This window comes from Myodes glareolus, chromosome 18 (assembly GCF_982192425.1).
Source record: "Myodes glareolus chromosome 18, mMyoGla1.1, whole genome shotgun sequence".
Taxonomy (NCBI): domain Eukaryota; kingdom Metazoa; phylum Chordata; class Mammalia; order Rodentia; family Cricetidae; genus Myodes; species Myodes glareolus.
Genome location: NC_142043.1, coordinates 53459153 through 53603331, shown reverse-complemented (window position 1 = coordinate 53603331; position 144179 = coordinate 53459153). Strand labels below are relative to the sequence as shown.

General features: G+C 43.8%; 1 protein-coding gene across 2 annotated transcripts; it reads right to left on the bottom strand.

Moving 5' to 3' along the window:
* Positions 1-26152: 26152 nt before the first annotated feature.
* On the bottom strand, positions 26153-92721 carry Rtkn2 (rhotekin 2). Of its 2 annotated transcripts, none has more exons than XM_048451572.3 (12): positions 92542-92721; positions 86017-86213; positions 76173-76231; positions 72036-72089; positions 70715-70832; positions 67506-67700; positions 54517-54611; positions 49221-49327; positions 48180-48311; positions 37004-37166; positions 33901-34008; positions 26153-32641 (listed from the first exon to the last, which is right to left on the bottom strand). In XM_048451572.3, exons 1-12 carry the CDS (start codon positions 92578-92580, stop codon positions 32109-32111), a joined length of 1800 nt encoding a protein of 599 aa, XP_048307529.3. In that variant the 5' UTR covers positions 92581-92721; the 3' UTR covers positions 26153-32108. The 2 variants fall into 2 exon arrangements, with proteins under 2 accessions (XP_048307529.3, XP_085535847.2); XM_085679721.2 differs by lacking the exon at positions 92542-92721 and adding an exon at positions 89563-90536.
* Positions 92722-144179: the final 51458 nt, after the last annotated feature.

Genomic DNA, 144179 nt, shown 5'->3' with positions numbered 1-144179 from the left:
AACATACCGGTGCCATGGAGACCCGAAACCATGTCAGCATCACCACTATCACACTGTACCACGACATTCTAGCCTCAAGAAGATGAGGTGTCAAAGAATAGTGCTGTGGTCACGGGGCTTTCCAAATCACATTTGTGTCCGAATAACAGACTCTTGACCTAACCTGCACCCGATAGCCCATGCCTTCTTAGAAAAAAACCAACTGGTCTGCATGGTTTTCAAGGCATCTCCCTCCCCCACAAGAAGCCCTTATGAGTCTGGGTTGATTCAGTTCTAAAATAGTGATTTCAACGTGGAATGTTCCCCACAGGCTGGTGTGTTTGAACATTTGGCCCCCAGCAGGTGGTGATGTGTGGGAAGCGGTGACACCATTACAGTGGTTCTCAACCTTTCCTGATGCTGCAAGCCTTAATACGGCTCCTCATGTGGTGGTGACCCCCAACCATAAAACTATTCCATTGCTACGTCAGAACTGTCGTTTGGCTACTGTTATGAATCGTAATGCAGAAATCTGTTTTCCGATAGTATTAGGTGGTCCCTGTGAAAGGGTCATTTGACCCAGTGGGGTGGCCATCCACAGGTTGAGAGCCATTACTGACCTTAAGAGGTGAGGCCTTGCTGGATGACATGGGTCACAAGAAACAGTCTTTGACAGTTTTAGGGGATGTGCGTCACTGGGGGCAGTCCTTGACAGTTTTAGAGCCCACCCCAACTTCCCATGTGGTCTCTGCTTCCTGACGACAGATGCAATGTAACTAGCCAGGTCTCCACTCCTGCCAATCTTCCTCCGCTCCTTTCACATCACAGTGGACTCCATTCCTGGGATTGTAAAGACTCCCTTAAACTGCCTCTTGAAGGGAGTTTGGTCCCAACTACGTACTCCAATTCCAATTCACCTCCACAGCACAAAAAACACCTAAGACTGAACCCTCAAAATCTTATCACTCTCTCAGATCCTTGACATTCCCTCCCCCTCTAAGATGCTTGTAGGGGGTCTGATGTGCTATACTCAGCAAACCTTGGCTCTGCACCGTTAGCTTTGTATCGCTGTCCACAGGACTGGTGTGAAGTGAAAGAATTGGGGCCATTGGAGCCACAGTGCAAAGCTGGGAATAGGAGTGATCATGGTTTTGACTGGATGACCTATATCCAATGGGACTGGAAAAAAAAGTGGTAAAACTTGAGCTGAATAAAGACCTAACACTGATTTTTTTCTGTATTATGGGAACAAAAATGTTTAGGTAGGATCTAGTGAGATGGCTCATTGGGTAAAAGTGCCTGTGGCCTGGAACCCACGCAGTAGCAAGAGAGAATTGACTCCTGCCAGGTATTTTGTGGCTCCTCAACACAAATACAAACAAATAAAAAGTCTAATTTTTAAATTTTTAAACCCTATTTCCAGACTTGGGATAAGAGATAGAAGACAGAAAACAAGGCCAAGAGAACCAGGGAGGAAGAGGTGAGGGTCCCAGAAGGTTCAGTTCACTGTTGACCCATACAAGAGCTTTGGAATTCATGCACAGTGTAATTTACAATCCAGACGATCCGCAGAGGATCACTACTTCTCTCCTGGTCTATCTTTCATGCTCTTCTTTTGCCTGGCATTGGTGGGTCACCACTGCAGCTGGAGGTTCAATGTGGACAAAAAGAAGCCCCACCCGTTACCGGAAGGACGGAGTGAAAAGCATGGATGGCTCCTATGCCACACAGTCACTGGCCCTGTCTTGTTGGGATTCTGGCTTCTACATTTCCAGATTGTAATGTTCCTGGCGGTGTTTGCATCTGGGGGGTGCAGGGGTTGCAGTCGCATCCCCAGGTTGTTGACGGCCCAGGGACACCTTCTGTGTTGGGTTTGTCTAAAGAACCTCAGTGCTGACCCTGGCAGAGAGTCTGGGTCAACACCTAGTGAATGTTGGAATAGATGATCTGCTCGTTAGGGACCTGTGCTCCGACTGTTTCCAAAATGTCTGGACATTGCTGTGTGCAAAAACTACCCGCCTTATTTTAAAAAATAAAATAAATGAAATTCAATGAAGACAATGGAAAAATATGATAAGCCCGGGGTTCAAGTTGTTAGTTAAAAATACTCAGTGAGGGGCTGGACAGATGGCTAAGCAGTTAAGAGCACTTGCTACTCTCGCAGAGGACTCAGGTTCAGCTTCCAGAACCCACGTGGAGGGTCACAACCATTCACAACTCCAGTTCCAGGGGATTTGATGCCTTTTTCTGACCGCTGTGGTACCCAGGTACACATGTGGTGCACATACAAACCGACAGACAAAATACTCATCCGCGTGAAATAAAACAAAACAATTCTACAACAAGACCCTCAATGGATAACCTTCAGTTAAAGTGATACACAAAGTCCCCTACCACTCAGTGAAAAGAGAGTAAAGTCATTTGCTAGATTCCCATAACAAAACCCCAAATAACAAGAAGCCGTGTCTCAGGAAAACCCTAGTTTAATACTGCATCAAAGACTTTGCCTTTAGTGGTCCTCATAAAGAGGTTTTCTGCGAGACAGTAAATAGCAATATCCCTAAAATAAATATAGCTGTGGCTTTCAAGAGGTTATTTCTTGAAATACCCCTTATGGGAACATTATCTAGGCCTGGCTGAGCATAATTCCTTGAAGGTGAATGGGATCAGAGGCAGGAGGTTGAGGGTGCACTCTGTCCAGCTTATGGGTGGTGGTAGTTCTCAATTGGAGAGGGACCAAGGTGAACCCTGGGCAAGATGGGGTTGATAGGTGTTCAGTGGTGGTTGAACATCATGGAATCGGTACACAGCTGCATCTGATACGGCTTTGAAAAATAGCAATTTGGAATGCAGGTGTGGCCTTCTCCTGATATGACACCTTGCTTAAAGCAACTTCGGGTCCTCCTGAGGTTGGAGGTGGGGGTGCTCGTAGAGGAGGAAGGAAGCATCTCCTGGCAGGCAATCTTACCAAGTGTGTGCAGGCTGTAGGGACGTTCTCCAAGGCCTGTTTGCAGCTCCATTTGAGGTGCCCCATTTCCTGTCTCTACAATGGCACTGTTAAAATCCCACCCCAACATATGGTTCACATACAAGGTGACAGGCAAGACAATCATTTTCTCTGGCTTCCTGTGTGTGGCCCAGCTTACAGCTCCTCCTGAGTTAGCGTAGAAGAATGACCAGGTTGCTGTCCAATCGTTGTTGGACTCCAAATGGCCCCCTCATGAAGAATAAGGCTGGGAAAAGAAAACCATGGTGAATTCAATTAAAAAAAACCTCACATCTCTTTTTCATCATCATTATTTTATTGAACAATCTTGAGTGTTATTTCAGTGCCCCGGATTTTCTACCTAGAACTATGTGTGCGGACGTAGCCAGTCCTACCTGCTAACGATGTCCAGCACATCAGGTGAAAGATTTGTCTCTCGATAAGCACACGGCCTTGAGAGGTGGTGATCTCATTCACAGAAAGGAAAATGGAGCCCCATTGAGGAGTAGCTGACTTTCCTTTACAGCCACGGGGAGTTGCTTCTGAAGCCTGGTTTCTTAATTTCTCCTCGGCAGCATCAACACAGTTGTATGAGAGTGCTCACAGGGAAGAGAAGGACAAAGAAATGTCAAGCCGGGTGGAGCTAGGGGCATCCAGGGCAGGAACAGACCTGGGCATGGAAGAATTGCACAAACCCCGGACTGTATATTCTGATGGAGGATGGGCTGCACCAGAGAAATCCGTAAATCCTACACAATCGGGCCAAGTAAAGAAATTGTTTGTGGGACAAAGGGATGTGACGGGACTGAGTTGTTAGGTGACAGGATCAGATCTGAGCTGGCCCAGCCTGACAGGAGAAACAGAACATAGCCTGCTGGGTCCTTCCGGATGGCTACTCTCCTCCCACCAGGCATAGTTTTATGCAACTTCCGGGTTTCAGAGCACTCTCTGATGTGCTGCTATGCATGCATTTGTTTCAGGAGTGGGGAAGAAGGTGTGTGAGGGTAGAGGCAGTAAGACAAGAAGCGTGGTGCCGACCCTGAAGACTGTTCTTTAGACAAATGCCAGGTGAAGGCCTACCTGCAGACAGCAGTAGGAGTGGTGCCTGGCGCTACAATGGAGTCTAGAAAAAATATTTACAGCAGTGTTTTCTACCTACCTACATACCTATCTGTTTATCTATCTGTCTGTTTATCTGTCTATCTATCTATCTATCTATCTATCTATCTATCTATCTATCTATCTATCTATCATCATCATCTCTATCTATCTGTCTGTCTATCATCTATTATCTATCATTTAGCTATCTGCTTATCTATCTATCTATCTATCTATCTATCTATCTATCTATCTATCTACCTATCTATCTAATTTATCTACCTACCTACTTACCTACCTATCTACTGACTGTGTGTATCTGTATGTTTGTCTATATATCTGTAAACTATCTATGTATCTATGTCTATAAAATAGAAACTATCTGTCTCTCCGTGACTCTCACTCTCAGTCTTTGTCTGTCTGTCCTCTCTCTCTCCTCTCTCTCTCTCTCTCTCTCTCTCTCTCTCTCTCTCTCTCTGTGTGTGTGTGTGTGTGTGTGTGTAGAGATCAGAGGACAACTTCATGGAATTAGTTCTCTCTCTCTCCACCTTTATTTGAGTTCCGGTGATTGAACTCAAGGGGTCAGGCTTCCGCTACAAGTGCTTTTACAGACTGAGCCAACTTCCTGGTCCTAAAGCTGTTCTTAACAACAGGAAAAAAAAATGCAAATATCTACGGGGACTCGAGGCAAACAGGATGATGGAAATAAATGTAAATTGATATGTGTCCTAAATGTAGAAAAAGAAACCAAGGCACCCTCCAAGGATCCCGCTCCAGATTGGAACAAAAGCTTGCCTTGCAGTAATCAGTCTTCTCAGAATGGGAAGGGGCTCTTCCCCGACTTCTGCATTCAGGCAACTCGGATCCCCGGGTTGTTTCAGACTGCAAGTTTTCCAACTACGACTACCTCCAATCTACGAGATCATTCCTCTGTGCTTATACCAAACAGCCATACCGATTTGCGACGCTAATGAAGAAAATGCCCAAGAATCGGCGTTCATCAGCTATTACCTCCATATTGATTGTAGCCTTAATTGACAATTACTTGAATGGGTTGGGCTACACTGAGCTTTTATTAATTTTCCGTTGTGATGCTCATTACTAAACTTCATTACAATTGTGTAACAATGCAAACTCCCCACTGTGGCTAATTGAAGTGGAAAATTCCACTGGCCGCGGTCCCCAAATCTATTTATTCTGGAAAGTAAAGAATTTGGTATTATTAAATTTGATATCAGGACTCTCGGCCTCCATTCTGTGGGAAGAGAATCATGACTTCGGCTGTGAAAAATAAATAGAATTTGCTAAATTGTTTTTCCTGTGCTGTTATTTCGGAAGACGTGTGGTACTCAGAGGCTTGATTTTCTACTTCGCTGCCTAAAGAAACACTGTTCTCCGTGCTACTGCCAAATTGAGTTCATCTCCCCCTGCCTCACTTTTAAAAAACTTATTTAGTTATTTAGTTAGCTGGGTTAATTTTAATTAGGGAGAGAAACGGACAGAGAGACTGCTCGGGTCTAGAATTTCCGCCATCAGCTCAACCTTGCGGACAGATCACGTGTCTGTCCTTGCTCTCCCCAGCAAAATCAGCGTTCATATTAAATAGTCGAACATCCTTAAATCATCGAACAGTCAAACACCAAGACTCTGCTGGAACTGGACGTTGGAACTTCGTCACAGAAGACTTTTGAGAAGAGAAAAAAAAAGAATTGCTGCTCATAGAACTCCCAGAGTCACACAGGGACGCCACCCCTCTCTTGGGGCTGGCCAAGATCATGGTCTGACCTCCCCTTATCGTCTGGAATGCCCCTGATGGTCTGTGCTTATACTGAAAATGGGAATGAGCAAGGATGGCTAAATCACAGCCATGCTTGGAAAATGGGGAAATATAGCAATGGGGACCACTCTGTCTGACCTGTGGTTGGCACAGGCTACGCTTGGGGATACAATGATGCATCCTGACTCTGGACTCACCAGTGAGATCCACAAGCCCCCTCCATCTTACACATGTATGCGCTTTTAATGAAATTCAAACTTCATTTTGTTATTCATAAAAATGTTAGAAGTATATTTGAGATGTCTTAATCAATATTTTTTTTCCAGAAGGAAAATTTTCTAAGTACCTACAGCTTTATTGGACACAGGAAATGAAATTCTGCTTTTATTTATATTAAAACAGGAAGTTCCACTAGGGCCATTCTACAAAAGGCAAAATCATGTGTATTTATTTCAAAATAAAATTTAGTCGGGTATGAGAAAGTAAGTTATGAGATCACAAAGAATAATTAAAATGATAGGGTGTTGAATACAAATTTGTTTCTATCTATATTTGAATGGTTGATTGTAACACAAAATTGATCTGGGTTTAACTTTTGTTAATGCAATGCAAAGTTTTGGGATTTTTGGAGTATTTAATTTTATTTTTATCTTCCGTAAGATATATTTTATCTTATGTATTCATTTGCCCGAATATACATGGCACACCACAGGCCAGAAGAAAGCTTCAGATCTCCTGGGAATGGAACCTGGGTTCTCTGGAAGAACCGCCAGGACTCTTAACCACTGAGCCATCTCTATTTTTAAATGTCAGTGTTCCCTGTGCAGTGTGTGCTGTGGGCTGCCTCATGACCATGGATAGTGTGCCATCCTCCAAAGGGAGGTCTTAGAAGTGTTGACTCCGCCAGATCTCTAAGCACAAGGCTGAAATAGAGAAATGAGCAGTTTTTTTCCAATTCCTTCTGTAGCTCCTTCAAGACTAGTCCACGGATGAATGACGGGGTGAGAGAGGTTGATTCAGATGATTTAAGAGCTCCTTATACATCCTTTCCCCACCTGCTCATAGCCCAGGCTAAGCTCCTTCCCCACCGACTCCATAAATAAAACCAGCGCTGGCCCTCATTATAACACCCATGACCACGCTCTCCAGTGACTCCCTGCTTCCCTCGGGTACATGTTCTCTGCCCCTAGTTGGAAGTTTCATAAAGACAACAATGCGTCCTATGGACTCTGGTATAAAGGTAAGCTAGAGGATCAACACCACAGAGGCCCTGGCTGGCCCTGTGTGTCCCATTTCTGTTTCAAGTTAATTCGCTGGCAGACACTAGCCACAGTGCGGGTCAAACCTACTGTCACCAGAATGGCCACCACCACCTGGTGGCTCACTTAATGCGCTTGACCCAACTTATCCGTGTCCAGACAGGAGGAAACCGATATTAGGTGTTTGTGCTTTTCGGGTTTTCCGCCGCTGCCATAAACACCATGACTGAAACAGCTTGGTGGCGGGGGGTGGGGGGGTTTAGTTCATCTCACAGGTTGCTGTGTGTGATGAAAAGCAGTCGGGCAGGAAGTCAAGCAGAGGCTGCGGAGGAACATGGCTTCCTGGTTTGCTCCTCATGGCTTCTTCATTTTGCTTTCTTCTGCATCCCGTGACCCTGTCCAGGAACGGCACTGCCTGCCATGGGCTGAGCCCTCTCCCATCAATCATCAGTCAAGAAGGTCCCCCCAGGTCTGTCTACAGACCATCTGGCAGGGACGTTTTCTGAGATCCCCCTGCTCAGATGACTCTAGCGTGTGTCAAATTGACAAAAAAAAAAAAAAACCTAACAAGCACAGTTCAGCAAAGGACCGCTTTCTTGATTTTTGCTTGTCTGTTTCTTGAGGCAGGGGCTTACCCTTCCATCCAGACTGACCTTAGAACTCACAACGTAGTCCAGGCTAGCCTCAGATTCAGCAGATGCCTCAACGGTGACAAGGTAGAGATCCAAAATTGTCATGTGTTCTACTGAAAACTCCCGAAATGATTTTCCGTCTGTATGTTCACTCATTCATTCATTCATTCATTCATTCGTTCATTCAGATGATTTTGTGGTTTGGTTTTTTTTAAATGAGCTGGGAACTATTTTCAGTTTAGAGCTAGCTGGAGAATCAATCTTGACTCAGTTGCTAGGATACTATGTCTTTGGAGCAGAAGTAAAGAATCAATTTCCCTCTGCTTTAAAGAACATGTATTTAAGTAAATTACTTCCCTAGAAATATTGATTCATTTCAAAAAGCATTAAATAATACAGAAACAAGAGGACTTTTCTGTGAAGCCTGCATCTCTACACTGAAGCTGATGTGCACTTAAATAAAATATATTTACAAGGGTAATCTCGACAGTGTTCAAGAGAGAAAATAAACTTAATGCAGCGAGAGGCCTATTCATGGAGTGAGCTCTCACGGGCTGCTGCATAAATAATGATTGCCAAATTGTGGGAGTGTTTTTATGTGAGAACCAGCTTTGTGAATTTTCCAAAGAATTCGGTCCTGGAATCGCATCCAAGGCTGAAATTGTTCTAGCAAACGAAGTATTCTTAAGACATGAAGACATATTCTAATGGAGACATCACAACTAGACGCATGTTGTCTTCCAAGATGTGTTTTAAGACTGCATAAGCTTCTTCCTGGGCTCTGTGTGCCGGGGAAGGTCCCAAAGGCCAGCAACTGGGCTCGCAGGCATCCTTGGACATCAGCAAGCCCTGCTCCAGGGAGGAAAGCCAGCCAGCCTGCAAAATGTTTCTGCGGGAACTTTTGGCTGCCTTCAACGCCTAGAGCAAATGTTTGTTTGCTTCGGTACGCGGAATCAAATGCTCTTGTGTGAAAACACTTGCTCGAGAAACAAATGTTTGTTTTCGTAATCGACATTTGGACTGTTGGAACATTACCACTTCGGATATTGGTTGGGGGAAATATACATTTAATATGGGAAACCATATTAGGATCAAGCACCAATCAGAACACAAATCAAGGCGGCAAGAGAATGAGGTTGAAACTGGACCCTGTTAGAACTAACCAGGGAAGCGCCGCCTTGTTTCCCATGTTTCTGCTTGTTTCCCAGCAACAGCATAAACGAAGAGTGATTTACTTCCTCCCAGAAGCGTAGGACTTATAAATTATCAAGGATAGCAGCAAGAGTGTATTTATCTAGTATTAATATTTAAATGCCATTTTCCTACGGAATGTACCACATGCTCTGTATTAATCGGTTAGATCAGACTTAGTACCAATTCTTGTTTCCTCAGCGGAGATTTTCCCCTCTCCGTTTGCTGTTGATTATCCGTGCTCAGCGGTGGGAGGACAGACACCCCCCAAACAGCAGGAGATGCAGAAATAAACCCTGGCTTCTGAGTGCATTAATTTTTTTTTTAGCAGCAGAAAGAAACTAATTACATTTTAAGGGAGAGAGAGATTTGCAAGCGTGGCAAGAAAGTCATTTATATATTAAATATATTATATTTGGCCATAGTTAATCCATAAATAGAAAGCACAATTACAATGAGTCTGAGAATGAAGACGAGAACAAAACATCTTATAAATTAAGACTTTTTTTCCTGTACAGTTTGAATAATATTTTTAGTTTGATGAAAACCAGGCGGACATGCAAATGTACTGGCTTTTATGACACCACGGTGGAGTTTTCGTTTATATGAACAGAAATTGTACCATCCAGGCTCATCAGAACATTTGTGAGCTGAAATCTGGAATCAGATTACTATTTACTTTAAAATACAATAAAATTATAGCTCAAATGTCTTTGCTGCAAGACTTAGCCCTATTTGATCTTCAGCTGATGTGTATATTATATTATACGACCCACTGAAATAGAAAAGTAAGCCAGTATCAGTTTGGAAATGCCAAATGGAAGAATTATTCATCAGACCTTCAAGAAACAGACTCTGTGTCCAAAAATCCACCCATTGCTAACTGTTTCCATTTGTAAATTTCATGAGCAAGATAAGTGATATAATGCATGTATATTTAAAGGACTTTGAGCTCCCAGAACTCAATAATTCAAAGTATTACAGGAAATTCCCATTTCTTCTGAATCCTAACTACCAGAGAGCAGAAATAATGAGATTTTTTTTGGTACAATTTATAAAATGGTAATGTCCCTAGAGCATTACAAGATTCTAAATTCTTCTGAACAGTCACAGAAAGATTAAATTTTGTTCTGCGTCATTTGGGGGCAGGAGTGTTTGGGAGTGTTCTAATTCTGTGGAGATAGTAATTAATTTGTGGGCAGCACGCTACCATTCTTCTGTTTCAGCTTCAATCTAGATACTATAACCCGCATTTCCAGGAAACACAGGTTTTGTGTTTTTAATTTAATCCGACCCTAAAGGGTATCGCAAAGCACAAACCATATCAGGTTTGCTAGTGGGCCACATGTGTGCCACTTTATTAGCTCGCGATGATTCTAAGTGGTTGCAGGTGATGGAAACCCACTCAGGGAACCGAAAGGATGGGTGTTGTTGATGGTTTTGCTGGGCCCTCTCTGAGAACTTACGTCTGTGGTGAGCACACGTGGGAGTCAAGGATCTGAGCTCTTTGGGAATCCTGGGGGAGTATGCTTCCTCTCTGCCTCTCAGGGCTCCCTCCCCCTTCACATACCTGCTTTCTTCTCTTGTCAAGAGCAAACCAACCTTTTTACTCCTTGCTCTTTCTGATAGGTGCCATGTTGGACCCTTTCTGATAACATATATGGGGTGCCGGTGCTCATGCACGGGCCCTACCTGAATGGAAAGAGGAAACCAGGTAGGTCTCAAGGGAGTCAAAATCCACTTCCCAAACTCCATCAACCCTCAGCTGCCCCTCAACACACACATCTAAGAAGAGGTAAAGGACAAGGCCTAGGAAAATAACAGCCACCTTGGACAGAAAGGCTGATTGTAATCAGGGAAGAAGCCTCGGTGTATATGGCAGATGGGAGCCAACAGCTCCCTAACACAGTGTTCTCAAGATCTCTTTGAGGACTTCAAGTAGCTTTTCTGTGTTTGGTGTATGGCTGTCATCATTTACTATATTATAAACTGAAACAAAGAGAGCTAGAATCATTATTTTAGTTCTATTAACGATAACAATTCCCCTTGGGGCTGGAGAGATGGCTCACAGTTAGGAGCTCATGCTGTCCTTGCAAAGAATTGGAATTTAGTTCCCAGCACTCACACTAAGCAGCTCACAACCTCCTGTAACTCCAGAAGAAATCTGATGCCCTCCTCTGGCCTCCATGAGTACTGCACCCAGCTGCACATAACCCATACACAAGTATGTACTGAAAAATAAAATTAATTTAATTTTAAAATAATTTTTTAAAAAGCAATACTATGTTAATGCTGATAATATTTTTAAAATTAAAATGAAATTCCAAAATGCCAAATTAGAAATATGTGAGAAGAGTAACATCATTTTATGTCTGTCTACATTTTACAAATCTCTTTAACATCTGGCTTGATTAAAAATAAACAACTACCGGATTCTCAGCGTCTGCCTTTGTGTTTAATCTGCCGTGGTAAACTGGTCTGGATGAAGTGTGTGTCGAGCGCAGGACTCATCTAGAGCCGTGTTTAGGAAAGAGTTTTTCAGTAGCCTTCTCCTGTGACATGGCTGTCGCTCTTGGTCACATTCCAAAAGCTGACAAGGGACAGTCGTTGCTGGGCAGTCATGGCCACAGACAGTTTGTGTTGTTCCAATCGCATCCAAGACTCCCTCTTGAGCTTTCACAGCACGTAGGATTTTTGTACCTTTTTGCACCAGAAATCTGGAACATATGATTAGCTGACACGGGTTTCGCAAGGACCGGTACGTTTCATCATGCCACACAAAGAATCACGTTTTGCAACATCACTGCCGCTCATTGGAAGGGCCGCGGATACCAGGAAGCCTCTCGCAGAAGGTGACAGAGGGGGCTTCTCAAAGCTCCCCCTTTCCCTGGCAGGCTTACGTTCTCACACTAGCAACAGATACTCGCAGCTGTAGGTCTTACAGGGGCGGGCTGACCCAGTTCGTTTTTGAGAAGTATGCACATTAAACATACGAGTTGTTTATTCACGTAAAAACAAAAGCGAGAGGCCGGTGGAACTCACAGCTCAAACAACCATAGCACCACCTTTTCCTTACCACAGGCACCGCGCTTTGCTTTCTGCAGGGCTCTGCACGCCTCCTCTTTTATCGCACAGAACGTTATGGAACATTGCAGTAATCAAGGGCCAATGCTTAATAAAATTGGTAATTGCTACCTGCTCCCTCAGGACATTAAATGAGGCAAAATCTCTCTCCTCTCCCTCCTCTTCTCCCTTCTTTTCCCTCTCCTCCCTTCCCTTCCTTTCCCTTCCATCTCCTCCCTTCCCTTCCCTTCCTTTCCCTTCCTTTTCTTCCCTTCCCTTCCCTTCCTTTTCCTCTCTCTCTCTCCCTTCTCTTGCCCCTCCCCTAACATGTTCCCTCTTCTTCAGACACTGTGTATCAAGGCATAGAGTCACAGTAGGGTACCCTGGAGTGACAAGCCACCAATAGTTGTGGTTGCACACCTTTTTCCAGGAGGACGTATACTGACACTGTGACCAACAGGGTATCTTTCTAGTGTTGCTGTTATAACCATTTTGCCTACATATATTGTCAACACTACCAGCACCACCAAAAGCCGAGGGGAACCTTGATAGGCACTGGTATGCCAGCCTAGTAAACATACATTCACACAAGCCGAAATCATCCAAAAGCCAAAGCTGACTGTTTAGCCTGACAGCTTCTTGACAAAAAGAAAACAAAGCATTATATGAAATAAAAATAGCAGATTTTAAAAATTATGAATAAATTACATCTTGCTAATAATAGTTTGGGAGTAGAAATGTAAAATCCAGCGAATCTGAAAGATGGTAGCATTAAATATAACATCCAGGGGGAGAAAAAAATACTTAGAACAATAAATGTCGGGCTTCCTGATTGGTCAATGGGTTTGCAGGAATCAAGAGCCACTCTGTGAATCCGCGAGGTACAGCAACTCTCCAAGGCAAGGAGGATTTAAAAATATGCAAGGAAATCCTCAATGCTGAAGCTACTGCAAACATGTTTCCAAGTGAAAACAGAAACAATGGTGTGGGAGAATTGTCTATATTCTGTCAATCATGTATTTTAATAAAACGCTGATTGGCCAGGCAGGAAGTATAGGTGGGTCAACCAGACAGGAAGTAGAGGCAGGGTGATGAGAACAGGAATATTATGGGAAGCAGGAAGCTCCCTCCACCATTCCTGCCCAGACCACCAAAGAGGCAACATGTGAGCTGTCACACTGAGAAAGGTACTGAGCCATGTGGCTAACATAGATAATGATAATGGATTAATATAAGTTACAAGGACTAATAAGAAGCCTGACCGAATGGGCCAATCAGTTTATAATCTTATGGAGTCCTGTGTGTGATTTTCCTTGGGGTATGCCGGCTGTGGGGTACTGGGCGGGACAGAAACCCCAACAAGCCGGCCCTACATGTTACAAAACAATCAACACAACCCCGAGAACTTAAATTCTCAGACAAGGTAATGACAATATGTAATATTGACTTCAGAGCACCAGTGTGAACCTCAGACTCCCAGGCTTTAGAGGGAGGTCCATCCAAGCTTTGTCCTGGGTTAGCCTGTGCTCTGATGAGCAGACGTTACTGTATCTCTTTAACCTCAGTTTTCACACTGTGCAGTAGGACTGGTCCTCTAAACTTCACATGGCATTGTATCACTAGACACACAACTGCATCACATGAGTTAATGCAGTGAAAGTATCCAGAGGAACCAGGGACACTGGACACAAAGAGTACCCTTTCTCTGGCCAGTTTAGGAGACTGTAATATAGCAGACAAACTGTACTGTTTTATCTAATGACTTTTATTATATACCTACGTGAACGATTAAAAGGCAAAGTTACAGCTTAAAAATTAGAAAGGTGATTAATTGAATCATTTTTAAAAACTTCGCTAATTCAAAAGAGAGTGGAGTAGAGGGAAGGCGGGACCAAAAGGGAACTGGAAGAGATGCAGTGAATTTAAACCTAATCACACTGATTACCACGTGACCATAAATGATCTGAGCAGCCAGGCCTGGCAGCTCACACCAGCGATCTTAACACTTGGGAGAGAGGACCGCCACAGATTGGAGGTTAACCTGGTCTATAATAGCGAGTTCCAGCCTAGCCAGAGCTACGCAGCAAATTCCCAAACTAAAAATTAAACAAAAGATTGAAACAGCCCAACTTAAAAACAAAACAAAACAAAACAAAACCGATTCTGGGGCTGGAGACATGGCTCGGGTGTTGAGAATCTTTGCTGCTCTTGCAGAGGACCTGAGTTTGGTTCCCAGCACTCACTGGGATGGCCCACAACCGCTTATTATTCCAGCTCCAGGGGAGCGGACACCCTCTCCTGGCCTCTGTGGGCACCCACATATGTGCACATGCACATATAGATATTCACACCTACAGGTGAATAGAAGTAAGATGGGTGTGTGAAAAGCAGACTTCAGACTGTACGAAAAAGCACATGCCTGCTACAAAATGCACAAGAACCTTGCTTTAAATGTAAAGAAGAGATGGAGTTAATAGAAAAGAAAGAAACAAGACATACCATACTATCACTAACCGAAAGAAAGTGGGTGAACTGTAAGAACAGCAGATGAAGTGAAACTCAAGGCAAAGAATAGGACCAAGCAAGCAGGCGGTGGTGGCACACACCTTTAATCCCAGTACTTGGGAGATAGAGGCAGACAGATCTCTGTGAGTTCGAGGCCAGCCTGGTCTATAGAGCTAGTCCAGGACAGAGAAACCCTGTCTCAAACCACTCCCTACACACACACACACACACACACACACACACACACACACAAAGGACCAAGGAAAAGGAAAGTCATTTCAAAACAAGAAAAAGATCAAAAATATTTATGACCTTCAAAATATATGACATGAAAACTGATAAAATTGCAAGAAGATGAACAAATTCACTGAGCTTGTCCAGTATTTTAACACTCACCCCACCCCAGTAACTGACTGATAATCTGCATAAAATTCGGCAGGCTTATAAGAGATTGCTAACTGATGTGGGAGAATTGTCTGTATTCTGTCAATCATATTTTAATAAAACGCTGATTGGCCAGGCAGGCAGTATAGGCGGGAAAACCAGACAGGAAGTAGAGGTGATGCAATGAGAACAGGAGAATTCTGGGAAGCAGGAAAGTTCCTCTGCCATTCTTGTGCAGACCACCGAAGAGGCAACATGTAATTTGCCCAGCTGAGAAAGGTATGGAGCCATGTGCTAAAGTAGATAAGGATAATGGATTAATGTAAGTTACAAGGACTAATAAGAAGTCTGACCTAATGGGCCAATCAGCTTTATAACTTATAGAGTTCTCTGTGTGATTGATTTTCCTTGGGACTTGCCGGCTGTTGGGTACTGGGTGGGACAGAAACCCCAACAAGCCGGCCCTCATGTTACAGCTAACTGGATCTTACTGATAATTAGAGGCCATTTTTTTCCTCCCCCTGAGAACAACAGAACAGACTCTTTTTCCAGTGAACTTGGAATGGGTGTAGCAAGAGAGATTACACTCTAAGCCACAAACCAAGTCTCAATCTGTGCGAAGGATTCAGGTCACAGGAAGCACGCTCACTGATATAATATGAAACAGAAACCAGGAAGGGAAACATCTTCAAACCCCTAAAAAACGAATCACATTCTCAAAAGAGTCACAACTGGAGACGGCCACAAAGGAGATAGGCAAATACGTCCAACTGGAAGAAAATGGAGTGCAGCATTTCAAGGTTTGATGGGAGCACAGGGTCCCAACATAGCCCTGGACTCTTGTAGTAGGTGAGAACGTCCTAAATCTGGGTGGGGGAGATGGTTCAGAGGGGAAAAGCCTTCAATGCGGCAAGAGTGATGACCTGAATCCAAACTGAACCTATGTCAAAGCCGGACATATGGCGCGAGTCTCTAATTCTAAAACACCTATGGAGAGAAGGGAGGGTGAAGACTGGGGAAGCCCCAGAAGATCCTGGGCCAGATAACCATCTCTCACGGAAGGCATTTTTATATTATGGGATAGACAATAACTTTGGTTGTAAATGGTCAACCTTCTTCCTCTTCTCAGGGGTGCTGTGTGCCCAAAACCCTTCGTTGCTTGCTGGTTGAGTTAAGTGGGCAGCCTGCCCTAGGGCAGGGGGTCATGAAGGACACATGAAATAAATATTCTAGCATCTGGGACAGGAAGAGTCATTCTCACTCCTGGAGTCTACTTTCAACAAGCTCAAACAGCATGTACAATTTACCAGTCAGGTCCATGCCAAGGGTGAAAAGAATGGATGAACCAGGAGCTATGGAGAAGGGCCATGAGAGGCCATCTTCTGAGTGGGACACAGCCATTGTACTCAGCAACCCACAACAGCCAGGGTTGCCTGCCATGGGCCTGTATGAGATTGGTCCCTCAAGAGTTAGTCATGCCTTGGGAAAGTGTCTATGGGACCCATTCTTCTGATGAACTACTGGCTACAGATAGAAGCTTTTGAGAGAAGGGGCGTTGATGTCTTAAGCTGTGGGTCTGCTGTTGAGTCTACCAGGTCCAAAGGAGACTTCCAAAGCCACAGTCACATGGATGACCCTGGCTTAATTTGGTGGATCATAAAATCAATAAAAAAGTCATAAATGTAGCAATAGGATTTGTAGGGTGGAGTCAATAAGGATGGGAAAGGGAGGAGAAAGTTGAAGGGAGAGTAACAAGGAAACATTATACACACGTATGAAAGAAAGTCATGACGTATGAAAGTGTCAGAGAACTAATGTAATTGACTAAAAAATCAAAACAAACAAACCCATGGTAATTATTGTACTCAATTTATCTCAGGACAAATATGAAACCCCAACTATAAAATTTTTAGAAGAAAACAGTTAAATTGTGGGTTCGATGTAACCTTCTTTAATACGACACTCACAACCATGTTCTCGGGAAATTGAAAAATAAAAAATAAAAAAGAGGAATTCAATTTCATCAAAACTGGGGATAACATTTAGAGAAAAGACAGTCACCATTTGGGACAAAAGTCGTTGCCAACACCAATCTGATGGAATATTTGAAAATCCAGAGAATGAAAAGACTGCACATGTACCGAGTGAACACCACCTGAGAGGCACAAACGTACCGAGGTCAGCAGGTCACGTGATAAGGTCATTGTGATGACCTCAGTTTGCATTCTGAACTGATTTTAGCATGCTGTAGCATAAGCACAGATAGTACCCAGTGTGGACTGTGTTCACAGGAGCCCTCTGGGTACCACCCTGGGTACAGAAGACAGTAGGCAAAAGGAGAAGCAGGGAGACCCACTGGGAAAAGCAATGGAGATGTAACATGTGGCTGGGCCCTGCATATATTTGCCCATCAGTGTCTGCTGATTAGCTGTGCATAGAAATCCAGGAGAGGAGGAGCCAAAGATGTGTTCTTTTGATACAAGCAATTGAAAGGGTGGAGCTGGTGTTTATTAGGGCAAGAAAACTGTGAACATGACCTACCGATATACAAGGGTAGTGACGAAGTAGGTGCTTGCATGTACAACTTCATGCTTGATTGGAACACACTTTTAAACACACAGAAATGAAGGTTGGAAGCAGACACTAAAATCTTAACAGGGCTTGAAATCTCTAAAGAGTGGTCCTGGGAACTGGAGCAAGCAATGTATATGTGCCATGTATGTGTGCATGTGTGTGCATGCATGTAGCACCCCAAGGTCATTCCTCATGTGTCATTCGCCTTGTGTGTGTGTTTATTTTCTTGAATAGGACCTTTGACTGGCCTGGAACTTTCCTGGTAGGCCAGAGAGGTCCTGGGCATCCATCAGCATGTCTCCGCCTCCCCAGGGCTGAGAGCACACTCGTGTATTGCCACATTTAACTTTTCTTTTGTGGGTTCGGGTGATCAGGTCTCTGTGTTTTCAGGACAGGCTTACTACTGGGAGTCATCTCTCCTGCCTGCAAGGTATACACTTCAATTCTGAATTTCACTGTCTTCAGTCCCATTTATATACATTATGTTTGTATGTATGCATATGCAACCTTTAGAATTTTTGTGATGAAATGGGTCAAAGGAACACGAATGAGCCTCATGAAATCTATGATGGACAGATCCACTGCATCCTCTTAAGCAGTGACACCAATTTCATTCCTCCTGTTCTGAAGACAGACTCTCATTCTGTACCAGAACTGATCTGGACCTTGAACATGCAGCAATCCTCCTGCCTCAGTCTCCTGAGTGCTGGGGTTAAAGGCGTGCGCCACCTTCACGCTGCAGCTCTACTTTATGAAAGGTGTACACTGCTCTTCTTCCCTCCACTTCCCTGGAGGCTTCGGGGAAATGTGGAGTGTGTGAACGGTCTCTCCCTCTCGTGACTCAGGTTAAAACAACACTGCGAGTGAGTTCTCAGTGCCTAGCCTGGCACACAGGAAGTTTGGGGTGGGGCTCGAGATAAACTGATCAAATAACCTCAGTCACCACAAAAATGTGTGTTCCTGAGAGTGGAACACTACAAGGGTGTGCTGCAGTAGGAAAAGGTGCAGCAACAGAGACCTGTTTCTGCCTTCTCACCGGGAGGCATTTCCGGTGAGTCTCTCTTCGCTAAGAATGCAGTGGAATGAGGATTTCTCCCCAAACAGCCTTACGTTTAGCATTCCTGCCCATGCCTCTTGTCAAACAAGATTTCTGAAGTCTTTCATTTGTATCAAGATTTATTTGACTTCAATCTTCAAAGTGTTCAATTCAAAGTTCACTCTATTAGTGGGTGGATTAGTTGAGTAACTGAAATATCAGTGTTGAATGCCATAATGGTTCCTATAATCTCTCTCTCAAGGGCATTGGCTAATGAGCAACGAAGAGACTGTCCAAATAACACGTAACTTCAAGAGAGAGTCTCTGGCAAACGCAGCATGGAAAATACAAGACAACGGCTCTGCCATGCATTCATCTGACGCCATTCCACATATAGAAAGCTTCACGTGGCATCTGAGGTACTATGTAAGGAGGACTTCGGAGGTGGCTGGACATACCAGTTTCTGGATATTATATAATTTACTGTTGTACTGGCTAGTTTTTATACTAACTTGATGAGAGCTAGAGTCTCAGAGAGGGGACGACCTCCACCGTGAAAATGCCTCCCTAAGACTGGACTGTGGGCAAGTCTGTAGCGCATTGTCTTAGTGATTCACGGATGAGAGCCCTGCCCAATGTGGGTGGGGTCACCTGTGGGCTGGTGTGTGGCACAACGCCTGCTCTATGCGCTATGCACTATGGTAGGGTTCGTGAGTTGGGCAAGGGGCTGGAGATTGAAACAGATACAGAGAGACACGGGTGATGCCAAGAATGCCCTTTTATTGTGTTCCAGGGCAGCTTACATAGGGCCTCCTTGACTAATGGCCACGCCCTAACTCTAAGCTGCAAGCCCACCAGAAACCATTCCCCTGCCATCAGGAACACCTGAGGGTCTCTAGCTCAGAGCAGCTGCAAGCGTAAGAAAACAAGGTGTTTACTCCGGAAGGCGGGGTGAGGGGGTCACAGGAAATTCAGGGTTTGGGGGTTCACAGTCCTGGGTTCTATAAGAAAGCAGGCTGAGCAAGCCATGGGGAGCAAACCAATTAGCAGCACCCCCTCCATGCTCTCTGAATCAGCTCCTGCCTTCAGGTTCCTGCCTCCAGGTGCCTGCCCTGCCTGAGTTTCTATCCTCACTGCTTTTGATGATGAACAGCTATATGAAACTGTGAGTAAAATGAACCTTCCCTTCCCTTCCCTTCCCGCCTTAGGTCATGATGCTTCATCATAGCAATAGTAACCGTAAGACAAGTACTCTTTTGAGAAAGTCACCTGAGGAAAAACTCAGAAATTGGCCAGTCAAGAGGTATACAGGCTGTTTGTATAAAGTGTTGCTGGTTTCAAGAAGATGGATTCTGGATAAGTAAGGGAACTTCTTAGAACTAAAATTTATCAGAAACATGGCTAAATTTTCTTTAAAAAAAATACCTGAAAATAAAATGAAGATGGCTGTAAACTGCCTGTTACTGTCACTGAAGCATAAAGGCCAGAGTTTGAATGCCCAGGACCCGTATAAAAACTGCATGACTGTCTGCACCTGTAATCCTAGCCTAGCGCAGATGGGTAAGCGACGGGAGGGTCCTGAAGCCCACTGGCTAGTCACGCTACCCACATTGGTGAGCTCCAGGTTCAGTGAGAGACCTTGTTCCAAAACCTAAGCTGGAGAGCAACTGAGGATGACAACTGACTCTCTGGCCACACTCTTGCACACACACACAAGCATGTACACATATACAACACACAAAAACAGAATAATGTACATATCAGTCAGAGGCTAGCTAATCCCAGGCTGGGACATGGCTTCTCCCTGTGAGAGAAACTGGATTGCCTTCGAGGTATATTCTTTGCTCAAGGAGCTCCTAAGTACTACGATTAAGGAATTACATTTACTCCGGAGAAAGACGGCTCAATAAGCAAGTGTACCAAGATGCTAATATTCTGTTCACATTTTATAATTAGTTTGCAATGATCTCAAACAAGAGATGAGTTAGGAGAGCAAACAGGCATTTGGATGACTGAACAGAAAATGGAAGTCTTGTTTTCTGGAGATTTCTTTTGGCTAATGCTCATTTAAGAAGCTTACCACTCCAGGGCTGGGGAGATGGCTTGCTCAACAATTAGATGCATTTGCTGCTCTTGTAGAGGACCCAAATTCTGTTCCCAGCATCCACAAGGGATGACTACAGTTACTTGGGCATCTGAAGCCCTCTTCTGATCCCTGTGAGCACTGCACACACACGCACACACACACAAATATACACACATATACAAATAAAAATCAATAGAAAATAAACCTCACCACTCACTGGCAAACCATGTGTCTGACTTCACAGTAAACCAACCATTAGCTGCTAGGTGGTCACCACACACAGAAGTTCTTGCTAAGATCTTCCTCACTGCCTTCGACTCCCCCATCTGACACTCATGTTCCTCATGTCAGTTCTGGGTACCAATAACTTTCATCTTATCTTTCAATAGTAAATACATCTGTTTCCCCAAATGTTTCAAAGCCATTGACAAAGATATTGAGACTCACTTCCTAGTTAAGAGAGTGACATCATACAGGGATGCTTTTGGTTTTGATCTATTTAGGGAGAGACCTGGATAAGCAGACATCTGAACTGATGGTACTGCTAAACTTACCAACCCCTAACTCCCCACCAGCCTTAAAGTTGAAAGTTTCCTACACAGCCTATCTGCTGTCTTGTGCATATAACAATGACTAGGGTTGGGGTAATAATCATAGTCAAAGTAACAGTCATTTATTGAGCAATTGAATGTTTACTGATGTGGGATTGCCCTCTGTATGCTGTGAATACCATTGGTGAATAAAGAAACTGCCTTGGCCTGTTGATAGGGCAGAACTTAGGTGTGTGTGGGGGGGACTAAACTGAATGCTGGGAGAAAGGAGGCAGAGTAAGGAGAAGCCATGTAGCTCTGCCTGAGACAGGTGCCAGAACTTTACCCGGTAAACCACAGCAACGTGTCAATACACAGACTACTAAAAATGGATTAAGATATAAGAGTTAGCCAATAAGAAACTAGAGCTAATGGGCCAAGCAGCGGTTTAAAATAATATAGTTTCTGTGTCGTTATTTCGGGTCTGAGCTGCTGGGCGGCCAGGAAATGAACAAGCGGCCTCCTTACAACAACTTACTATCTCCTTGGGACTTCAAATAGTTGATAACATGCTGGGTTAAGGCCTTTTTGGTACCACATTATAAGGTCTAGGCCTTAACATGCTTAAATTGGCCAGCTGAAGGCCAGCTTGTGGGGGCCGCTAGACTCTTGCTATAAGACTGTAAGATGTGCTGAACATGAGAAAAGTCAGTCGTTTCTAAAAACATGATTGTCAGTTATCTGTGCTTGGCTTCCTTCTGGGACCCTCCTTCCAAAACACACACACTCTGTCTCTCTGTCCCTCTCTCTGCTGTTCTTAACACATGTGCTTACTGTTCTGCATTTGGGAATCTTCTACAATTCAGTTCAAGTTTTCACGGAATGTGGCTGGCTGGACAATGAGGGATTGAAAGAAAGGTTCCTTTCTCCATCCTCCAGTTAAGGGTCGTTATAGCAACTGTGCATCTGCAGTTCGCACTTGTTCTCTCCTGCTATGGGTAAACGAAATATCGCTTTAAGTGAGGCAGACAAAGGGAACCCTTGATGTGAGGAAGGAGCGACTCTGCCTTCCACAGAGATGCAGGGGGACTAAACCATTAGGATGCTCCGCCTTCCCCTGGAATCCCTAATTAAAAGTCACACAAGCCACATCTGTGAGATGAAATGAAATAGCTTTAAGATTTTGTGTTAAATTATTTTGTGTGTATATGTGTGTGGTATATGTATTTGAGTACAGGTGTGTGCGCACACACGTGGAAGACAGGGTAGAATGGCCAGCCTGGTGGCCAGCAAGCTGTGGCAATCCCGCCACCACTGCCAGCCAGTGCTGAGGTTACAGATGTGTTTGGATGCATTCAATTTTGACAGGGGCTGGGGGAACCTGACACCGGTCCTCATGCTTGTATAGCAAGAACTCATACATCAAAGCTGTCTCCCCAGTCCCAAGATTGCTTGTCCTTATTGAAAAATCTATGCTTGCCAGGGTGGTGGTATCTGTTTTTACAGTACTGGGGAGGCAAAAGGATGGTAGATTCCAGGCTAGCCTGGGCTACATGAGATTCTGTTTCAAAAGAAAAAAAAAACCCCATTTTTTTTAAAAAAATGAAAAATGTTTTTTTCCCTGTGTATGTAGTGTTTTATTGAAACAAGCATTAAGGGTTTTCAACTGAATAGTTTAGCACTAAGTAGTCAAAATGTGGGGCTCTAGAAGGTTCTTTGCAACCAGGAAGAGGGGAGTTAGTCACACTACAGCTATCAGCTTCTCTACTGAGCAGCTAATGTAATTACTTCATTAGGACTGAGTAAGAAGCTGGGCAGTGGTGGTGCACACCGTTAGTCCCAGTACTCGGGAAGCAGACACAGATTTATGAGTTCAAGGCCAGCCTGCTCTATACAGTGAGTTCCAGGTCAGCCAGGGCTACAGAGAGAAACCCTGCCTTGGGGAGGTAGGAAGACTGGTCAAATATCATTAAACCAGTGTTCTTCAATCTATTCTGGGAGATGTAAAAGTCCCCCAAAGAAACTGCTGAGAGTCTGGGGAGGGGGTGGGAGAAGCACCATAGATCATGGCTGACAAATGCTTCTCACTTCCTCCTCTGATGCGATCTTATTTAGTGAAGGTCTAAACAATATTATTTGGGAACAAAGCTGGGGAGGGGCAAAAGCACACAGTAAAATAATTTTACTGCAGGTGACTGATTGTAAAAACAGCTTTGTTTCCTCCTGATACTAGAACTGAACTCCGAGAATCAGTCTAACTAATTTGAAATCCCTCGAGGTTAGAGACTGGCCTCCATCCTCCATCTTCAAACACCCTGGCAGTGAGCAGAGACCCACAGACAACAGGGATGAAGGCGGTGCAGTCATTAGACACCCTACCCACACTGGTTCTTACAGTGTGTGTTCAATGAGTTTCAGAAAATCCATGGCAGCGAACTTAAAGTCTTTCCATTGATGTTGGTCAAAACAATTGTGATACAATTGGCCCAACACCTTCTGATGCCTATTACTATTTTAGTGACTGTTTTGGGCTGAAATCAGTCAAAAGGGGAATTCTATCATCAAGGTTTCGTGGAACGTTAATTCTTGGGCTGCTTTCTGTGTAGATGAAGGATATCCCACAATTAAATTTACTCTCCCCAAAAAGCTTGTACTGTTTTTTTTTTCTTCTTGTAATAGACTAAAGAAAGACTTTGGTATGGCAGATAGGGAGAGAGGGGGAGAGAGATTGGTTTCCCTCAGAGAGAAACAAAGTCCATTTTACGCTGTTGGACATGCATGCATCTGAGTTTTGCCCTAGGTTCCTGCCCTTTGCTCTCTTTGATCTTCTCATTCCTAAGCACCACCTTCTACAAGCTTCCAGGCCTCTCCTTCACCTTCCCTACAAAGAAGAGAAGTGGTCAACTCGGTCCTACTGAGGTATCCGTTAGGGATACAACTTAATGTCTCACTCTTTAGCTTAAAAAGAAAAAAAGCTGGCATTGGCACAGGGCTGGTGAGAGCTCTCAGAGGGTAAGACACTTGCCACCAAGTCTGATGAGCTCAGTTCGAGCCCCAGGATCCACATGGTAGAAGGAAAGTAGGATAAGCTGGACTACATAGCAAACCATGAATGTCAGTTCTAGAAAATAAGGCAAGCTATAGGAAAAGCTGACACACCAGCACGGCCGCGTGGGTGGAAAGAGTCATCCGTTTACAAACAAAGGAAAGTGGATTCTAGTTTATCATTAAGCCACAGCACTTTGGACAAGCTATTTATTCACCTTTTAAACTTCCTAATCAGTAAGAGACCAGGAACAGCTGCCAATTTCTCTGGTCTGGAAAACCTATAGCACCCAGCTTGATGTTCTTGGGACAGGGCCCGGCAAATGAGCCTCTGCTAGTCTCTGACGCAGGTAAACAGCCCAGGCACATATGTCCTCCGTGGGGTGGTGGTACAGCCATCACCACCTTTCCCGAGGAACCCCTGGAGGCATGGACAGCCGCAACCAGCACAGGATATGAGCATCATCCATCAGTACCTAGGACAAATGTTTACACTCTCTCCCAGATACCGACACCCACGGTATACACGACAGCGACATGTACATCCCGACTCTTCCAAACTCCTTCTCACAGTAGTGTGCCATCTACATAGAGCGGAACTAAAAATCCATCTTGGCAGGAAGCTCCGCCCAGTGCTGTCACAGATGTGATGACAACTGGTGTGGGCAGAGGGAGGATCTGGGTAGACCCAAAACTGACTTAAACACAAGGCTGCCGAAAGCATCGCTAGATAGGTGAACAAAAGGGAATCCACTCTATCTCGTATTTGTCTGGAGGATGGATGGGAAGAAGTAGCGTTTAGACTGGCCCGTGGAGTGTAATTTGGTCTTCATCATGGTGTTTCCAGTGGCCTTCATTTCTTTTTTGCTTTGTTTAAATATTTACTTATTATGTATACAGTGTTCTGCGTGTATGCCTGCAGGCCAGAAGAGGGCACCAGACCTCATTATAGATGGTTGTGAGCCACCATGTGGTTGCCGGGAATTGAACTCAGGACCTTTGGAAGAGCAGGCAATGCTCTTAACTGCTGAGCCATCTCTCCAGCCCCCTGGCCTTCATTTCTTCAGGTATAAACCTGAAGAAATTAATTTCTTCAGGTAGAAACCCATGTATAGAACTGAAGTCAAAGGGGAAACCTAAGTGGGATACTTTATTGAAAATCTATTGGATTCTCCCAGAGAATCAAAGAATGCCTTCACTAAGCTCAAGACCAGGCAACTCTCATTGAAAGTATAAAATCTGTTCCCAGGCTTCAAGAACATATTGTTGAAGTTGAACCGGGAATGTGAACACACTGCTGCTGCAGAGGACCCGAGTTCAGCTTCTAGCAACCACACAGTAGCTCATAACCACCTGTAATTCCAGCCCTAGGAGATCCCATACCTTCTTCTGGACTTCTTGGGTATTTATTCATGTATGTGCATGAACCCATGTAGACACACACACACACACACACACACACACAGTTTAAAGAAAACTGACTTAAGGACAGAAAATCCATCGCAGGTCTTAGCGTGCAGGCCTGTATTTCATATACAATCTACTAGTTTTAATACATGAGGTTAGGCTGGTCATTCTCAATACTTCTTTCAGTGAAAAATGGTAAAGATCCTAGGCTAAGTTAAAACAGTATTCAGATAAGCCCTACAAAAATGTACCCATTCACAAACCCCAAAAGGAAATTCAGTGTGTGTGTGTGTGTGTGTGTGTGTGTGTGTGTTACATTTGCTCATTAGGAGGCCAGAGGAGGACGTCAAGAATCTTCCTCTACTGCTTCCTGCCTGCCTTACCGCCTTGAGTTAGGGTCTCTACTGGACCAGAAACTTATGGTTTATGCCAGTGAGCTCTCAGGATCTTCTTGTCTCTGATCCCAAATGTTGGGGTTACAGGCACACATGGCTCAGCCAAGCTGTTTATGACTGAATTCAGGTCCTCATGCCCACTGAGCCATCTCCCCAGCCCTACTGGTTTTCTTTCCTGTAGATATTTTGATATAAGAAACAACTCTTCCACTTTTACCAGGATTTATTTTAGTGTCTTGACACACGTTTGTGGTTTGAGACAGGGTATAATTACACAGACACACTCCTTTTCAGCCGACCTCCCCTTCAGTACTCAAGGTAAGAGAGCACCATATTTCCCCAAAGCAAATTGCTATCCATTGAAAACATAATTTTCTGCACGGTACTGGTTAATTGTTAAACACGCCAGAATCAGGCCCTTTCCTATACTCACAGGAGGAAAAACACTTTCAGACATTTCCGTAACAGTTTATTATTTTTTTCTTTTTTCTTTTTGATTTGTTCAACCTTAAGGACCTCTGCTTCTATCTACGCTCACTGATTAGTTAGCCTCTGAGAGAAATGGAAATTTGTTTTTGTTTTGTTTTAGAAAGAAATGTAGAGGACTTCTGATCCTACAACACACTCAGAAATAAAATAGTGAGATTGGAAACTTGAAGCAGGAGAGGCCTCTTCTCTCCACCTGAAGTGCTCCCAGAGAATACATTATGTGGGAAGGAGGCGAATTAAAACAAGGTATTTCTTAGTGGCTTGATAAATTAAAAGCAGGTACAAAAGACTTTTTGGAGTACACACTTTGCTAGCAATTTCATGCAAATACTTAACTATTAAGGACCTCAAAAGGCCTGATGATGGGTTTCCTAATACCCGAAGCTGGCTTTCCCTCAGCAGCTAACTGTCCATCCATCTCTATTAGTTCAGCCCGGAGGGAGAACCTCAGAAGACATCTTCATGAATCACGTTCTTTAATTATCACTCAAGTTTTAATCATGCGACTTAGGCTTCCTTTTTGACCTTAAGAAAACATTTGATACAATTAATATTACTTGAATCCAGACATTTGACCCATATATAATTAAATAAACACTGCTAATATTATAAACACATAATGTAATCCACTTTCAAATGAAATCTTGCCTTTTAAAAAACTCAAAGGTGGGGCTGGCTAGAGGGCTCGACGGATAAAGGTGCTTGCCGCCAAACTCAAGGATCTGAGCTCAGTTGAAAGGACCCACTTGGTGGAAGGAGAGAGAGAGAGGTGACTGCCACATTGTCAAGTGCTTCCATATGTAGGTGGTGGCACACGCACCTTTACAAATAAACAAATGAATATCATGTTAAAAAAAAACAAACAAATCCTTCAAGAAACTCAAAAGTGGCATTTTCCCCAGGGTTAGCTAGGAAAACTCAGAATTCTGAACAACGGTGTCATAGAACTATTATTAGCAACGAAGCAGTTAACACATCTTTCAGGCTGGATCGATGGCTCAGGGGCTAAGAACATTTGCTGCTCCTGCAGAGGACCCAGGTTCAGTTCTTTGTCACTTGCATTGGGAGGCTCATCTGTGATCCAGGGGAGTCTGATGACCCCCTCTGGCCTCCATTGGCACAATGGTATGTGTGCAAGTCTCTCTCTCTCTCTCTCTCTCTCTCTCTCTCTCTCTCTCTCACACACACACACACACACACACACACACACTTAAAAATAGAAATGCTTTTGAAACTTAACTGCCAGGATGCAAATAGTCATTAATTACAGCCTCACTGCTATCCATCAGCCCACTCTTGAACACAGCAATGAGTTCTGGAAGTTCTGACCAGGCAATGCATCTCACCGCAGAGCCTCCGTCTTTCTCTCCCCCTCCCCCCTTGCTCCGAGCATCTGCTGCCTCTCTAACATGGCTGTCCCTGCTGTGGCTGCACAGATGACTGCCTTTGGATGGCATTTAACATAAACTACACCAAACGCCCCTATAATTTCATTTTGGGCTGAACTCATTAACTTCACAGTAGGTGACTGAGGTCCCTAAAAGATTGGATATCGCCACCTACCTACCTACCTACCTTACACAGGTTGTCTCCAAGCCAAGACAGCTCCGATTCATGCTTAACAAACAGTACCAAGTGAGAGATATTTTATCCTAAAGGGCAGGGGCGGGTATTGATAAGGAATGGGCGGAGTTTTCCACATGCAGCCATATCTGTCTGAAAAGAGCGGTGTATGGAGGAGTACAGTTAAGATGTCGTGAAGTCAGCAAGCGCTGCCGTGCTTGGTATTTTGAGAGGTTTCAGTCTGAAAAGAGTGTATTTACATTATATATAAAAAAGTTCTCTCTCTCTCTCTCTGAAAGATGTTAAAATGAGAAAATTACTGTATTTTTGCAGCAATTAAAAATGATACCACTGCAAATGCTGTTGTAATTTATACCCTAGACCTTGAGATGCGGATGCAATTGCCCAAGGCGTTAGCGCCCCATCATCAGAAGTACCGTAATTTAAAATAGCTATTTTCTATGAAGTGTCCCCAATTACAGTTCTATCACGATGTGAAGTGAACTGGAAGGACATGTAAGGACCAGTTCTCATAAAGCGGTGGCACCTTTCACGTCACGTGGCATGCCCCTCCATCGCTGGTCGGTGTAGCTCAGTAAACGAGAAAGTCCTTCGGAAAAAATTCCTCGGCAGTTCTTAAGTCAGCATCTTCAGATATGTTTGGGTTGTGAGGGAAAGAGAGAAGCGGGAGAGGGAAGGTGGGAAGAGTTAGGAGAGGAGGAAGAAAGAAAAAGCAACTCTGTCCTAACTTCTGTTATGCGGGGCAGGGCGCAGGTGAACTAGCACCTAAGGAGCAGAGTGACACAGAGCTGATCCTCCGGAAACGGGTGGGGCTGGGGAGGGCGTCACTCACACTCACGGGGCTCTGGGCAGGAGCCTGATTTCAGACCTGGTTCAAAGCTCCCCTCCCTCCGAGGACACGGCTCCTCTAGGATCTCCAGGAATGTGTCTCTGTCCTGCGCAACCCAAACTCTTCTGGTTGCAGCTTGAACAAGAAATTGGAAGGCGAGGCGTATACTGAAGTCCTGGCTTGTAATAAAGGAACACAGCCGGTGAAGGGCACTGGGGGGTGGGGGCGGGGACACTTGGGTGCCAGTGACCAGAAGTAATTTTGCCAGCAGCATCTCTGAACAAAAACAAAAGCAAACAAACCGACAGAGAAGCGGTACTAACAGTTCATAGACATTGCTGGAGAGAGCAGCGAGGGCTTGGAAAAGGCATTCTGAACAATAACATAACTTAAGAGTCTGGTTTATTGAAATGGCGATCACCACCAAGACTTTTGAGAACCTTTCAGTTAAACAAAAACAAGAACAAAACAAAACCCACATCAATTTACAGACTTCCATGGGTGTAGGAGTCTTTACCCATTGTTCTACCTTCACCAAGGGGGCTGTCTGCTCTGGTGTCACCGACCCCAGAGAGAGACTTAATGAGTCACTGTTCCTGGGTGTGTTGGCCAAGTAATAGTGCATTTATTGCCTGGCAGTCACAGCACAGTGTAGAGAAAAACAAAACAACGACAGCAAAAAAAAAAAAAAAAAAAAAAAAACAGACCAAGAAAATATCCCCCTCCGCTACTTAAAAATGATGAAAGTTTCCATTAATGCTTTTGTTGGTCCAGCGTTCATTGCACGCTGATGGAGTTCTGATGCTGCTCTAGCTGAGGTTTACTTCCTACAGCCTGATGGCGCACAGGGACAGTTAAGGCGTGGGAGGTCCCTAGAGCCTCAGGACCGAGGGTGACACCTTCTGACAAGGTTTGCTTGGAAATGCTGACGGCATTTTAAAATTATTTGCTGTTCTCGTTTATAAAAAAGGGTTACTGGACATCCAATCTGAGGTTTTGAAGAGACAGCATCCTGTCTGAGGATCCATCGGGACAGGATCGCCCCTTTGTTCTGTGGATTCAGCAGAGGTGATGCGTGGAGGTAGAAAATGAAAATTCTCAAGGAACTCAGACCATTGAGGACTTGTTCCTGGAACCAACTTGAGGAATCCAGTTTGTTTGGTCAACTGACACTAGAGAAATGAAAAATAGTACGGCACCCATGAAACACTCCTCTGGTCACGACAGAAGGGAGAGCCACAGTTCACGCCCCCGGAACTCCTCCCCAGAAGACAGATACGCAGAACAAGCAAGGTCCCCCCCCCACGAATAGAGATTACACTGATTACAGCCTGTCTCTGAGCGTTCAAGAAGAGGGTGTTCTCATGATGATAGCGGGAGTCAAAGGTAGGGATTAAGAAAAATCAGGGAAAGAGACGCAGATCGAAATAGTTCCGGAAATTCTCATCTCCTGGAAAAAGGAGCCCAGAGAAAGCATTAACCCAGTTCTACTCAAGACCTTCACAAAGAAGGAGGATAAGAGGGATTCGCTGCTCACCTGAAGAGGGGGAGCGTCTATTCCTCCCGCAAAACTCAGGGTGTTGCTGGAGCAGATCACAGATGAAGACAGCCTAGCCTATCAGAGGATGAGCTGGGAGGCCCTGAAGGGATCAATCAATGGCCTCATTAACAAAGTCTACATCTCCAATGTAAGTGTGATTAGCCAAGACCAAGAGCTCCTTCAAGAAAACCGGCAGAGGCTGCTGGCCAGGTTCTTCACTTCACTCGTGTTTATGCGGCTTTGTGGGCTGTGGTCAACTCAAAATCCCCAGATTGTGGAGAACTAATCCTCAAGAGCCTAATTCTTAAGTTCTGGGAAGGATAGCGAAAGAATGGTAAGCAACTTTGCCTGACTGCTTCAAATTTTGTGGCACATCTTATTAACCAAAATGTGGCACGTGAGGTTCTGTGCCTGGGGATGCTCACTTTGCTGCCGGAAAAACTAGGACATGACAGTTGGGGTGAGCAGCGGGCTCTGCTCATCCTCCTTCTTGGGAGGGTCCTCCCGAGTAGAACTCTGGGTTACTACTTGTTTTGGGCTCCTTTTTCCAGATGAGGATTTTTTTTTCCAAATAAAAATAAAAAAGTTACTTTAAGAAACAAACAACCAAAAAAAACCCCAAAAAGTGATTATTAAAAGTGGATTTTTCTTTTTGTCCATTTAGGATATTCATCCTCTTGTTATTTATCCCCCATTCAACTCATAATCCTGTCTAGGTCACTATGATTAGTTGCTTTGTTAATTCCCTCCTATGGAAGTGATGCCAACGTGATTACTGAATATGACTTTTCATGAATAATATCAATAACAGACATCAACTCTTACTCAAAAAGGGAAATCTAATTTAAAAATTGAAAAAGGATTAATTCTGAAAATGAGTATGGTCAACTTTTCTGATAAATTTTGAATCTGTCATCTGCTTTTTAAAATAAGTACCCCATGAGCTACTTGCCTCCCCGAATTCTAGAGGGTACAGTGGGGATTATCACGGTACAGCCAGCGGAGCAGAGTGGACCATTTCACATCCACATCCCTCACTGACAAGTGCGCACCTCGCTGAGGAGCGGCGGAGTCAACAGGATTTCAGGGCTCATCACGGAAATGACGCTGAGGAGCAGATTACACATTCCCTTTAAAGACAACGAATTTAATATTCTAAAATGTATCCCAGGAATTTAAAAGGTCAAGCCTATAAACCACCAAGGGAAACAAGAGAGGGGAGGCAGCGGCCCGTGAGATGAAGATCCCAGAGAGCTGAGGGGGAAATTTTCTTGGGTGGATTCTGTAATTTGCGGTTTGAATAAAACCTTTGAAACATTCCATCAAGTATTAAAATTCTCACAATGAGAACACAGCTTGTCTTTAACACATTCTACATTACTAGACAATCTTTCTCCAAAAGAAACATCAGTGCTTTCCTCTGTCTACTGCTTATTCACCGCCTGCTACTAACTTAGGAATAAATTAGCCCTCCCAACAATTAGGATACTGTCTAGAAACTGTGTCTTTGCTGGGGGTGGTGGGGGGGATCATTTATATTCTGGAAATGAGAAGTAAAAAAGAAATCCAATTCTCTATTAAAAGGTACCTTTTTGTATCTAATAGCTTATTAACGGTTTATGGAAATTACTATGGTCTTTTCCTATACAATTTTATAACATTACACGCATAATGCCTCTGACCTGAGCTTTACAGCTCGATTCAGACAGTACAGACGGCCTACACTTGTGTTTGCAGCCATGATCGAGGGTCCAGAATGTCTCTGATGGATTTCTGCCTTGGAGCCGGCACTGGCTTGTCTTCTAAACTGGTTTTTGTGTCTGTGTGCTCACCATCAGCTGAACTGTTCTTCCTGGCAGGGAGAAGTTTGCGAGGGGCAGCCACCGGTTTCTGGAAGGGGTGCATTTGTGACGACAGCCTGGGATCTGAAGGCGAGGCTCCGGAGATGCTGGCCTGGGTCCTGCTGTCCTTGGGTTGATCTGTACCACCTTGTGTCTTTACGCTGAAGGGAGGCTGGTCAGGAGGAGGAAGTGGTGCTTGCCTCTTTTTCCTTTTCCCTTCAGGGGCCGGTTGGCCTGCGGGGGACACTACTTTCTTCTGGATGACCATTTCATGGTTGCCATCAAAGACTGCGGCCCACGGGGGTGGTGCGGATTCTTCATCCTGACCAATGAGGAACTGTCCGTTCGTCTCTCCAATTTTTCTTTGTATTATGTCAGTTAAACTTTCAAGTTTCACAGGTGAATCGATGCCTACAAGAATTTTAAGAAGAAACTTCATAGGAAAAAAATATCCAACAGTCACATGTACTTTAGCCATATAAGTTATTATTATCGTCCAGAGCAGCATGCTGCTTACAGTGACTATCAAACACTTGGGAGCATAGGTAATAAAAACATGAAGAACTGACCTTGTTTAGAGAGCCCCAAAACAAGGCTATAATGTACTGTACTATACACTAAATATATATACAACACCCACAGTATATGAGAAATACGTAAGCTCCCACATACAGGACACAGATGGACACATATAAGAGCTTCTTGAATTCTTTTAGCTTAAATATTTATTATACAGTAACTTTTCTGTATAATAACCTTTATTTTGCCCACTAGGAAGTTTGTTATATAAAGAGGGATGGAGGTCATGAGTCAGTAGTTTTATCTGTCGACCTCTGAAGTCTCTGCTCACGGTGAAAGACAAAGCAAAATGTGACAATCCTCACCCCCAAAACCAAAGCCCCAGGGCAAGAGCTGGAAACCCTCACATTATTTTGGTGATAAAGATGCTGGGTAAAATTTTCCTTGGGAAAAATAAAGAAACTGCGATAAATGTCTGCTGATTAAATCTGTGATGTGATACTTTAAAGTCATCACTTGGAACCTAAGATCGTTACACACACACACACACACACACGCACGCACACGCACACGCCTTTGCAAGGGCATTAGCCGTGGGATAAACTGACACTACCGTCCAGATAAGCGTGCTAGCAATCATCCCACAGGCCTCCCTACAGGATCAAACACCAATTCAAAGTGTTGGGAGTGAAATGGAAAAATTTAAGACAGACAAATTTCTTAAGAACTAGATGTAAATAGTTGTTTTTGATCAGGAATGAACACTTCCATTCATTAGTATGTCTTTATCAGTAATACAAACAACGAACAAAGAACAAACCCAGAAAACGACTGAACGTGACCACATCTTAGGATCTGTTTGTTCACATTTTCTGAACTTCATATAAAGCTAAGTACTTTATTCTTTTAAGCCTGAAGTTTTCTGCTTGATCGTGAGCATTTGAACTATGAAAAATATGCGTTCATTAATTTTGTATTAATTCATCTATTAAACATGAGGTCCTCCGTCTATAATAATGGTCTTTTTTTATTATTCAATTTGATTGTGCCCTGAAAATTTTAGCATTTTAATGTCAATAGAATGAGCGGCTGGTGTGTGGACAATGCTGGTTCTGTTGCCCTGCGGCTCAGAAGAGGCAAGCCCTACTTACTCATATCGTGGTACACGGAGGTCGCCTCCTTTGTCAGGAACAAAGGTGGTTTCCGTGGCGACATAATCTCAATTTTCATAAGTTCTTCACAACAATGCTTCCATTGGCCTAAGAGAAAGAAGTACGCTAGTTTGAAATATAAACGTAAAGCCATGGATTTCATTTTCTGCCAATATCGTCAGCACAGTGTGTGTGTGTCTGTATGTTTGTGTGTGTGTGCACATGTTGGAAATGTATCAATGAAGTATAGCTTTCAAGAAGCTTGTATAAAAACCTGGTATAATTCACAAAGTTGATTCTTCATGAGTGATTCCTTAAGAGAGACACAGTTCTGGGTAGAGAGGAAGAGCCCCAGGCCGTCAGTTAGTGCCGCAAGCACATTAAACGTCGTATTCACTGTCAAAGTGCACACAACTTCCACCCTGCGTGTTAGACGAAAACATCCAGGATTTAAGACATTTGAAAGACAAACCCCATTGCAATCCAGGAGTCAGACGGAAGGAGGAATACAGAATTCAAGTCCTCATAGACTTCTAATTTGGATATTTTAATTAAGAAATAAGAATTATTTAATAGCTCAACTGTTAAGTTAAAATACCAAAGTGTGGGCATTATCAATGTTTACTTTCATTGCTTCGCTATTTAAAACCTTAAGGTTTTCAGACTTTCTTCTCTGTGAATAGAAAAAAAAAAAAGGATTGGTATTTTCTGACTTGCATTCCTGCCTACCACGTGAGCATCCAGTGATGTCACAGAAGTCACGGGGCTCACAACCCCGTATCTCGCATCACTAGAAAGGTAGGGAAGACACACTGTATGCCTTCTACGAGTGACTTATTCTTTTTCTAATAGTCTCAACGTGGATATTCAATCCGTCCAACATGACAGTTTTCCATGGCTGAAAATGTTAATGACATTTCAGGTCTACTTACTTACATATTCATTCTGTTGTCATGGCACATTGTGATAAACGCCTACGTTTTGAATCCATTACCATAACTAGTTAAGACACATCGAAAGCCTTCCGGGGGGGTGGGGGTGGTTACTATGATGCCAATTACCACACAGCACACCAACAGGAAACAGACACCCACAACCCAGGACAGGGCTGCAAAGGTTCCTCCCCAGGGTCGGAATCCAGAAGCTGGAGCTGAACTCTTACACACTTCCTTCCTTTCTAGATAAATATATAAGACTCATTTCTTTTCTTCTTTGTGGCAGTGGGAGAAACATCGTATTTAATAAAAAAATATTGATTCATTTGAAATGGGCCAGCATTTCTCTTTCCACGTTCTTAGATGCACTATGATTTCTGCACCGGGAGCTGTACTAGAGACAGCACTAACCACACTGAAGATGGGCACACAACCCTGAACCACCCCATGTGCTCCTGATGTCAGAGGTGGTTTCACACCGGAAGCGTTCTGCCATGACTAAGTCTGTACGTAGAAATCCATGATAGCTGCTGTGTTAACATGGGGTAAATATCAGGCAGGATACACTGTGTTCAGACAACCTGCTCTAGAGAGAAGGGGGTTTCCCACAATGCTATGTGACCTTATTACACATATTCAGTGTGTGTGTAAGCATGCACACACGTGTATGTAAGCGTGTGCATTCCGTGGCATCTGTGGGGGTCAGGGAGACAACCTGGAAGAGTTGGTTCTCTCCTACCACAGGGATCCTAGGAATGGAACTGCGGTTGTCAGGCTACATGGTGAGTGTCACTACCTGCTGTCTGTCTGTCTGTCTCCACCAAACTGTTCATTGTTCATGGTCTCTAGTACAATGATCTATTGTGCTGAGCTGTTCCTGGAACTCAGTATTTATAGCAAATGTTTGGGGAAAAAAACCCTGTCTGTTTAAACATTCGCTCTTTGGTCCACCATTCCTAGCTACTGACTGTAGAACAAGGGTCATGCCTCTTTTTTAAACTCTCAAATACTAAGGCAGCAATTATATCCCCCTTGCCCCTCACCTCTATACCGTGGCTAGTCTGGCTAAGCACATCGATATCCATCACCGCTTCTTCATGAGTCCTGATTAGCTCGGTCTCTTAGTCTTCCACTTTTAAGAGAACTCTAAGAACTTCTTCTTAGTCTTCCACTCTTAAGAGAACTCTAAGAACTTCTTTCAGTTCTTAGGCTAAGGAACTGAAATTTTACTCAGAATGTACGCTGTTACCAAAGTCATCCATGCACACACGGTCTGCAGTAACTTCAGCAAAAAGAAACTCAGGACAGCCGCAAACCCAGAGGAGAACTTAGGCCTTTACGGACGTGCCTCAGGATGGTGCTTAAGGAAGATGCCATGAAGGGCTCCCCTAGTTCAATGCTGCAAACGCAGGCTTCTCTGGGTCTCACTTTTCTCATCTTGAGAATAAAGCCAAGCAGCTTACCACATGAGGACCTTGCGAGAAGCATGCGGGGCCATGGAGCCCCAAGCTATATTCACACTCATGACCTATTTGTCTCCTCCCCAACCTTCCCCCACCCCTGGCACCTGCCCAGCAGAGCAGGCCTGGGAACTGCTAGCCGACAGCAGGTGCCCCTCTTTACAGTCGTCTAGAAATCACTCTATGGCACAGATCTGTAGCATTCTGTAGACGTGAAAGACTGGCTGACTCCAACAGGAGGCTTACATGGATCAGAAACAGCCACGGTCAACAGACTCCATTTTCAAAATAAAATCACAGATAACATGTAGGCTGCTTGGTTTATCACTAAGGCCAAGAATCTACCTGTGAGCAAGACTCCCATGAATGGGGAGTGAACCCCGAGACTCTCATGTACTTTAGGCACCGCACTAGACTGTGCTACTGAGATAGAAAAGGACCTGCGTGGGGCTAAAACTCGTCTCTGGATGAAGTATGAGATGCCATCACGAAAGATCTGCAGTTAGTTGGTGACTAAAAAGGAGACTCTTTCCAACATTATGATCTCAGGATGGATGCTCGTTATCTGGAAAAGGTTTGTGGTACATGACCAAGGTTTTCGGGGGAAAACCATCCCTGGCACAAAAATTCATTTTAATATCTGGACTGCGGTGTCCAGCTCCCCAAGCCTTGTGAACACACTACTAGAAAATACAAATATCTGCTTACTGAGATCAAAGAAATGCTGCCGGAAGGCACCCATCCACTCCTGAAGGTCCGCTAGGCTGTCCGCAGCAAAGACGTGAGTCACGGCTCGCCCGGCCACAGTGTTGACGACAGAGAAGTGATGGATTCTCCTTGGGTCCTTTTCTACGGCCTGAATTGTGGTTTCCTAAAAATTAAGATGAAGGTGGTGGTTTATCAGAGAGTAGTTCTGAGATGGGCAAATATTTTATTGCTTAGGCAGTCCATTTATGCAAATTGTACAATACTGCAGCTGCTGGTTTGAAATTCAAAATGTGTCGTTTCAAGAATTTTCAGGGTTCAAACTCAAATCTAGAATGTCTTCCAGACATTTTTATTAAAAGAGCTTTGGATTTGCTGTACACACACACACACACACACACACATATGGTATGTTCTAAATTACATGTTCTTAGAACATAACTTCCACTAGGATCTCAGTTTCCTGCCTTTTATACATATACTAAAATAACTGTAAAGCAAGTGTAATGTGCCATGGCTTTAATGTGGATTATATATCAACTGCATTTCCAGCAGTCATAAAATCCAGCCAGTCAAGTCTGTTTCTTCCTTATTCTGATAGTCATACATATTATAGTGCTATTGGTCAAAGTAGTAAATACGTAACAGTTTACAAAACAACAGGGTTTCTTCCTGAGCATGCACTTCATGGCGCTCGCTGTTAATGGTGACAGCTGAAGGCCCATGAGGGTTTTTGGACATCCCAATGCTCAAGTCATTCCTTCACTGTTGAACACAACATTCTCCCGTAAGGGCAATGGTCTCATTCCTGCTGGGAAACTCAACTTTTTCTGAGTGGTATCAGGTAGGACATTGCCAAGACATTCACGGTGCTAGACAATGGTTCAGAGGCCAGGCCCCAGGTTCTAATCAGGCAAGTAGTAACAGCAACCCTGTACAGTTTAGACGGAAGAATATTGGGGGAATGAAGTCTGGGAAAAAAGATCCATTCTCCATCATCTGAGGACAGCACTGTCCAGGAGAGACGTGATGGGAGCCACGGAAGCAATTCAGAAAAAGTAGGTAAAGTTAATTTTAGTGGCAAATTTGATAAAAAAAATATAGTTTTTTTTCTATTTTCATTCTTTAAAGTCCAGTTTGTAGTTTATATTTAAGACCACAACTCAACTCCAGCTGTCTCACTTAAGCACCCACAGCTCCTGAAGGCTCCTGTGAATACAGTCCCGTCTAGAGGAGGCGGTAAAGCTTTCTACAATGTGTGCAGGGTGTACTGGTCTGCGGCTACACACACCACCTAGGAGGGGAGAAAATAACAGCCCGCATGGAGATGCACCTGCAATGACCATAACGTGACTATCGGGGAATTAATGGGGTTAGAAGGAAAACTCTATTCCCTGAAGGATGATGGGTGAGCCCTGGCAGCTGAACGCCATCTGTACCAGACAGGGAATGCATTTCCAGAGGACTTCATTCTAGATTCCTGGGAACATGCCTGCTGCATGTGTCTTTCAAACTTTGAAATTATGACAAAATACAAGAACCAGCAGCTATCTTGGGATGGGTCTGACTGGTGGTCACGGGAAATCAGGGAGTGCAGATGGTCACCAGATTGCAACGGGACAGACGGACAACACAATGATTTTAAAGTGACAATGTCTTTGTACATTCCCATCTTTAGGTAATAAGTTGTGCGAAGATGTGTCTTCTCTGTCCTTCCTCACCTGACTGGTTTAATAAAGAGCTGCACAGCCAATAACTAGGCAGGAGAGAACAGGTAGAACTTCAGGGCAGAGATAGGAACTGTGGGAAGAATCTGAGGGGAGGGATTCGCCAGGCAGATGCAGAGGAAGTAGGACGGACAGTAATGAGGAGAGGTAACGAGCCACATGGAAGAATGTAAATGAATACAGATGGTTAAGTTTTAAGAGCTAGTTGGGAACAAGCCTAGGCTAAGGCCAAGCTTTCATAAGAAAGTTCCATTACAATCTCAGTTAAGTAATCATTTATCCAACATAAAAAAATTAAACTACTGCTCACTAAATGGAATCCTTTAATGCCAAAGCCACCAACCTACAATAGCCAATCATCCAATCCACCCAACCACCCCTCCACCCAACCAACCACGACCCAAACAACATCACCCAAACAACCACCACCCAATTAACCGTCAACAACCGATCAACAACAACCAACCATACAATCAACTACCCAACCAACCAAACAACAACCAACTGATCTCTTTAAAAATAAAGTTTGTTATCAGCAGCAGAGAGTGACTTAAGCTCTAGAAGAATCTTCAGGATGCTGCTATCAGCCTAACTGAAGCTTGAATTCAAGTTGGAGAGAAGGGTAAAGAAAAATTCTTGTTGCTGAGACTGACTGCCCCCAATCAATTGTACTTCAACATGTTTCTGATTACTCTTGTAGAGGGATTAAGTAGATTTCAACTTCTAAATAAAGAAAAAGGAATTCCTGGTATATAAGTGTTATACCTTCAACAAAGTATGGCTTCTAATGAAGCCACTAAGCAGAGAACGATGAAGCAGACCATTTATATCCTAAGAAAATACAAGTCAACAATATACAGATAAATACTATGCCCTTCATTAACTCCAATAGCTATTAAATATTGCTATTGTTTTTAGATATTCCAAGGAAAAACTTTTATTTGTTCTGAGACAGGATCTCACTACATAGACTGTGTAAAAGGAAGGAACGGTGGGCTGAGTTCCCACCCGGATCCCGGCTACCTTATTCCCAAAATAATTACACGGAAACTGTATTCTTTTAAACACTGCCTGGGCCATTATCTGTAGCCTTTTTTGGCTAACTCTTACATATTGATTCAACCCATTTCTAATAATCTGTATCTCACCATGAGGTCGTGGCTTACCAGGAAAGATTCAGCATGTCTGACATGGCAGCTTCATGGTGGTCAGCTCTCTGATTCTGCTTCTTTCTCCCAGCATTCTGTTCTGTCTACTCCGCCTATCTAAGCTGCTGTCCTATCAAAGGCCAAGGCAGTTTCTTTATTAACCAATGAAAATAACACATAGACAGATGACCCTCCTCCATCAAGACTGGGCCAGAACTCACGATGTAGACCAGGCTGGCTATGAACTTAGAGATCTACCTGCCTCTGCCTCAAGAATATTGGGGTATGTCAAAGATTTTGTTTGTTTGTTTTTTAACAAGTGAAAATAAAATGCAGAGTTGAGATCAAATTACATTTTATCACCCAGATTATCTGATAAATTGGAAATATTTAAAGATTGTGTGTCAAAGAAAGAATGACTCGAACAAGTGAGGCTTGTCAAGTGTTAAAGTCCACTCAAGCTGCTTGTTGTACTGGTGACATCGAAGCAGGCTGGGCCCTGTCCTCCTCCAAAGAAGAAATCATAAGAAAACAGCAGGATAGATTTCAGAACTTATATCCAAAACACTGCAAGGACAGGCAGTCAGTCACTCCTAGCAGGATGATCACACCTTGGCTCTATGCGGTTTAGCAGCTCTGAATGCTTGGGACAGGGTTGAAGAATCAGAAAAGAGGACCAAGTCATTTACTAAAATTATACAAGGCCCAAAAGAAGCCTTCACTGATTTTGGTGGGGGGGGGGAGGGGGAAGATTGACTTCAGCTGTAACTTAAATGACAATCAGATCCAAAAGTTAGAAAAATGCTAATTGAGTCTTTGGCTTTTGAAAATGCTAATTCAGAATGCCAAAGAGTGATTAGATTAGGCCTTTGAAGGCAAAATCAGCACCAATAGATGAATGGATACAAAATAGTCAATATAGTCAATATTGGATCTCATGATACTTGGATAGGAGGAGTAATTTCTAAAAATTTTAATAAAAATCAAAATGTTAGATGTTTGAACTGTCATCTGAAAAGGGACTCTAGCCAAAGCATTTCTAGGAACAAGGTTTTTTCTAGAGCTAATCCAAAAAGGCCCCAGCTTTCTGTGTATGCAGGTGTGGCAAAGGCTGGCACTGGAGAGACTAATGAATGCAGATCAACATAAGACAGGCAAGGTAAACCTCTGCCATGACAAAACGCCTTAAGGGGCCTCTTGCAGGCTCCTTGTCAAATTTGGTTCAATCATTCCCTGCCACCACTGGAGAAACTCCTCCATAGAGTAATTAAAAGACTTAATGCCTGTTGTGAAAAACCATACAGTTCTGGATGACAGAACAGCTTCAGTAGATAAAAAAAAAAAAAAATTAAGGAGAAACCATAAAACAAGTATTTTGGCAACTTCTATAAGCGATCAAAGATCAAAGCTAAAAATACAAATAAATAGCATTGTGATTGAAGGTTTACTAGACACAGGCATGAATTTGACAATAATTTTACCAAAATGTTGGCATCCAGATTGGCCTCTTCAAGAGGTATATGTTCAGTTTTTAGGGGTTGGAACTTTCTCTCAGGTAAAACAAAGTGCAAGATGGGTCAAGTGTATCGGGCCAAGAGAACAGATAGGAAAATTAAAACCATATGTGGCTGGCAGAGCAATGAGTTTATGGGGATGTGATTTGTTGCAGCAATGGAAGACACAGATTAACATCTCCCTAATCTCAGAAACAAATGAGAAACTAACACATGCTTCTGAGAAAGACACTAAAAGATACGATCAGGAACAGTCACCTGATCTTTCAGAGGCACCAACAGCCCTACCTTTAAAAGGGTTAACTGACAAACCTGCATGGGTGGAACAATGGCCTCTGACCTCAGGAAATTTACAGGCAGTAGAACAGCTGGTACAGGAGCAGCTAAATGATCAGTTGAAGAATTGACCAGTCCCTTGGAATTCTCCTGTATTTATCATTAAAAAGAAATCTGGAAAATGGAGAATGTTAACAGATTTAAGAGCCATAAATAAGGTGATTCGGCCAATGGGTTTCTTACAGCCTGGAATTCTCCTGCTTTCTCTATTACCTAAAGAATGGTCTATTATAGTGATTGATTTAAAAAGACTGCTTTTTTCCTTAAAAAAACTAAACTTTTACAAGAATAGGATAGAGAAAAACTTGCCTTCACAGTGCCTAGTTACAATATTTCCCAGCCTGTTTTTATCAGTAGAAAATTTTCCACAAGGGAAGTTAAACAGCCCTACCTTGTGTTAATATTTTGTACAACCACCATTGGAAATAATTTGTAAACAGCTTCCTTAATCTATAATTTTCCATTATATGGATGACATCTTACTAGGTGATTCAGACTCAGATACCTTAGAACACATGTTTGAAGAGGTAAAGAAAATTTTGCCTTGCTGGGGACAATGAATTGCTCCTGAAAAAATACAAAAAGGAGATTCTATTAATTACCTAGGATATAAAGGAGATTACAAAAAAAAATCAACCATAGAAAGTACAAATCAGAAGAGATCAGTTATGAACTCTTAGTGATTTTCAAAAATTGCTGGGAGGTATTTGGCTACAGACCACAGCTGGACTGACAACTCAAAAACTAAGTGATTCATTTCAAACCTTATAAGGTCATAAGAACTTAAATAGGCCAAGAAAATTATCAGCTGAGGCTGAGGGACAGAAGAGGAAGTACAGGAGCACACGTGGATTGCTTGGATCCCGAGCTTCACTGCATCCTGGCCATACTACCTTCTATGCATCTCCTACAGGAATTTTTATGCAGGGACAAAATAATATCTTGAATGGATATTTTTACAACCAAACAGATTAAAACATTAAAGATCTATGTAGAAAAGGTTTCTGAATTGACTCTGAAAGGAAAATTGAGACTTTGTGAATTATCAGGAACAGAAGTTGTGGTACCTTTCACTAACGCTGAAATTCCATCATTATGGGTAGGAAAATGAATATTGGGAAAGAGCTTGTTGTAATTTCTTGGGAGAGATTAACAAATATCCTAAAAGCAAGAGATTTCAGTTTATTAAAAAAAATTGGATTTTTCTTCACACTGTACGAGAAATACCAATTTCAGGAGCCCCTGAAATTTTATATTAATGCAAATAAATCAGGAAAGGCAGGTTATATATAAGTCAGGAAAAATACGTAAAGTGGCTCAAAATCCTCATGATTCTGTTCATATATCAGAACTATATGCTATTCTCATGGTACTAGAGTTTCCAGAACCTCCTAATATAGTTACGGACTTTCCAGGTGCAGAAAGGTGTTTTACATACTGAAACCACTGAACATATTCCAGATGATTCAGAATTAACTTTGCTATTTATTCAATTACAAGAAATAATCAGAAATAGAGATCATCCCTTGTATATAGCAGACATAAGATCCCATATGTGTCTACCAGGCCCTCTAGCACCAGGTAATGATGAAACTGATCACAGCTATTGGTAGGAAATGTACTGGAAACCTCAGAATTTCCTAAGAAATACCATGTTAATAGCAAAGGCTGGAAGGAAGATTTTTTTTTTATTACTTGGGAACAAGCCAAGGAAATTATGAGGCCATGTCCTACTTGTTCTTTGAACAGCAAGCCCCACTACCTGCAGGCAGTCACCCAAAGGGCGCCCAAAGAAATGAAATTTGAGAAATAGATGCGCTTCACTTTGCAGAATTTGGAAAATATGTCACACCATCTGTGGTAACTGGGCTTTCTAAAATTCCTGATAAATACAACAGTTACAAGCATTTTCAAAATAGTTCAGTATAATCTATCATACCACACCAACCAGAGTTATTGATTGGTTCAGCAGATACATTATTGAGGCGACTGATGTATATACCATTTAAATCAACGCAGACTGCTGATCTCCAAGCCTCTTGTTTCTTTCCCACCCCACCAGCCACAGATAAAGCCTCAGCTAATAAAGCACTTTCTGCAGTATACAGGGGACTGTTAAGTACCCGTCATTGAGTGTCTTGCTCAATAACATTCAGAGTGAGGTTTCTGAAGTTGAAGCAACCACTTTGAAGTAAATCACCCTTTCCGATTGGGATTGAAAGGCAGTGGGGAATAGCTTTCAGGCTTTTCTCCCTTTACTGTGACTGTTTCCACAGATGGCTCCCTATGAAAATTAATGAACGGACTTGGCCTTACAGGAAGTGCTATTTAGAAGGACAAGAAATACAGTCAGAGAGCAGACCCTGCCATCTGAGCAGAGAACAGGAGTGGCTGTGCTGCAGTGGCTACCGAACTTAGCGGCTCACGTCGCCTTGACGGTGGCGGTGAACGAAACTGTCTTCTGAACATCACGAGAAAAGGGAACGGAAAGAAGAAATCTACCATGTCTTCTAAAGCTAAGTAATTAGACAGACACAAAAATGGATGAGTTGGGGCTGGAGAGATGGTTAAGAGTATTGACTGCTCTTCCAGAGGTCCTGAGTTCAGTTCCCAGCAACCATATGGTGGCTCACAACCACCAGTAATAAGATCTGGTGCCAACTTCTGTCTGCAGGAACACATGCAGGCAGACCACTGTATGCATAATAAATAAGTCTTTTAAAAAAATGTATGAGTTTACCAAACAAAGAGAATGAGGCAGGGGCTGGAGAAAACTGTTCATATGAAGGACAACACAGTCCCCGGGCCAGCATGGCACCAGTGCGACACTCAGTCCTTGCCTGGGGAAAAATGCCACATTGAGATACATCCTGCCTTGAAAACGCAGGCTGAGCAGTCGTTTTAGGCAACACCAGGGACATGTAATGGTGGACTACATCTTGGGCCACACTGCCACGTCTCAGCTGTCCCGACAGCAGCACAATGACACAGGCATGAAAGCGTAGTCTTAGTCTTAGGAGCTGTGCGTCCCATGACGGACCTGAAGGCCTAGCTCGATGGTACTGACTGGGCGTGGGAAGTTCTGAGGCGAATGGGAGGGCTCAGCAGAGGGAGATGGCTACCGGGGAAAGCGCCTCCGGAGAACACTGCTGAGACTAAGCTCCCGGGTGAACGTGCTGAAATGGCTCATGTACTGAAATCAAAAACGGGCTGCTGACCTCAAAACCTCAAACTTCTTTCCCACCCCAGGAGTGACGAATAAAGGTTTGGTTAATCAAGTGTTTTCAAGCACGTAGAGGTCAAATGTCATTGGTGTTTCCTCCAGGTCTAAGGCCAAACCTACACAAATTCTCAGATAAAAAATTTCCCGGAGAACATACTGTGGTGCGATGTGCAAAACCATGGGCCCTGCCAGGCATGAAGATTCCCGGCACCGCTCTTAACCTGGTGATGGACTAGGGCGTCATCGGCCGCCTGGGCTGTCTGACCCATCAGCTGGGAAGAGGGAAGCTCGGTCAGGATACAAACAGTGCTGCCCCTCTTCTGGAAGGACATTTTCACCATTGGACAGGAAGTGTAGGAGCACTGAGGGTGGTAACCCGAGCTTCTGCACAAAGCTCCCTACAGACTGGGCACAGGCATACGGTCACCTGCTGCTTCCAGTTCAGACCCTGTCTGCTTAGAGCTCATTCTAACTTTGAAATCCCTCTCAGAACCAGTACGGGGACAAGAAACATCTAGTTCTGCTTTCCAGGCCTGTTGGGCAGGGTTATCTCTCAAGAGATTAAATAAATCCAGCTCACCGGTTTCATCTTTTCCTACCTTCTCAGAAAAGGGTAAGTCACCTAGTATTCCTTACTAGTTTGGCAAGTTCAACCCAATGGTGACGTTCACATCTTTGTTCATCAAACAGAAGTAATACACCTGCAAAAGGAGACAGTGGGCCCGACCACAGAGCCGAGATAAGGTGAGCTGACCAATACAAACACTCTTTCTGGAATCAAGCAAATGAGTTTGAAAACATCATTTGTGGGGTGAGGGGATGGGTTAGCATTAGGAGGGTGCTAACCAGATAGTCACGAGGACAAGAACCCAGCGGCCAGGGCACAGCTGAGTGTCCCGGAAGTGCCTGGAACTCTAGCCCCCAAGGACTGGTTGCCTTCGAGACATCACGACTGCACACAAGCACAAACATGGGTACACAAGCTCAAAAGTGAGCACGCACGTGTGCACTCCCCCACACACGCGCACACTAAATAAAATCTAAAAGCTACCATTTGTTTAGACTATATTTTATCTTGGTTTATGACTCCACATTCTATGGGACAAAAGGAAATCTTGGCAGAATTCCATTTTTTTTTTTTACCACACAGCTATTGAATGCAAACCAACTTAAACACATAATCATCTGCAGTGTATCTCTAGTCAAAATGACTTAATCTGAATGTAACAAACCAATTAGTCACATACACCTCCCTCCCAAACGTGGCCTGAACTAAGAAAAAAAAAAAACATGCCAGTGTCACAAAAGAAAAACAAAGACAAGATAGAACATGATTAGATAAAGGACTCGCTGCCTAAGGGGCTTGGACCAAAGAAGTAAATCAATAAAAATTAGATGAGTCAGGGACACTGGGGGAACCCGCTGAGTATACAGCAATACAGTGTCAGAAACAAACTTCCTACAAGTGATGCTGTTATGGTTATACACAAAAGTACCCTTGATGTTAGGAGAAAGATGCTGTTTGCAACTGATCTTCAAATGATGCAGAAAATAAAACAATAATCAGGAGAAAGCACATAAACAGCAGAACACCCAAGGTACAGATGGAAGGGAGTTCCGCCTGGCCAAGGATATAGGTGGCTAGCATGCTGCCTCAACCTTTGTGGGAATTTTCCCAAGTACTAAGAGGTTAAAGAGAACATTATATGAGCAAAACAAAATACAAAGTTGGCCAATAATGAAAAACTGTATGAAGTCTTCATTAATAAAATTATATATTCCATAAACCCAATTTTCTAAACCAAGATAAATTTATTATGTTTTAATATTGAGGCATTACTTATTTATATTCTTAAAGAATAGCCCTAAACTTTACTTTTTTAATTAAAACTTTATTATGAAGAGCTTGCGAATAAAAACATTAAATTAAGTGGACTTAACTACGCAATAAAATATCTTGCTACAGAATTTCCTTTGGGTATAAACCAAAAATTTCTCAAGATGGGATAGACAAAAATACTGCTGGAAAAGATGACAGACCGAAATTCAAGTCCGTACAGATCAGAAGAAAAACATAAATGCCACGCCTTCAAGAACTGGGATGTTGTGTGAAATCACAGGTGACATCATGCTCCTCTCCAGAGCAGGGCATGGACAGCTGGACAGATGTGACGGCTCCCATCCGGTCACATAGTCCAGCTACCCCTCTCTACGGGGAAGCATGGAAATAGATAGAAACAACTGGAACTTGGCTACAGAAACGTCACTGGACGGATTCTAGGGAAGGGTGCTGTCAGGAGAGGGTGGGGCACAATAAACACTACCCTTGGCAAGAGATGAAGTTCAGACTGCCTGAAGAATGGTCTATCCTGTGCTCACTCAGGTCCCTACAGAATTTATGCCAAGGATGTGTAACTGGGTTGCAACACTGTTTTGTTGCCCGGACCTGGATAAAGCCCCCTGGCAGAGCTTCGGGTGGAAAGGTGAAGTACAGCAAGCACCCTCACCCGTTCAAAGGGCACTGCCAGTCTTTCCTGGCTGGCAGAGGTTTGGACAACTGTCCATTCATCCCACGGGAAACAAGAAATGCAAAGGCCTTTCTATGAACTCGTTTGAATATTAACTAGAAAGAATAACGCCATAACACAGGCGGACAAACATTTACATCATCATCCCTTGAATTCATAAAAACATACCTAAAAAAAAAAGACTTTCAAAGTCTATTTTTATTCACTGGTCTCTGTGTGTATGTCACATGTATGCTTGTGCCTTTAAGAGGTCAGAAGAGGGTACTGGATCCCCTGGAGTTGGAGTGACAAGTGTTTGGTGAGCTGCGTGATGTGCCTGCTGGGAATTAAGCTCAGACCCTCTACAGGGGCAGAAAGCCGTCCCAACTAATCATTCAAGTCTCCAGCTCCCACAAATACCAATGAGGAGTCTGGGCTGTAAAAGTTGCCTGCTAGCATACACTTCCATTATGATGTGTTCTTAGGGAATAGATGGTGTTCCGTCCCATCAATAAGCCCTAGCATGCAAAGAACGTTCAGTTAATAACCCATCTGTCTCCACAGTTCTTTCCTTTCTTCCCTATGACTCCAAGGATGTCAAGAACATACGTCAACAGAAACGTCATGAACCGCCGTGCCCTTGGGAATGCAGCATCTAAAATGTCCAGGGCTATGGCTCAGCGGTGCGGGGCTTATCACAGAAGAGCAGGCCGCTCATGCTCACCTTGTCAATGGAAACCACCAGAGTGGGCTCCACCTTGGCTTCAACTTCTTCTGGTCCGTAAAAACAGTGGAGTTTGCCCCCTCTCAGAGCACAGTACAGCCTTCTCCAGCCAACCAGACCTTTTACTGTTTGCTGAAAAAAAAAAAGTCAAGAAAACATCAATCTGAACCACTACCACCTCAACTCTAAACTCAGTTCGGTTTTTACATAATCAGTAAAGGCTTCAGAACTTTTAAAATGTGACGGAATTAGCCATTCACTGGCTTGGCAGTAAGGCTGAGCACCCCAAATCCAAGAGCGGGGAAGTCTAGAATTCTCAGAAGCATTAGGCAAAATGAAGGTAATTATTACCACACAATTTTTACACACACAAAATCATAAATCAACACAGATTTGGGAAAGCTAGCCTATTAAAATCTAGTGCTTAGAGTTACACAGCAATTCATCAAAGGGCTCAGGGAAATTATAAAAATAACTCTCTCTGTACTGAAAATAATTCCCCTTCACTTCTCTCAGCACACTAGAAAACGGTGACTACCTGCTAAGAATGCAAATTTTCTTTCCTCCTAATGGAATCTTTTAGAAAAAAAAAAAGCTATTGATTCATCGAAGCCCACGATTAATTATTTACTGAATATAAATAACTCTGAGTATAAATAAATCAGGAATAAGTGGCACAGAGGCAGCTCTGGAAGCCCAGAGGCCCAAACTGCGCCAAACGCTGTCTGCCAGAGGGGCCTTTATGGGAAAGGTGCTGGGCAGCCGGAGTCGGTTTCCATACGACAACCGTTGCCAGGGTCTTGTGCCTGTGGGGTGGGCGACCTGAGGGAACTGGAGAGGTAGCTCCGCAGGCAGCCAGACTCCAGGAGGCCCTCTTCAGTAGCCGCTCTTAGCCGCTCTTCCCACCCCACACCTTCCGCAGCTCATGTCCGGCAACGGTAAAAAGGCTAACACGTGCAGAAAGGCCGCTGGAGCAAGTGCCTGTGTAGTAGGTGTCTGATTGGCACTCCACAGCTGAAGGACAGATGTGAAGTCCTCTACCTGCTCATTAAGGAATCCCGCAAATGCATCTTCGGCCATACACGCTGGCTGGGCCACGAACCGGCAGCACACGTTGCCGTACAAGGGGAGCCAAAAGGAACAGTCCTCTGGTTAAAGAAGCGAGGGAGGGACAAAAACAAGTTATAAATATACATTTAAGGTTGTTACACATTCCAGAGTTTTCCTTTTTATGTTTCTTTCCCTTTACACAATAACATTTTAAAATTTTTACATAGTGGCTCATCTACCTGAATTCTGATGCAATACTAAAGGATATATGAGCATGTGGAGAAGCCAGGGCAGGCCCAGACCAACAGTGTGGTAAAGTGGAGGAATGGAGGCAGAATAGTGACCTTTCATCTCCTGACTTCAGAAGTAATTGTTCAAGGGAATTCTTCAGAGTTTAATAAAAATAGTCTAATAAAAGAGACTTGGTGGTCACCAAATTTCATTTCTTGCTCTAATTTTCATTATAATTAGCAAGGTTTGCCCCCTAACTGGAACATTATTTCACCCAAGTTAAAGACATTTAAACACTTCAGCCCAACTTCTTAGCCTTCACCTAATGAACAAGTAATCACGAGCCACGAGAAGCAGCCTCCAGTGTGAGCCTGAGTGCGCAGGTAGGGAAGGAACTGTGAGGTCTGCACCTAGTGATGGCATCCTGCAGGATGAAGAGGGGGCAGGATGCACGGGAAGGGGGGAGGGGAAAGAGGAGGGAGAGGAGGCCCGCCAGCATCAGACATCAGAGCTTCAGCGAGCCGGCTCAGAGGTGCTCACACCAAGGCAGAGCTCAGACAGGTCTGCCTAGCCTAGAAAGAGCAGAAAGAAAGAAAGGGGTGCACATCCCTGAAGTGAAGCCATGAAGGGTGGCCAGGTGTCAGGAGACACAACCAAGTCATAAAGAGTGACCATGTTCCACGGGACCAGTAAGAAGACACCGTGAAGCAATGGCTGACCAGCGTGGGAGCACTAAGCTGCAGGGAGGAGAAACCAAGGTTCCTCCCATCAGGGATGGAGTGGGCTGGAAAGCACACAGTGTGCTGGAATATTCCAGGGTATTCCAGGGGGCAAGAAAGTGCTCCAAGAAAGGCCTTAAAACGACAAGAAGCCTCTTGAACAGCTACATCTGCAACAAATGCAACATCCAAGTGAACAAGGACGTTGGCACAATGCAATGCTCTGACTGACAGGAAAGGAACCAGCCCCCAACAGGCAGAGAGCAGAGCCAGAAAGACACACTCAAGTCACATAATGAGCCAACACCAGGCAAACACAGAGGAGGGCAATCCTACTTGACCAGCCATTCTCTCTGAAAATACCAAGTTGGTGAGAGTCAAGAGGGAGACTTAGGAACAGAGCAGAGGCACTGCAGCCTTTAGACAGAGCATCACAGAGCAGGCAAGAGGCATGGAGTTTGCACATTAGAAAGGGCCTCACTTAATACATGTTACGATTCTCGTGGTTTGTGTGTAGGGGGAAGATCTTGACAATGAACCTGCAAGTTTCTTGTTAGTTGGAGACGGTTTTTAAAAGTTCTTTCAGAAAGGGACAGAAACCTACAAGATGGCATTCCTTCGGTGCGGGACGCAGTACAGCAGTAGGCATATCCTTCTACCCACACGGAGGGAAAACACTGGGTAGTTTACTCTGTGCACTGGGGTGTAGACAAATATCCGGTACCTGCTGTCACATCGACAAGGATTGGAGAATGTTCACTACACCCTGATAACCAGCTGTGGCTGCAATCATTATTTACTTAGAGCCTTAGGAACACTGAAAAAAATACTTGTTTGGATAAAAATACAGTTACTTAGTGTTCTGGCTGGCCTTCTGTCGCTGTGATAAACACCATGACCAAATGCAATTCAGAGCAGAAAGACTCACGGCAGCTTACACTTCCCGTTGCTGGTCCATCGCTGAGGGACCTCAAAACAGAAACCCGGAGGAATGCCGCTTACCAGCGTGCTCTGGCTTCTGCTCAGCTCGGTTTCTTACACAGCCCAGACCCACCCACCTGCCTAGGGATGGTACTACCCACAGTGGGCCAAACCTTCCTCTATCAATTGGCAATCAAGAAGATGCTCGACCAACATGCCCACAGGCTAATCTGAGGGAGGCAACTCTCCAGTGCGGTTCTCTCTCTCTTTCTAGATCTGTCAGGACAATAATAGAACCTAACCCGGACACTGAGCATATACTAAGATACATGACAGCCAAAGTTTAGTAATCAGTCAGGGGGGGAAAACCAACCTAAAGAACGAACAGAAACGAAAACTAAAATGGATTCAAAACTTGCCTATGCACCAGCCTACTTTAGATTACTACCTTTTGGGACTAATCCAATCTTTTTAATAAGACCTTAGTAAAGGCGACCTGGGAGGATACACACATCTACACAAAACACAGTGATTCCAAAGTGCACAAAGAAGCAAGCAGGAGTCACCTTTTCTAAAATGAGCAGTAAACAAAATAAAAACTCAACACAGCCAAGTGTCTCACTAACACAGAAATTGTGTATACAGGAATTTCAAATTTATGAACGGCTGGCGTTGTAAATATCTGTAAGTTGCTTACTTTTAAGTTAGAATGTAATTCCTCAAGACACAGAATCATAAATGATTAGGCTCTCAGACAAGTCCATAAAGTTTGTGCAATCAATAATGTATTTGAATGTGACACACCACATCTAATCGTGCATCTCATAAGATGAGTTCAGATTTCACACAAGGGAGGGAAAATCCTTCCTTCCTGCAGTATCCTTGAGAAGGGATGCCAGACACAGAATCCCTTCCTGTAGCATCCTTGAGAGGGGATGCTAGACACAGAATCCCTTCCTGTAACATCTCTGAGAAGAGATGCTGGGTGCAGAATCCCTTCCTGCAACATCCTTGAGAGGAGATGCTGGATATAGGATCCCTTCCTGTCATATCCTGGAAAGGAGATGTGGATATAGAATCCCTTCCTGCAGCAGCCTTGAGAGGGGCTGCTGGATGCAGAACCCCATCCTGTAGCATCCGAGGATGCAGATGTTTGGTCCCCAGCTCCACATACTCAACCATCACCTGCGATTTCTTACCAAGGCGTCGATAACTCCAGACTGAGGAACAGAGGAGTCACAGCTCCTCTGTGCCCCTCACAAAAAAGAGGACCCCCAGGACACTCACTCAACATCTGAGCATTAATTCTACACTGAAAAACACTACCTCTCTCATAAGAGTCATCATGTGTGAAATACGTGTGTGGCATCGACCATGAGCCTGGCACACGCCAACTGCCTCCGATTATGTCCCAGGGCAGCCTCACTCCCACAGTCCACTCTGTCCACGTGTCATGGCTACTCTCAATCGTAGTGCCCAAAGCATTTGTCAAAATACTTAATCATTCCTTTCTAACCAAAGGGCACGTGAGGATAGGATGGACAGGAAATAAAAGTGCCAACTACGGCTCAGAAAAATGGCTTTCAAGAGTGAAGTTGAGACTGCCAGCCCCCAAAAATCTTGCTAAAAGCAACTCTAAGGACTGTGTTTTAAGAAAGGAAGTAATCCCAAATTCAAGGCATGAAAGTCGAGTAGTCCCTACGGACACACAGGACACGGGGTAAGACCGGGTCAAAAGATGAAGCCCAAAGTATCCTGTGAAATTTAAAAACAAACAGAATTATGTTCTACAACAAGAACACACCGATTGCAGGAATGGAGTCCAAAGCTTTTACGCTGTCTGGAAAAAAGAGAAAACAAGCTCTCGGTGTTTACTTTGGTGATTACAAATTTAAGGGTAATTTCTAAGATATTACAACATAATGTATAATTTTACCAACAGAGGACAATTTGAATGATAAAAGTAATTACCCCTTGTTTGAAGAGGCAGGCCTATAACATGAAAAAACGCATATTTTGAAGTAAAAATAAAAACACGGTTTAAAAATTATGTACAATAACAAAGGCTCAAATTAGGCCAAGCAAAATCGAATAGACAAGAAGACTGGAATGCAGAACTTGATTCGTCCATACCTCCTGCCACACAGACTCTGCACACTCACCATTATGTCTAACAGATAATTAGCGTGCTAGTAAATAAGGCAGACGGGCCTGTTTCGAGAATGAGCATTAAAATAGAGAAGACGAAAAGACGTCAATACGAGAAACAGACTGGGGGCAGACGGTACTGCAGGGGCTGTGTGATATAAAGTGTTGAAGGAGATTCCGTGTTCATAAAACTCATATCCAGGCCGAGTCCACAAGGACTTGTGAGAATACTTTCTGGAAATGACCCAAGACACAGGAAAGCAGAGCCCGCAGCTACCTGAAGACAACTCCATTGTAGGGGCGTGGCAGCGCACAATGCAGGTGGGGGGGAAGCGAAAGCGAACACCCTCCACTAAGAGGGCTTAACACCTCTGTCCACGCATGGTCCAAATCCTAGCATCTGGGGAAGGACATACAGATGGCAGAGCCATGAAAGACCAGCAGGGAAACAAACGCAAGCCATGTTGGGACTTCCACACCCAGAGTTCCCGAGGACGTGGTACTGGTGAGAATAGTTGTGTAGAGATTCCCCTTAAAAAGGGTAAATTACACGTTTCACAGCCCGTCACCTTCCCTCTATGTTTAGTAAATTTTATCATAACTTTGCAAAGTCACCATAAAATCACCCATCCCAGGAGCATCGAGGCCTCTGGCCTTTACAGCAGAAAACATGAAGTAGCCATACACTCACTTCCATACCCTTTCCCCTACAAAACGGATGAGTGTGAACTCAGCTCCTAGCCCAACACTGCTCTGCATTTCCCACCCCGGGTACAGCTAGAAAAATGCTCACAGACCTTCCCTACCGCCTAAGCTTCTTAGACACATTCCCATAGATTCCTTTCAGGAAAAAAAAAAATGAAATTAGCATTATTATTCAGGAGTTAAAATGAACACAAGCCTGCTTCCTTTGTGCCCTCTCTGTCTATCAACAGAAGGCGTGGCTTGTCCTGATCATTAACTTTAAACCCAGACACATCCGACTGTTAGCCAGCAGAACAGAGAATTATCAACTTTGAGTCACAGAGAAGGACATGGAATGCTTCAGTTCTTACTACTCGGAGTCAGGGTCAGTCACCACAGCAACAAGAACCCTTTATCTTTCTCCTCTGGGGAAGAGATACACATGGTGGAGAAAACCCAGACTCGTCCATGTGTATATTTGTAAAGCCAATATCCCCTCCAGGGGAGCATGCTAAAATTAGAAGTCACTGTCACCACAGACACACACCTAACACACGTGATTAAATCCTGCACAGAGTACTCACCATTGCCGTGAACAGACAGATTATGGGTCTTGAAGCAGTCCCCCACACTTTCCAAGGTCAGGGTGGTGTGAGCTAGCAGATGGTACCTCGCACCCCTGAGAACGAGACAGAAGGCACCCTTAAATATTCTTACATGCTGTCTCTACGAGGTCAGCCATTCAAGTATCCAGCAAAATGAAAACCACAAACAACCTGATCTTAGAGAATAGGACAAATGACTCAGACGACATTTCTCTAAACACACACAAGAGGCCCCAAGCAATAACGAAGTCATGTTGACCATTTCCAGGGTAAAGCAACCACAGAAAGGTACCATCTAATGTCGACTGCTAGGCAAGATGACCACCATGAGAACAAATCTGGGGTTGTGGGAACGAAACAGAAGAACACTGCCTGGGGTGAGGAGGCTATAGAAGCTTGCACAACTGCCAAGCGGAGCAGGGGGCAGCAGCTGCTGAGAAGAACAGTGCAGCGGTTCCTCCAAAAACTAGGAAAAAGATACCGTCCCGGGGAGACCCAGCAGTTCAGCTTCTGGACAACACCTACAAAGACGGAAAATTAGGACAGGAATAAACATGTGAGCACTGTGTTCACAGAGGTACTACCTTATAAGACCTGGAAGGCTGAATAACTCAAGTGTCCATCTGAAGTGCTGGCTTAGTGGCCGCACATGAATCGACTGATATTTTATCAGTTATCATCTGCCACCCCATGGTTCACTCAGGCCGCGGACCTGGTGGGGTCCCACGCCTCGGCTCTGCCGCGGTCACAATGTATAGGTTTATGAAGTCTCTCTTGTTCTAGTTATCAATAAGTCTTGGGGTTGAAAGGCTGGGGTGAAAACCTACTAGCTCAGAGGCTGAGTAGCAGCTAGTTGGCCTTGCTCTTTGGCCACAACACACCATGAGACACATCTCTTGCCTTGTCCTAGAACCAAGAGAGCTCAAACTCTAGTCCCCGCCCTTTCCTTCCTGTGCATTTCCTCTATCCAAAGTGCTGGCTTCTCTATGGTCAGTTTCCACCAAGGAATGGATAAGTGGCATCTACCTACCTACTTACCTACCTATCAATCTACCAACCATCTACCCAAAGAATTATCCAACTTTCAAAAGGAAGCCAATTCTGACACATTCTACATACATACAACATGGATGACCTGTGAAAACATGATGCTAAATGAACTATTTCTGTCACAGAAGGACACACGTCATATGATTTCACTCATCCCAAGCGTCAAAAGCAGTCAGATCCGTGGGAAGCAGAACAATGGCTGTGAGAGGTCAAGTAGGGAAAAGCAGGGGGCAGGGGTGTTAGTGCTGAAGGGGTACAGCATTTCAGCTCAGGAAGATGAGGAAGTAGTAGAGACAGCTGGTGGGGACAGTCACCCAGAACAGCAAAGTAAACCTACTTTATACCCCTCAACTGTGTTCTCAATAACTGCTGAGACAGCCAATTTAAGTCACATACAATCTGATGTAATAAAAGAAAAAAGCTCAGCTATAGAAAACGGCGCACCCCATGTTCTCAGCACGCTGGAGGCAGTGCCAAGACTGTGATCCTGAACTCCACAGTAAGGGCTCCCCATCCTCACAACTGTGTATCATGGATGACAGATTTACAGCCAGTACATGTTATTAACCAATTTAGCACCCTTATCACTTTATATTTTGGCAATTAGAAAAACCTGTAAGCTTTTTATAACACAAATGTCTCAATGAATTTGCTCTAAGCACATGTACGCAATCCTATAATGTGCTAAGTCTTGTGCTAGGTGATGGGCATTCAGTTGTCAGTAAGATCCAGTGCTATATTCTGGTGCAGACAGCAACAAACACAAATATATAACATACCAGCAACTTCTAGCGGTGCTAAAACCTTTGCTATGACAGGAACAAAGGTGAGAAGTGCCATGCTAAGAAGGTCAGGTAGAGACAGCGTCTCCGCGTCTCCAAGGAATCAGCTCTTATGCAGTTACAGAGAGGTCTCAGGGTTGGAGAGATGGCTCAGTAGGTAAAGGACTTGGCGTGCCAGCATCAGGACCCATCAAGTAGCACATGTCTGTGCAGTGGGATCACCCTTCTTTACGCTGTGAATAGATGTTGCTCTCATTGGCTGATAATAAAGGCTGCTTGGGCCTATACCAAGGCAGAATATGGCTAGGCGGGAAAGCTAAACTGAATACAGGGAGAAAGAAGGACCAAGTGGGGCAGGGGAGGGGGGAGGATACGAGCCAGGTGCCCAAGAAACAAGATGCCAGTAGACTGGCGACGCCATAGCCACGTGACAATACATAGATTAGTAGAAATGGGTTAATTTAAATGTAAGAGCTAGTTAGTAATAAGCCTAAACTATAGGCCAAATATTTCGTAATTAATATTAAGCCTCTGAGTGATTATTTTGAAGCAGCAGTGGGACCAGGCGAGATAGAGAAACCTCCATTTACACCTCTGCACTCTTTGCACTGGGTGGGAAAGATGGGTGGATCCCTAGAGGTCACTGGCCAGTCGGGGAGCAACCGGGAAGGGTGAGCTCCAGGTTGAGTGACAGACCCCAAAATGAGGTGAAGAGTGATCCAGAAACACCCGGTATTCACCTTTGACTGTGAGAAATGCACGGAGCGCATGCATACATATTCCAGACCTGGATGAGCAAATGATTCCAGAAACCGAGGGGACATGGCCTGCGTAGGGAGACCTGGGAAAGCAACTTCAACGCCAAAAGACAAGCAGAAGTGTGGCTGGTACCCGTGGGGGCAGGCCGAGGCTGGAAATGCAGGCAGAGGTCAGAAGGCACTGGGCTTCGTGAGGCTGGAAGGAGGGTGGGTTCAAGTCTATGAGGAAGGGGAAGTCACAAGTTGAGAGGTAGATAATGAAACCTAGAACTAATTGGACTTTCCAGGGCAAGATCTGATGAAGACCCCGTTTGACCAAACCCTGGCCAGGCTTCTCCGAGCCTTCTGTTGAACTGGGCCGCAGCCTGGGCCTACATAAAACTCAACACCAATATTTTAAGAGCTCAAGGTCTGAGGTCGAGAAAACTCAAGGCTCCGTGAAGAACTTCACATTGGACCCAGCCCACCTCTAAAGACAGGTGGATCCCTGTCTCCTGGTCTGTTTGGACAGCCTAACTTGCTAATGTCCCAGCTGGTAGAACCAGGTAAGCTGCACCCGGACCCACTCAGGACTCCCCTTGTGTCTGTGTGACATTTCCACTTCCATGACTCTGAGCCCTAGCTCGTCATCCCCCCCACTCCTTCCTGCCCCCTTTCAAACACCTCGATATAAATTAGAGTGGAGAACCATTCTTGCGGGCTTCTGTTCCCTGAGGGAGAGTAAACTGTTGGCATCTGCCTTGACCACTTTGTTTCCTGCCAGCTTTGTCCGACAAATGCAATCTCCTTCTGGTTGTGAACTTGAAAGGTCTGGCGTTTCTACCCGCAGGGTGGGGAGCGGAGGCTGTCATGTCTTACTACTTATTACTACCATACTTGCCGGAATTCTTAGACAATATGGCGATGAAGTTTGTATCTTGTTAGTAAATGGTTATAGAAACTGAATTTGGGACTGGGGTCGTGTGGCTCAGTGGTAAAGTTGTTTGCCGAGTGTATTCAGTGCCCAGAACAGGGCCAAAAGAAAAAATCCATTCATAAATAACAACTGTATTTTCTATGCCAGTAGCCTCAATTTTATGAGTTTTCATGGTTTTACTATTTTTCTCTCCAAGCACTGAGGAGTATGTTAAGGGTACATGTGTGCACACAGACACTGGCTAACTCTGGGGGAAAGACGGGTCTGATGAGACTATTTCACTGCGCCAGGTGACGCTTCACAAACTTAGCTCCCACTAAGTCTTTGATGGGCTCTCTATAATAATATGCACACATTTAGCAAGCACATAGCATTCTTTACTGGAATCTCTGCAATAAAAAATGTGCACACAGCAGCGTACAGGGACGCATGCACGTCCTCTAAAACAGAAGGATGTTCCAAAGAAGGTTTGCCAACAAAATCTTTTTTAAAAAATTGTGTTTTAAGTTTTGTGTGCGTGCGTGCTTTGCCTGCATGTATGTCTGTGCACCATGTGCATGCCTGGTGCCCACAGAGGCCAGAAGAGGGCATCAGATCTCCTGGAGCAAGGGCTGCAGATGGTTGTGAGCTGCCTCGTGGCTGTTAGGCACTGAACCAGGTTTTCATCTTGTAGAATCCTTACTGACCGACTAGACTGATTTTTAGCACACAGTGTTTCAGGTTAAAGTTTATGTAGGAAAACTTGCTATTTTTATCTCTGTATTTCAACCTGACACCGTCAGCAGCATGAGACATGAGTACAGTTCCAGCTGGTCTGAACAGGGCATAGGTTTACACACTTTTGCACACGGTCACTGAGAATCATATCGCCACTAACTACTGAAGCCACTAACCTCATGCTCTGCGTGAGTCACTCTGCTAGCACTGCCTGCTCCGTGTGGGCTAGCCTCTGCCAGCACTGCCTCGCACCACGCACGTTTCCATGGAGCCTTTCATAATTAGCTTTCATTTTCCCCAAGCATCTACCTGAGTTCCCCCTGCCCTTGCAAAATTAAGGAAGCACTGGAGAACATTGGAGAATAAATCCAATGGTTACTTATAACCAAAGACCACAAGCACAAAAAGAGCAAGCACTAATAGCACACAAAGCTGCCTGCTTAATATGACGCTGTGTGGTAACAAGGTATAATATATGACGTACTCTCCCAAGATGCTCATTTGCTTTATGGAAGTACATTGTTGAATACTGTAAGTGCTTTAAATTGATAAAGCAATATCATTTTCCTTGCGAGAAAGAAAAAGACATAGACTGCCTATCGGTGATTGAATGCAGAACGTGCTGTCTTTGGGAGAAAGATCGCTCGCTGACAATGAGGTTGAGCTGTCTGCGTTTGTCACCGTGGCTGCAACAGTCAGCAATGAAGGGCGGAGGCGACCGCTCTTACAAGCAAAGGAAAACCGAAAAATATGTAATTATATTAGGTCGGTGAGGCTAAGCGAGGCACAGAAGGAGGAGTAAGGTAAGAAGAGGTTAACGTGGGTGAGCAGGGGAGAGGAAGCCCCTCGTGCAGTCGGGCTCGTGCAGAGAGTTGGGTGCAAGCAATGAGCCATAGGCAGAGATGGCAAGGCCATGGGAGCGCAGGCCAGGCATGGTTCAAACACCCAGGACTGTGGCTGCGCTGCTGTGAGGGAGCAGAGCAATGGCACCAGATGTCCAGCGGGCCGGCAAGGGGCAGAAGCTCCACACAGCACTAGCTGGAGTGCAGGATAAAGACCCCAGATTGTTCTGAGTGACATGGAGAGGCGGCGGCTAAGGTCTGAGCTCTACCAGAATGAAGCATGCCCTGCGGCTGTTGTGTGGAGGACAGACCTCAGGGACAGACGTGAAAGCAGAAACATCAACTAGGGTGGATGCAACTCACTGGGACAGTGAGGAAGGAGGTGACCTTCCTCACGCCCTTTCGAAGCTGACCCAGTGTGAATACAGCTCAGGAAAGAACACCTAACACAACGTCAAGGCTTTGTGTTCAAGCCACTAGAAAAAGAGACTCACTAGTTGAGCTGGGGCGGACTGAAGGGGGTTAGGTATGGAACTGAGTTTGGAGCAGTTCAATTTAATGGCCCGTTATTGGGCAGGCGGGTGGGCAGGTGTTGCGTCTAGAGGCAGAAGACACTGAACACCGAAATTTGGGAGTTTTGGGTACAGAGATGAAATTTAATGGAAGTTAGAAAACCAAGTAAAGGCCGATGATCAAATACAATCCTTTGGATTGGGCTGAAAAGCAGTGATCAAAGGAGACAGACAAGGGGCACTCTCTAAGGTAGAAGACAAGCCACGACGGAGGGACCCGGGAAGAGAGTCAAAGGCTTACTTCATGGGCAGTGACCAGCCAGGCTTACACCAACGAGCCAACAGCAGCTGTGGCAGAGTGTGGCTGCCTGGATGACCTCAACAGGACTTCCTGTGGGCTGGGATGGAGGAGATAGGATGAAAGTCAGCTAAAAAGATCCAGGAGAAAGGGAGGAGAGGAAGGCAAGAAGGGACTATGAAGACTGTTTCCTCGGCCAAGAGCTGTGGAGGCTGCAGAAGGCCGATACATTTGGGAGATAAAAGGAAAGAAAAGCTGGTGGTTCTGGGAAGAAGGGAGAAGGGACCCAGCTCAGTAGCTGAGCAGACAGGTGGGATCCGGTGCTCAAGCAGATGAGCTCTGGACAGAGAGAGGCAAGTGAAGCAGGCTGGTGGGTTCGATGGGGCGAGGACGCGTGAATCCACCGACAGTCAAGAATACCAACAGCATTCGAAACACGAGATCAGCTCTGAGCGAGAAATGGAGACATTTTTCGGGGTAGGGAAGAAAGCAATTATGCAAAATCCTTTAGGAGGTAAAGGGAGAGACCACAGCAACTAAAGATCTGCCCAGTTGTACTGAGTGCGCCCATGCATCCGTGTTCAATTGGAGCACCGAGAGACGGTAGAATAGGCAAAAATTATACCAACACTGAATTACGGGCTTAATTTTTTTTCTTGGGCTTTGTATTAGGCTGTTCTCTGATGCTGTGACAGACATCGCAAGAAAAAGGAACTTGGGAAAGGGTTTATTCCATCTTATAGCATATATAGTCAGTCAGGAAAGGAAGTGACGGTAGGAGCCCGGAGGCAGGAACAGAAGGAGAGGCTTTGGAAAGGGGGCAACTTATTGGCTTAATTCACATGGCTTGTTCAGCCTGTTTTCTTATAGAAGCCAGGACCGCATGCCCAGGGGTGGTGCCACCCACACTGGGCTGGGTCCTCTTACATTAATCATTAGTCAAGTAAACGCCCCCAAAGACTTGCTTACAAAGCCAATCTGATGAAGGTATTTCCTCAACTGCAGCTCACTCTTCTTTGATGACCCTGGCGTGTTCAAGATGACAAGAAAAACCAAAAAACCAAACCAAAACAAAAAACTAACCAGCACAGGCTTTAAACCATGATTGTGCCCCAGAACCCCTTTCTTCAAGTACTAAAAGGTAAATGCATAAATCATTAACCTCCAGGTCCCAGGAAGGGCACATCTAAAAATAACAACATGAAAAGGAAAAGTACTAATCAATAATCCCTTCTAAAATGGGTGTGCTAGAATCCAGCCAATAGCCAATATGGCCAGGGACAATCATTGGCTAAACACGGTGTGACTTCAGAGCAAAGCAGGGTGTGTGTGCGCAGCCTAAGTAGGAAACAGGAACACAGCACAGGGAGGAGCTTAAGAGCGTGGGAGGAAGATACCGCTCAGAAGCACACGGCATCCTCTCTGGAGCAGCCGGAACACTAAACTTTATTATTTTTGTTGTTTGCTTGGCTTTTCTAGATCCTAGTCCTTAAACACGTGCCACTTTCCTAACGAGTGGTTGGTGTGGTTAAGCGGCAGTAGCTGAAAACCACGGCTGCGTATCAATTGCCGGCAGAGGTCTTGGTATGGTGTCTGCTTGAGAACTGCAGAACTGTGACCACTTTCTTTCCTTAAAGACCCGCAAGACAGCATCTCTGGGGTCGGGGTGAGCACGGTGGATACTCGTGGCGCACCTGTGCAGATAAGCGCATGACGTTCGGAGAATGTAGCTGACTTGCTGGTGGCTAAGATGGGGCCCCGCTATGCCATGCTGTCTTTAAGTCTCTCTTGCAAGTAGCTTACAATTAAAGGGCTCGTCTCAAAGGAAACAAGATGCAAGAATCCTGAGTGACGAGCAAGCTCTGAAGCCCAAGGTCCTTTAGGATTGACTGCTGCGTGGTCTTTTCCAAGGCCAGTTCCTCAGTGAAATTCAGAACCTATCTTAGCTTTCACACCCTCAAACCTTTTAACAGTACTGTTCCAAACCACAGATGCCCCATTTGTGCTGGAGATGTGTTAGGAGTATTGTTTTATACCCGCATTCTGATTTAATTTAAAATGCAGCATGGTGACTTCTTGGGGTATTTCTTTTCAGTTTACATGTGCGTGTTTTGCCTGCAGGTACATCTGCATGATGTGTGTGCAGTACTCCCAGAGGCCAGAAGAGGGTGTCAGGTGCCCTGGAACTGGGGTCAAAGACAACTGTCTGGACTAAAGTACTCCTAATTAGCTCTCCACTCGAGTAACTTGCTTTTTTTTTTTTTTAAAAAAAAGTTTGTCCTTTAGTCAATTAAATTATCACAAATGATACTACACACTTTGACAGGAATTTTTTAAAAGCATGTTTAAATGACAAAGAACATTGTCCCAGCCACCAAGAAGCAAAACAGTTAATTCAGCTGTTAGAGGAACTGGCAAGATCTAAAGAGATTTCAGTAAGCCTAAATCCCACAGATAAAAAGAAAAAATGAGTCACATCGGGGACATACTAAAAAAAAAAAAAAAAAAAAAAAAAAACCAAAAATGTTCACTGTCATTAGCCCAACAATACCATTTTATAATGGTATTTGAAGTCGCTTCATTTTTAGCCCATGACTAATTACATGGGCATCTTCCAAACCAACAATGACTTCACTTTTCAAGCATGCTGGTCAGGATAACATTTTGTTTCTAAAACACTGCACTCATTCCCTTGCGCCAACCCTAACACCGAGTTCCCAACAGTTTAACCAGCTACATGCCTTCTATCAAGGAGGCCAACTGCTACAATACTGGGGCGGGGTGGGGGAGGTCAAGCAATATGAAAAATAAAGACTACTTAGATGGCTGTGGGGGGGAAGGCATTCTTGTCAAGAAAAAATAGCTATATTTGGTCACATACCATCTCCTAGACACACACTATTTTATATGCACTCATTTTGGTTAGAGACTAAATAAGACCCGCAGTGGGGGCCTCAACACTGAACTCGATCTGTATTAGAAAAGCAAAACTGTATCTTCCTGTGTTCTCTGAATCCCGATGCTCTGAATACCAATTCGCCACTCCTCCCAAGTGCCGGGGTGAATGTTTGAGGAGCTGTGTGGGTTGTGTGTGAGCCAGCTACACTTCACTCAAGCCTGAAGGCCAAGAAAACGCTGGTACTCAGAGAAGCTGTGTAAAATGCCGTCGAGGGTGTTAGCACATCTTCTGACGATCTGAGTAGTTTAAAATAATCAAGGTTTCCTGGGACATGTCTATAGGAAAGCTGAGCATTTGAATTCAGGGGCAAAGCGTGGAGGCCAGACGTGAATGGAAGAATCAAGATGAAGATGCTTTGTCCCTCTGCGTGATAACGTAACAAACAACATGAGACAGCCAAGAAAACTAGCAGGCTTCTCAGAGGAATGCAGGCCTAACAAAGGGTCTAGCCTCATCTACATCATCTTCTGTGAAATTACAAAGGGGGCTGACCATGAAAGCACATGGACGTTGTATGGTGTCATGTCAAGGTTCTAACTGGAGTGCTCCTGCAAGAATTCGGGAAAAAAACAAACCCTGGGGAAAAAAAAAAAAAACAGTAACAATAACGGAAAAGTTGAGTCCAAGAATTAACTATTGAACTTCATAATGATGATTCTATAAAATTAGATATTATTGCCTTATTATTCTCTTTGTGTGGGGCAGGGAAAAGAGTATATTAGTCAGGCTTGGGTCACACAAGCAGTAAGTGAGAGAAAATTTTAAAAAATTAAATTCTCATTGTCAAGCAACAAAGTTTGCAAATGTTTAGAACACTCTGTTTATTGTCATTTGATTTCAGGATGTTTGAAAGCCCCCAAATGTCCCTGAGAACAAGGGTTGGGTCTAAGCACCTCTGCCTTCCAGTAGAGGAGACAGAGGGCCAGGGGTAACGCTGCAGGCAGGTGCGGCTGGGAGAGACCCGAGTGGCTCTTCCGGTTCTTGGACAATGTTGCTCTCAAGACATGCAGCCACTGTGCTGGGCAGCTACCCCCATGGTCTCTTTCCATTCTATGGTGTCCTAATCTGAATGTGGAATCATGTAATCTCTGTAAAGAAGAAAGGCTTCTACTACTATGGTGGTCTGAATGAGATGTCCATGTCTACGGCCACTACCACCCTGAATGTGCCTGATCTTGTCTGATCTCGGAAGCTAAGCGGGGTGGGGCCTGGTTAGCACTGGGATGGGAGATGTCCCCCAGTCTCTAGCATTTGAATGACTTGTCCCCAGCTGGTGTGGCTGTGTTGAAGTGTGTCATGTCACTGGGGGTGGGCTTTGAGGTTTTAAAGCCTTGCGCAGTTCTGGGTGCACTCTCTCTGCTTTGTGCTGGCACTCTGAGATGTGAGCTCTCAGCTTCCTGACCCCGCCTGCGTGCCTCTGCTTGGCCATCCTGACCTCTGACTCCACAGAACTGCAAGCCCAAACAGACTCTTCCTTCTACCCTTCTACAAACCTCCTCAGTCACGGTGTGTCCTCACAGCGATAGAGAAGTAATGAACACAAACATCTTGTGAGAGTTGAGACCCAGTCCAGCAAACACCTGACAGGATCCCAGACAGGATCCCTGACAGGACCTCTCAAGAAAGAAAAACAAAGGCCCCCTGCCTCGGTTTTAACAACAGTCTTGAAAAAAAAATTTTTTGGGGGGGGGGGGAACTGTTTCTCAGACCTCAAATTGAGATCTTCTCATGGATCATAAAAGCAATTTAATGCCTCATAGACGGATGGCGTTTTCATAAATCCAAATGAACTATAATAAAAAAAATATATACCTAATACTATATTGCCAACACCTAGTGTTAACAGCGCTACCCTTTAGGCACACAGTACAGTTCTTGTTCCAGTCTCTATCAAAACCATCAAACAAACAAACAAAAAAGCTGAGTGGTGGCGGCGCTCACCTGTAATCCCAGCATTCAGGAGGCAGAGGCAGGTGGATCTCCGAGTGTGCAGAGCACGTTCCGAGACAGCCAGGGATACACAGACAAACCTGTCTTGAAGAAACAAAAACCAAACAACCAACCGACAAAAAACATCCAGACACCATAGTGGAAGGCCACTGGACACCTGGCATGGGAAGCATTCTTAGTTATAACTTGATGACTGAGGTTACCGGGACCAACACTTAGAATATCTCGTGTCTGTAATTACAGAACCTTCTTGACACGCTGAAGAGCCAGCTTGATTAGCCATGCAAAGAAATTCCAGGAACCCGCGGCCACGTCAGTGCTTTCCCAATGAAACACAGACACGAGACTGTGCAGAAAAACACAATCTTTCAAGAAAGCGCACGAAGGAAGTCGGGGCTCTGGGCAGAAAGGCCGATGCCAGGCCCAGCAGGAAACAACACAGTGAAGAAGGGAACAGCCAACCGCAGCCCGCGGCAGCAAGGATACCTCCAAAGGTCAGCATGCGGGAAGGACGCATGCGTCATTCTGAAGGCTTTCTCCAATAGAGGAGGGAGAACGAGAGCCATCATGAGAAAACACAAACGTGTACAAACTCAACTAAAACATGGTCCACTTCCATGCCTGTGACCAACCCGCAAGTTAAGTCTAAAACCCGATAACGTGTAAAAGTCATATAGAAGTCGTTGAGTTTCTCTTTCCTCTTCACTAACTGTCTTGCGGTGGCAGCCGGAGAATTTGTGAAGGCAATGCCTTCTCTGCAAGAGTGCTGTCTTGGGGAGAAACACAGAACAACTGAATAGGACATCTATACCGTACCCCCCTCCCAAGGCTCAGAAATCATTGTAGAAGCCGGGGTGAGAAGTGACCAGGAGCTGAGGCAGTAGACGAACACAAGGGAGACAGTCAGGACACAGCAGGGCTGCTGCTGCTCACAGGGACTCAGGGTGGTTGTGACAGCAATCACAGACCTGGGCAAGCCCAAGTCACACCAACTCCCAGCACGGAGAGGGAAGCAGGACACACAGCTCACCGCTAGCCATGGAGCGACTGGAGATTGTTAGCTGCCGGTGAAGAGAAAGACGGTGTTCTCTAGGACTGATCAGTCAACCAGGATCCACACGTCCAGGAACACTGGGGCAGCACAAATTGTTCTTGAATGATTTGGAGGGTTAGGGGGGACATAGATTGGATGGGTAAGAAGTGGGGGATTGGTCGGGGGAGAGCTGGAGAAGAGGGTAGAGGACCAATATCATCAAAATGTTATATGAGATGCTCAAAGAAGTAACTAAGAGGAAGAAATGCAGAACTAATCTAGGGAGCCATTGCATCATAGTCTTGACCGAAACAATGAATTGTGGGTAACGGCTGCCAAAAGCCTCAGCTAGAAGACAGGCAATCGGCTTTATGATGATAGACACATCAGGCTGGAAACTCCTGAACTCAGAAGTGGAGCGGGGTCTCCTAAAGGGAAAATGCAGTGAAAATACTTCTAACGAGACAGAGGATCAGAGCCCTAAGGAGAATGAGCCAACCAGTCCCTCAGATCCACTACAAGGGGACAGGAAAGATAGGCGCACAGAGATACAATCAGCTAGATTACAAATACAGGCACCTTACAAAACCTGGTTTCCTCACTAAGTCAGGCCAAGAAAAACCAGCGGATGGAACTGGATTGAGCCTAAAAAAACATAAAATTTAGACTCCCTCAAATGTGTCATTACCGACTTTGTTTGATCCTGATTTGTACAATCACACCTCAAAGGGACTTTTTCAGGATTGTACAATTTGATTATAGACTACCAAGTTACATAAGGACTTATTTTTAAATTGTTAGATGTGATATAATATCATATCGGTTTCTTAAAGGGATAGAACATTTTGAATAAAAAAGCATACATAGCACATATAAGAAATCCAATTAGCAGAATGTCAGGAAGTTGGCATGCATAAGCCCCTTGTGAGAAAAACATTTCGCCTTTCTGGTGGATGTGGAATTCCAAACACCTACAAAGCAGGTCACCTGATTTCCAGCCTTCACAAGAAGGGGCTAAGGCCATCTCAGCTAGGTAAAAACCACACGGCCGAGGCTTCCTTCTGTTTCCGGATGCTGTCCCACTGAAAATGCAAACATGCGTCGGAAGACCATACTCTGCAGCAGCACACACACACTATCAGAAAGCTTACGCGACGGAGCTGGCGAGCAGGCATGCCTCTTGGTTCTCGTCCTGGAGCATGGAACTTATCTTCCTTCCTGCAGCTTTGCTGATGGACGTCTTCAACTTTTTAGCCAGCTTTCTGGGGGTGCTGGTTATGGAGGGGTCCTCTGCACCGCAGCTGTACACGTCCATCTTTATCCGGAAGTCCGGGCCCGCTTCGTGGCTAAGCACAAGAGTGGTTAGAACGCTGGTTGTCAAAATCAGTAGACGCTAAAACTAACACACCTTGGATGCTTTTACGATAGTCAAAAAAAAAAAAATCAACATTTAAATCATATATAAGGAGATGCGATTTCCAGTTATTTAGTTTCTGAAGAGCTTTAGAGGTTCACTGTAACTTTTAGAGCTGTTAGCTTCTAAACTAGAGTCTTGGAGATTTGGGGAGTGACTTTTTTTTTTTTTTTTTTTTTTTTTTTGGTGAAACGCTTGCTAAGCACGCACACATACCTGGTCAGGCATGACCTAATCAGTGAGCTGTAGGCCAGCAGAAGACCGTCTTTAAAAATACAGCAGAGAGGGCCCACTGTTATCTGCTGGTCTCCGGATGCTTAGGCACATCAATGCATGAACACCCCACAGCACACACAAGAACATATATGCACATACACAACACACGCACGCGAGCACTTTACTTCACTTGAGCCAACACACACAGGCATAGTACTTAAGAAGCAAGAAGAATAAAACACACCGACTACGCCATTTTTCCCTCACAGTCCTTCACCACCAAAATGTGGAAGTATCTATTTATATGATATCTGGAATTTCCTGAAACAACTGTCTCTCCTGAACAGAGTCCACGGAAACTCCAGTTCCCATTTGTCCTCATACCCAGTCAGTCCACCGCCTCACTGCGGCCCACAGCCACCAGCATTCCACTGTTTGGTTAGAGAGAGAAAGGACCACAAAACCAAGATAAAGGGATAGACTTCACAGCCTGGGGCTCCCAGAGGGCAGGCACAGCCTTGATGAAGGCTGTGTGTCTTCACAAACCATGCCTGAAAGGAGAAGGGGCCGGATAGGCTTTTATTAAAACCTACTCAGGGCTGGGCAGTGCTGGCGCACACCTTTAATCCCGGATCTCTGTGAGTTCAAGGCCAACCTGATCTACAAGAGCTAGTTCCAGGAGAGGCTCGAAAGCTACAGAGGAACCCTGTCTTGAAAAACCAAAAACCAACCAAACAAAAAACCCTATTCAGAAATTCTCCAGTTTGGAGATGCTTCGGTTGGTAGATGCTTGCTTACCAAGCATAAGGGCCTTAGTTTGGGTTCCCCCACCCACAAATCAGATGTGGTAGCCTGTGTCTGTAAGCCCAGCAGTTCTTCAGCAAGACTGGAGGCACCCCAGGAGCCTGTGGGCCAGCTTGTTTGGCAAATGCAACAGTGACCAGAAAAAAACAGGCCCTGGCTCACATAGGTGAAAGGCTCAGGTCTACCCTGGAGGTTGCCCTCTGACCTCCACACCTGCTGTTGCACAACTGTGCTCGTGCTCTCCCACACAAACACGTGCACAGAGAAAACAAACTGTTTAGCAAGCACAATATGTCGGGCGTTACTCTTTCTAGGCACAGTCAGCTACCATTAGCGCAGAAACCCATTGTGTTGTTACTAAGAGCAAGACACACTTAGGACCGCATCCATCTGCAGAAGAGACCGGAAGACGGAAGGGAGTCAGTCATGGGGCCTTAAAATTCAAATGGCCAATCTAGGGTTTGAATAAATCCAAGGACCCACTTCCAGATATTTTTATAGTTTCTTACTTGGCAACTTCCAAACATACAGTATTCCTGGTAATGAGTAACAAATGTCAATATTTAGAAGAAAACCAGAGATTCATAAATATTGAAGACTTATTAAAAACAAGCATCATAACAAAAAGCACATTTTTTAACATTTAGAACATTTGTCAGCAGTTATTTTTAGACCAATTTGAAATATTTACACAAAAACTACCAATAAATCATATGCTGTCTTCCAAGTCATTTGTATTGTTCTTCCTGCGGGGGGCGGGGGTGTCCATCTAACTTTTGTCTTTGTGGCAAAAAGCAAACAATGGCCAAGTGATGTGAAGAAAAGAGCCAATTAGCTAGTGAGTGGGATAATCTTGGCAAGAAACAAAATGTCATTAGCAACGTCTGAAAATAGAAATAAAGATAGAGAGATAATGAAGGAAATACACCTTAGCCTAAATTCTACAAGAACTTAGGACGCTTCCTGAGGGGGGGCATCACTGAATTCCTTTGGCTTAAACACAGCTTGTAAAATGGCTCGTGTTGCTGCTAATAGCCCAGGGTGACATGTTGTTTTGTCCTACACAATCACGCCGGGACACCAGCACAGAGGCCACAGATGCTGTCTGCGGCGGTCCTGTCGGTGGGACGGGACTGGCAAAGGCGGGCCTCTGAAGTCTCAAGTGTCAGTGGACACGGCAAGGGACGTCTGCTGGCTCCACGTGAACCGCTCAGCAGCTATTCCCACTCGATAGCGGAATGGCATCGTGAAAGCGCCTAAGAAACAAATCCCAGGAGGCGACGACAGAGTCTTTGAAGGAGAGGCCAGGAAAACCTCATGGTGGTTAAAAATGATCTCTGTGGCTACCCAGGAGCCGTTTCTGCCTCTCCGTATGAAGGCCATAATAAAATGAGCCTGCGCAGAGCAGGGCCATAAAACAGTGCTTTAAGATGGCCAGGCTGTTCACTGAGTCTATGAGGAGTCCACTGTAAGAAAAAGAATGGCCGAGCACCATGACAGGCACTTAGAGAATGGCTTGGAAGCAAAGCCGCTTTGCTACTTTAGTACTCTTGTCAATAAACTTCCTGTGAAGTTTTTAAAAAAAAAATCAGCTTTATGGCTAAATTCACTTTACAGCAAACATAAAGCAAAATTCGATTATATTTATAGCTTGGTTAATGATAGAAATATAAATATTTATAAAGAGTTTATCAGAGCCAACAAGCCAACTATTTGCTGCTTATATTAATTAAAAGATTTCTATTTTATTCTGAATCCAAAAAAATGTATCTTTTAAACATTTAAAGCTGTTAATGCTTTGAAAAGGAGCCAAGGACCATCAGGATGCAGGCCATCAGAAACCAAAGATGGCAGTCAGCCCTCCTTTACTGATAAGAAAAAGAGGCAGACTTCCGAGTTCATTCTTTAAAAATGAAAGATACTTACAATATGGTGACGTTGTCAAAACATATATCTGTGACCGTCTGATCCACAATCACCATGTCGGTGTCAAACACTTCGGCTCCCATCCTGAATAAACAGAAGATGGCGTAGCGCTGTGTGCCTAAAGGAGAGACGATGGTAGAGGAGGCCATCACAAGCCAGACAAATCAGGCCCGAGATGCTCGCCTCGCACGCATGCTGAGCACTGAGTTGCCATAGCACTGGCTGCGGCTTCCTGTGTATGCAATAGTCCCTCACCCAACTCAAACCCAACCACAAACCAAGAATCAAAATTGAACATCAACCCGCAGCTCCCCAAAGAGATCCCCAGAAACCAATCTGATCACTAACCAACTCGTACCCTATCAGGAAACTAAGCACCGCATATAACGATTCCAACACGTAAGGACTCCCTTTGTTACTTGAGGTCCACGTCTTAGGAGAAAGCGACTTTTAAAGGCGGGAACACCAGCAGCAGCCAAATGTCTTCCACCAAGGGAAGAAACCACCCGAAAAGCCCCGACAACCAAATGCTCTAACAAATGCCAGGGCATTAAAGAGCTAGTTTATTAAAAGCTAGCAATGATTTCTTCATTATTGAGAAAATTTAGCTCTTTAGGAAAAGTTTATTCTCTGCAGTGAGCAGGAAGATTGACTTAATTCCCACATGCCTTCCTTGGTGAAGTAAATTATATGTCCTAATTGAAAAACAAACACTAGTTGATTTAAATTCTTCATATTAAATTAATGATGCCCGATACCATTCATCTTTTTAGAATATGAAGAATAAAGTCACACTAGACAAGGCAGATAAAGGACTATCGGATCACTCAGCTTTGCCTCACCCAGCTAGGAAACATTTGAGATTAATGACTGTCATCCAAGCAATACACAGACTTGTGAAGACTGCATACAGCCAATAAAATAGAAGGGGGAAGAAAAGATCACATCTAGTTAACAAGCTCTCATTACATCCTGTTAAATAACCTAACAAAGCCAAGCCGAGATCTCACTCCAGACAGCTGTTTAGTATGTGTGTGTGTTGAGGGGGAGGTCGACCTTTCTCCCCATCTCTCCACCTTGAGCCCATCACTCAGGTTCCCATCAATGAGGGGAAAGTGTATGTGGAATGTGCCATCTACTCTGAATCAGGGAACTGGCACGCAGACCCCAAATTGGAAAACAACTATTCACCAGCACTGCGCTTACTGCCAAACGGCAGTGCCATCGCTCAGTGCCGAAGGGGTCTGTTCTCGGAAATCACAACCTGGGGTCTTGCGCGCTAAAGGAAACACTTCCGACTACAAGAGGAAACCATACGTACATTCTTTATTGCTGAAGTGATCAGAGTCTTTCCACATGAGTGGGATTCGGATATCTGCAAAGGTGGCAGGAAAAAAGACAATTATTTTGATAATTTTTATTTCAACATGATGTGAACCTCTGAATTCCATAATAAATAGTGCTCATCAAAGACGAAATATACACATTTTCTAGTTGTTCACCGCTGACTTATAAAATATTTTGTTCCTGTATGTATACAGGTGTGTTGTCTGCATCACTTGCGTGTCATGTCTGATGCCCACGAAGGCCAGAAGAGGGCACGAGATCTGAGGTTGCAGGTGGTAGTGAGCCATCATGTGGGTGCTGGGCCCCACCCCAGGTCCTCTGCAAGAGTAATACACACTCTTAGCTACTGAGCCACTTCTCTAGCTCCGTAGGTGATAATTTTAGAAGTTATTAAATATATGTAAAATTCGGGGGTATTTGAAATGAAAATTCACTCTTTTAATTTATGATTTTAGCTCCACGTCTATGTCTTTTCCTTCCCACCTCCCCAGCTTTATGATGCCTCCCTCAGCAGCTGTGCCATTCAGAGTCCACATCTGTTCCTGGTCCAAACACTTCAAGGATGGAACCAAATCACTAATCAGCAATTATATATCCCAGTGCCAAACATGCTAGAATTGCTGTCCTTTGGAGGCATCCGATTGTCACTGGTTCTTTACCATTTGATCAAAATCCCTCTCAATTAACTTAGGAGCTCAAAACATTTTTACACCCCCTCTTCTCTCTCTCTCTGTCTCTCTCTCTCTCTCTCTCTCTCTCTCTCTCTCTCTGTGTGTGTGTGTGTGTGTGTGTGTGTAGGTCAGAGACAACTTATGGAAGTTGGTTCTCTCCTACCATGTGGGCCCCAGGAATTGAACTCAGATCACCAGGGTTTATCTGTTGAGTCCTCTCACTGGCCCAGGGAACTAATAACGTCTTCGATATTTTACCTTCACATAGTTTATTTACTTTTAACATTTTCTCTAACTTTGGCTTTTGGTTTGAGGGCTGGAGCTCAGGTCCAGAGGCCCAGAAGAACCTCCCACAGAGCTAGCCGTGCCTGCAGCTCCCACCCTTACATTTTAATTAAGGTCATTCTTGTATATTTAATGCTTGAGGGTAGTTGCTGCCTTGCTGTAAATTACACTTTTTTTTTCATTATATTTTGTAGCAAGTTATTGCTGGTTTTAAGAAAAACTACCACTTTTATTTATTTATCCTAAATCCAGTCACATTTTATTGAATGCTTTAATTCAAGTGTCTCAGTAACTCCCCTTAGGTCACATCCATCTGCCATCCATTAGCCTCAAAAAGTATCCAATCTGCCTATTCATTTTCAATAGCTTCATTTTTCAGTCATTATTTTAGTTATAATTCCAGGCCAGTGGTAAATTATGTTGACATAATAGACATTGTTATTTTGTTCTTGATTTTAATAGGAATGTCTTTGTCTTATAACTCTAACTCGGCTGATGGCCTGTCAGGGCTGCTTCTTGCTTGACCACAATGGCTGCCTCCTTTCCTTCCATGATGGTCAACGGTTTCTCACTGCAGTTGCACTGGCTGTGGTGGGGCGACCTTAACTATTCCCACTGCCATGGAGGGACCCTGACCATGCTTCCTCAGGTGCTTCCCCACAACCGGGGTCAGTCCTGCTCCTTCCCACGCCTCGTCCCAGCTCCATACAAACCCAGGAAGAGCGAGAATTTCCCATCGATTTCCCAGTTGGCCATGGATCCCTCAGATAGCAGAGGTTCCAGCTTTGACTGACAGAAACAACCAACCACCTGGGTTCTAGCTTATTGTAGTCCACCTTTGCTTTTCCTGTATCTTCATTGACAGTTTATGGCAAACTAAGACTGCCCACACAGCTAGCGAACCTGAAGCATCAGGTCCCAGCCTGTAGTTTTGGTTAAGAGAGAACTAGAGACTGGGGCGAAGGCTCAGGGGTTGAGCACTTGGTGCACAACCACAGTTTGGATCCCCAGAACCCACTTACATGCGGGATGGCTGTGGCAGCCACCTGTAATTCCAGCCTGGGGCGGTGGTGGGGGGAGGGTCCCCAAAGAAAGTTGGCTCTAGAGATTGTCATTGCCAGGGACCTGTGAGTTTGACTGACAGATCCTGCCTCGAAATTAATAAAGTGGAAGAATGACTGAGATGACTCCACCTCAGGACCTTATACATACGTGCATGCATTTGCACACATCTACATACATGCAAACATGCATCCGCACGTATGAAAATGAAAAAGGGAAACCATTGCACGGTTGACTGATTGACTTAGTTAGTCACTGAGGTCAGAGCTGGCGAAAACACAGGGCGATTGCCACAGTGCCACTGCCTGCTGTACAAGGCATGCGGGCGAACCCGCTACTTTCATAGTTATGAAGCTCTGGCCAGGGGAAGCGGGTACAAGAAACTCAAAATCCAGGTCTGCCTTGTTTATAGTGCAGTCTGAGAAACATTCTAACACTTGGCTGCCAGTGTCCAGCAAGCCAAGATCATGGTAATGGCACATGCATCCCATCCTCTGGGCTTCATTTTCTTAATTTTATTTCATTTAAAAATGTCTTGGGAAGAAAGACCATGTTTTGAGGAAGATGACCTTGGGTTTTGTACAACGTTATCTACCATCATGAAAAGGCCCCTCCCCCATTACACACCTTCTTTTTTTTTTTTTTTTTAAGGATCCCTTCTAAATGCGGTAAACAAGCGCCCTCAAGAAGAAAGCAGCTGACGGCAATCAGAGCTCACACACAGGCCACTTACCTCATTTGCCCACAGAGTAGAGCTTTACTAGAAGCAAGGGAAGGAGAATATTTAAATGACGGTGGAAAAATCTCCTCTAAAGATCTACAATAGTTAATCTACGCATGTTAAACTGTATTTAGAGAGAAGATGTCCCATGTTTGGCAGCAAAAGGGCACAGGCAACGTCGCGGGCCTTGTGTCGGCCGCACACTGAAGACCTAGCATGAACGCAAATAACCACAGAACAGGCACCAGGCTTTGGCGCGGCTCATCTAATTCTCTGGAGTGCTCTTTGCTCAGCTGAGGCCAATTTCTCCAATAAGGTCCTAAATAAAATATCTGCTCTCCCGGCACGGTAACTTGTGTCCAGCCATGACTGTGAGCGACGGAGGTGGAGACCGGCCCCTTGAGAGGCAAGCCCGGTGGGTGGCATAGCGGCTGGACACTCCACCTTAGGCCAACGGAACAGGCCAGCCATTCCTGGAGGCCAGCGCAGGACACGCTGCTTTTCTAGGGTGTGCTGATGAGATACCTGCCAGCCTGCCACGCTAATCCTGTGGCATCTCTACGCCATTGTCTTGGATGGCCCTGCCATGTTGGAGAAACTGAGACTACACAGCCTAAGCGCCATCTAGTGGCAAAGCGCCTTCTAACGCTTTGTTCCACTGAGCGGACAGGAATCATCGCTCAGCCTGATTGACAGTGGGAGGGTCTAGAGATGAGCAAACAGATCCTGGAGAAAATACCACAATTTCCCAACCCAGTAAGGTGTCTGATCCAAGGCGTGTGTTGACAAAGGAAGGGAAAAAAAAAAATCTGCCTAAAGCACGTGGCTTGTGTAATGGAAGACAGAGCCAGAGAAAGAACTGGGCCAGAACGGAAAACTTGGCGGGGCTGGGGCAGCTTGGTTTTTACAAGGTGAAAGTGGTCAGCCCTCTACCCAGCATTCACTGGGCAATCACGGGAGCCAAGCCCAGTGACAGTGGCTTTGACATAATGTGCTAAACAAACACGGGCCCAATGCCCCTGGAACCTGCATCTTAGAGGACCCTTAAACAGAAAGGGCGGGAGGGAGGGGGAGCTTGTGGGTTTGCAGCCCAGCTTGGGCACTACAGCAAGCAGGTCACTCAACGCGCCTTCCATGCATTCCACAACCTAGACAGAGGACAAACCTGCACCATGTCTAACGCACAGCATAGTTTCCCCACACCGCAATGTCCCACGCGACTGTAGAGCATAATGATTAAATATTTAGAATAAATATTCTGATGGAGGTACGAACAACGAAACGGAGAGACTGGAAATACCGAATACACGAGGCCGGCAACGCCAGCCACTCTACGGACACAACAGCAGCACCACAAGCGTCCATGGCCTACCTGAGAGGGCGAGCCTCCCTCGGCAGGGTCTTCGCTCTTTGCTCTCATGGTTCACATCACTGTCAAGAGAAAAACACATCAGCACCAACAAAGGTCTTTTTTAAAGAAGCAACGATTTCAAGTCTTTCACAAACAGATGAACTTTAAAATAAGTATATACCTATGAATACCAATAACTAATGTGGAGCACTTGCCTCAAAAGGTGTTTAGTTGACAGCTAGATGGCTTTCAGGGAGTTTATACAACCATTCAACTTCCTAATAATGTGTACTGGCGACACTCTGGTGGTGGCTTTGCTGACCAACTCAACACAATGGACAGTAGGTTCCTGTCCCTGGGGCTGCAATCACAAAACCTACATTTCGAGTTCGTCAGCTGCACTGGCCCGAAGGAGTCAGGTGTCGAGTCATGGTCTGCTATCCCTGAAAGCTGAAGGAAACCCCATCTTACCTTTGGCTATAATTTATGTGCAGTTGTGGCATCATATCGAACATAATACCTCATTTCTCTTAAGTTCCAACAAACAAGCACAAAGTAGATTAGTATGAGAGAACAGAAAGCAGAGAGGAAAACAGAAAATCTCTTTCAAGGACATTCTGAGATGTAAGACCACCTCACTCTCAAGTCAGGACTTCCTATCACTCAAAACAAAATGAGACACCATTCAAGCTGAAGATGGCGCATTCAAGGCCAGGCTCTGCTACCTATGAAGACCGTGTCTCACACACAAAGCCAGGGAAGGCAAGATGGCTCAGTGGATAAAGGCGTTTGCAGGCAAACCTGGGGGCTTGAGGTTGATCTCCGGACCCCACATGATGCAAAGAAAGAGCAGATGCCTGCCACGATATGATATAAAAATATTATCAAACTATAATATAAATCTAATTAACCATAAAATTTTGCAGAATTAAGTTTGTCTTTAAAAAAAGGAGAAAACTCAAACCTCAATTTTCTGAAGCCTCGGTCATTTTCAATTTAAATACTCTCAGAAATGTTATTCCGGGTGCAAAAGTAGGATGCTTTTCCAGCTCATCCAAATTAATCATGAAACTGCTAAGTAAGATTGTTTTATTTAGTGAAAGATATACATGCCTGAAAAGCTGTCATGGTCACATCGACTTGGAAAGCTGCAGTTAGAGCCGACCTGAGCAAAGACCACAGGTACGAACCGTGTACCTCCTCCAGGCAGACCAGGCCACAGCGCTATCTTGGTTAAAAATTAATTTCTTTTTTTTTTTCAGAGTAGAGGACCAAACATAGGGATTACTGCTCTACCACTGTGTAACTTCCCAACCCCTAAATGCTAATAGAAGAGATAAACACATAAAAGACAAACTCAACGTTTTTATAGTGTAGGTCCAGAAATTGAGCAACAGAGGGCGCTAATCTGCCACTCTGTCCCTCAAAAAATCAGTAAGAAAATGCTCTGAGTAAACTCAGCTCGGCCTGTTTTATGTTGTTACAAATGGGGGGGGGGGGCTTTAAACATTTCTATGCCAAAATCGGTGCTTTGTAACAATGGCATAATGACAATAATATTTTACATTTTTTTTACTGAAACAGTTACAGGATTCTAAGTGGTATTTGAAAATATTTTATAAAAACCTCCACCTTTATGCGAATCAATGAAAACTAAACACCCAGAAATACACAGTGCAGAATTTAAACCCCAAAACTACAACATATGATGGCGATAGATTCATGACGCCCTAGATTATACCCCGAGTGTAATATAATCATCCCTTTCCATAGACCGCCAAGCTGTGTAAAATTTAAGAAATAAATTCAGCAGAGTCTTTAAATACACGTTCATTACAGAACTACTACAAGCACAGATTTTTTTTTTCTTCCCATCGAGGCTTTTCTTCTTTTAACTTACAGTACGTAAGCAATAAAGTCAGAGACTGGAGTGTGAAGACTGGCAGTCACAGCCAACTCACAGGGTTATTTCGGCTCTATTAAAAACTCACAATTATGTTGAATGACACACATAATTAAATCCTATAAATGACTCTAATTAGCATTATTATTATTTTTTTTTTATAAAGCCAAATAAAGCATTTCAGATTTTTAAGTCGAGAAGAGATGGGATGGCCGGGGTGGGGATGGAGGCTGAGGGAGGACAGCGCTAAAATGTGAGCTCTGTGAGCGTGGAGGAGGCAGCTGTGGGATGAGTGCCCCCCACCAGGCCCTGGGCATCTGGGCCTGCTGCTGAGAAGGGCCGGAAGCATGGGCATCCTGGGAGCAGACCTGGAGTCAAGCTTTGGGCTTCACCCACCACTTTCCTCAGTGAGTGGATGAGGGGCTGACAGCTCCCACAGAGAGAGAAGGGCTGTATCTAGTTAGCTTCTGCAGCAGCTGAACCAACCGACAATTCGAATGTGTCTGTGGAATTCTTTAAGGTGTCACACAAACGGGAGCCTGCCTGCACTGTGAGTACAGATGTCTGGGCTCCAGGGTTGAGCCGAGGCTTACAGAGAAGAGACACTGAGTCATTTGCTCACGGATCAGAGTTTAACTGACAGTTCCCGTGACAGTCATCTGAGACTCTCCACACAGTCCATTAGTCTTCGTGTCAACAAGAAAAACAGGGTCTCCTGTAACGCCCACCAACAGCACAACCAGAAAATGGGCTGCCATAAATGCCACTGTCTTTGGAAGACATGAAAGCCGGCTCCCGGAGAACTCATCCCACAGAGCTAGGTAACCATTAGCTGATATTACACTAGCCTGGAAGCAAAGAGAATGTGCATATAAGGCTTGAGAAAGCTTGTAAAATACTGGTACTAGACCCTGGGGGGTTGAAATGTACTTAGCTTCAACATTGTGAATATTGTGGAGGAGATAGATGGGCGGTGGTGGCGCATGCCTTTAATCCCAGCACCGGGGAGGCAGAGGCAGGTGGATTTCTGTGAGTTCCAGGCCAGCCTGGTCTACAGAGCGAGTTCCAGAACAGCCAAGGCTACACAGAGAAGTCCTGGCTTGGAAAACCAATATGTATGTGGGAGGAGAAAGGCATGAAGTGGGAGACAGGTCCTATGCAGGTTTGGCATGGAAATAAATAGAAACTGGTTAACCTTAAGAACACCAAGAAGGGGCCTGGAGAGATGGCTCAGAGGTTAAGAGCATTGGCTGTTCTTCCAGGGATCCTGAGTTCAATTCCCAGCAACCACATGGTGATTCATAACCATCTATAATGAGTTCTGGTGCTTTCTTCTGGCATTCAGGCATATATGCAGGCAGAACACTGTATTCATAATAAATAAATAAATAAGTCTTTAAAAAACACCAAGAAAAATCTTCATGTCCAAGAACCAGAAAATCAACCAATGTCCCCACAGCAGCTTTATTAAAGGAATGGTCCACTATTCTAAAACAAATCACCACTGAGAAAGAAACCACAGAAGCCCTTTTAACAGCATCACACTTAGACCACCAGGGTCTTGGCCCAGGAAAACACTGCTAAATTATTAAGAATAATAACAATCACCAAAAAGAGACCCTTGCATCTATACACAGCCACTGGAGAGTCAAGAGTCAGCTGATAATATTCTAGCAACCACATCTTCAAAAAAGAAAAAAAAAAACGACAACAAAACTTGAATGCAATACTCCAGAACGAATTACATGCAGTTAAACAGGTCATCGCACATGCAACCGAGGGGGTGGGTGCGGCCGCGAGAATTCAGAGGCTAAGCATTCAGATGGAATAAAGCAGGGCAGATGCACGGTGAGAAGGATGAAGAACAGAACCGGAAGAAGTAAGGTCGGTTCTGGGATCAGCTTTGGAAAGCAAATTCAGGATGTAGCTGGCAAGAGAAAGAACCAAAAAAAGAAAAAAAAATTAATTGAGTGCTACAAGATCGCAGGGATGGTCACAGAAAACAGGGCCAGGGTAAAATGTGTGTGTAAGTGGCAAGAGTTCTAAAGAAAAAAATAAGATAAAATTAACAGTTTATTTCCTGAAATGAAACTTTTCAGTAAATACAAGAATTGTGTGTGTATGTGTGTATGTCCCTACCTAAGCCCAAGACTCCACCTTACACACATTCAGCTTCAACGTTAAAAACAAAACAAAACAAAAAAATAAATAAATAAACACTGCTTTCAGTCTCCAGCCAAAAAGGCCAAGATGTTTACAAAGGAAAAATAATTAGATATTATTCAAAAAAAAAATACCAAGACATGGAAGATTTTCAAGACTCAAGGGAAGAAATTACAGCCCAAAAGTTTTGTAATCAGGGAAGCTGCCCTTTTAAGTAGCAACTCTAAGAGAAAACACTTGATTTATGCAAGAATGTGAAGAAGAGAAAGAAAAGCCACTCACGTGTGGCATTTCCTAGTCCGTGACAGCACTGGACGGCACAATGTTCGAGGTCATTGGATGGCACAATGGAAAGCAATGCTCGTTATCCTGTGTAACAGATGAGAAGACTGAAGTCTACAGCTCAGGTGCAGATGGCCGTCTTGATATATAAATATTATCCACTCTAATGGATAATTAAAAATAACAAAGTAGAAATAACACAATTCAAAATGCAGTGAGGAAGGCTGAGAGAAGGCTCAGTTGGTAGAGCACTCAAACAAGCATGAGGACCTGAGCTTGTAACCCCTGGCACTGTGGAGGTGGACATGGGTAGGTCCCTGGGGCTCACTGCCTAGCCCATTCTGGCCTATCGGGAAAGCCCCAGGTCAATGAGAGAGACCCTGTCTCAAAAAAAACCAAAGTGGAGAATGCCCAAGAAACAACACCTGGGATTGACCTCTGGCTTCCAACTGCACACTCACAGGCACACATGGAAACACACACGAAAATAAGAGAGAGAGCAAAGTGAAAACAGAATAAACTTTGAATCTTGACACAGATAATAAATAAAAAGAATTGTTTAAGGCAGAAAAAAGAAAGTCCGAGAACCCCCAACGATGCAGGGTAATGCCACCTGTTCTTGGTCACCCACCAGAACCTGACAGTAAGATCCTATTTCTGGAGACACCAGGCATGGACGAGTCAATTTGTTCCTGACCAAGAAGCTTCCTAACCACCAGCTAGCTCTACAAGCTGCTGAGGGGCGGGGCTGTTAACGGTCTTAACCAGCTGTGAACTTGTGAGCTACAATTATGACTAGCGTAGGAAGCTACACCCATGGGTGCCCCAGAGGCATGGATGTTATGGGGATGAGTGCTATGGGGGTAACTGACTGCTTTCTACTGAATTTAACGTCTGTTCTGCAAGAGGGGAGTCATGCCCGGGGCTGTAAATCTGGTCAAGAATCCATTGTTCAGGAACTCGGGGTCCTGGCTGTGAACCTACTACCACTACTTTGCTTAATGGACATAGTATCTGAGAGAAGTTTCTTTTTGCAGTGGATGATGGTGGTGAATGTAGTAATCACAGTTAAAGTGCAGAGATTAAGTGTCTGCACTGTGCTCAACCATAGGACATATATATATATAATAGGGATATATATCACAACCCCTCTGTCAAGGCTCAGGGGCCCCCAGAAACGGAGGGAGGAAAGACCACTAGGGTCAGGCAGGACCAAAGCCAAACAGTGTCCCCTCTAGACAAGACAGGACCCTGTACTCGTGACCTCACGGTAGCCAGTGGTTGCGGTTGCCTGCACAAGACCTGCTTAAGATGAAGCCAGTCAACATTCCAGCAGGGAGTGGGCGGGCTCGTGAGACCTGCCCGAGCTGAGGAGCTGCTGGCAAATGATGCTTCTGAGGGGAAAAGAATCAGTTTTTTTTCAGGGTGTGGCCATGTGGGTCAACCATAGATGGCACCCATGATGGCAAGAACAGCAAAAAAGGGACTTAGGTGGTTAGTAAAAACGGGCAAACCCAGAAGGTCCTTGATGGAAGAATTTTAGCCAATGGGGACTGAAGGGAAAGAATAAAACAATCCCTGTTTGCAAACCTCTCTGCAATAAGCAATTTAAGCGAGGAGTAGAGATGGATGATTAAGCCACTGACGTCAAAGCCTGCGGGATAATATACTCACCCAGACCCAGTTCTCAGATGTCACTTACAAAAGGCAAAGAGAGAAAAAGGAGACAAGAAGCTGATGTCAGCTCCATTTGAAAGAGGTTGTGTGAGGCCTTCAGGCACAGGCCTATAATATAGCTGCTGGGAAGGCTGAGGCAGGATCCCCTGTTCAAGGTCCACCTGGGCAACTCAGTGAGACCCCACTGCAAAATAAAGAGAAGAATAAGAGCTGAGTAGGGGGCTTAGTAGCAGAGAGTTTGCCTACTAAATACAAGGTCATGGGTTCAAATCCCACAGTGGTAGAGAGCTTGCCTACCAAGTGCAAGGTCATAGGTTCAATCCCATAGGACCCCACAGTCAACTTCCAGCTATAGTAAAGAAGAGATGAAGAAGGCTCCAGGACCACTTAAGAGAACTACAAGACATGTGCAGAATGTAGGGTATTTATAAGTTTTAGTGTCTAGACTCTTCAAAGCATTAGCGAAAGGGGGATTTTAGAAAAGGGTTATTAACAGAAACCAAAGCGATGTAACCAAGTACACTGCATGAAACCAAATCAATTTTTAGTGGGGGACAAAACACCCTGGCAGACAAAAACCCCGACTATGAGGAGATCTTGAGCCACTGGATAAACGTGAATATAGAAAACTATTAAGACTGTGCATACAACCATATTCTGACTATGCGGAAGCATGTTCTTAAAGACAGACACATGCCAGACTGTTGAGGTGCGCATGCCCCACTTGCAAACTCCTTTCCAAATGCTTCAACAGAACACTGTGTTCATACGGAGAGAAGGCAACGGAGGAGCAAACGTGCGTGCCACGAAATTAACGGCCGACTCAGTGAACACTTGCGGGCGTTTATCTGCGAAAGAGTTCGAGATAAAGAGGTGGTTTTTCTAAAGGCAGAAGTAGGCAAAGCGGGACCCTGTGCGCAGCAGGAGGCAGTGAGAGCCTCGGAACACGAAAGGAAATAAGGGGAAGCAACACGTAGCTAACTGCTGTCCCAGGGAACCCTAGTTTTCATTGTAAACTCAGAAGGGGAACCGGGCAAGTGGCTTCCTCCTCCCGAACTGCAGAGCGACGACTCTCTGCTCTCAGTTCTTCCAACCACCACCCGGGTAGATGGAAGTTAAGTTGGTGCTCACAGTGCAAGTGTCAAAGGCTTTAACAAAGTGTGACAACTTACTTAGTCGTTTGCACCAGCTCTCGGTGGCGGTCTACGATACAGACCATGGGAAGTGAAGACCCAGTGGTAAGCTCCAGAGGAACTCATTCACTCCAGTCATTTCAGGAGTTGGGGACATTGCTCAGTTCAGAGCAGGTGCCATTCTTGCAGAGGGTCTGAGTCTGGCTCCCAGCACCCACGGCTGGGTGCCTCACAACAGCCTGTAATTCCAGCTCCAAGGAATGACCTGGTACTGTTTCTAGTCAGCAAGGGCACCTGTACTCATGTATATACACACATACACAGAATTAAAAATAAAGTAAACCTTAAAAAAAGTCATTTCATGCCAGGCATGGTAGCACATACCTGTAATCTCTGCACTAGGGAGGCAGAGGCAGACCAGCTCCAGGCTGGTATGGGCTACACAGCAGGTCATCTACACACTAAGGTCCCGACTTTAGAAAACACATACAAAAGCTATTTCATTATTAGATACTAGGTCACTGCTGTTTCTGTGCCTCCCTGTCTTAACTATTTGTCTTAAAATATGGTTATTTCTGTTACTTAACTCAATCCTCTGCTTGCATGCAAGCTCCCCAAACACTATTACATCGTGGATTCTCTTTGTTTAAAAAAGTAAGAGAAACTTTTTAAAAAGATACACGTTAAATCTTGCAATCACCTGACAGCTTTGAGAGGTTTGAGAGGTAGAAAGAAGCAAGGCTGGTTTCAGGTGGAAGTGGGATGCGGGTGGGAGATGGGGTTCAGGGGCTGTGGAGCCTTTGAAGTCCTCGGGTCCCTGGCCTAGTTCTGGGAGCACTGTGCACCCCGGATAGGCTAACAGTCCTGGTTTCCAGATCTTAGTGAAGATGGGCAGCCCAGTGCCTGGGGGCCAATCCCACACCTCACCTAACACTCAGTCTCGGTCTTCAGCTGGCAAACCCTACACAGATCAACCAAGTGCATCCCCTTCTGTGTCCTCTGTTGCTTGTCCTTCGCTCTAAGTTTGCATCTGCTATTTCTTTTGGGGGAGCAGCTTTGTTCCTCCCTCCTCATGTGGTGGGACTGTTTTTCCTTCAGTCCACAGTATCCAGTGCACATCAGATGTTTCTCAGACGCACCATGGCCCTCTGATTCAATTCTGCATTGGGAAAAAAAAACCTAGAACAGTGGTTCTCAACCTGTGGGTCGCGGTCCCCAAACCAGCAGAAAATGCAGATATTTAACTTTACAATTTGTAACAGCAGCAAAATGACAGTTATGAAGCAGCAATGAAAACAATTCTATGGTCGAGGGTCAGCACAACATGAGGAAATGTATTAAAGGGTCACAGCATTGGGAAAGTTGGGAACCACTGCTCTAGAGCAACAATTCAATAATTTTTGACATTGTAAAATTTTAGAAGAGTTAGACCAGTGTCCTTCTCTTTAAAATGGTATATGTGTGTGGATATGTGGAGATATATATATATATATATATATATATATATTTCTTTTCTCTCCCTCACAGACTAAACTAAGGAAGAGACATGGTATCTAAAGGGAACACGCTTGCTAGAGATTCTTACGTTGCTCTACGATGACATACCGTCACATGCTCTCTTCAAATGGAGACATCTGAGCATAGTTCTTACTAAGCTTCCTGCAACCAGCAAGAGTTTGGTGAAGCTGGCTGAGCAAATGGTAGTATCTAGGCGTCTACTGCATCACAGCCTTATTCCTGTTTTATTTTCACAGAAACATCACTGACCTGTCTATACCTTTCTCTTAGGGAATTTAATGTAAGGACACAGGGCCCCACCCAATAACCACTAAAGCACACAGACTTTTCACTTGAGCCAGAACTACCACCAACAAGGGAGCCTAATGCTATACTAACAGACCCTGAACTCAAGCCTCTACAACAGGGAGTTCACCCAAGGTCCGGGAAAGACCTGGCATTGTCTGTGGGATAGGAGACTATATGATACACAAATGCTCCAACTGTTCCACAAGGGCCATGTGACAGAGACCTCAGGACCAGAAACTAACCAGCGAGCCCTGCCAGAACTAGCTGGCAACACTTCCGAGGATGCCACGCGTTTCCCTGGAACTTGCTCACCATAGGAAGGGCTGTGGGTTTGGAGTTCCTTCCACTTCCACGTTTGTAATCTGTGGCCCACTCAATTCAATTTATCTAAGGTGCTGCTATTCTTTGAGTATTTCTAAGCAATTAATTTTTGAAAAAGAGTTATTTTTATTCTCAGACAAGGGTGTTTTGTGTGCACACATGTATGTGCACCACAGGTATGCCAGGTGCCCGAAGGAAGCCAGAAGAGGGCACAGCATCCCCTAGCATTTGAGTGACCGATGGCTGTGAGCCGCCACTAAAGCCACCTCTCTAGCACCAGCAGTTACTCTCTTAAAGACAATTTTCTATGGATTTCACTCTCTCCATCTCTGCCCTTTCTCCAGTCTTTGCTCCTAAGCCACCTTCCCACACTGAACCAGGAACCGCTCCATGGAAGTGGCTGTTCAGTGAACGCGCTTCAGGCTCTCCTGTTCACACAACCCTTTTGTCAGTTGGCACTTCCACGCTTGCCTTTAGAAGGTTTGGTGATCTGACATTTTTTTACGTCCACTTAAATGACACCGTGTCTGCTGTTCAAATACCAAACTACAGTAAAGTGGAGGTATACTTCAACACTAACCGTCTTCCAGTCTGACTTGCAATCTGTTCTTCTAACTTGTGGAGCTCCGCCGTGTACGCCTCTATCCGAGCATGGCACACCATGAGGTTCTTAACTGCACGTAAAACCTGGTCTTTTTTTGTACTCAGGGAGAGCAGCTTCCATATTCCTTCTCGCATGCGGATTTCTAGGTCTATTTTCTCTCGGATGCTGCAGTCCTAAAATAGAGAATCGTTTGTATGAGGTAGCGATCGTCTAGAACTGCGTCTAAGACAGGCAATGGGAATTAATAGACATCATTTATTTTTGTACCATTCCGAGAATGAAACAAGATTTTTGACTTGTCACACTATAAAAATACAGCGACTTTAAAAAGTTATTTGCCAAATTCTTAAATTTCTTTCATTATAAGGAATTTTTTTCAACATACTGGCTAAACAAAACGGAAACATAGCTGAGAAAAAACAAAGCTACTATTAACACCATTAGCATAATAGAGTTCTCAACACTCTTGTCTACCCAGAACCCTAGAATGTGCTGTTATTTGGACACAAAATTTTGCACGTTATTAATTAAAATAGGGTCACACTGGATTAGAATGGGTCTCAAATCTTAATACGGTCATGTAAAGATACAGATTTAGGGAGAAGGCTAGGAAGACACAGACACACAAAAGCCACATAAAGACAGACACAGAAGCCACATACAGACACACAAAAGCCACATAAAGACAGGCACAGAGTCCACATAAAGACACACACACACCCCAAAGCCATGTAAAGACACAGAAACAGAGGTTGTTGGGGAATATTATTTTCAGGTGTGTGACTTTTGTTTATGCTGCATTTGTTTAACTCTGTGAAGCTGTGTTACCATGCCTGTCTAAAACACGTGATGGTCCTAATAAAGATCTGAACGGCCAGTAGCAAGGCAGGAGCAAGCTTAGGTGGGGCTGGCAGGCACAGAGTATAAATAGGAGGACATCGGGGGCCAGCCACCCAGCCAGTTACAGAGTAAGATGGAAACAAAGGTAAACAGAAATAGAGAAAGATAAAAGCCCAGAAGTAAAAGCTAGTCAAGATAATTTAAGTTAAAAAAAAAAAAGCTGGCAAGAAACAAGCCAAGCTAAGTCTGGACATTCGTAAGAAATAAGTCTCCGTGTGTGATTTACTTGGGAGCTGGGTAATGAGTCCCTCAAAAAGCCAAAAGAGTAACACGTCCCATGAGAGGGTGCATCACAGACACACAGAGACATGACAAGAGGACAGACAGACAGACACACGGCTGGTCTTCTGAAGACACACAAAGAGAAGGCCCTATGATGACAGACACGTGAGGAGACCACATGAAGACAGAGATGGAACATGATGGGTTAGTGGCAGCAGCCAGCACCTGGGAGAGGAAAGGAAGGGTCTGCAGAGGGCAATGGTGTTCACTTCCGACTTTTGGCCTCCAGATATGGGGAGGATGTGTTGGTCTTTTGTTACGTCTGTTACGGCAGCCTTAAGACATACACCGTAAGCAGCTGGGGAAATGACTTGGCAATGAAGAACCACGCTGCTGCTTCTCCTCTCACAGAGGGCCAGAACTCAGTCCCCAGCACACGCCAGCAGTTCAAAACTGCCTTCAGCTCCAGGGGAACTAACACCCTCTGTGTTCTACAGACGCGCACGTGCCCCCTCCCCCCGCAACACACAAATAAAAATATTTTTAAGTAAATAACTGAGCAACAAACTACACGCACACCGAGATTATGAGTGATACCGGACACTGGGATGTGGCTGAGGGACACTGAATGCACCCAGGAAAAACTTTCTGAAAGAACAGACAGCTTAATAAAGGAAGTGAGCTTCCACAGCAGAGCAGACTAGGCTGGGCAGCACAGTGAACAAGGGAAATAAAATGTAGAAGCCAAGGCTAGGAGCTGGGGCCTGGGAAATGCTAGAGGCCTGGGCTGCCGGGACAGAGACTCAGCTCTGGATGGGTTTATTTTGGAGTCACCAAGAAATGTCTTTGTAGTTTAGTTCTGGTTCTTGGTCTTTTGGTCTATTTAAAGTCAAGGCGATGGGCTCATTCGTATCATTAAAAGTCTATAAACAAGGTGCGCAGTTCTCAATTCACTTTGTAAAAACTGTAAGGTGCGAAGGAACCGATTTCTGTGTCTATTTCTAAAAGCGATGATCCCAGCTTTGGCAGTAAAAACTACTACTTCCTCATTGTACTGAAATATCAATTTAAAAAGTGTGAAGGGAGTCTAGCGATAAAAGTGGCGAACATTAAAAGGACAATCATTTCATAAGGAAGAGAAGCTGCCAGTTAGGAGAGCTGACAGTGTCTAAGAAGAGCGCCCCCAGAAGCAAACGGCCGGATGGTTTGATTTGACGCTCCCCAAGACTAATCAGCTGAGACATTCATACAAGAGGACATATCTGATTAATTACCCTTAGCCCTCACATTGTAGAATCTACATGCTAGCCTCATCATGTAGTGTGCACTGACTCAAACTGGGGCACCGTATAAACGCTGTCCCTTGCCAGTCTCCTTTGCACATCACGGCGTTTCCTCAACTCTTACTTCATCTGTGTATGACTTGTTGGCCCAATGACTCTTTCCATGCCTTCAGCAGTTAATTGTAAGAAGCATCTCCGTGACCCGTATGTCTACAGTAACCAATGGTGGCAGGCTGGTTAGTGCTTGCACGTGCATGCTGGGAGCACCTAAAGCTGGGATGAGCCGCTTTATGCCACAGTGCAAATGTAAATAAATGCCAGCTGGTGCCTCAAAACTCAGGTTTGCCTGTTTAAACACAGCAACGAGACAAGCTGACTGAACTGACAGAGGTCCTGAAAGCTGGCTACATCTGAGGACCAACTGAGGCACAGAGAAAGAGCCGTATTAAAGCACCCGACCCCATGGTTCTCAACCTGTGAGTCGTGACCCCCTTTGGGGGGAGGGGTCACATATCAGATATCCTGCATTAATTTACATTAGGATTGTTAACAGTAGCAAAATCAGTTATGAAGTAGCAATGAGATAATTTTAATTTTATGGCAGGGGGTCAACAGCTTCAGAAAGGTTGGGAACAGCTGACCTAGTGATTTAGTGGCTCAGATGGACAAGTATTGTGGGACCCTGAAATTCAGCCATTATAAAATTGCAACAACCCGAAGGAACCAGCAGGGGGCCACAGCCACACTCTATACTAGCCTGGACTCCCCAGCCTCTGCCTGATCAGTGAGCAGAGCCTTTTGCTGTCCTGTCCTCAACAGCTGAAAAAGACTCAAATAATTACAGAGGCTTGGGAAAAAGAGATAAGAGTGGAAAGCCAAAACAAAAGCTTATACCTGGGATTAAGCTAATGTTCACTAAGGAAATGAGGCATCTGGGGCAGTTATGACTGGAATTTCGTCTTTTACAGCAGGAGTTAGCCAACTAGGGCCCGGATGGTGCCTGTTTTTGTAAATAAAGTACTGAATCATACTAGCTCATCCTGGCTGTGGCTACTTTCCAACCACAGAGGCCAAGATGAGAAACTTAAAGAGCGTAGTCAGCAAAATGAATACTTACCACGTGGCCTTTAATCCACTCCAGTGGAAATACCCTTAGACGAGGACCCTGCCTTCTTTCCCAGGGCTCCCTCCAGCAGACGGAAGAGGAATGACACACAGGGTGAACTCATTGCTCAGTGTTTGCACACGTCGGCTTTGAACACACTCAGTTAACAGTGTCCACGATGGTAGCAAGTTTGTGTTTCCCACACAACTTGTTAGCACACACGCAGTCTACAAGGAAACCTCCGATCAACACCACTAGCCGGCTGTAGGCAAGTCATGGTTTACAACACCAAAGGAGAAGCCTTTACTGAGTAGGTGCACAGTACTGCTGGGGAGACACTGATGTCTGGGGCAACCCAGTGGGAAGACAGACCGTGGAAGGAAGGCCATTCACTGAGCAAACAGTGATGCTGACTGTCCTCCAAGAGGATAGAAGAACTACAACCATCACTATCACTGTCTGGGCCCAAAGGGAACCATCAGGCAGAGTAAAGGATGACTGTGGCCAATGAGAAAGGATGCTCTGTGTGCATCCTGCTGGAATGTGGGGATGCGGGTTCAAGAAGAACGAGTTAGCCATCCTCTTCCTCAGGGTTCCGCTTTCTGAATAAGGGCCTGCACAGAATCGGGTCAGGCAGACAGTCATATCACTGTCCTGCTACGATAAGTGTTAAAGTTAGCCGCTAAGATGGAATGGACAGAGCAAAGCAAAAACACGGAACAGTTGGACGCTTTAAAAAGTAGAAGATGAGGGCTGAAAAGATGGCTCAGCGGTTAGGATGCTTGTCTGCTTGCCGTTCTTCAGAGGCTAGGAGCTCCAATTCCCAGAGTCCACAACGTGCAGCTCACAACCACCTATGACTCCAGCTCCAGGGGATCAAGAACCTTCTCCTGGCCTCCCAGGTACCCTCTCACACATGTGCATACACATACATAAAAAAATAAATCTTTAAGATGCATAAAAGTAGAAATGAGGAAACAGGGAGATGGCTCAACGTGCAAGCACGGGGGCCTGAGTTCACCCACAGAAAGCTGGAAAGCTGTGCCCCTGCAAGCCCAGGGATGGAGAGGGGAAGACATAGATCGCAGGCTTACTGGCAGTCAGTCTAGCAGAAAATGGAAAGTTCTAGGTTCAATAAAAGATTCCCTCTCTCTTGCACACATGCACACGCACGCACACACACACGGGGGAGGGGGGAAGAAGAGAGAGAGAAAGACAAAGAGAGAGAGAGAGAGACAGAAACATAGAGAGGAAGAGAGAAGAAGAGAGACAGAGAAAGAGGGAGAGTAAGGGAGGGAGAGAGAGAGACACACCTTTCATCTCTGCTCAGGTGAGGCAGAGGCAAGCAGATCTGTGATTTCAGGCGAGCCTCCTCTACATGCTGAGTTTCAGGCCAATCGGGGCCTACATGGTGAAAACTTGTCTCAAAAACAAAAAATACAAAAAACAAACAACAACAAAAATAAAACAGTGAAGAGCCATAAAGGAATGCACCAATGCTGACTCTGGCCCCCACATGTATGTGCCCAGACAAGCGTTAACTTGACACACGTGTGCACACAGAAATCCGAGCTAGAGCAGTGGTGTGCTGCCTCTCTAGAAGGTACAGGGCCCTGAACTTGATCTCTACCACCGCAGAAAAAAATCATAAAGCAGGTGATCTAGATGACAGAAGAGAGACATCTAAAAGGCTTTAAGAGCCAGAACAGCACAGAGACAGAGAAAGGCCTTATTGTTGAAGGCAGGGATGGTGGTGCTTGGTAAAAGGAGAGAAACAATCCATAAGTAATTCTGACTGAAATCACTGTCTACCTACTACCCTGTAACTACGCCATGCTGGCAGAGACCAAGGGGAAGGTAAAGAAAATTATGCTGGAGAGGATGTGGAGTAAAGAGAACACTCCTGCATTGCTGGTGGGAGTGGAAGATGGTACAGCCCCTTTGGATATCAGTATGGCAATTTCTCTGAAAATTAGGAAACAACCTTCCTCAAGACCCAACAATACCACTTTTGAGTATATACCCAAAGGATACTCAATCATGCCAAAACGACATGTGCTCATCTATGTTCATACCAGCATTGTCATAGCCAGAACCTGGAAACAACCTAAATGACCCTCGACTGAAAAATGGATAAGGAAAATGTGGTACATTTATTTACACAATGGAGTACTACACAGCAGAAAAGAATGACATCTTGAAATTTGTGGGCAAATGGGTGGAACTAGAAAACATCATATTGAATGAGGTAAACCAGACCCAGAAAGACAAATATAATATGTATTCACTCATAAGTAGCTTTCAGACATAAAGCAAAGAAAAACCAGCCTACAATTTGCAATCCCTGTGAACCTCAACAAAGAGGACCCTAAGAGAAACATACACCGATCTAATCTACATGTGAAGTAGAAAAAGACAAGATCTCCTGAGTAAATTGGGAGCATGGGGATCATGGGAAAGGGTAGAAAGTAAGGGGGTAGGAAGGGAGGGGAACGGAGAAAAATATATAGTTCAATAAAAACAAAAAATATTCTCGGCTACACTAAGTAAAAAAGATTTGAACACATTTTACATGGCTAAAAAAAAAAACCTCTGAATTTGTTTGCAACTCAGTGTCTTCCCTTTTCCCTCGTATTTGTGCAAGAATCCACGTTTAAACTTCTACTTGTAAAGCTAAGAGCGTGCTAGCCCGCCGTCTCCACAATTTGATGCACGCCCACACCTGTGAGAGCAGAGCCTTGGGGGCATTAGATAAACAGCTGTACGGGCCGCGGAGGCTCTAATAGCAACCCGGGCACCCGTTCCCAGTGTATCACCTCGGCTTTGCAAGCCTGGGGAGGACCGGCAGGTGAGAAAGGCCCCGGTGTCCTTCTCCAGCCCCGGCCTGTCTCCTCCTTGGGTGCAGCCTACGGCCGTGCAAACCCACAGTGCACGCTCGGCTCCCGAACTCTCACCAGGCTGCAGCATGCCATTCCCCTCGACCTCGCTCACCTGTTGCGCAGGGAGGCCTCTCCGCAGCCGCCCCTCCATCTCCGTGCAAGTCGGGGACAATTTGAAAAGCGCGCCCGGGGCTGCAGCTGCCGACTGCACCAACCGCCCGGCCGTACCAAGTCCGACTGCGGGGGAAACCCAGCCCGCGACGCCGCGCAAGCGCACTACCGGCGCTGAGGCCAGGGCCGCCAGAAGACGACGGAGACCCGAGAGCTCTGAAGAGACCCTCGGGAACAGCCGGCTTTAAGCGCGGGCGGGGCCTAGGAGTGTGGTGGGCGGGGTCTGAACAGCGTGCCGGCCTGGGTGGGCGGGGCTTGAAGGAAGAGACCCTGCCTGGGTGGGCTGGGCAGGCGTGGGGGGAGGGAGGCAGGGCGGGGTTCAGCTGGGGGCGGGGCCTGAGCCGGTGGGCGGGGTGGAGGACTCAGGCCCGAGTTTTCCATGTAGGTTTGAGGTAAGTTTTCTCCAGCATCTTTAAATGAATGGGCTGATTGAATCCCACAGACCACACAGGGACATGAGGTCCCATGGTCTGCCTCTCAAACTTGTCTTCACGCAGAGATATGCTCTTAGTAAGGCTGGGGAGACAGACAGTGCTGCAGACAGACATTTTGTGAGCTCGTCCCTGGGTTTTTTCCCTTCGAAAGTGGCAGCAAACAGCGGTATCCAGAAGCCTGGTTGTTGGCACAGTCCTTCCTTAAGACAGAGGATGGGAGATGCTGAAGGACTGAACTAGGGGTTCCAAGCATATCAGGCAACTGGTCTACCACTGAACTATCCAGCTCAAACACTACTTTTAATTGAAGGATGTACACACCCTTGTAAAGGATTTAAAATCATCCCTTAGTTTATCTTGTGGAGGAAATGTTTAAGGCTTTGGGCATTTTCCTCCTGAGGGAAGACTCTGCCAAATCAGGCCTCCTACCTCACCTCATAAATGGCCTTGGGTACTGACCCTGTTTATTTATTTACCTTGAACATCCCCTATTGGTTTTGTTGTCCTAATGTTCTGCCTATGTTAACCCTTTGTGGACTTTAAAGTATATGGTCATCTTACTCACAAGCCTCTTTGTTAAAGCAAATAATTGAAAGGTGTACGGCTTAAAAATAAAGCGTGGGCCAGTGAGATGCTCAGCAAGTAAAGGTGCTTGATGCCAAGCCTCCTGACCTAAGTTCGAAACCCCAGGATTCATATATACACACAGGAAGGTACACACACACACACACCTTCCTCTCAAGTGGATAATTGCCTGGTTGAGGTCCTCAGGACTAGGTGATTCTAGAAGCTGCCCAGTTAGGAAGGCGTGACTCTCCTCTTAGATTAGCAGCCTGCAATGACCCACAGTTGTAAAGTATGTGAGACTCAAAATTACCAACACCCAACTCACCCAGTCCCCTCCGAACGCAGGCCTGAATTCCACTGTCATTAGGTGCCCCTTGCCCTAACGCTCAACTCCCTTGTGGCAGCACTTTGGGGTGTAATTATCCCCAACTGCCGTGCGCTGCAGGAGCCAGGCATAACACCTGACTCACAAAAGAAGCATACACAGAGAACATCTTCAGGCACACGCCAGCCTTTGCTGGGTAGCACGTCCAACTCTCAGACTTGGATCAAAATATGTGCCAAGGGCAGCACCTTGAGAGAAACAGAAAGATGACGAGTTTCAAACTGAACACTGATGTGGAAATGTTGGTGGATGAGTACTGTAGGTGTAATAATCCTAGGAAGAAGTCTAAGAAAAGGCCATGTTTGGTACTTGCTGTAGACTATGGATAGTGGCTGTTAAAGACCTCTCTCTTTGTAGAAGAGATGATGTGGGCCTATCCCCTTCTTAGTCATCAAGGGATGTGTCCCGGAAGTGCTTAAGGGCTTCTTACCCTCTAGCTGGTGATTAGAGTAGCTTAGAATAGGATTTCTGTTTCCTTATTTATCCCCAGGTCCTTTCTTGTTACTGCTGGCTTCATCAAACATAGTTCGCTTTGACGTCGACAAGGCATACAAAAATAGAAGCAGCCTTCGAAACACCAGAAGGTTAGGGAGTGGTGGCTGAGGATGTGCCCTAGTTGGCAGGATGCTTGCCTAGCCTGGACAAGGTCCTGAGTTCTTTTCCCAGCATGCCGTAAACTGGGCATGGTGATACATGCGGGTAATCCTTGTACTCCAGAGGTAGGGACAAGACAATCAAAAGTCTCGAGTTATCATTGGTTACAGAGTTGAAGCTAGTGTGGGTTACAAGAGATGCTGTCAAAACTAAAATCAAATAAAGAGCACACAAGTGGTTGTATTAACTTGAGAATTTATTTATCTTGCAATGTATTCATTTTTCAACTAGAAAAAAATAAGTACTTTTTTTTCTATCTGAGAGCTAAATTGAGGCATCCTTCAACTCTCTTTCTTCTGGCTCTCCCAGAGATGCTAGATACCCACCCACCTTCCCAGGTTTGCTTTAGCTGGAGGTTAAATAATGGGATCATTTCAGTACTAATTATAATGTGGACATTGTTTATATGAACTACAACAAAGGGAGGTTGATTCATAATTAAATGAAAAGTGATAGAAACAAAGTGACCAAATAATACAATAAGTGGTGTTCAAAGTATATTTTCTTGTATTAGTCTTCTTAACTTTCACGACTCTGGAACTTGCTGATACAACTCTGCCTATGCCCCTAGAGTGCTGGGACTCAAATACGTCCCCCTGCACCCAGACCTATTGCTTTTTTTAAAAAAAAAAATATAGTTTATTACAGAACAGGCAAGGGATGGTAATTTTTATTTCATTCAAGACCTTTAAAAAATTCCAATTTGAAAATTATCTTGGAGAGTCAGTGAGATAGCCTGACAGTAAAGGAGTTTGTTGCCAAGCCTGAAAACCTGAGTCCTGTTCCTAAGACCTACACCATATGAGGACAGAGCTGACCCCCACAAGTTGTCCTCTGACCACACACAGGTTGCTGCTTACGAATGTCCACCTTATCCTCACAGTAAACAAACTAACTAACTAATAAATAAAAAATAAATACTTTTTTAGATTTAGAGAAAATTGTCTATAATTCAAATAATGAAATTAAAATAAAATATAAAGAGGAGAGATGTGTGTTTGTATTGTGTACAAAAGAGAGGGAAGTGGAAGGAGGGAGAAGGGAGAGAGGAGAAGAAATGATGGGAGAGAGAGAGGTAACGATGCTAAGAAGAGAGTATTTTTTCAAATGACAAAACCATAATCTACAAACAGCTGAAGCATCATCTAATCTTACAAAGGATATAGGATGCTGAGTCTGAGGACTTAGCCCTGCAGTTCTGGGAAGACTGCTCAGTTTCCTTACCTGTAAAACAGAACTGCTAATAACCGTCTTGTCTTTAAAGTTGAGACAGTGACAGCCAGTTGAGATAAGGTTTCGAAAGTACCCTATAACTTTCTCATTCCACAAACACAGGCCATGACTCATGAAGGAAAGACACACCAGTACCTCAAGTCAACCATTTTAGACTCAAGGAACTCTAAGAGTGGATTGGGGAAAAACATATATATTTGGAAATATTCAACATATATCACCTACCACTGACAATATTGAGAATATGTGTGAAGGAGGTGGGAATGGGGAATGCCTATCGTGTTCTGAAAGCTGAGGAAGGATTAAAAGTCTGAGGCCACCTGGACCATTTAGCCAGCTGGTCAAAATAAAAAGGGGCTGGAGATATTAGCTCAGTGCAAAGTACCCAAGAAACACAAGACCCCTAGTTCTATCCCCAGTACTGAAAATCAAACAGTCACAAAAATCCAGCTGGAAAATACCCAAACTGTATGTCAGACATAGAGTATAGCATTAAATCAATACAGAAAATAAAATATAAGTATACTCAGGCTTATTATTAGTCTGTCAACCGCAGATGAAAGCTGGAGGGGGATAAGATTTTACAGTTAGTAAGTTGATCGATATTATTCCAATAATGCTAAGGTTTAGAAGGTGGGAATCTGTCAATACGATACATTGGCAGAGACAATGGAAATGCGCCTAATCGCTTTAGGGGGAAAGTAAAAATATAAAGTCGAAAATGTATGTGTGTCCATATATAAATTCTTCGCCCATAGGTATATATCCTTTCCTTTTAAAATGTACTTGCAAATCCGTACTGGCAACATTGTGCTTGTAATAGAAAGATACCAAAATAACACAAGTGTTTATTTTAGGAGTGTGAATAAATTATAGCACTCTACCCAGATGACATACATCTTTAGAAAGGAATGTACCATAGCCGTGTGCTATCTGGATAAACTGGTTTTTCTCAGAATGAAGGAAGCTAATTTCAGAAGACTGCACTGGATATAATATTTTTGCATTGCAGCCACAAGACAACTGAAGCTGTATTGTTCGCGGAAACCCATGTGATAAAAGTCTACATTTCACACAGAAGAGGGTGCTTTGGAGGGTACGTGTCTGAAAAGTCTCTCAAAGGCTCGAATGCTGAAGTCTGGGGTTTGCAGCAGTGTTTGTATTACACTGGGGGCGCTCTCTCCTCATCAATGTACCAGTTCATTGATTAATTTGAGGGCTCACTTAAGGTAGTGAAACCTTTAGGGGATGCGCCCTTGTTGGAGGACATAGGTAATTGGAGCATAACCTTGGTGCGTTCAGTTACTCTTCTGCTGCTGTGATAGAACACCAAGGGACTTCCAGAAGAATGGATGAGGGCTATCGTTCTAGAGGGTAAGCCTAGAATGGCAGGGTGTGCATGGTCGCCGATGGCTGGAATGGGAAGCCGAGAGTTGACATCTTCAGCTGCAAATAGGAAGCAGAGAAAGTAAACTAGAGCTGTAATGAGGTGATACAAATGACACTACATACCCTAACAAAAAAGAGCAACCTTGGGGAGAAAAGCGTTTGTAGTGAGGGCTGCGGGCAGGCCTGCTTTTTGTCCTTCCCGGCTCCCACATGGCTAGCTTAGCCCTGGAAATAGCAACACACAAATTGTATTCATTTAAACACTGCCTGGCCCATTATCTCTAGAGAGTTAGTTACTGGCTAATTCTCACATCTTGATTAACACATCTCTAATAATCTGTGTAGCACCACGAGGTGGTGGCTTACCGGGAAAGATTCAGCATGTCTGACCTGGTGGCTGGCTCCATGGCATCTGCCTCATTGCCCTCTTCCCAGCATTCTATTCTGTTTACTCCACCTACCTAATTTTCTGTCCTATCAAGGGGCCAAGGCAGTCTCTTTATTAACCAATGAAAATAACACATAAACAGAAGGCCCACCTACACCATTTCCCCTTTTTCTATTTAAACAAAAAAGAAAGGCTTTCACTTTAACATAGTAAATTTACATATAACAAAACAGTTATCGAATAAGAATTATAGTTACAATATTGATATCTATTTTATCTTTATCATAATAATGAAAAACTATAACTATAACTAGCCATTATTCAACTCCATCAAAGACTCCAGAAGGATATAATATTACCTAAGTAAACAAGAAGTAAGCAACTTCCAAAACTCTAGAAATGACAGAGACATCTTGCTGCCTGGATAGTCACCCAAAGTTCCTCTGTACCGTTAGGGCATCCATCTTCAGCATTCAGGCCCATAGTATCCAGCAGACATTTCTATGAAGCAGGAAATTTCAAAGCAGTTCAGTCACTATCTGCTGTATCCTGCAGAATGTCTCGCAGACTCTTTCATGAATCAGGAACCCCGAAAGGTCATCTCACTTTTAGGCAAGTTCAGAAGTTCTCTCTGTGGGTTCTCTGTGTCCAGTTTATACAAAAGTCCAGGCAAGAGCAGTTTCTTGCCCAAATGGCTAACCAACTCCATAAGGAGCCTCTCCGATGCCCATCTTCCTCTTGAAGTAGCTTGGTGCTGCCAGGAGCAGATGTGTCTCAATGTCATGAAAAGTCCTAAGGTATTAAAACATTAAATGCCATGCTCTGTAGTCTTTGAAAGATGTGAAGAATGCCTATCTGAAATATATCTATGCACATCTAGAAAAGCAAACTAACATCACTACAAGCTTGACTATTATCGATGATTATCCATTAACAACCAATATTTTTAATTATACATTGCATTTTTAAATGAACTACACAATCACAACACCTCAATCAAGATCAGAAATATATATACATATAACAAAATTGACCTTAAAATGCATACCAATGCAAATTATTCATATCTATATCATATCCCCTTTAAATGTAAAAGAACATTTATAAGCAATATTTGGGAATATGGACGTAGTTATTTCTCTCCAAACTTCTTCCTGCTGTATAGGAGCGCAGTTAATCAGGTCTTTCATGGTATAAACTGTGTGCTAGATTCATCTCAGTCAGCAGTTGAGCAAAGTAATTTCTTAAGGGTGTTCATAGCAACTTTCAGGAGGGCATGGCCTATCATACCATATTGGGATAGAAGCAATCCACAGGGTCTCATCCTTTATGAAAACAAAAGATTAACTTTTCCAAAGCATCATAACCTTAGATCCAAATTTTGAAGTCAAGGTATTTTCAAAATATCTATCTTGGATTAGTTCAGCAGCATTTATAAACAAATATCTTTTAGCAGCTGGTGCTCCTTCCTCAGCATTCAAACAATTCAAAGAGAAAATGATAGCATACAGTATCAAGATTTTCTGTGTCTTTTCCATCTTTATGCAGCTTTATTTTAACCTCTATTTCTTTTATTTTTACTTTTACTTTTTGACACAGGTTCTCTGTATATCTTTGTCCTGGAATAACTCTGTAGACCAGGCTGTCCTTGAACTCACAGAGATCTGTCTGTCTCTGCCTCCCCAGTGCTGGGATTAAAGGCGTGTGCTACCACACCTTGAACTCATAGAGATCTGTCAGTCTCTGCCTCCCAGGCATTGGGATTAAAGGTGTGTGCTACCACACCTTGAAGTCACAGAGGTCAATCTACCTCTGCCTCCCAAGTGTTGGGATTAAAGGTGTGTACCACCACTCCCAACTACTTTCTTTCTTCCTTTTTTACTTTAAGAACTTTAACTTTTAGCCTGCATATATTTTTAACACACTGTAAAATATTTAGAAGTTTTCTTTGTCTTTGAATCTCTCTTTACTGTATATCTCTCTTTTTCTGACCACATGAGTCTTTAATGGGTAGGACTAAAGCCGTGGCATTAACAGTTAGATCCAGCCCATTCCTTAGCTTTCCAGCCTCATGGCTGAGATACCGATTGCAGCCATTTTTATTGCCACAACTCTATGGTGTTTCAAGGTCCCTGCCAGCAAGCAAGCTGCAACAGTCAGCTCACAGACCACACTCAGTCAGACTGCCTGCCTAAAAGAGTCAGAGTTTGCCCTGGCAGGACGGCCAGCATTTTAAAACAGCGCAGCTTTTTTCCTGCTATGGCTGAAAACCGAAAAGCATACGTTCAGCTTTTCATCAACACAGTTTAAGTGTTTTGTGGCAGGACCTCTTAAAGAGCTGCAGGGTTTTTCAGCTAAAGCTGAGTCAGGAAGCCTCTCTTAGATGAGAGCGCTTGCTTGCCTCTAGCAAGCAGAGCAGACCCGAGAAACTGCTGCCACCAAGAAAACATGCCTTACTCTATTCTTTCCCAAACTTTCTCAGGCTTTCCGTGGATTCAGTTATCCACGTGGGCACCATTGTAGTGAGAGTTGCGGGCAGGCCTGCTTTTTGTCCTGCCTGGCTCCCACATGGCTAGCTTAGCCCTGGAAATAGCAACACACAAATTGTATTCATTTAAACACTGCCTGGCCCATTATCTCTAGAGAGTTAGTTACTGGCTAACTCTCACATCTTGATTAACCCATCTCTAATCATCTGTATAGCACCACAAGGTGGTGGCTTACCGGAAAAGATTCAGCATGTCTGACCTGGTGGCTGGCTCCATGGTGTCTGCCTCATTGCCCTCTTCCCAGCATTCTGTTCTGTTTACTCTGCCTACCTAATTTTCTGTCCTATCAAAGGGCCAAGGCAGTCTCTTTATTAACCAATGAAAATAACACATAAACAGAAGGCCCACCTACATCAAGCGTTAATTTAGATTATTGCTCCTGATTATAGTCCATCGTTTTTGGATAAATCAAGGCAGGAACTCAGGTAGCTAGTTATTCATGTCACAGTCTCTGCGAGTTCATATGTGCATCAGCTCTGTTCTGTCTAGAAGGCCTTGTTTCCTTGGTGTTCTCCATCCTCCCTGGCTCTTACAATATTTCTGTCTTCTCTTTTTGCAAAGTTCCCTGAGCCCTGAGGGGAGAGATTTAATGGAGAAATCTCATTTTGGACTGAGTGCTCCAAGTTCTCTCACAGTGTGACATTGCCCAACTGTGGGTCTCTGTATGTATTCACGTCTACGGAAGACAAAGTTTCTCTGATGAAGGCTGAGTGAGGCGCTGATCTTTAAGCACAGCAGAGTGTCATTGGAAGTCCTTGTATTGCTAGGTTCCCTTAGTAGAACAGTAGTATTTGGTGTCTCCTAGGTCCATTATCTTGATCTGTCTTAGATTCTTTTCCACCTGAGCAGTGTCAGACATGGGTTCCATCTAATAAATGAGTCCTTTGGTGTTATTGTTTGTTTGTTTATCTTTTCGGACAGGATTTCTTTGTAGCTTTGGAACCTGTCCCGGAACTCACTCTGTAGACCAGGCTGGCCCTGAACTCACAGAGATCTGCCTCTGCCTCCCGAGTGCTGGGATTAAAAGCGTGTGCCACCACCGCCCAGCTTTAATTAAACTGAGTTTTAATTCCAGTCACATAATGGTTGGTTACTGTGTAGAGTTGGTTCTCTCTTTCTATCCTTAGGTGGTTTCCAGGGACCAAACTGAGGCCCCAGGTTTGCAAGGGAAGTATCTTTACCTGTTGATTGATTTCACCAGGCCCTGAAAGTTACCATCTTTAAGGGTTTGCTAAAAACCTAAATGTGCTTACTGAACAGGGACACCTAGTGGTTCTTAACCTTCCCAGTACTACGACCCTTTAATACAGTTCCTCATGTTGTGGTGACCCCCTACCATAGAATTATTCTCATTGCTGCTTCATAACTATAATTTTGCCACTGTTATGAATTATAAAATAAATCTCTCTGTTTTCCGATGATCTTAGGTGACCCCTGTGAAAGGGTTGTTTGACCCCCAAAGGAGTCAGGAGCCACAGGTTGTAAATCATTGTGATCGAAGCACAGTTGATGAGATAGGAGTCTCACCCACAGGGTGCAGGAGGGTAGGATAGATCAGTAAGTAAAGAGTTTTGTCTGAGGTTGGAAGTCCACCTCATTGAAAAAGAAATGAATGAATTGCTACCCAAGGTTGTACATGTTTAAGCCATAAGCCTGGCCCATTGTTACTTTAATATCACATGCCTATATGTGAGAGGAATATTATGTCTACGTTAGCAATCATCATTGGAATATGTTGATTGTGCAGAATTCCTGCCTCTGCTTGTGGCAGGCTTCACAGACCCTAGGATGGGAGTTCTTTTTTGTACCATCCCCATAATTTCCCTACCCTTCTGCCCTACCTCATGAAGTATCCGTGTGAAATTTAGTGACAACAAGTGGGATGGGCCAAAGTATTCACTTGGCAAAATCATGAGACAGTTTGGGGACTACCAAAGTTTGTCTCGACATTTGATCTATTTCCAACACTTTCTTTTTAATCTGAAAACCCGGGCACTATGCTGTAATACTTGGTGCAAAACAGCTGGCTATGTATGCCACAGCGTTGGCACATTGGGGAAGTGACCCACAGGAGGTCACAAGAAGGAGCAAAGTTAAGACATAATGTTGTAGAATATTAGTTAAAGGTGTGTTGCATTATTTTATGCTGTGGAATATTTGTTTAACGATGCAAAGATTTGCTGCATACCTTCATGTTGCATTTGTTTAACTCTGTGAAGCTGTGTTGCTTTGCCTGCCTAAAACACCTGAATGGTTAATGAAGAGCTGACCAGGCACTAGCTAGGCAGAATAGAGAATCAGGCAGGAGAATAAATAGGGAGAAGGAGAAAGGGAGGAGCAAAAGAGGAGGAGAGAGGACTCCAGGGGCCAGTCGCCCAGCCACACTAGTCACAGAGTAAGAAGGAAAGAAAGGGATATAGAAAGATAGAAACCCAGAACCCAGAGGTAGATGGAATAAATTTAAGGAAAGCTGACAGGGGCTGGAGAGATTACTCAGACATTAAAGGCTAGGCTTGCCATCAAAAATATAAGAAAAGCTGGCTAGAAACAAGCCAGGCTAAGGCCAGGTATTCATAAGTAAAACTAATTCTCTATGTTTTTATTTGGGAGCTCGGTGGCAGGCCCCCAAAGAGCAAAGAGTAAAGCAAACAAACAAAAGCAACTACAACATCCTTAAGTTATTACTGCTGATGTGACTCACCTTACACACCCTCCTGAGACATCAAGGGACATTACAACTAGGGTGCTCTTCGTGGAGCTCCCAACCCAGACAGGGTATCGTTTGAATCAGTGCTCTTCCCTCATGTATGTAATGACCTAACAGTGTTAAGGGACTCATTATCAAGTTCCTCAGCTCATAGTCATTGTCCTGAAAGTACAATGACTTCCTGGACCTTCTGTTAATCTTGGACTTTCAAAATCACCCTTTCCCGTCCAACCAAAGGAAGATCTTAGTGCATCGCTCCAGGCTATAAAAAGACATCTGGAGCCGAAAGAATGATTAAGGTCATTGGTGCTGATGTTGCTATAGCAATGAACCAGGAGCTTAATGCTTATGTTTATAAAAATGAAACCCAGATGTGGAATTGAAGTGAAACCCTGCTGCATTCTAGCTTAAGTAATATTGACTCAGTGAGACATAAATAATCAAAAGAGAAGGGATTTGTCAATTCCATAAAAATAGGAAGGTGTGTAAGGTTTCAATGTACACAAATACATTGCAGGAAAATATAGCAAGGTGAGCAATAAAATTCTCTTGTTCTTAATATATTTTACATTAGAATACATTGTGGGGGAGTGGGGTAAAGCACATATTTTAGGAGGAAAGGGAGTATGTAAAATATTGGGCATAGAGATAAAGCTTTTGTTTTTTGAATGAATGATAATACCACCTTTCATTAACTACATTTATTACAAATGATGCTGACAATTTTAATAGGAATTATTTTCACTGTGCCAGGAATTGTATCCTTTGCCACGCAAAAGCGTATGTTTAATACATGGCCAATACCTAAAAGTTAGTAAGGGTAAAGTGGTTTTTTTCAATCGTTTATTAATATTTGCATAATGTTTTAAAAACTGCTGATTTCAAGGCATCACAACCTCCCACTGCAGCCGGATACGTCTGTGGGCAGCAGGAGGCCCACTGCTATAGAACCAAACCTGCTTCCTCAAATTCTTCTCCCATCCTGCTCCCCACAGCAATCTCCCCTCAGCTTTCCAGGACATCCTTACCACCTTATTTGGGTAACATGTTCTTAAGCTGCATGGCTATTATGAAGTAGGCAAAGCATAAATCCTCTCTCCCTCATCTGCTTCTAGAAACATTCTCTTTGTAGATATACACCATCTTTTACTCCTCTGAAATGCCTTAGATATTCTGGGTCCTGTGCTCTTTTGTGTAAGACTTTGACTCAACTCCTCAGGTTGGAAGGAGCAAAATGGACACCAATTGGAGAGTCAGTGAAATGTCTCGGAGGGTTAGGGGATTTGCCCTTAAACACATGGCTTGAGTTTAATCCTAGGGACCCACACCCACAGGATGTTCTATGATCTCTGCCGAAGCATGCATGCCCTTGCCACACACACACACTAGATAAAGGTAATAAAAAAAGAAACTCATTGAAACTTATGTTAGATTGTGCTGAATTTAGAGGGAAATTAAATGCTTAGGACAGTGAAAATGTCTTTTTAGTTTCATTTTATCATTATTATTTTTATATTATTATTGCTGTGTGTGCATACAGGTGAGTGTGTATTACAGTGTCCATATGAAAAAGACAGGACAGCTATTTTTGATGCAGGGTCTCTCTTGTCTCTGCTCTGCTGGGCTCTCCAGGCTAGCTGACCAGAGTGCTTCCGGGTAATACTCAGGTCTGCCTTTTAATCCCACTGTGGGAGCGCTGTGATTACAGATGTGCACCGATGCACACCAACACTTTAAGAACCGGTTTCTGGGGATGCGGCTGAGGTCATTGGGCTTCTAGAGCAACATCTTTGCTTGCTGAGATGTCTTGCTGGCCCTACCGTGGTTATTTCAGTCTATGAATGGTAGGGAGCAGAGGAAACCCGGAGTGAGTGATTTTGTATTTTGACTAGAACAGAGTATGTCAAGGTCCAAGACTAGTGGGCCCATGAGAAATTAGCAAAGCTGACACCCATCTGGGCCAGGCTTAAAGAGGAATGGCAAAGATTTCCTCAGAGTCTGAGTCTGAGTATCGATGATCAAAGAATTGGAAGACTAGCAACTGTGCCTTCCTCCTTTGGGTGTTTACAGCCGGAGACTCCTGGCCTATAGAGACCTCTTACCAACACCATCTAACCCTGCCTTCTATGTTCTACCTAACAAACATTCTGAGGTCTGAGCTGCAGGCAGTAACTCCAGAGAACCCAAAGTGACCCAAGCTTTGTTCTACATGTGTCTGAGTGTCTGTCCTTTCTTCATTCTGTGGCCACCCCTAACCAGGGCTCTAGAACCCAAGCCTCAAGGACATGGCAGTGAACCACATATATGGTGACGAATTAGATCTTTCATGTATTTTGATAAAACTTTCAGTTTTCCCTTAAAAGTCTAAATATATCTCTATCTGTGTCTAATTTCCTCTTAAAACTATCGTTTATACCAATAGTAGCACTCCTCATTTATAACAATATAAATTTTTGTTGCTTTTAAAAGCCTTCCTAAATAACTTTTAGGATAGTGGTAAGAAAATCCTTATTATGTAGCCCAGGCTGTCCCGAAATGCTCCATCCTCCTGCTTTACACTCCTGAGTGCTGGGATTACAGACTTGCACCCCCGTACCCAGGCTTCACAAGTCATTTTGAATTCTCTTTTCTTGACCACTCATTTCTGTGACTTTCTTTTTATTTCTGTACATCGTGATTGATCTGTATTGATGTGGGAGTCTCCTCTGTATGCTGTGAATACAATTGGTTAGTAAAGAATCTTCATTGGCCTGTGCAGAGCAGAATAGACATAGGCAGGGAAAACTAAACTGAATGCTGGGAGAAAGAAAGCAGAGTTGGGAGATGCCATATAGCCACTGCTAGGAGCAGACTTACTGGAACCTTTCAGCAAGCCACAGTCATGTGGCGATACACAGATTAGAAATGGGTTAAATTAATATGTAAAAGCTAGCCAATAAGAAGCTAGAACTAATAGACCAAGCAGTGATTTAAGTAATACAGTTTCTGTGTAGTTATTTCAGGAGCCTGGGAAGTCAGGAATCAAGCAACCTCCTACAATAAATTGGTGCTCCATCATGTGCTAGCTAAATCCACATAATCCCTGAGAGGGATTAGAAAGGAATTCTAGGCACTAAACAAAGTTTAGATATTTTTTTTTGATTGACTCTGCTTGCTGGTGGAATGCTGCAACTCATTTAACAGAGGTTTTCCTGATTCAGCTGTAGCAGAAAAAAAAGTGCAGTTTTGAAATGGTCGCTTTCTGGGCCATGCTACCAGCACAAACTCTGGCTCTTTCAGGAGGTAGAGCACTTGAATAGGGTTTGTGGGCATCATGGCTGCAAGTTACTTGGTGGCAGTATGGGCCTACCTCTGGGTTACCAGAGTTGAGGTGGTGAGGACAGCTCCCACCCCGCATAGAAAAAGTTACTGCCAATAAAGGCAGGACTGTATTTGAAATTTCCTGCTTCATGGAAAAGTCTGCCGGTTACTATGGGCCTGTAGGCTGAAGATGGATGCCCAAGGATACAGAAGAACTTTGGGTGACTGCCCAGGCAGTGAAATGTCTCTGCCAATTCTAGAGTTTTGGAAGTTGCTTACAAAGCACTTCCTGTTTACTTAGGTAATATTATATCCTTCTGGAGTCTTTGATGGAGTTGAAGAATAGATAGTTATAGTTTTCCTTAGTTATGATAAGAGATAAAGTAGATATAAATATTGTAACTATAATTCTTACTTGATACCTGTTTTGTATAGTCATATGTAATTTTACTATGTTAAAATTAAAATCTTCCTTTTCATTTAGACAGAAAAGGGGAGGTAATGTGGGATTCCTTCTGTATGTTGTGAATATGATTGATTAGTAAAGAATCTGCATTGGCCTGCACAGGGCAGAACAGAAGTAGGTGGGGAAAACTAAACTGAATGCTTGGAGAAAGAAGGCAGAGTTGGGAGATGCCATGTAGCTCCTGTCGTAAACAGATATGTGGGAATCCTGCCGGTAAGTCACAGCCACATGGCAATACACAGATTAGTAGAAATGGGTTAAATTAAGATGTAAAAGGTAGCCAATAAGAAGCTAGAGCTAATAGGCCAAGCAGTGATTTAATTTATACAGTTCTGTGTGGTTATTTTGAGTCTGGGCAGCCAGGAACAAACAAGCAACCTCCTACAACACATATCTGTCATCCTGGTAGCTGGGGTTACTGAGGATGTTAATCTAATGTCACTTCGGCTGGCATCTATCTACAGTGACTTGTTCCTTTGGGTTTTTGACTATTGGTTGTGTGTTCTATTTATCTATCCACACCTACTTATGGGAAGGATGAGCATATACTTTTACTGGGAGCCACAAGCCTGTGTGCTAGAGGTCAATTAGCTCACATTCTTAGCCAAATATAAAAATGTCACAACCGCCCATAAATTTAACGGTTAAGTGTGTGTGTTGTTCTTGCAGTTCTCAGCACCCATGTCAAGTGGTGCACACCTGCTTGCTACTTCAGTTTCAGGGGATCCGACACCTTCTTTAGGCACCTGCACACACACACACACACACACACACACACACACACACACACGCACGCACACTGTCTCTGTCTTTTACACATGTGCATACTATCTCTGTCTCCCTCTCACACTCACATGCATGCACGCACGTACACTATCTCTATTTCTCTCTCTCACACGTACACCCACCCACTCATGCATACACATACACACTCATCAGGGAACATAGAGTAGCAAAGATCCATTTTGAGCAAAACAGAAAAGGAAGCACTTTCCAGCAGGTAGAACCAAGGGCCTTGAAGAATAAAGGACCACAGAGTACCCTCTCGACTCAGCTCAAGAAAAATTCCTCTCCCATCGGGGACAGAAGACTGCTACAACATTTCCTCTATGATATTTCAGAGACACAGCCCAGATTTCTCCTTTCCACATGGGAATAGTGCCTAAGCAGTTCCATAACCCTGCTTAATACCGAACACTCAGGACCAGGTGGCTTTCCTGGTTTAGTTCACTGGGGCTCAGAACACCTCCATACAAGAAACACAAATCCTCCCAAGGTAGTAGTTACAGTGTGTCACTCAAGATCCTGAATGTGAACCTCCTATTCGCCCTCCACGGAACTGAGTTTTCTCCTGCAGTTTGCAAATGCAAACCCAGGGGAGGGAGAAGGGAGTGGGTGTTCTGTGCCTATCATATAATCAGCAACATTTTAAAATGATTCCCATTTGCTTTGCTTCTTGAGAGGGTTGCCTGCCTGTTTGGAGGGAGGCATCCTGTGAAATTTTAGCTGATGAATTGTGGGCAGAAGAAGTTGCAAAAAATAGGCTTAAAAGCAGGCAGGGGTGGGCTGGCTATCTGTTGCCATTTCCTTTGTCTGTGTTTCAGTGACAGGCAAGGTGGGCTATCTCAGGCTTCCTAATGGCAGACCAAATGACTAGAGAGTCATTTCGGAGTGCACATATGAGAACATACACTTTGCTTCGAGCTTATGGTTCTGAGGGCTTTCGCTGCAACAACATTACCTGCCTCATCCCGAGGGATGCAAGTCCTGCCCTGGTTTCATTTCTGTTTCTGTGATCCACTTTGGCAAAAAGCAACTTAAGGGAGAAAGGACTTATGCTCGCCCACAGCTCCTGGTTACAGAGGATTATTATGGGAAAGTCAAGGCAGCTAGTCACCACACATCTCTAGAGAAGAGCAAAGAGAGGCAAATGCATGAACACTTAATGCTCAGCTGTCTTCTTCTATCCTTCGGGACCCCAAACCAGGGAATGGCGCTGTCCACTTTTAGGCAGAGCCCCTCCCAAATCAATAAAGGTAATCTAGAAAATCCCCCACAGACATGCCCACAGGCTATCCTGATCTAGACAATTCCCAGACTCCCTTCCGATGTGACTCTATATTATGTAACGTTAACAATTGAAATTAACAGTCAAATAACCCAAAGGGGGAGAGGAAGGATTTCAGTGTAGTGTTAGCTCAGCTACCTAACAGCCATTTGGCGGACCATTTCGCATCTCTAAAGCCCAGTTTATTAACCTACAATGTAGAACTCAAAGCCCTCCTGTCCGCTCGCCTGGCTTGTTTTGGGTGTGCTGTCTGGGTGAAGTGTTTGAGAAGCGTACAGCATGTGCAAATACTTGCCTCGAGTGCCTCCTGCCACTTGGAATTGTGGACTTCATATGTTTAATGCCAGCCTCCCAAAGAAAACACCAGAGAAGCTACAAACCACATGATCTCAGTGAGATAACTGTGGAATGAAGGGCTTGAAGTATTCAACACCGAGTGGAGCTGCCGCCACCCGAAACATCTCTATGACCACACATGCCCTCTCTTACAGCCCGACTGCTTCAAAGACACCTCGAAGCTTTCAAAATTCCAATATAAGTTAACAATTTGACCAATAAAAATAAAACCAGAGACTATTTTAGAAAATAAGAGTTTATTTCAGTGTAGAAAATATTAGCTTCTTATGCTTCATGATGGCAAAGTGAACATGGATCTGGCTTACCTACCTCAATTTCTCCAGGCAAGCTTGCTAAACCAATTCAAGCTCCAAGAGCCTTTCTTTTCCGAGCCCCTGAACAGTTGCTCCTTGTCTCACAGTGAGACCACCTAATTAGAAAAAGCAAAACAGAGTCTTGGAACATGCCTTTTCAGGTATTTTGTGACCAACATAAGAACGGGCGAACATGCCATGACTTTTTATAATAATTTGGGAGGTTGGCTAGCAGGCTCTGCCTTGGTGGCAAGGACTATATGCCCATCACTTCAACTGTCAGCAAGAGGAAACACTGGGCCTTGTGACATCGTTGTTTTTGGCTCTCCATCTGCTGTGATATGAATGTCCAAACAGGTCAGGCAGGGCCCCGTGGTAGCGCTCAGAAGTGCTGTGCTGATGGGCACCACAGTTAGGATAAGAATGAATAATGAATAATTACATACTAGAAGACATGTGCCTCCTCTTATTAAACACCTGGGATGGATTACCCATCTCTGTCCTTTCTAGCTTTGCATTTGGAAGTCTAAAAGATTCAAATTATGGTTTTGAGCTGTCTATCAACTTCACCGGTCAGTTGTGTTCAAATAAGCTGTTAAGTAATTTTCTCTTAAGCTTATGATCTGTATTTATTTTTAAATCCTGAAAGCTGTGCTTTATTTTTTTTCAGAACAGTACAACTTACATATTAAATAGCACTGTAGAATAATTGATACAGTTTTTAACAGCAAGATAAAATGAGAAATTTTCAGGTTACAAAGACCTTCCCACCAAAAGAAATCTTTCTTTTTAGTGTCACTGGGGTCACCGCGACAGACGGACTCAGTGGTTCGTCATGCCTAATTCCTATTGTCCCAATGGCCAATGGAATTAAAAAGCAAGCCCAGCTTTCAAAATCAGTGCCTCAAAGGAATCATATTCTTTTGAATTGCAGAATGGTTCTTGCTTCTTCAAAACCCAGAGAGTTGAATCATCTCGTCTACCACAGGCAGGGGTGTGTGGTGTGGAAGAGGGTTGGGGGATGGGGATTTGGGGTGAGGTAGGAATTGGGGGATGACACACAACTCAAAGTAGGAAACACTTAGCTGTATCTCCCCTCCGAGTCAAAGTCTGAACTCATAAGAGAACAGCTCAGGACATGTGCCGAAGTGGCCCCTGGGTGGCACCGTCGCCTGCTGGGCCTGGATTGGGTATTGGCTTCCCCCAGGAGCATTACCTCCCTAGGACCTTTGCCTTGCTTTCTCCTCTCTGCTGGAAGGCTGGAAGGCTTCTTTTCCCTCTTGGAGGTCAGGCAGTTGAATAAGAAGGAAAGAGTGAAAAAGAAAAGATGCCCCATGTGTAGTAACTCCTGTGTCACTTGTGTTTCGGCCTTATGTACCTGTCAGTTTATATGACAGTTTTTGATCTGCTAGAACCCAGGGGTCAGGAGAGTCACGGGTGACATTGTCTGTGACTACTACGGTAAAGCATCGCCCATCAAAGACCAAACATATTCTCTTGTCCTCTGACACAATCTGTTTTTTTTTTTTTTTTATTCCTTCCTGACAGTGACAATGTTCAGGACCAAGCAAAGCATTCACTTTTAAGACAGATACTGAACAATAGTCGCATCTGTTTCTCCAAAGTCAGCTAGGCTCAGCGCCGCGGAATTCATTCTCAGCTTTGAGTAGAAAAAGGGCATTGTTCGAAGAATAACCAGACAGGCTTTCATCTGCTCAATTGCAAGGCTTTAATTTTTCAGATGTAAAGTACAATAAAAAGTCTCTCAGCTCCCTACCCCCAACTCCATTCTCCGATAAACTGTGTGAAATCCTACATGTTGAACTAAATGATTTTGAGAGCCACCGTTTCTTCCTGTGGCTACACTGTAGACTTCAAGCTAACGAGATGAATATCAAAAGATTGCGTTGCTCTAGGAACAAAGTCTGATACCAGAGTAATTTGTTTAAAAAATGAGGTAACATGTCTGAATCTGTTGTTATGGCCAAGATATTTATGCTTATAAGAATAAAGTTATTCATCCCAGAATGGTAGCAAGATGTCTTTAATGGATCATTAAGATAACCTATGCCAAACACTTGGCAAAATTATTGAAACCATTTCAATATTAATAATTTATTACAAATATCTAGCAAGAAAAAACAGTAGACATTAATTAATGATCAATTAGATAGATTCTTTCTCTTGGCTCTCTCTCATTTGACTTCCTAATCACCAGTCTGCTTTTTTTTCCTAAAATAGATCAATATGAAATGAATCCAAGTCATTTCACACTTCCATTTTCTAATAAACTGAAACTCTTTAAAGAAATTAGTTATTCCCTTGCAAGTTGTTAACCCTTCTGGATGTTATAAATCATGTTTTTATCCCATAGATTTTTGCATACTCATTTTCTCTTTAATTACTGCACACTAACCCGATAGTTCTGGGGTAATTTTATTAGTTCTAACATATTTTTAAATGGATTTATTCTGAAATTAATCGTACTTGACTTTATAGTACAAACATTCCCCTCGTTGCACTACTGGTTATGGGAAACTAATTTTCAAAATGTTTAATTAAAAGCATAACATGGAGGACATTAATCTTTGATTGCTTAATCGTCTTGGCCCTTTGTTTGCTTGTTTGTTTTGACTCAACATTTGGTACACAAAGTTCCCATTAATTTAAGCTAGAATCTGGGAGATTAAGAATCTAATTCTTTGGTGTTTTTCCTTAGCACAGGATCCAAGTGAGTCTTGTGGTCTAGTGCATTACAGTGGGAGATACATTGGAACAAGAGAAAGACCTTTGAACCTTCAGCATGTTGAAGGGATGCTGGGCCTATGACAAAGGGTTAGACCTGTCCTGTGAAAGCCATGTTCATGCATCCGTGTAATCTGTCACTTTATTTAGCAATTGCTAAGTTAGAAGTGGATGTTAAAATGCGGGAGAAAAAGGCAAAAATAACTACAGAACAAAGATAAGCAGTATCATTATCTTAGAGACACAATTCATTTTGAAAAATTCCACCATCCAGTTACTTTCTTAATGTACAGATTATTATTGAACTTCATTGGGGTGTATTCTTCCTTCCCTTCTGCTTCTGAAAAGTCAGTCTTATTTCTCCCCAATGGTTTCAGCGTGGTCGTTTACAAATCTGCCATAGTTTAGCTATTTTTCTGACAATAGTACAAACAAGCTGGAAGCGGCTCTTCTCTTTGGGTGTCTTCTTCACTTTCTCTACAATGAAAATTGGAACTCAGTGCTGGTATGGTCCTGCATGTTTGTAATCCCAGCCCTCGGAAGGTGGGGAATCCTGTAACGAAGGTTATTTTTTTTTTTTGCTATATAATGAAGCTGAAGCTAGCCTGGACTACATGAGACCTCATTGCAAACAAAACAAAACAAAAATAATAAAATTGAAATCCCTGGACGGGGTATCGGGAGAGATTGCTCACAGACATATACTCAAATACACACGTATGCGCATACTCAAAAATTTAAGAAAAGAAATATTTTTGCTTTTACAATAGTATTGTTTTCAAAATATAATAGTCTTTTCCATAGCCGTATGATATGAAGGAAGAAGTAGGTACTTGGAAGAGAGGACAATAGCTAGAGCTTCGTATGTTTTCTTTAATGTAATCCTCGCAATCCAAAGCAGGGAAATCCACAGAAGGGAACTTGCCCAAATAACCCAGTTACAACTCACATATCCTGACGGGAGCTGCAAGCAGATATATCTGATTCTATTGCCAGCTGTGTTGCATTTTCAGCTGGAATCGAATGGGGTGGCATGGGGCAGATCTCCATTTGTCAACGAGCCGGTCTTGCCACCGGCGCTCTGGCTTCCGCAGAGTACTAGCACACCGCATTCAGTCAAGGTCATTGCCACTCTGCAACAAACATGGCCTTCTTTTGTGTCTGAGAACTCACCAGAATGGCTGCCCTCCTCGGTATTTCCAGCCATGTTCTGACCACAGTCTCTCGAGTGGGTCATCTCTAAGAGAGGGGACATGTCCTCTGTAACACCCTTCTCCTGTGACACGGGTTCATGTCAGCATACACAGGCAAATGCATCCTGCCTCTACCCAGTGGCAGTGGGTGTCACATTTTTTTTTAAGGTAATATAGAAACATCCCACTCTTGATACCAATTTCAACATTAGTCTGTATGTCTGCTATAAAGAAGAACTTAAGGAATTTAAAAGTTATACAGAGTTGTCTTTTGGAGCTGGAAGCCTGGAGGTCCATGGCCAAGTTGTAAGCAGACTTGGTGTCTACTGAGATGGTTCCTACGATCTGTGCTTTCTCTCTGTTCTCAGATGCTGACAACAGAAAACATCTCCTTTTTATTAATAAGGATGTCAGCTCTGACCACAGAGATGGAGCCGTCACTCACTTCCCCAAAGGTCTCACCTTAATACAATCAACTCAACTCATTGACTCTTAGACATGAGCTGGGAAGGTGGCCATCAACATTCAGACTACAGAGATTACGTTGATTAAAAATAATGGACACTAAATTGATATTTATATATTATGGTTGTAAAGACAATTGTAGAATAGTTGAGACGTGCACATTTCTGAATCAACATTAGAAATTGTTAATAAAATTCAGACTTATTCAAGTTAGAAAAGGAAACTACTGTTTTGTTTTTTCAACTAAATACCTTGCAATGCCAGAATGTTTTTTTCTTTACTTCATTCAATAATGATTGCAGGGGTAACTTGACTCCTTAATCTTGGGACTTTTAAGTTAATACATATATATATATATACATATATATACACATATATATGTATATATATGTATATATATATATATATAGTAATAGGCAGATAGTTCTCCAACCTGGGTTGGTTTGTTTGAATTTATAATCCTTCTGTCTTTATCTTCTGAGAGATGGGATTACAGTGTTTGGCTCCAAACTGGGTTTTTAAATGACAATTTCAAAATCACTTGGAAAATATCTAAAAGGTGAAATTTAAGTGAAATATTTAGAGTTGATGGAATAGCTCTCACTCTGCCACCTTAATAGAAGAAGATAGGGGCTTGGTAATAGTGTTGTAAGTTGATCAATAGATCCATTCAATGGATATGAAAATAAATTGTGGTTGTCTCTGTAAACTTAAAATAGTAATTAGTAACTTAAATTGTTCTTTCTTTAAGAGCTAAGCTGTTAAAAAGGGGATAAAGCCCAAACGTGCTAGAAAGGCATGGAGAAGTATTTTGGCATGTGCTATTGTGACAGCGACAATGATCTAAAGAGGATAATTTAATGGATTCTCACAGCTGTCATGTGATTTCAACACTCTCCGCCCACATCCAATCTCCTTTCACTCCCTCCCCCAGCCCTCGCAGTGTAGCCCAAACAGTGAACAGCGAATCCCTCCCTGCCTCTGAAGTGCTTCAATAGGCTCTCGGATAGACATATGTCTTTATAAAAGACATGACCTCAATCTCATAATCCCAATAATGTCCTGCCATCAGCTACCTGGTGAGGGAGTGCACACTTCTCATGTGACATCATTTTATCCTTCATGGATTTCAGGGTGAAAGTACAACTCGCACTTTTCAATGGGGTAACGTCTTTCTAGGAAAATAAAGCCAAACAGGTAATTGGATCTGTAGTACAGCTCTGGGTCGAGACTTTTTTTTTTTTTTTTTTGACTGTGTCTCTGTACTGGTTGGTTTTGTGTGTCGACTTGACACACAAGCCAGAGTCTTCACTGAAGAAAGGGCCTCAGTTGAGGAAATGCCTCCATGACATTCAGTTGTAAGGCGTTTTCTCAATTAGTAATCAAGAGGGTTGGTCTAGCTCATTGTGGGCGGTGACATCCCTGGGCTAGTAGTCCTGGGTTCTGTAAGAAAGCGAACTGGGCAGCCAGGGGAAGTAAGCCAGTAAGCAGCTCCCCTCCACGGCCTCTGCGTCAGCTCCTGCCTGCAGGATCCTACCTTGTTTGAGTTCCTATTCTGACTTCTTCAGACCAGCAATGTAGATGTGTAAACCAAATAAACCCTTTCCTCCCCAACTTGCTTTTTGGTCACAGTGTTTTGCCACAGCAACAGCAACCCCAATTAAGAAAAACTGGTGCCGGTGTAGTAGGGTGTTGTTTGTGACAGAACTGACCACGTTTTTGGAAGGACCGTGGAAGGACTTTGGAACTTTGGGCTAGAGGAGCCGCCATTGAGTGCTAAGAGCTCTCTGTGGGATGTTCTGTGGGAGCTTGGAAGATAAGAATATTGAGAGCAGTACAGAGGATAGTGTACACTTGGGAAGTGTAAGAGGGAAGTTTAAAGACTCTGTCAGGGCCTTTTGCTGGTTTGATTTAAGATTCTGTGGTTCTGGTGGGCTGGGGCTGAAGAACCAGCTGTGACGAACAAGATACCAGAGCTACTGAAGTGAAATCTTCTAGTTATTGAGACAATTGTTGCTGATCAACTGGAGCTGAGAAATTAGTGATGATTAAGGAGAGACCAGCATCGCTGAGGTGAATTCTTCTGGGAATTGTTTCCTTGAGAGCACAGAAAAGCTGTGTTCCAGAGGTGGTCAAGGTCGTGCCTCGTACTGACAGCCAGACTTGGTAATGTGGAAGCATCGTCCAGGTAGTACTGGCTTTGAAGGCAAGAAGGGGTCGTGGAGAGCAGCTGAGACTCGGCACTGTGAGAGACCAGGAGAGGCCATCGGTGAAGGTGCAGCCACGGTGGCAGTTGAAGGCCCAGGACTGAAGGGGTCATAGAAAGAAATGGAGGCTCGGTACCATGAAGAGAGCCTCTGAGGGGCTATTGGTGAAAGTGCAGCCCAGTTACAACAGAAGACTCCAGATTGTTGGAGATGCCAGCATCATGGGATGACCACCAAGAGTAGCAGCAGCAGTGGAGAGGAGCCAGTCAGAGCAGAGAAGAAAAGCTGGGTGCTACAAAGGGTGGAACTGGAGAAGTGACCCAAGATCCTTGGAGGAGCCCAGAAAATCACAGGAGAGCCCCAGATAACTGAACATTGACTTATTTATACTGTTGCCATTTGGTTTTGGCTGGTTCGGATTGTGACAGTGCCCTGGTTCTTCTCGCTTGAAAAAAAAAATCATCTTTATTGTTAAAGGAGCCCACAGATGAAAGACTTGAACTTCTTTTAAAAGAGATTGGCTATTTTGAGGACTGATATTTTGATGTGTTTAAATTTGTAAAGCCCGTGGGACTTTTAAAATTATAATCTGTCATGTGAGGTCTCGGGGATGAAGAAGAAAGGAAGGGTTGTGACTTAATAGTGATGTGTTTACATCAAGTTGACAAGGGGCCTGTTGTACTGGCTGGTTTGTGTGTCAGCTTGACACAACACAATGCAGGGTCATCATAGAGGAAGGAGCTTCAGTTGAGGAAATGCTTCCATGAGATTCAGCTATAAGGCATTTTCTCAGCTAGTGATCACTGGGGGCGGCCCCAGGCCATTGTGGGTGGTGCCATCCCTGGGCTGGTGGTCCTGGGTTCAAGAAGAAAGCAGGATGAGCAAGCCAATAAACAGCTCCTCTCCATGGCCTCTGCATCAGCTCTTGCCTCTAGGTTCCGGCCCTGCTTGAGTTCCTGTTCTGACTTCCTCCAATAATAGACTATGATCTGGAAGTGTAAGCCAAATGAACCCTCTTCTCTCCTGTAGATGGTGTTTTCTTTGGGGCCACCAACATCTCCCAAATAATGACATGGAGCGTTTTTATTACTTAGAAATGTTTGGCTTTAGTTTAGTCTTTCCTCACTAACTCTTAACTATATTAACCTGTTTCCATTCGTCTACATTTTGCCTAGGGACCTTTTACCTTTCTTTTATTCTGCGTGTCCTTCTTTCTTGCTTCCTCCATGTCTGTCTGACTGGCCCCTGGAATGTCCCTGGTGTCTCCCTGGTGTCTCTTTTTCTTTTTTCCTTCCAAGCCTAAATTCTCCCTCCTACTTACTCTCCCTACCTGGAAGTCCTGCCTATACTTCTTCCCTTGCTATAGGATGTTCAGCTTTTTGTTAGATCCATCAGGTGTCTTAGGCAGGCAAAGTAAAACAGCAACACATCTTTCCATAGTTAAACAAATATTCTGCAGCATAAACAAATGCAAAGCGTCATTACATAGTTAAACAAATGCAACACATCTTTGCACAGTTAAACAGATATTCCGCACCACTCCCCTACTGGCTTTTTGGTCTTGGTCATTCATTGCAACAATAGAAACCCTAACTTAGAAAGTCTCCGAACTGCCTATACTCTGAATTCCTTAAATATTGGTATTAAAATTGCAAGTAATGGTCTTCCATTGGAATAATTTTTGTCCCTCAGGACAGTGTCTCAAGGCATTTTTGGTGGTCATAGAAGGGAGAGGTGTTATTGATGTGTAGAGAGGAAGCTAAATTAGCTGTCGAAGGTCCCACAGTGCTCAAGACAACTTCCTAAGACTTAGGCTTTAAGGAAATGTTATAGAGCCTAAGGAATTTCCCAGCCCAAAGGATTAGCCCTACGCCTTGCACAAAGAACCAATAGATGAAGTCCCACTAGCAATCATCCTTACTGAAGTGTCAGCGGACCTGAGGTCAAGGAACTCTTGAGGCATGATCAACCTGAGCTTTGACTCACGCCAGCCTACCCCTGCCTCTTCAGTTTGTTGACATATTTTGCTATTCTTCAGATTTTAGGTACCAATTGACTAACATCAATTTTAATAATTTCATAAGACACTTCACTTTTGTCTTTATTTGTGTGTGTGTGTGTGTGTAGTGCTGTGGAGAGTTATGTGCAAGCCTTGCAGGTCCTCATGGAGTTCAGAAGAAGGTTTGGTGCCTTGAAACTGGAGTCACAGGTGGTTGTGAGTTATTAACTATGGGTGCTGGGAACTGAATTCAGATCTTTTATGAGGTCAGTGTGTGTTATTAACTGCCAACTCATCCCTTCAGCCCCTAATTTTTAATTATATTTCAGCATAGGAGTTGAAATACATCATAGGTGGAAAAATTATGCCCCAAAGTACAATTAGAACTAACCTTACCTCTTCCACCAAATTATGTTTTGAGTAAACTAAAATAGTCAGAAGCTGATATTCTCAATGAAATTAAGATTGGGGTATATATATATTGGGGTAATGTAAGTCTCATTTTATATACTGCTTATTCCAGATTAGTTCAGCTAGCCCAGTAGACGTCTCCTGGTAAAACCATTATGAAAACTGAGAAAATGTGGTACTTACAAAATTATCTGCAATTTTTTAAAAGATTGGTGTGAAAGGCAGTAAATGTGCCTCTCACATACACAGCTATAATTAAAATGGAAAATAGCAGCCATCTGTCCTGTCTTTTGAAAAATAAAACAGCATTATTTAGGAAAAATGAAAAGGTTATCTAATTTCAAAATGATTCAAGTCATTAAAAGCAAGTCACTTAAAATACACTAAAAAGCTACATTTTTTCCCCCTAGGATCAGTCAAAATTACTTTTTTAAAATAAATGCTTAAGTCCTATTCCAGTATTCCAGTCTTCAGAGAACCGCTTTCAGTTCAATGCTTTCTTTGTAAAACCATCTAGTTTTTTCATGTGTGTGTGCATGTATATGTGTGTGGTATGTATGTGTATGCATGTGTTGGTGTATATATGCAGATATGTGTGTGCATGTATGTGTGTATGGTGTGCACGTGTGTGTGGTGTGTATGTACATGTGTGTATACGCATGTGTGTTGTGTGTGCGTGCGTGTGTGCATATACACATGACATGGTGTGCATGGGAAAGCCAGAAGACAGTCCAGGAGAGTCAGTTCTCTTCTTTCACTGTGTTGTCCCTGGGGATCAAACTCAGGTCGTCAGACTTGGTGGTAAACACTTTACCCACTCAGCTTCTCTCTGGCCCTTAAAATTATCTTTTAAAAGAGAAAAAGTGGCCAATAGAATGGCAAACACTTAGAGAATGTGTAGTGGGTGAAAGAACATGTTGCTCTTAAACTCAACATATTTTAAACTCCAAGATTGGAAACAGGATAAGGTGAAGAACCCTATGAAATATGAAGTAATTCTACTTTGAAATTACACCAAAGCTCTGGCTGTGAGTTAAACAGCTCAAATATTTTCCCACTACATGTGTTAATGGCTCTACTCAGCCTATGTTAGTGCTTTGGTCCACCTATATGAATGTAAAAAAAAATCATCCCTGACTGTGAAAATGAACTTGTACAACTATGTATTTATACGATAACAGTGTCTCATTTGTAAAAGATTGCTTTTAAAATAGTTTTAAATTTGTAATAAAATATAAATTTAAAAATAAAGTATCATATTACGTACGATTGGATGCAAGGGCCAGAAACTTAACTCCAAGAAAATTAAGTAATGACTAAATAAGAATCCAATGATCCAACCGTTAACACTATTAATGGTCTTCCTCCATCTACTAATACTTTCCCCCTTGCTTAAATAGCTTGACTTTCACTGTGGAGATGGTAACAGATACATCAAAGTCAGTCTAGGGTAACAGAAAGTTGGTACAAAACCTTCTAAGAATAGGAAGGAGGACAGCCGAGTGGTAGAAAGTGGTGACAGTAGTTAGTATACATCAGGCAAAATGAGAGGGAGAAGTGGACTCTACGCACTTGGTTAATCCTAGTGCCAGCTCTACCAGGGTCTCTCCATGAGTTCTCTAAATACACTGCAGGCGGGCTGGGAAATAGGAAAGGATGGCCTTTTAATGAGTTCCTAAGTTCTTCTCCTATTTAGAATCTAATTATTTTCATTGATTTATTTAATGTATGCGTATGTATGTGTGTGTACATGTATGTATGCACATGCAGGTGACCGCAGAGTCCAGAGGAGGGTGTCAGGTGGCTTGGAATTAGAGTTACAGACTGTTCTCCCACGCAGGTGCTGGGAATCAAACCTGGGTCCTCTGCAAGAGCAGCAAGCACTCTTAACCATTGAGCCATCAACCCTACTCTCGAGTTTCTACCTTATAAGTTCTTGGCACAAATTTGTCTATTTTATATGACAGAGACCTAAAACACAGTGTTTCATTTTGATAAATTGTGTAATTAAGTGACAACTGGCCTGGTTTTCTCATTATTTCTGGAAGAGATCTCCTGAGTGCAGCCACCGGGAGTCACGGATATGGTTGTGTTGAGAGCACATCCCGAAGTGAACAACATCTTGGTGATGGTGACGTCCTATTATTTCCTGTCAGTGAATCCCCAGGAATCCCTGCTGTTAAAGTTCAAAGGTGAATTCGTAGTCATTTCTGGGTTACCGTGCTTCTCTGAGATATAGTTTGGTAACAGTCAAATCATTAAAACTAAAACTCAAATTATCTTGACTTTCTTTTCTTCAGATAAGACTTCTGCTGTTCATTGACTTTCAGAACCCCAGATGCTAGGATGTTTGTAGGTAGGTGTGGTATGTGGAATCTGGCTTATTGTGTCTTCACTGTGCCCACATACTGTATTTATGAAGTATACACTGTACGGTCATAAAGAGAGAGTAAGGGGACAGAAGCTACCAAGGTAGATTAAATATGATCAAAGGTTTCTCCCAGGGCAGGTCCCATGGTGAGAGGACCAGAATACAGGTCAGATGGCAGTTCCTCTGAATCTATCCAAAAGCATCACTTTTTCTTTGAATGCCTTTCATTTAACAAACTTTGATTTATTCTTCATCTTAACTTTTTTAACCATGTCATCAAAGTGCTTTGCCAGGTAACCTCTTCATATTCTTAAAACTTAAATTATTCTAAAATTCTGTCCTGATGTTCATGCAAACTTAGACCACACGCATCTTGATCAACAGCACCCTGGCAGTTGTATTTATCCATGAGCCATCTCCCCAACCCTGACAGATGACATCTTGAATTTCATCTTAGAAAACATCTTTCACTATAGACCTACACTGGGTAGTTTTATTTGCTTTGTTTTTGCCAACTTGACACAAGCTAAGGTCATCTAGGAAGAGGAACCCTCAACCGAGAAAATGCCTCAATTAGAACAACCTATAGGTACGTCTGTCAGTCATTTTCTTGATTGGTGCGGAAGGGCCCAGAAGGCTGTGGATCATGCTAACCGTGGGAAAGGTGGTCCTGGCTTGTGTAAGAAAGCAGATTGAGCTAGTTAAAAGGAGCAAGCAGTAAGCAGCATTCGCTGTGGACTCTGCTTCAGTTCCTGCCTCTAGGTCCATGCCCTGACTTCCCTTCACAATGGACTAGACATTGTGAGCAGAAAGAAACCCTTTCCCAGTAGTTGCTTTTGGCCACAGAGTTTCATCACAACAATAGAAACGAGGACAGACTTGAAGAGGATCCTGATCTCCCTATCTTGATTTTTTTTCACGACTTTAAAACAGCATCCACAGCTGCTATGGGAATTCTTGTGTCTACGAAACTCAAAACTTGAACTTGAGAGAAAAGTTAATATTTGTTGGATAAACACTAGGAGATTTCAGGTCTGCGGCTTAGCATTTTTTGGTGCCGGGTATTTCTCGTTAGATTCAAGAAATTACATCGAGGAGGGAAGTCACTTAGCATGCTTTAGTTACTCTTTCAGGAATTAGATTGGGAGAAAATAAAATGAATTATAAAAAAAATGGAAATAGCATAGATCTAGTCTTCCACTAAGGGTTTGCTTGTTTCAAAGTTTGACGGCAGAGGTATAAGAAAACATCAATGCCTTAAATACTAATGTGGTATACTGATTTGAAAAGCACTCATTGTGACTGATAGTGAGAGCAATGGAATTCCTGTTTACATGACCAGGAGACTCATTTGGAGGAATAATGGGCCGTCTCTGAATTCTAACATAGAAATCTATGAAAGGGCACACACAGCTTATTTAAAATGTATTCATTGCATTTCCTTTTATTAGGAAACTTCAACCCTTTATAGATGAAACCAAGTCATTATTTTGGAGGACAAGAATATTCTTCATTACATTGAGTTAACTGGACAGTCAGCAACATGGTCAGTAGAGAAAACACTGTAGCTTGCTATGCAGTGTAGTGAACAGAGCTCCGTGGTTTACCACCATGCAGAAAAGGAGCCTTTCCCCTGCTCTGGCTTCCACAGCAGTGGAAGAGTTCACCACTGCACTGATGTGATGGTTTAGTAGATAAAGTGCTTGCCTTGGAAGCGTGGGTCCCTGAGTTCAATCCTCAGAAACACTTGTAATCCTAGCATGTGGAGACAGAGACAGGAGATACTGGGGCTCACTGGGCAGGCAGCCTAGCCTAGTTGGTGAGTTCTGAACCAGTAAGAGATCAAGACAGTTCTTCTTTTAATTGATTTTATTGAGGTATACATTTTTCTTTGCTCCCCTCCCTACCTCTCCTTTCCCCTCCCCTTCAACCCTCTCCCATGGTCCCCATGCTCCCAATTTACTCAGGAGATCTTGCCTTTTTCTACTTCCCATGTAGATTATATCCATGTATGTCTCTCTTAGGGTCCTCATTGTTGTCTAGGTTCTCTGGGATTGTGAACTGTGGGCAGATTTTCTTTGCTTTGTGTCTAAAAGCCACGTAGGAGTGAGTATATATATTTGTCTTTCTGGATCTGGGTTACCTCACTCAATATGATGCTTCTAGATCCATCCATTTGCCTGAAAATTTCAAGATATCATTATTTTTTTCTGCTGTGTAGTACTCCATTATGTAAATGTACCACATTTTCCTTATCCATTCTTTGGTTGAGGGGCATTTAGGTTGTTTCCAGGTTCTGGCTATGACAAACAAAGCTGATATGAACATAGTGATATGATTGAGCATCCTTTGGATGTATGTACCCCAAAGTGGCACTGCTGAGTCTTGAGGAAGGTTGTTTCCTAATTTTCTGAGAAATCACCACACTGACATCCAAAGGGGCTGGACCAGCTTGCACTCCCTCCAGGAATGCGGGAGTGTTCCCTTTACGCCACAACCTCTCCAGCATAAGTTGTCTTCAGTGTTTTTGATCTTAACCATTCGTACAGGTGTAAGATGGAATCTCAGAATTGTTTTGATTTGCATTTCTCTGATGGCTAAGTATGTTGAGCATTTCCTTAAGTGTCTTTCAGCCACTTTAGATTCCTCTGTTGAGAGTTCTCTGTTTAGGTCTGTACTCCACTTTTTATTTATTAGATTATGTGTTCTTTTGATGACCAATTTCTTGAGTTCTTTGTATATTTAGAGATCAGACCTCTGTCTGATGTGGGGTTGATGAAGATCTTTTCCCATTCTATAGGCTGTCGTTTTGTCTTGTTGACCATGTCCTTTACTTTACAGAAGCTTTTCAGTTTCAAGAGGTCCCATTTATTAATTGTTTCTCTCAGTGTCTGTGCTACTGGGGTTATATTTAGGAAATGGTCTCCTGTGCCAATGTGTTCAAGTGTACTTCCCACTTTCTCTTCTATAAGGTTAAGTGTGATTGGCTTTATGGTGAGGACTTTGATCCATTTGGATTTGAGTTTTGTACATGGTGATAGATATGGCTTCTATTTTCATTCTTCTACATGTTGATATCCAGTTATGCCAGCACCATCTGTTGAATATGGAGCAACACTTGAGCTCGACTTCTAGCCTCCATATGCATTTGCACAGAGTGCCTGTGTGCCTGTGAACGTATGGATACACACACACACACACACACACACACACACACAGAGCATCTAATTTGATTGTCCTACACTTGCTGTTACTATCTGCTACTGACTGATAGGCTTGGTCTGTACTTGGAAGGTAAGGTCTTTGGGAGTCACCATTTACCATAAAAGATCTCTGATGAGTCAATACCATAGCCGTGTCTGAGGGGCTCAGGTGACTTTTTGAAGCGTCCCCATGCTCACTGTTGCCACCTCTTGCAGCACCAGAAGCAGAGATCTCTCTCCAGTTATGGAAACTGTCCATCTACTTTTCTAGCAGCTACTCAAACCTATACCACCTGTCCTGCGGACGTGGTCCACTATTTTCCTGCACTGAGAGTCAAGAAAGGAAGCTAAGGAAGGGAGAAGCACCATAAACAAGCTTCCCTAATTGTCAGAGAAACATGGCTCTGACCATGTCAAAATACCCACACCCCTCAGTAGACAATGCATGGATATGGATCTGAAGGCAACAAAAGTTATACTGCTAAAATTACTGTTCCCTGCTAGACAGTGGGGGCACATACCTTTAATCCCAGGGTAGCAATTACCTAAATTGTTCCAGTATAATAAAAACTCGGGAATCAGAAATTGAGATAAAGATCTGTTAAATCCAAGGAAAGCGGAGAGTTGATTAACTTACCCTCTCCTTCCATTTTTCAGGATCCCCAGTCCCAGAAATCATCTCTCCCCTCTTCCTGTCCCTCTAGCAAACATCTGAAATCTTTCAGAAACTCTATAACTAATCCTGGTCATCTAATCACTGACTCTGTCCTTTGATTTAAGGTGGCTTTATTGGCACTGTGGAATTGATTGTACAAACAATTTTCCCAGAACATCCCAGCATCCACAAGGCAGAGGTAGGCAGATCTCTAGGTGTTCCAGGCCAGCTGGGTCTACAGTGCAAGTTCCAGGACAGCCCAGGGTTACAGAGAGTCACCCTGTCTCAAAAAGCCAAAACAAATATATCCTTCCCACTTACATTTCATAACTATTTTAATTTAATATTTAGTATTATATATTTCCTGTCTCACCTCCACCTATCTGCACCCCCTATTATTACCCATACTCTTTCACTGACTCCTTGGTAATGTCATAATTAGCTTAGCTCTTATTTATGAGTATTACTAAGGCTGATCAAACTTGTGACAAAGGTGCAAAGGACAGTCATTGGTAAAGGGTTGTCTTTTCAACACTGGCGATGGTCATCCACAAAGGGAGAACCAACCAAAACAACAGGAAACACACAAAGATGCTGAATGGAAATATCTAACTGAAAACTAAGTTAAAATGTATCCCCTAATTTTCTCTTAAATATAAAAGTAACACTATAAAGCTTTCAGACTAAAATATAAGTGAAAGTCTTAATAACCTCTGTTTAAGTAAGATGTATAAACTTCATGCCAAAGGCTTAATCCATAAAGAAAAGTTCTATAATTTATACTTAATTAGATTTAGAAAATTATTCTATGAAAAAAAACCTTAACAAAAGGAGTTATGGAATCAGGCAGCACATTTTCCAATCACCTGTCCTATGAAAATATTCATATTCTGTGTACAGAAAGCAATCTTAAAACTCAGCGGTAATGGTTGGTGCAATAACTCAGTGGGTAAAGACACTCACAATCAAGACTGACAACTTAGGGTTCAATCCCTGACCCCATATAGCAGAAAGAGAGAAAACTGATTTTACACACACACACACACACACACACACACAGAGAGAGAGAGAGAGAGAGAGAGAGAGAGAGCGAGAGAGAGAGAGAGAGAGGAGGCATGCTTGCACACACTAAAATTTTAAATTCTCAATAATGAGACAATGAGTTCCCCAACAAAAAAACAGGTTAAAGACTTGAATGTTCACTTCACCAAAGAGAACATACTTTGTAAAATGTGCTCGTGCTAAGAGCTTCAATATCAATGGAAATGCCAACACAAACTACCATTTGACACCACTTTAAAACCATCAGTCAGGTTCATAATGCCAAAATCAAGGGCTTTGCCAAAATCAAAAGCACCTCCAACTTTGCTAACGAAGTTCAGTGTGGCATGCTACACAACACAACTGCTCTGGACAACTGTTCAAGAGTCTTCTAAAATTAAACATTTACTTAATACCCAGCCCATGCATCCCAATAAAATGAAGAGATATGTTCACCTTCCCCCTGCAAAACACACGCTAATGTTCATAACCGTTCTCTGTAATAGCAAAACAATAAAACTCTGGAAACAACCCAAGTGGGGAACGTGTAAACAGAACTAGTACCACCATCCAACAGTGTAGTGCATGTAATAAAAAGAGCAAGGACTTGGTTCGCACAACCACTTGGATGACTGTCAGAGCATGGTGCCAAGCGAAAGAAATACATTTCCAAAGGCTGCATGCTATGTGCTTCCATTTATGATGACTTTGCCACAAAGGAAGAGGCGCTAGCAGTAGAGGTGTTTTGCCTGAAGATGCTCCCACAGAGGGACAGTATTGAGCAAGCATTGATATAGGAGGAGGGCCCGCTTGTTCATCCCGGCCACCCAGCTAACTTAACCCTGAAATAATCACACAGAAACCATATTCATTAAAACACTGATTTGCCCATTAGCTCTAGTTTCTTATGGCTAACTCTTATATTAATTTAACCCATTTCTATTAATCTGTGTATTGCCATGTGGCAGTGGCTTACTGGGTAAAATTCCTAGCATCTGTCTCTGGCGGCTCTGTGGTGTTCCTCCCTGACTCTGCCTCCTTTCTCCCAGCATTCAGTTTAATCCCCCCCCCCCACCTAAGTTCTGCCCTATCAACAGGCCAAGACATTTCTTTATTCATTAACCAATGAAAGCAACACAAAGAAGGAACTCTCCCACACCGTATTGGCACTCAGGAATTGTACATATTCTGGCTTTATCTCCTAGGATCAAGACTTATTATAAGGCTGTAGCTCTGAAATGATATGGTCTGGTACTAAGAATTGGATAAATGAGAGCCTGGAACAGATCAAAGCATGGGACTAGGTCTGCACACATGGAGACTGAGCTTATGTGGAAGATGGCCTGAAAAAGCAATGGAGGAGGAAAGATGGCTATGCCACTAAACAGCACAGGGGCAGCTTGAGTGTCCATAGGAATAAGAAATCTTCAAACTTGCTTTCAGCAAAGCTATCAGAAACTTCGACATGCAAATATATATATATATATATATATATATATATATGCTTTTTCTTTCAGCCTCTACCTACTTCTGCTCCTTGACTGTTATGAACTAGTGTTTGGGATGCCAATCATTACTTATCTAAAATTCTGTGAATACACGCATATGTGTACCCGTGGATGTATACATGTGCACATGTGTGTGCTTATGTGCTTTAGAACACAAGTACACCCACAAACGTACTCACACACAGCCCAGTACATCCTGACTGCTTCTCTACAATCTAGGAGGAACAAATGGGGCTGTGGGTGAGAGACAGAAATGGGAGGACAGAGCCCCACCCCCTGCTTGTGTGGAACATCTGTTTTGCTCCATTAAATGGAAAATCAGACCCACCACAGCACGGCAAAACAAATTCTGAGCTGTAATTGAGTCGTTAAGGTTCAAAAAGAATGGTATGTTCTGAAAAGAATTTTTTTTTGTCTTGGAAAGTAGGTTGTTAGGAATTTTGTATGAGACAAAATACCTTCTTCCTACCATCCAACACTGAATTTGACAACAGAGTTGGAAGGTTTATACTCATTTGATTTTAAAATATTGGCCAGGAGGGAGGGCTGAGTAGTGAAGAGAGCTCGCTGTTCCTGCAGAAGACGCTAGTTCTGAGCATCCACACTGGGTCGCTCACAACTGCCTGGAAATTCAGGGGTCTACCACTACTCTGGCCTCCTCAGACTTGCACACACTGGCACATGTGCGCATGCACGTACACACACACACACACACACACACACACACACACACACACACTGAACATGCTGTCTTCTGCTTCCTATTTGGGTTGGCCAACCCAAGGCTTCAGTAAGATTGGAGGAGTGAACTGGGAAAGTGGGTTGTTTTTTTCTCCTCCTTCTCTTCCTCTTTCTCCCCTCCTCCTCTTCCTTTTCTCCTCTCCTTCTGGATGCCCACAGACTGACTGCATGTCTTACCACAGGCCTCCCTGTGTACTTTCTCTGACTGACTCCCCAAGAGCCTTTCCCTTCCAGGGCAACACTGTGGACAGTTCCTTATCTACCTTAATCTCCCTGCTATGGAAAAAGGACCCAAAGAAATAAAAGACTATTCTATATGTGTTAAAAATAGACTCCTAAAGAACCCCAAGAGAAACATATATAGATCCCCCTGGGAAGGGGAAATAGACAAGATCTCCTGAGAACATTAAGAACATGGAGGTGGGGCAGAAGGGAGGGTAGAATGAGAGAAGAAGGGAATAAGGGGAGGGGTGTGAAGAACTTGAGGGAACAGGATGGCCATGATGGGGGAATGACAGAAACTGAGAGCAAAAAAAGAGATATCTTGATAGAGGAGGTCATTATGGGGCTAGCAAGAAATCTGGCACTAGAGAAATTCCCAGAAATCCACAAGACTGACCCAAGCTAAGACCCTAAGCAATAGTGGAGAGGGTGCCTGAACCTTATAGTCAGACTAATGACTATCTTAAATGTCACCATAAAACCTTTATCCAGCAACTAATGGAAGCAGAGGCAGAAAGCCTCAGTGGAGCACTGGGCTGGGCTCCCAAAGTCTGGTCGAAGAGTGGGAGGAGTGAGAATATGAGCAAAGAGGTCAAGACCATGATGGGAACACCCACTTAAACAGCTTACCTGAGCTAATAGGAGCCCACAAACTCTGGCCTGATAGTGAGGGAAACAGTATAGGACCAAAGTAAGCCCTCTGAATGTGGGTGACAGTTGTGTGCCTAGGAGTATGGCACCACTGGCTGTGAGACCAGAGTTTATCCCTACTGCTTGAACTGACTTTTTGGAACCCATTCTCTTTGAAGGGATACTTTGCTCAGCCTAGATATAGTGGAGAGGGCCTTGGTCCTTCCTCAAAGCAATGTGCTTAGCTGACATATGTGACTTTGTTGATTCCCCATGGGAAGCCTTACCTTCACCGAGGAGTGGATGGGAGGAGGAAGTGGGGAGAGTGGGTGGAGGAGATGGAGTGGGAACTGGGATTGGTATGGAAAACGAGAAAAGATAGCTCTAAAAAAACCCAAATTAATTAATTAATTAGTTAATTTTAAAAAATAGACTTCTAAGGCATCCCACTAATAACCCTTCATGACCACACTGGGCCTTGAGATTAACTGTGTTAGAATAAGACACTAACAAGAAAAATGTCAGAGTGGAATAATTTCAAAATTATTATAGTAGAACCCCTAGAAGGTGAGCACTCACTCTGTCATCTTCTGCCTAGAAAAAGTGTTCCGACCTTCATCAGTACTCACTATTGGAAATAGATCAGACTCACAAATGTGTTCTTTTTATTTGATTTATTATTTTTGTGTGTATATGTGTGTGAGCGCATATGTGTGTGTGTGTGTGTGTGTGTGTGTGTGTGTATCTATACTTGTGTGCGTGTTTGTGTAGGCCAGAAGTCAACCTTGGGTGTTGTTTTTGGGTGTTATCTATCTTGTTTTTTGAGACAGAGTCTCTCACTATCTTAAGGCTCATTGATTGATTAGAAAAGCTGGCTGGCCAGTGAGGCCCAGGAATCCACATGCCTCTTGCTGAGGTTAAAAGTGTATGCTACCCTAGCTGGCTTTTTTTAAATGTGGGTTCTAAGGATTGAACTCAGGTAGCCATGCTTTCAAGGCAAGCATTTTACCAACTGAGCCATCTTCCAAGCCGAAAATGCGCTTGCAGTTCATCTTCTACCACTCACAATTGCTTTCAATATCTAGACTTTTTCAACTAGGCATGGTGGTGCACACCTTTAATGCCAGCACTCGGGAGGCAGAGGCAGGTGGGTCTCTGTGAGTTCGAGGCCATCCTGGTCTACAAAGGGAGTTCCAGGATAGCAAGGGATACACAGAGAAACCCCGTCTCAAAAAACCAATCCCAGTTTGAGATCAGTTCCTGGATCTAGACATTCACTGTTCTTTCTAACACCTTACAGGATGTTTATGCTGATTAGTGGTTTGTAGAATGTTTGGTTTGGGAGACTGATGGGAGGGGGTGATACGATGTACCACTTAGGGCCAAGCAGTCTCTCTTTCTCCATACTTTTGGTCATTTATAGATCTCTATGTCAGTCATCATCTGCTTCATAAAAAGGGCTGAGAGGCGCCTTAATCTACATCTTAATGGTAAGTCATTAAGAGTTGGTTTAAGACCCTGTTGGTTGAGCAGAGGAGGAATGTTAGGTTGTCCCTCAGGGCTTCTGATCTCTCTAGTCACAGGCTCTCCGTCCAAGCAATGGGTCTCACCTTGTGGCCTTAACTCTAATCAGAAAGTGGTTGGTTACTCTCCTGACACCCAGCCTCCCAAGGCTCAGGGATCATTGAGGAAGAGGAGGCAAAACAACTGGAAAAGCCAGATGAACGCGAGGAAATAGAGTTACCAGAGCACAGCAGAACATTAGTGGTACTATGGTTGCCCTAGCTGCCTCCCACAATCCAGCAACGTGGCTGCATTTAGGAACTCATAGCTACGCTAGCAGCATGCACAAGACTTAAACGTATACAACTTAAACAAAATCGCACCATCTCAAGGGAAGGTAGACATGAAGGATTTTTGTGGATTTGTTTTGTTTTGTTTTCATTGGCGATTGAGAGCTTCTGGGTGCAGGAGAATCAGTTTTCTAGTTTTCTTTAAGGGTGCGGTTGCCACTAGGTCGGCCGTGCTCCTGTGGAAGGCCACATATCCAGTAACACGTGAGCAGCACAAACTGACTGTATTCGAAATGAGGACACAAAATTTTGTGGTTGGGGGAAGGGGGGCTATAGCTGAGAGAGTGGGGTGAATAAGATCAAAATACATTTTATGAAATTCTCTAATAATTAATTTTTAGAATGAGATGGAAAGAACCAAACGAAGGTTGAGGAAATCATGAGATAATCAAAACAACAAAGCATTGAGCAATAATCCAGGGCTTTTAAATCTTAAGACCTTGAAAGTTTTTCTTTTGTTTGTGAGAGGAGCTGGGGTTCTATTGCTCAGGTCATTGAGAAAATTGTTGAGGTGACGTCTGTGAATCACGAAGATTTACTCATGCTCTGAACTGTGTTCTGAAGACTAACACTTAAACAGACATCTGCTCTCAAAGTATTTGAGAACACACACACACACGCACACACACATGCGCACACACACGCACACACACACACACACAAGGATTAGAACATGTTTAGAACGAAATATCTAGCAAACAAAGAATTCTAAATGTTTTTTTCCTCTGAGAAAAGTCAACTGTAGAAGAAGTCAGCTCTATTGGGAGCAACTTCTGAACGAGATAAACAGCTAATATTTGAAAACAAATGTCAGTTAGGTGGTCCTGAGAGGGATCAGGTCTTTAGAGACAGATCTCAGCTCCCTGACTCCAGCAGTGGCTGTGCCATTTGCCCAATGCCAACCCCTTCTGAAGGTAAACAGGCTTTTGGATACTACTGGAGTGTAAGGATAGGAGACAGAAATCAGCAAAGAATTTCTGTAGTGTTTGCCATACTCAGCAAATATGCATTGAATTTCCACTCTGCAGAAGGTGCTAGGATGAACTCAGAGTGGGAACTGAATAGACTTGTATTCAACTTATCTGCTCCCTGCGCTGTTGACTTGCAGCCAGGTTGGAGAGACAGACAATAGACAGACAATGCATGGAAATAGCAACCATGATCGGTATTGTGATGAAAGTAAGAGATCCAGTGCCAGGGAATGGATGGATGGATGGATGGATGGATGGATGGATGGATGGATGGATGGATGAATGGACTTTCACTCTTACACTACCCATTTATTTTGCCCACAATATAGTAGACACAAAACCCGAAAGTCTTATCTTTTCTCTCCCTGTGAGAGGGGAAAGTGTTCAGGGGTGTAAATGGGTTGAATCCTAGTTCCCCCATAATACTGAGGCTATAAAACTGACAAACTTCCTCCGCCTCAGTTTCTAACTGATCCCCGCCCCAGCCGCGTGCTCAGAAAAACAAAACCAAACCAAGCTTACCCGAATCAGCAGCTTCCCATCCCTGGTCTCTGGTGCAGGAGACTGTTTCAAGATACAAGCAGGCTGGATCCATGACTCAGTCAGTACAGAGCTTGCTATTTATAATCTGGGGTTTTGACCCTCAGTATCTACCTAAAAGGCAGGTGTGGTGGTGCTTTCAGCATCTCAGAGGTGTGAGGAAGAGATGGGAAACCCCGAAAAGCTGGCTGGCCAACCAGTCTAAATGACAGGAGGAGCTCTAGCTCCGTGAGTGACCACATCTCAGAAATGAAGCAGAGAAATGGGGGGTGGTGGCGCACACTTTTTATTTATTGAGCTCTACATTTTTCTCTGCTCCCCTCCTTACCTCTCCCCTTCTCCCTTCAACCCTCTCCCATGGTCCCCATGCTCCCAATTTACTCAGGAGATCTTGTCATTTCCTACTTCCCTTGTAGATTAGATCCACGTATGTCTCTCTTAGAGTCTTCACTGTTGTCTAGGTTCTCTGGGATTGTGAATTGTAGGCTGATTTTCTTTGCTTTATGTCAAAAAGCCACTTAGGAGTGAGTTAATATGATAATTGTCTTTCTGGGTCTGGGTTACCTCACTCAATATGATGTTTTCTAGATCCATCCATTTGCCTGAAAATTTCAAGATATCATTATTTTTTTCTGCTGTGTAGTACTCCATTGTGTAAATGTACCATATTTTCCTTATCCATTCTTCGGTCCAGGGGCATTTAGTTTGTTTCTGGGTTCTAGCTATGGCAAATAAAGCTGCTATGAACATAGTTGAGCACATGTCCTTGTGATACAATCGAGCATCCTTTGGGTATATACCCAAAAGTGGTATTGCTGGGTTTTGAGGTAGGTTGTTTCCTAATTTTCTAAAAAATCGCCACATTGACATCCAAAGGGGCTGTACCAGCTCACATTCCCATCAGCAATACAGAAGTGTTCCATTATCCCCACAACCTCTCCAGCATAAGTTGTCATCAGTGTTTTTGATCTTGGCCATTCTTACAGGTGTAAGACGGAATCTCAAAGTTGTTTTGATTTGCATTTCTCTGATGGCTAAGGATGTTGAGCATTTCCTTAAGTGTCTTTCAGCCACTTTAGATTCCTATGTTGAGAGTTCTCTGTTTAGGTCTGTACTCCACTTTTTTATTATTAGATTATGTGTTCTTTTGATGACCAATTTCTTGAGTTCTTTGTATATTTTAGAGATCAGACCTCTGTCTGATGTGGGTTGATGAAGATCTTTTCCCATTCTATAGGCTGTCATTTTGTCTTGTTGACTATGTCCTTTGCTTTACAGAAGCTTTTCAGTTCAGGAGGTCCCATTTATTAATTGTTTCTCTCAGTGTCTGTGCTACTGGGGTTATATTTAGGAAATGGTCTCCTGTGCCAATGTGTTCAAGTGTACTTCCCACTTTCTCTTCTATGAGGTTCAATGTGACTGGCTTTATGTTGAGGTTTTTGTTCCGTTTGGACTTGAGTTTTGTGCATGGTGGTAGATATGGGTCTATTTTCATTCTTCTACATGTTGATATCCAGTCATGCCAGTACCTTATATTAAATATGCTTTCTTTTTTCCATTTAATATTTTTTGCTTCTTTGTCAACAATCAGGTGTTCAAAGATATGTGAATTAATATCCAGGTCTTCGATTTGATTCCATTGGTCCTCCTGTCTGTTTTTTATGCCAATACCAGGCTGTTTTCACTATTGCAGATCTGTAGTAGAGTTTGAAGTCAGGGATTGTGATGCCTCCAGAAGTTCTTTTATTGTACAGGATTGTTTTGGCTATCCTGGGTTTTTTTGCTTTTCTATATGAAGTTGAGTACCGTTCTTTCAAGATCTGTGAAGAATTTTGCTGAGATTTTGATGGGCATTTCTTTTGGTAAGATGTGGCACACACTTTTAATCCCAGCACTAGAGCAGCAAAGGCAGACGGATCTCTGTGAGGTCAAGACCAGCCTGGTCTACAGAGCCAGGTCCAGGACTGGTTCCATGTCTACCTGTGGAGGCCATAGGCAGACATATCTACCTCCATAGGTTTACATGGACTGACATGTACAGACTAGCACTCTTTTTTTTTAAAAAAAAACCAACTTTTTTGTTTTTTTTTCTTTTTTTAATTGATTAATTTATTTATTATGAATACAGTGTTCGGCTGGCATGTATATACTTGCCAGAATTGGGCACCAGATCTCATTACAGACTGTGAGCAACCATGTAGTTGCTGGGAACTGAACTCAGGAACTCTGGAAGAACAGTCAGTGCTCTTAACCATCTCTCCAGCCCCAGACTAGCACTCATAGATACACACGCATGCAAGTACTCACAATGATATAATTCTTCTAGCCAGAGCCAGAGTCAAGTCATCTTTCTTGTGGGGATATCCATAAGTATATGCTAAGTTTCATATTAACTAAAAGAAATTTCATGCACACATACAAAGTCCAGAGTGCGTGTGAGTTGTGTGTATGAGTGTACACCATGGCACATGGCTAGAGGTCAGATCTTCCATCTTGTGAGTCCCAGAGATTAAAAGTAGGTCAGAAGCTTTGGCAGCAAATGCCTTGATTGGCCGAGCCATTTCATGGGCCCCATACTAACATTTTAAAGGAGGCTTTATGGGAAAAGGTGGTGTGGGAGAATTGTCTGTATTCTGTCAATCATATTTTAATAAAACGCTGATTGGCCAGGCAGGAAGTATAGGCGGGAAAACCAGACAGGAAGTAGAGGTGATGCAATGAGAAGAGGAGAATTCTGGGAAGCAGAGAGGTTCCTCTGCCACTCCTGCGCAGACCACCAAAGAGGCAGCATGTAACTGACCCAGCTGAAAAAGGTACCAAGCCATTATGGCTAACGTAGATAAGAATAATGGGTTAAAATAAGTCATAAGAACTAATAAGTAGCCTGACCTAATGGGCCAATCAGTTTATAATCTTATGGAGTCCCGTCTGTGATTTTCTTGTGGCTTGCTGGCTGTGGAATACTGGGCAGGACAGATACCCCAACAAGCCGGCCCCTCATGTTACAGATGGTGCCCACATGGATAACTGAATCCACAGAAAGTTTGAGAAAGCTTGGGAAAGAATAAAGCATGTTTTCTTGGTACCAGCAATTTCTCGGGTCTGCTCTGCTTGCTAGAGGCAAGCAAATGCTCTTAGATGCTTCCTGACTCAGCTTTAGCTGCAAAACTTTGTAGCTTCTTTAAGAGGTCCTGTCATGAAACACTTAAATGGTGTTGATGAAAAGCTGAACGTATGCTTTTCGGGTTTTCAGCCGTAACAGGAAAAAAGCTGTGCTGTTTTAAAATGTTGGTTTTTTAGGCTGTCCTGCCAGGGCAAACTCTGACTCTTTCAGGTAGGCAGTCCGACTGAGTGTGGTCTGTGAGCAGAATGCTGCAGCTTGCTTGCTAGCAAGGACCTTGAAACGCCATAGAGTTGTGGCAAGAAAAATGTCTGCAGTCGATACCTTAGCCATGAGGCTGGAAAGTTAAGGAATGGGCTAATTCCAGCCGTAAAAGCCACAGTTTTAGTCCTCTCCTTAAAGACTCATGTGGTCAGAAAAAGAGAGATATACAGTAAAGAGAGATTCAAAGAGGAAAAAAACCTCTAAATGGTTTACTATGTGTTGAAATATATGCAGGCTAAAGGTTAAAGTCATTAAAAATAAAAAAGAAGAAAAGGGAGGCATAGGGTGTGGTGGTACACACCTTTAATCCCAATACCTGGGAGGCAGAGACAGACAGATCTCTGTGAGTTCAAGGTGTGGTAGCAAACACCTTTAATCCCAGCACTGGGGAGGTAGAGACAGGCAGATCTCTGTGAGTTCAAGGACAGCCTGGTCTACAGTGTTATTCCAGGACAAAGATATACAGAGAACCTGTCTCAAAAAGTAAAAGTAAAAATAAAAGAAATAGAGGTTAAAATAAAGATGGAGAATACACAGAGAATCTTGATACTGTATGTTATTATGCTCTCTTTGAATTGTTTGAATGCTGAGGAAGGAGCAACAGCTGCTAAAAGACTTTTGTTTATAAATGCTGCTGAACTAACCCAAGATAGGTATTTTGAAAATACCTTGGCTTCAAAACTGAAGTCAAAAGGTATGTTACTTTGGAGAAGAGATTTCGCTTTTGTTTCCACAGAAAATGAGAGGCTGTGGATTCATTCTGATTTTAAAAAAATCAGCTTTGATCAAGGGAGGCCACCTGAGAAATCTCCAACAGGAACAGATGGCCCAGATGTCTGAGTTCTTTATGCAGAACAGATTCAAGTCTGCTGTCTGAGATGATCAAGACTCACAGGATACTCCAGTCAGGACTTGATTATAACTCTAAATTTTCTTTAGGTCCCCATAAGATTATCAGCGCCCCCAACCAGCAGGAAGTAGCCTGAAGTACTACCCCCACATTCCCAACAAATGGACTATGGGTCTTTTCCTTTGTTTAAAAAAAAAAAAGAGGGAAATGGTGTGGGAGAATTGTCTGTATTCTGTCAGTCATATTTTAATGAAACGCTGATTGGCCAGGCAGGAAGTATAGGCGGGAAAACCAGACAGGAAGTAAAGGTGATGCAATGAGAAGAGGAGAATTCTGGGAAGCAGAGAGGTTCCTCTGCCACTCCTGCGTAGACCACCGAAGAGGCAGCATGTAACTGACCCAGCTGAAAAAGGTACCAAGCCATTATGGCTAACGTAGATAAGAATAATGGGTTAAGATAAGTCATAAGAACTAATAAGTAGCCTGACCTAATGGGCCAATCAGTTTATAACCTAATGTAGACTCTGTGTTATTTTCTTTGTTGCTTGCTGGCTGTTGGGGTACTGGGAGGGACAGAAACCCCAACAAGCCAGCCCTCCATGTTACAAAAATGAACTAGAAGGGGGAAAAAAAAACCTCACAAAGTAGATTGATTTTTAAGGGCCTTTTATGTTTGTTTGGTTTTTTTTTTCCAGTGCATAGCAGAGGCATAATCCGATAGTCGTCATCATTTATTTCCATTCTGGAGATAATGGGAACAAGTGTGGTGGCAGCACCGTCCGTGTCACTGGAGCCACCACGGTTAAACTCATCAGGAGATGTTTGTGCAAGATATTCTTGTTTATGTCTCATGGATAGGACAGCTAGCCATTCATAGAGAATAAAAAAGAATCCCCACGAGAATTCCGGCTCGCTATCAGACTCCATGTTAACAATGCCAGAGAAATGAGCTTTCTCCACTGAACGGAGACAAAACACGTTTTTAGTTTAAATTAGGAGCCATGAAATGTGACGCTCGTGGATGAATTGCAGATGAATTTACCAAAATTGGAGTCGTTTAAGAGAAGAGAGTGAGCTGAAAAGATTGTTCTTGCAGCTTGGATTCTCAAAACTTGCAGCAGACGCTTCCTCTATTTAAGCGAACATGAAAATAGACAGTTTAAAATATACCTTTTGCACCTTCAAAAATGAAGACTCCACTGTGTCAGCGGGTGATTGGCAGCAATTTGGCTTTGCAGGCTTGGCAGCTGACGTGCCCGGGAGGTGGGATTTGGAGGCCTGTCTTGGGGTGGCTTGCCTTGCTGTTGCCCATCTTCACAAATCTCCTCCAAGGGCCTATTTCTGTTTGGAAACTCCTCTCTCATTCCCACTGGGGTCCAGTTTGAACTCCCAATGGAATGTTATATTTGATGCTACCCAGAACGTATGATGCTTTGGGGCATCTCTGGAGCTCCCCCTAGACAAAGCGGAGGAAAGACAAAGATAATGTACTTCATTAAACGTGTCTTGGCAACTTGACACAGCCTATGTTGTTCTGGGCTCTTCTGGGCATGGTCCTGCTGTCTGAGGGGGAGGGATGGCTCCGCTTCTGGGTTACTCTGGTATGCTGCTTTCCTTTTCTCTGGTTGTGTCAGGGTCTCACTGTGTAGAGATTGGCTGGCCTGGCCTCGAACTCAGGAAGATTGAGCTCAGGTCATGCTAGTCTGTGGAAAGTGTCTTTTCCTGATGAGTTATCCTACCAGCCCAAGACTCTTTCCTTCCGTCCCTCCCTCCCTCCCTCCCTCCCTCTCTCCTTCCTTTCTTTCTTTTCATGTCCTAGTTTGGAATTTTCACAACCAAAAGGAAAAGATGTTGTCATGAAAGAGCAAACCACTGTGACTTTTGCTTCCATCTCTTACCTGTCCGATACTGCTCTCTTGTATGTTAACGCCGTGTGGAGTAGTGACTCTCTAACTTGCTGTGTGTGAGAGCCTCTCATGAGCTTGAGGGTTAACCGTTCAGCATGGTTTCTCTGGATTTATTTTACTCGTTTCTCTCTGTTTGCCTGATGGTATTTGCCTGGAAAGTGAGCTAGCCCAGAAGACTGGGGTCTTCTTCATTCTATCGGTGTGCTTGGCTGGGATGGCTGACTGAGAACCTTGCATCCACAGTGATTGGTAACCCAAGGGCCTTCCTAGGCTTTCACAGCAAGGCAAACTCAAAGGCAGTCAGGGTCTCACATGGTGAATCGAGGCTCCAAGAAGAAAATGGTCCAGGAAACAAGGAAGGGGATGTGTGACCTTCAGTGGCCAAGTCTAGGATGTCAGGTTGAGCATCCCTTCTGCCATGCCCTACTGGCTTAAGTTGTAACAAGCTCAGCACCAATAGGACACGGGAGAGCAGAGACTCTTATCTGCCCATCTGGATCTCAGGGGAACAGGTTCTTGAACTCAGTTTGTCTTTCAAGTTTATAAAACACCTGAAAAAAAAAATCCATGACTGGAGACCAAACACCTGTGGACTGGAAGAAGAAGAATAAACACTCATCTCTCAAGTGTTTTTACATCTCACTAACAGATCTGATGTCTGGCTCCGAAAGTCCCGTGAAAAACATTTCAAATATGGGCATTGCTTACACTATGGTCCCACTTTTAGATGACTGATCTCTCAGTGTCGGCATACTTGAGCAAACCTATTTCCAAACAAACCAGAAGGACTTCAATACAGACGGAAAGGAGTGGTGTCCTGGAGAGAGGATAGTCTCTCCCTCCTCCACTGTACCCCTCCACTTGTCCGAGGTAGCCCCTGAGACATCCCTTTTACAAGCCTCACACAAAACCTTGTAAACAACACCGTGTTCAAATTCACGTCTTGAAGGTCCTCGAGAAACGGAAGTGGCCACCACCTCCCTAGCCAGCTGGACTCCAGGTCCCACTTGTGTGTGGTGAGGGAGAGGGCTCCCCTCAGCGGTGGCTCCGCCATTCTGACCTTCCCTAGCTTTAGCAGAACCTCTGCATTGACTTTCTGCCCCTCTTCCCTGACTCAAAATCTCTGGACTGGGGACCCGCGACTCTGCATTTTAAAAAGACTGCTGCTTTACCACCAACCAATGCATCTTACATCCACCAGGAGAGGACCTGGGAGGAAAATGGTCTCCAGAGACCACTATTCACAATCAAATTCTGCGAACAGGAAGTTGAATGAAAAAAAAAAAAACATCATCTCACATTTGAGCCAGATTGTCAAATGGTTGGATAACATAAAGTTTCTTTACGTCCACCAGCTGACCCAGTCGAAATAGATTTTAGAGGTAATCCCGCGGGGCTTCCTGGGGAGTGGCAATAACAAACAATTTCATTTGCAATGATGTTAACTTAGACAGTGAAACAGGACAATTGTCTTTCTCCTAGAAAAGCAAAAATTTCTCTCCAGTCAACGAGTCCTTGAAAGAGTCCTTGGTCCTAGGATCACTAGAAAAATCATGACGCATCGCCAGATTAGTAGAAATTGATGGCTTTGTTCACATAAATATAATTCACATAAATGTCAATACTGTCTTCCGAGAGGTAACGATGATTTTTTTTTTTTTGATGTTTTAGGGCTGGAGAGATGGCTCAGCTGTTAAAGGATAAGCTCACAACAGCAACAACAAAGACAAGCAAGGTGTTTGAAAGGTTTGCAGCCTAGTTGCTGTCTAATTGAATCAGCACTCAGTTTCAACTTTGCATTCCCCAAGAACAGCACTGCGCTGTTTTCAATAAATATTTTTAAATGAATGTATATGGAAATGAGCACCATCGTTTTAATCTTGCCTCATATTTGCTTAATAATATCAAATGATTAATTTTGTAATTAAGGAAATGGAATTGATTTGGGAAAGTTATCACATGGTATTCATGGTTGAAGTAGTCGATATTTTACTGTGACATTTACCCCAGTTTATTAAAAGTTCCTTCAGCTGTTTTTTAAAACAGCATTCCCAAAATGTGGTCCAAGAGGTTACAAAAAAGTCACATGGATAAATCATTTCTGTAATATAAAAGTGCTTGGGGAACAAAGTACGCACACCGATAAGCTTGGGGCTGAACTTCAAATACGACGGAGATTCGAGCTCTTAGGATTTCCTGTTGTAACAGGTTTTACCTCAAGTTCACTTACAGACTTGGAAGACAAGGCAGAGGGTTTTGTGTTGTTGTTGTTGTTTGTTTGTATTAGTTAATCTTTCTCATTGCTGTGACAAAATGCTGGACAGAAGGAACTTCTGGAAGGAAGGACATACTTTGGGACATACTTCCGGAAGGAAGGACGGAAGCAGAGGGGATGCAACCCATCATGACAGGAAGTCATAGCAGCAGGAGGTGGCCGTTCACTACAGCACACACAGTTGGGAAACCGAGAGAGATGAATGTGAGCACTCAGCTTGCTTTTATTTAGTCCAGGATCCCAGTCTATGGTATGGCGTGGCCCACATTCAGGGTCTTTGCGCCTCAGCTAAACCTCCCCCAGAATGCCCTCACCCAAAGGTGTGTCTCCTGGAGAATTTGCAGTCCAGTCAAGGTATCACATTCTAATAGTGATTTCTAGACCACCTGCATTTACACAAGGTCGATGGGGTTGGGTAGGGTGGGGTACAGTGAGGCAAGGTTAGGGTGAGGCAGGGTGGGATAGGGTGGGGCGCAGTGGAGTAGGGTGGGGTAAGCTGGGGTAAGGTAGGGTAGGGTGGGGTAGGAATGCTCTTCTGTCTTTTGGGTCTGCACATGGAATCATCCCCAGCATATATGACAATTCTGAGCATGTAGGTAAGGTCCTTAGGACTCTGAGGGAGGTACACACAGGGAAGATAACAGTACGAGGGTAGATTTCCAGAGAGTTCTCTTTTCATCAGGGTAAAGTCCAATGTGATGTAGTGACTGCATTACCCAATATTGTAATCATAAGTCACGTGAGATTTGAATGTCAACTTTACTTACATGTAAATAATTGGAATCTAATAAAAGTAAAAATCCAGTTTCACAGACCAAATAGTGATGTTCCCAATGCCCGGTTGCCACGGCATCCATTAACTGTTCTATTTATGTACCCTCTGTCTCCACCATCTCTGAACGCTCCAGAACTATTAGTCCTTGCTCTTGAACCTTAACTCAGGGTGAAAGTTGATTTATTCAGTTGGGAGTTGTAGCTCAGAGGTAGAGTATTTACCTACTGGCAGAAAATTATAACCGATCTCTGTCTTTTAAACTCCACATTCATGCTGTGACAAGTGCACCCCCACATGCACAAAAATAAATAAGTAAATAAATAAATAAATGTCATAAAACTACTAAAAATAAATTATTTGATATCTGAGTGTGCTTTTCAAATAGACCAATGGTTCTCACCTTCCTAATGCCATGACCCTTTAACATAGCTCTTCTTGTTGTAGCAACTCCTCACCATACAATTTTGTTGCTACTTCATAACTTTAATTTGCTACTGTCGTGAACCATAACGTAAATATCTGATATGCAGAATATCTGATAGGCCTTCCTGTGAAAGGGTTATTTGACCCCCCAGAGAGTGCGCGATTCACAAGTTGAGAACCGCTGAAACGGCGGGAAAGTGCTTTTGCTGTCTTACAAGTTTCCCACTCAGTGACTTCTGCTAGCCTTGCTGACTGCCACTTACCCGTGTTAGTCACTTCCTCTCTGGCCAATCTGCTCCACAGATAACCTGGACCTCCACCACCCAGGAAGTATGCGGATAAGCTCTGGGTTGCTCTTATTCACCATGAAGGAGTAATTTGAATACTGATTAGTATTTCTTGAAGGAAGACAAACAAGAAATAAATGGTGGTTGGCTGACGCTGTGTGAGAGTCGTCAGCACACCATGCCATGATAGCAAAGAATAGCCCTCCGCAGCCCTTTCATCTGGACTAGTTAATGAGGGTGAATCGCTACCTTGCTCCGTGCAGAAAGATGTTTTCAAGATTTAAGTGAATTGCACGTGTATGTGGACATGTGTGCGGGTGTCTGTGGGGGCCAAAAAAGGCATAGGATGCCCTGGAGCCCTGTGGCTACCTTAACTTTGGCTTCCAGAACTGTAAGGAAAAAATTCATTTCTGTGACTTTAGCCACCCAATCTGTGCCAATCTGTTGTAGAAGCCGCAGGAGACTTCATAGGGAGCCACGAGAACTCACTTGCGAGGGCTTAGCTCTGCTGCAGCAGAGACAGACAACATGGAAGCAAAAGGGCTTGATTTGTTCCCATAGCAACAAGTTACAAAACAGTAGGTAAAGGCTGTTTATGTGCCAAACTATGCTTAAATGCAGCGGTTGGTTCCTGTTTTGGTTTCTCAGTCTATAGTCCTCCTCCTTGAAGGAGTTACCTGCCGTCATCCAGGCAGTACCTGACTGAGGATGGCTCATGCCCCTGTGTATACACTGAACAGCAAGAAGAAGGGAAAGGAGAGGATCGCAGATCCCTTCCCTTCGGAGAGGAAACAAGGATGTTGTTCATACACTTTCCATTTCCATTCGGATGGGAACCAAATAGCCACACTCAACTGGGAGGATGCTGAAAATGCAGTCCTTATTCTGGGTAGCACAAACAGATGAAATTTAATATAACCAAAGGAGACAAAGGTGTGGGGAAACTGAGCACAAGGTAGAACCAATGACATCACTTACATGTTGAGAACAGTTGAAAAAAAAACTAATTAAGAATGTTTCACAGGTGAGATTTGTTAAGCCAATGTTTTCAGTGCATCGGAGAGCAAAGATCGAATACGCTGAAATTACAGCAGTTTGCAGGGCATTGGTTAGGGGCTGGAGGGATGGCTCAGTAGCTAAGAGCACATGTTGCTCTTGTAGAGGATTCATATTTAGTTCTCTGCATCTAAATAGGGCAGCCCACAATTACCTGTACCTCCAGCTCTACAGGATCTGATGCCCTCTTCTGGCCTCTGGGGGCACCCCACACAGACACAATTAAAAAGCAAAGCAATTAAAAAAATTTTTTTTTAAAAAAAGATAAAGACTTGGTGAGCCGTGAAACCAACGAAGTATATCTGTTTGGGCAGACCCAAAGATAAAAATAACACAGAGAAGCGAATAGTCCCAGAAACCTGTGAGTTACTATCAAGGGCACGTAGTGGGATTCCCAGGGCTGAGGAGTGGGAGCGAACCCATGTCAAGAAACTAAGAACAGAAATGTCTCAAAGTTGACGAAAAACATTAAAGCAACAAAGTGTGACGCCCAACAAGTCCCAGGCAGGATCCATTTAAAGATCCCACGCCCAATCCGTCAATGTTAATCAGTCAAAAGACAAAGAGAATTTTAAAAGCAGCGAGGAGACAGTGACTCATCTCATAAGGAGAACTTGGAATGACATGGAAGGCTGGGGGTGGACACACTCAATAAAAGACAGATTTGCTAAAGGAGCTCTGTCAGCAAGGCGGCATTCCAGCCCGCGCAGGAGCTGGACTGCCAGGTCCCTAAGGGACAGTATGCAGCTACTTGCAGGCCACATAGAGCTCAGGATGCTTTTGCATGCGCTCCCCTGACCCACAGAGAGGCTGCAGCCCAAAGCACCAAAATAGCGGACACTGGACCCAGGAGACAAGCCACCCGCTTCATCTGGATTTTTATCCAGCACACACAATGGATGAAGCCTCACACTGTGTTTATTGCATGGGGAACAGGCTTATGAAGGACTCTATCAAGCCTCATGAGCACACACTGAAGGGTGATTTGGTTGTGAAATAATATACACTTATGGTACAGGGCTGTGCTTATCCTACATGGGTTTGTCTTTATGCGATCTGATTCAGACTTCACTCTA

Coding starts and splice junctions, on each gene's coding strand:
- Rtkn2 (XM_048451572.3), bottom strand. CDS start 92,580: ATGGAGGGGCGGCTGCGGAGAGGCCTCCCTGCGCAACAG. Junction 70,833..72,035: donor TCACTTCAGCAATAAAGAAT/GTACGTATGGTT, acceptor TCTCTCCTTTAG/GCACACAGCGCTACGCCATC. Junction 48,312..49,220: donor CGGGATTCCTTAATGAGCAG/GTAGAGGACTTC, acceptor TTTTTTTTTCAG/CAAACAGTAAAAGGTCTGGT.